This window comes from Nyctereutes procyonoides, unplaced genomic scaffold (assembly GCF_905146905.1).
Source record: "Nyctereutes procyonoides isolate TBG_1078 unplaced genomic scaffold, NYPRO_anot_genome, whole genome shotgun sequence".
In the NCBI taxonomy this organism is placed as follows: domain Eukaryota; kingdom Metazoa; phylum Chordata; class Mammalia; order Carnivora; family Canidae; genus Nyctereutes; species Nyctereutes procyonoides.
This window is the reverse complement of record NW_026575049.1, coordinates 27,951,520-28,069,554: the sequence shown is the minus strand read 5'-3', so window position 1 is coordinate 28,069,554 and position 118,035 is coordinate 27,951,520. Positions and strand designations below refer to the sequence as shown.

Genomic DNA, 118,035 nt, shown 5'->3' with positions numbered 1-118,035 from the left:
TGGGTGCACCTCCAGGCCACGGTGCTGGGCGTGGGGTCACTGGGCTGTATCTTCCCAAACTGCTTTGGAGGAAGGGCAGCAGGAGGGGAAGTGGCTGGGGCTGGGCTGTGGGCATGCAGGAGAGGAGGAGACACGGGGACACATGGAGCAGGAGCGAGCAAGGCCTGGGACCCACCTGTGAGAAGCCACGCGTGCCAGGTACCTTGCCTGAGCTGGCCGTGGGCTGGCTGAGACCAGTACTGTGTTCCGGAAGGGCTGAGAGAAGAGAAAATCATTCATTCATTCAACAAACATCCTCGAGCATCTGCCTACAGAGACAAGCAGACCCAGCCAACTTGTGTAGAGCCCCCACCCTCCTGAGCCCCTGCATCACCAAGTCTCCCCAAGTGAGGGCCCACTGAAGGTCTCCCCAAGACACCACCTCCCACACAATCATAGCCATCGTTCATGGAGGTTCACCACGTGCCGGCTGCCTACTAAGTACGTCACACGGATTAACACTCCCCACTTAGACAAGCCCCATTTTATAAGGTGAGAAGGTAACTGCAGCTCAGAGAGGCAGAGCAGCTTCCCAAGGTCATATAGCTGGAAGACGGAGAGCCTACACTGGTCACCCCCAAACTGCCTCTCTGAATGCGAGAGCCTTTTCTGAAGACACTGAAAGCAACACCAGCAAGGGGGCTGATGTCACACACTCCACAGAATCCAGAATTTTCCGAAGCCCCTCTTAGAGGGGAGGCCTCCACTGGGGGTATCTTCCCTCCCCTCCCCAAGGTGTCCTTCGGTCCTCCTTGCTTCTGCCCAGACTCACCAGCACCCACCCCTGCCCCGAGCCTTGGGCCCTGAGCAATCGCTCCTCCTTCTGTAAAGCAGTGACTGATACCCTCCACCCTCCGCAGTGGCCTCCACGGGGAGCGGGCTCTCCTGAGAGCGGGCAGGACTGCTGAGAGCAAACATTTCTCCCCTTTGTCACATAGAGTAATAGACTCTTGAAAAATCACATACTTGGAGGATCACAGCTGAATCTTATAATCTGAGACTCTCCATCAAAGAACCTCACAACCATGGACTAATAGAATCTCGGAGTCAGTGACTCGAGAATCCCAGGATGCTACAATCTCTCCATCACCGACCGGGTGGTGGCCGATGTCACAGAGCAGCCCTGTCTGGTGGGCTGCCTCGGGGCAGGCCCGGAGAGCGAGGGGGCTGGGGAGGCGAGGAAGTCTTGGGGTACAGAAGCAGGGGTAGGGGTGGAGGAGGGAGGCTCAGCCTGTTGTCATGCCAGAGGAAGCAGTTGGCGGGTGAGGCCTGGCTCTGTTACTGATGGTTTTTAATTATGTAAATCAGCCCAGGGCCTGCGCCTGGCAAAGGCTTGGCATCCATCCACTGGCAGCAAAATTAATCAATAAATAACCAGCTGGATGGGGCCTGGGCATAAGCACCCAGCCACACCTCCACCACCACCCAGAGGGGTCCTCCCCAGCTGGCAGGAGTAAAGGGATTATAGGCAGCTCAGGCCGTCAGTGCCGTTGCAAACACACACTCACACATGCCTGCACACACATGGGTGCATGCACACGCAGGCACCACGTGCATAGCTGTTGATTTGAATTCGTCATGTAGATGCACAGGTGGACAGCCCTGCTTGCAAGGACCCTGGGCTGCAGCCCCTGCGTGCCTGACACACACCTCCCCACGCAGAGCCCAGCACACGCCCGGGAACACAGCCGTAGGAGGCCAGTTCCTTGTTCCAACCCCACGCTTGTCTCAGGTAGGACAGAGCTTTGCAGAGCCCCCCTAGACCACTTCACCTCCACCACCACCCTGTGAGGCTGGCACAGCTGGGCTGAGACCCTCATTTTACCGACGAGGAAGCTGGGTCTCAGAGAATGGACTTGTCCAGAGATGTATCTGGGGGTCCTTCCTCCTGCCCCCAACCACCCTTGCCCCCACCCAAAGGTTCAAAGGGGCTCTAGACCCATGAAGGGGAAGAAAAGTGGGAGGGAATGCTAGGGCTCCCCAGCTACCCAGGAAATGCCACCCCCCTGCCCACCCCCCACTCCCCGTATCTCACCCCCCCCCCAGAGCAGGGGCCTCGCTGACCTGGCAGACAGCAGGGCAGGCCTGCATCCCAGTCCAGGCCAGGGCAGTGGGGGGCCTTTCCTCTCCCCTAGGGAGCAGTGATGGATTGCTCTCTCCCACCTGGCATGCTCACCCCGGCTCCCCAGCACTGCTGCCATAAATCAGCCTCCTCATCTGGGCCTTGGCTGTTCCTTGATCACTTTCCAGCATTGGGGTTGGTGTTTTCAACCGGCCCTAGTGCAGGAGGGGACTTGTAGGAAGAATGTAAAATTAACAGACAGGTTTCCTCTTCCTCTCTTCCCCTTCTCTCTGCCTCTGGCCTTCTCCTGGCCTCTACTTCTCTCTGGTTGGGATCACTAAACACTGAAGGTGGAAATGACCCAATACATGAATGAGTTTCACCAAGCGAGCGCACCATAGGTCTCTATCTCTGGGTCTGGCTGAGAAACGCATCCGCTTCTCTCAACCTCAGCCCAGGGGTTTCCCAACCACCTCCTCCCCAGGAAGCAGGAAGAGGAAGTGGGAAGGTGCCTTGCGTGGTCGAAATAGACTCATCAGACCCAGAGGGAGGCCAGGAAAGAAGCGTGAGAGCCAGGAGCGCCCAGGGCAGTCAGCCCTTTGGAGCCACCACTCCTCGGAGCAGCCAAGGAGGACTGTGGACTTCAATGAAGGTCCAGGGTGCACAGCCCTGGGAATTCAGCACATTCGAACAGGGGTTAGCAGCTCAGCGCCTGGAGCCAGTCTCCCCAAATCTAAATCCAGGCTGAGGGATCCCTGGGTGGCGCAGCGGTTTGGCGCCTGCCTTTGGCCCAGGGCGTGATCCTGGAGACCCGGGATCAAATCCCACGTCGGGCTCCCGGTGCATGGAGCCTGCTTCTCCCTCTGCCTGTGTCTCTGCCTCTCTCTCTCTCTCTCTCTCTCTCTCTCTCTCTCTCTCTCATAAATAAATAAAAATTAAAAATAAATAAAAAATAAATAAAAAATAAATCCAGGCTGAGCCACTTAGTAGCTATGTGACCCTGGGCAAGCTGCTTCACCTCTCTGTGTCTGGGTTTCTTTTTGGGCAAAGTGGAGTAATAGTACTTCCATCATTGGTGAGCAGGTACATACTCTGTAGAAGAGTCATTGATGAGCACAATCAAATGCTCTAAAAATTAGCAATTGTCACCATAATGAAAGATGCTGGTACACAGACCCTAGCGCATCAGAATGTCCTGGGGGGCTTTTAAAACCCAGATTGCTGCCCCTCCTCCCACTCCCCAGAATTTCTTCCTCGGTAGGTCTGGCAGGGGCCTGATGTTTGCATTTCTAGCACATCCCCAGCTGTTGCTGGGACTGCTGGCTTGGGGCTCACCCTCTGAGAACCCACTGAAGCCCATGCTGGTGCTCACTCTCCAGCTCAGCTCCCCCACCTGCTCTTCAACAGAGAACAGAGACCCAGAGAGCTAAGTGTGTGCCCCAAGGCCACACACGCTTAAGGTGACCCTGGCCAAGCCTCCCCAGAGGAGGAGGGAGGGGAAGGCCCTGGAGGCAGAGGTGGTTCCATCACTACCACTCACTCCACCTCCTCCCCGACCTTCCCTACTGACTCCAGGAGCAAAGGGACAGAGAATTTGCCTTCCCTGCCAGAGCTAATCTTTTAATCTCTTTGGTTTTAATCTTGCAGCGCAGCATAAACCCAAATCCGCACAGGGGAAGGAAGGGGGTGAGGGACACAAATCTCATGCCCTGCTGAGGTGAGTAATCCAGGCTTTTAACCCTGCATTTTATCCCAGATCTCTCATCCCATCTCTGCCTTCCTCACCCCCTGCTACTGAGAGGCGTGTCTAATAGGAGACTAGGAGGCAGAGAGAGCAAACAGATGGTGTGAGGCCAGGTGGAGTCATGTGTCAAAAAGACTCCACTTGGGGAGGCAAAGCTTTCTTAAACAGAACACAAAACAACATAACAGAAAAATGACACATTGTGCTTCATTACAATTAAGAGTTATATTCATCAAAAGACATGATTTAGAGAAAGAAAAACCAATTCACAGATGCAAAAAAGATATTTCAATACATACATGTGACAAAGAACTAGTATCCAACATATATAAAGAACCTCTGCACATTAATAAGAAAAAAAACACTTTTTAAAAAATAGGCAAAAGGTACAAACTGGAATTTCATGAAAGAAAATAGCAAAATAACCAATATGCACATGAAAAGACCCTCAATATTATCAATCATCAGAGATTTACAATTTAAAACCACATTAAGTTATCATTCACACCCACAGAAATGGCCACAATTAAGAAGACTGAAAAATATCAAATACAGGAAGGATACACAGCTTGTACACAGCTAGTGGAAGTGGCAGTGGTCCAACCCGCTTGACAGTTTACATATTATCTAACATATTATCTATTCTCTGGCCCAGTCATCCCACAACTAGGTATTTGTCCAAAAGAAGTGAAAGTATATGTCTACACAAAGATGGGAACATGAATGCTCACTGCAACTTTACTCACTACAGCTCCAAACAGGAAACAACCCAAAAGTCCACCAATGGGTAAATGAATAGACAAATGGTGGCATAGCCCACAGGGGAACAATAATTAGCAATAAAAAAGAATCAGCTATAGACACACATGCCACACCAAGGATGAGTCTCACAGGCATTACGCTAAGTCTGAGAAGCCAAAAGCAAAAGAACACACTGCATGACTGTTTATATGAAGCATAAGAACAGGCAAAACCAATCTCTAGTGACAGAGGTCAGGATCCTGGTTGCCCTTTGGGAGAGGACACGTTAGTGACTAGGAAGAGACATGAGGAGCCATCTGGGGCACTGGGAAGCTTTGACAAACAGGCAAAATTCACCAAACTGTACACTTAGGATCTACACACTTTCCTATATGTAAATTATACCTCAATTTTTTTTAAGTAAAAAAGAGAAATGAAAAGACACTACATTTGGAACATGTTCTCAGACCATCCCCTGCCTGCCCCTTTGGGACTCAAGGGACCCCTGGGGCCCAGCCCAGCTCCACCATGGTGTGACTTTGAGCACACCTTGTACCAACTCTCAGTCTTAGTTTTCCTCTCCGTAAAAAGGAAAGAATCAGGATCCCTGGGTAGCTCAGCGGTTTAGCGCCTGCCTTTGGCCCAGGGCGCGATCCTGGAGACCTGGGATTGAGTCCCATGTCAGGCTCCTGGCATGGAGCCTGCTTCTCCCTCCTCCTATGTCTCTGCCTCTCTCTCTCTCTCTCTCTCTCTCTAATCAATCAATCAATCAATCTTTAAAAAAAAAAAAAGGAAAGAATCTCTGCCAACCTCACCAGTCTATGCGGGCAGATCTGTGTGATATGGAGGTGAAGATGCCTTTGACAGTGAAATGTTCCCTCGGGTGGTCATAACCCTTGTGACGCCCTCTCAGGGCCCAGCAGAAGCAGGGGGATGTGCATGAACTTGGTCACTGGACCAGAGTCACCTGGGGCTGGACCTGCAGGAGTGTCAAGAGGTCTTCCCAGACCAGCTACCCTCTGCTGGCCACCTACATCCTCAAGACTCTGGGTTACCCGTATCCTGCCCTCCCAGGTGGACCACCCAGACCGCCAACCCAGTGCCAAGCTATACCATCACCACGGTCATCACGGTTCCTTCCAGAACATATCTGCAAGGCACAGAGCCCCCTCCTGGGCAGCCTTCCCTTCCTCTCCCCAGCCCTGCCATGGTTGTCCAGCAGAACCCCTTCCTCAAGGCTGGAACTACTATGGGACACTAAAGAGGAGATAAGACCCCAAGCTAGCAAGCCCCTGCAAGGCCTGGGTGCTGGCATTCCCTGCCAGGGCTCTTTCCCCTAACCCCCTCCAGCTGTTTGGTCTGAAATAGTCACTGCACCTGGAAAAAGCTTCACTTTGGGGTGCATAGGACGCTACTGTACTCTGTGGCAGAGACTGCAGAGTACCCTAATTGTGTCCTGTCTCCCATTTACTTTAGTAACAACCTCATGTGGCCATGTGCCCAGCCAAAATATTCCTTTTCCCAGCTTCCCTTGCAGCGAGGCGAGGCACATGAGAGCAAGCATAAATTGTTAGGTGGGACAGAGGGAAACCTTTAGCCAGTCGATACCCACCGCTCCAGAAAGCAGATGTGATAATGGAGATCCAGCAGCCACGTTGTAGCATGAGGTGCCTCTGAGGCTGGAAGCCATGTGCTGAAGTTGGTGGGACTAAGAAAAAGGAGGAGCCCGGGTCCCTGACGACACTGTTGAGGCTCCCACCAGCCCTGGACTCTCCTACTTCCCGACATCCTTTGTGTGGAAGAGAAATAAGCCTCAATCTGGTTCAAGCCTTCATTTCCTGTCTCTGTTATCTGCAATGGGAAACAATCCTGACCTGATCCACAAAAGCCCCGTGAGGTTGCAATTACTGGGCAACCCCCACCTCTGACACCCCCACGTTACAGATGCACCCCCCAGACAGCCATGACTCCCGAGAGAGAGACTAGTGTTCAAATCCCAGCTCCCAGACCCCTGCGGACCCCACAGCCCAGCGCCCGTGACGCTCCATGCACATCACCACAGTGACAGCTCTTCACACAAGGGCTGTTGAGGCTGCAAAGCGCTGGGCCCAGCAGCGTGCCTGTTGCAGAGATAACGGGCCAGAATATTTACAAATCACAAAGAGCAAACCAACCAACCATCCGGACACTAGCCAGGGTGGGGTGTAGAGCCCTCCTCTGTGCCTGCCCTCCTCCATCTCTGCCACGTGAAACTGGGTAGCTGGCAAGAATCAACCTGTGACACCATGGCTTGTGGTTCTCCTGCAAGAAGGGGTGCTGTTAAGCCACGCCGTGAGCACCCTACACGACTGTCCTGCAATGCATGGCACAGTGGCTGGGGACGCCCCACGGGCACCAGACAGCCAGAGTTCAGGGCCCTGCTCCACAGACAGTGGCCCTCCTCGTGCCTTAGTCTCTCCATCTGTAAAATGGGCACCACGGAGTAAGGATTACAGAGGCCGACCCGGGAAAAGCCTGCGGTGGTGGCTGCTACCCAGGAGGGGCTGTTTATCGTCGGCCACGGTCATCATGTTCATGCTGAGAACTTTCTTTCTTTATGGATGTGTGTGATAGGAACCTGAATTTACTCACTGATTTTGGAACATTTCATCCCGACTTCACACTAACTGATCTTATTAGATTTAACCCTACGAAGAGCCTCCCAGCACAGGAGGTGCAACCCAATGCTCTGCCTCCTGCTTCAGTTTATGCAGGTAAAAATAAGTGTGATTGCAGGTGATTCATTTGTCAAACACAAGGTCGGAAATCTCGATTTGTCCGTGTTGTGAAGGGGGCTCCAGGAAGCTCCCTCCATCCCGAGCTGTCTCCCCTCTGACACCGCTGAAATTCCACCATTAGAGCCACAGAACCCCTAGGAGGAGAAGCAATTTAGGAGAAACAGCATCTTGGAGTGAATGCACGGATCCAGGTCAGCAACGGGGAGTGAGTCTCAGCAAGGAAAGGGAGGAAGCACTACAGGCAAATTTTTGGATCTTCTCCGGGGCAGTTGAGAAACTTGCAGCAGTTAAGGGCTGTGAGCTCAGTCTCACCCGCCTACACACACGAGCATGCATGCACACACACACACACACACACACACACACAGCGGTAATCGCTTTACCCCAGCGGTGGGGGCTTAAGCAGCTCTGGAGCCCACCTCTCCAGCTGCACCGGCCGCCACTGTCCCAAGGCGGGTGTCCCAGAGCTTCAGCAAGGACTCTCTTTAGGGCTGGGAGCCAGCAGCTACTGGTGACACACAACCCCCCTCCCCACCTCTCCCTCCCTCTCTCTTTCTCTCTCTCACATACACACACTCATGCACAGACACACACAGCACTGAACACACACATAATAGACACAGACACACACCGAACTGTCCTCCCAAAGGTATGACACATCCAGAGAGGCCACACGGAATCGTCCTGCCCAGGAGAAAGCTATAGCCCTGCACTCGCAGAAACAAGGGAGCTGCATAGAGAGGCTCCTTCACGCCCAGATCTTTCCCCACCACTGCTGGGTCTCCCGCTGCCCCCCCAGTCCCCCATTCTTGCCCCTAGCCAGGCATTCTGCCCCCGCCCCCAGGCTCTTAGCTAACCTCCCACACAAGAGCCCCACATCTTCTCTCCAGGACCAAGCCCCATCGGGGTCCTTTGGGACCTCTGCCGCCCCCCACCCCCCAGGAAACTTCTCACCCTCCTGTGCTTCCCCCATCAATGCCCCCCCAGCCCCGGAACTGCAAGAACCCGGGAGCAAGGAGCGCGTCTGCCATGGACCCACTCGGAGGTGCAGGGCCGCAGCCTTCCCCTCCCCTTGCCAGGGGCTCACCCCTCATCTCCTCTCCTTGGGGAGCTGCTGGAGGCTCTTCTCATTTTCCAACGAGCGAGTGAAAACAGAGATTAGAGCAATTAGAGAAAAGTCATCAGAGGGCAAGGCAGGAGCCACCACCGCACCTAATTACCAGCTCCAGCAAGGCATGGTGAAGCACAGACTCACACAGATGACAAATTTGCACAAATTCCAAGGCAGGGAGGGGCAGGAAAGGGGAGCCAAGTTCCATTTTAGATTCTCTTGTTTTTGTTTCAACCTGCTCTCTGCTGTTTGCAGCAGCTTTCACATCAAATGCGCCCAAGAGAGGCAGACGGGTCGGAAATTATTTCAGTCTCATTCTGTAGAAGGGGGCTGGCGCAGGACAGTTTCAGAGGGTCATCCCACAGGTCCAGTCTCCCCGGTGGAAGGTGGGGGTCCAGGTGGCCTCCGCCCCCAGGAGAGGTCCCCTCGTTGCTTAGCCTTCCATCCTGTTTCCTGCTCTTCTCTCCCTGAAAATAATCAGCAAAGGGTTGAGGTACACAGACAGCAATCCTGTCTGGTGCTCATGGTGCAGTCGGATTTGCAGGCGGGGCAACCTTGCCCCTCACCAAATGGGTAGGATTATTTAACTGATGACTGCTGTTCCCAGCTAGTTGGGTTTTGCTGAGCCTGGGGGATGTGCTGGGCACTTTTCCTCCCTGGCAAGGAGGAGGGGAGGTTTTCTGGGAATCTGAGTGCAGGGGGTCCATTTTCATGTCCCCTCATCCGCTGAGGTTCTTCCTAAACCTGGCCAAGACCCGGAAGCCGCCCCCCAGGCCTCCTAACCTTCTTGCCTGGCCCACCTTGCCCTGAGCCTGGTGCCGGGCAAGAAGCCAGCGGCGATGCAGGAGTGTCCCCTGGTGGTGAGAGCCGGCACTCCTGCCGGAACTCCCACCTGGGATGTAGCTAGCCCCCACTCCACACACACACCACAGGACCGCCCGTCTAGGCCAAGGGAGGAGTGGGCGACCGTGCAAGAAGCACAAAGCCCTGAGGCCTGAAGAAGTTGAGAATGGCTCCATTCCTGTTCCAGAAGCAGGGAGCGTGGAGGCTCATGGGTGGCAGGTGAACACCAGGCATAGTCAAGCAACAGGGCAGGGAGGATGCTCAGTATCATGCAGGGCTCATGAGAGGGGCTTGGGAAATGTGAGATGGATGAATCAAAGAACAAGTGAATGAGTGAATAAATGAATTCATTATTTCCTAAAGGGTGGTGTGAATATCACTAGCCATACATTATAAGGTACTTTTTAGATAATATTGATTAACTTGTTTAAAAATGATATACTTATGTTTTTAACTTGTGTATTTATTTGAGAGATAAAGTATGAGTGGGAGGGACAGAGGGAGAGGGAAAGAGATTCTCAAGCAGACTCTGCTCTGAGTGCTGAGCCCAGTCCGGGGCCTGATCTCACCATTCTTGAGATCATGACCTGAGCCAAAAACCAAGAGTTAGATGCTTAACCCCCTGCGCCACCAAGGTGCCACTGATATACTTATTTTTATGTATGTTACTTAAAATATATCTGGCCTGCCCAATCATTTATACAAAATGTGTCTCTAAAATAAATGTCTTGGGGTGGTAGGTTCCAAACGTGGCTGTATGTTGGAATCACTTGGGGAGCTTTAAAAAATATCTCTGGGCAGGTATGCATCACTGGCCATCAGGTGGCTGAGGAGGAAGCCCCTGTGTCCTGGACGCTCAAGCTGGGCACCGAATAAGGAGCAGTCTGGCTTCACTGCCATTTGAGATCATGACACTGCCATCACTGGAGAAAGGAAGCCATGCTTGGTGCCCTGGGATCCCCATTCTGGGTGACTGACTGAACTGAATGAACTCGAAGATATCATTGCAAGGAAGGAAAAGTGAGCTCGTATTTATGTAAACTACTTCAAGGTAACACAAAGTATAAAGTTGATGTGCATTTACTATGATTTTAACATATTAGATAAACATTTCCCATTTATCCACCCTGGACATCATATTTTATTTACCGTATGTCTTTTTTTAAGATTATTTATTTATTCATGACAGACAGAGAGAGAGAGAGGCAGAGACACAGGCAGAGGAAGAAGCAGGCTCCCTGCAGGGAGTCGGATGTGGGACTCAATCCCGGACCCTAGGATCATGCCCTGAGCCAAAGGCAGACATTCAACTGCTGAGCCACCCAGGCGTCCCTTATGAACATGTATTAACATAAGATGGTTAATGTAGTTATAATCTCTCTGTTTAAATTGGATCCTAGTTTGCTTATCACGATTTTCAGTTACTTTCTTGAGTAGAAGTTGAAGGAGCGAGTGGTTTGGTGTGGGCTTTGTAAAGAGATGCTGTTTGCTTCTAAATCTACACATGTAGTCTAGAGAGTGCAGGTTGAATTAATACCTGATGTGAGTTGTAGTCGTGTTAGATACTATTAATAAGAGAAAAGAACTTCCAGTTGTGAATTTTCATGGCAATACCCCTGGGAAGGAATTGATAGGAATAAATTCTGTATTATTTGCAAAGATTGGCATACACATTGAAATTTGAGTCTGATTTTTTATAGCAGTTTAATGGTATTCAGATAGCGGCTTTTTTTTAGACTTTGAACAGATCCGTAAAACACAAAATGTGAATAGGTTTGTCACAGCGCAGAGTCAAAAATTAGTCCTGTTGATGGCAAGTTATTTGATATTAATTCCATTTCATGAACAAATGCAATTAAGTTGCAAATCCCTCAACAGAGTGCAGTGTTGGGCCAGTGTTTTAATCGGTATCAGGAAATGTCAGATTAGCATCCCCAAGGAAGAAGAAATCTTTGGCACAATGCCGAAAACATATGTGTTAGTTTTAAAGCTGTGCCTTCCTCTCTTACATGGCTACAGGGAATATAAATCAGTACATCCTCTCTCAAGGGCAATTGGAGAGTATCCACCCAAATGATAAATGCACCTTCTCTCTAATTCACCAGTCCTACTGCTAGGAAATTATCCTCCAAAATACTTAGCACGTGAGCCTAATAACATATGTACAAGAAAATTCATTGTAGCATTTTTTTTTTGAAGAGCATGTGACTGGAAACAGCCCGAATATCCATCAATAGAGGACCGGTTAATAAAAAACTGGATAGCTATTCTTTGAAACACCACATGGCTGTAAAAAAGAATGAGGACTCATCAACAACAGAAAATAACCTGATTAAAAATGGGGCAAAGAACTTGAGAAGACAGTTCTCCAAAGAGGATGCACAAATGGCCAATAAGCACACGAGAAGATGCTCAGCATCACTAACCATTAGGGAAATGTAGATCAAAACCGCAATGAGCTAGCACCTCACACCCATTTGGAGGACTATTATTTTTTTAAAGAAAGACAGAAAAATAACAAGTGGGGGGAGGGTGTGGAGAAAATGAAACACTTGTGAATTGCTAGTGGGAATGTAAAACGGTGCAGCTGCTGTGAAAACGGCCGTTCCTCCAAAAGATTAAACATAGAATTACCGAGTGATCCAGCAATTCCACCCTGAGTATATTCCCCAGAGAACTGAAAGCAGGGATGAAAACAGATATTTGTACACCTGCTATGTTCACAGCAGCATTATTCACAATATCCAAAGGATGGAAGTGACCCAAGTGCCCATGGGTGGATGAATGGACAAAATAACACACACAGATGATGGAATAGTCTGAAGCTGTGAAAAGGAAGGGAATCCTGATGCGTCCTGCAGCATGGAGGAACCTTGGGAGCATTGTACTTAAACACTATGAAAAAGTTTTGGTGGGGCGCCTGGGTGGCTCAGCAGGTTAAGCATCCAATTTCGCTTTCAGCTCAGGTCAAGACTTCATGGGTCCCTGGTGGAGCCCCCAATCGGGCTCTGCCCTCAGCAGGGAATCTGCTTGAGATTCTCTCCCTCTGCGCTTCCCCCCACACACTTGTGCTCTTTCCCTCCAGCCCAAAAAATAAATAAATCTTTCTTTTTTTAAAAGTTTGGTGGGTGCCTGGGTGGCTCAGTTGGCTAAGCATCTGCCTTCAGCTCAGGTCCTGATCCCAGAGTCCTGGGATGGAGCCTCACATTGGGCTCCTTTCTCAGCAAGGAATTTGCCTCTTCCTCTGCCCCTTCCCCATTTGTGGGTGCTCTCTCTCTCTCTCTCTGTCTCTCTCTCTCTCTCTCTCAAATAAATTAACAAAATATTTTGTAAATTTTTAAAAAAGTTTTGGTGATAGTTGCACAACACAAATATGATTAATGTCGCTAATTTATACCATTATATTTAAAATGGTTAATATGCCAAAATTTTTGTTATACACATTTTAACACAATTTTTTAAATTAATAATGTGATTTTTAAAGGAATGCAGGGAGTCTAAGCCCTCCTCTTTGATTAGGGGTCAGCCTTGGTGGCTGGCTTCTAATGAAGTGATGCTCATTCCCTCCTAGGCCAGGTCATAAGAGGCAATCCAGCTTCTACCTAGCTCCATTGGCTGGGAGCTCTGAGCCAACAGATAAGAAGTCCAGCTACCCAGAAAAGTCATGCTGACCTCATAGACTTCATAGAGATAGAGGACAATGCCAGCAACTTGAGTCTTCCTCATCCAGGTATCAGACACATGAGAGAGCCTTCAGATGAACCTAGCCCCAGCTCGGAGCTGCCCCAGTTGATACCAAATGGAGCAAAGACAAGCTGTCCCATGAATAGTGCCCAAACTGCAGATTCATGAGTAAAATAAGTCGTGTCTTTGTTTTAAGCTACTAACTTTGGGAGTAGTTTGTTATGCAGCAATGAGTAAACGGAACAGTAAACATATTACTTATGTATTAGAGTTTATTTTGATTTAATTTTAAAATAATCAGATACAAATAAAACAGATTTAGACTACATAAATCTCTTGCAAACCAACTGGTAAATTGGGTATTTTCTCTCTCATGGTCTGTATCCTGCCTCTATAAAGTCATTAAAGGTGCAAAGATACTGTCACCTGAATACTAAACAAAGCTGAGGAGGGGGAGGTCAGTGGGCTGGAGAGGTATAGCTGGCTGGGAACCCAGGCTAGGATCTTTACCCCAGAAGATGAGGAAATGGGTGGGAAAAACAAATTCACTGGAGGTGCATAGCATGAAGGGACAGTTTTCCAACCCAGCAGGGCCAATGAAAGACAAACCTGGCCAGCAGGTCCTTGAAATAAAATCCAGAAGGTGGGGGAGTTATATGAGTGATGTATATATCAAACAAGATGGGGTGTCAAGAAGCTTGAGATGGAAGTTATATGTTCAAAGCAAGAGACTTGCAGACCAGGACCACTGTGGGGCAAAAGATTTATTAGCTAAACTTAGAAGAAGTTAAAAACAAAGGGACAATGTGTTCTCCAAATATTCTCCACTGTTTCCTCCCTATGTATATCCCTCTTCATACCATCATATTCTCGAACTCTTGCTTGTTTATTTATTTGCTTGTTGTATCTCCTTGTATTAGTCAGGATCCAGTAAGCACTGTAACAAGCATCCCAAACCCAGGAGCTCAATTCAACACAAGTTTGTTTCGGGTTCTTCTGACAATTCAGTGCAGCCACTTGGTGGGCAGACTTCCTTGGGGAGATTCTGTGACCTGGGTTTCTCCCATCTCCATGCTCTGTCCGCCCCTAACCCCCAGTCCTTAACAGTCAGCCAGCGATGAGGACAGAGAGAGATCTTCTCGTGTAGGAGGGTTTTACAAATAGAGCACAGCCGTCAATCAGAATTCAATCGCATGGCTGCCCTCACTGCAAGGGGGGCTAAAAATGGAGTCCAGCTGGGGGCCAGGAAGAAGAGAGGAAGTTCCACCTCTGCCCTAAAACCCCAGTATAAGATCCTTGGGTGCCAGCTCTCATCCACCTAGTTCATGGTATCTGGCATCAGGTCTGGTATAAATTTGGAGTCTATGAGCAAATTAGTGGTGCTCGAGCTGTGCCTTGTGCCCAAATGCCCTGGAATGTGGGGGGGGGGTGCCATCACTACCATTTTTCAGATTAGGAAACTGAGGCTCTGGTAGCTATGTAGCATGCACAAGGCCATGCAGCTAGCCTGTGGCATGATCAGGTCTCAGAGCCAGGAAGCCTCTGCCACTAGTTGTCTGTTCTTTCCACTCTCCTGGCTGCCTCTCCAGTACACACATTCACTGATTGGTGTCTGGTTATCTTCAAGGCCGCTCGCCTTCGTAACAATCAATGAACCATGTTTGACAAGCTATGGGTTCCTCGGGGCGGCAGCTATATCTTGCTCATCCCTATGTGCCCCTTGGCTACCAGCACAGCCCTTGAACACAGTAGGTGCTCAAACCATGTTTGGGGGATTAATTTGTTCACATTGGCTCAGGCTCCATGTTTTGCTGCTTACACAGTATGGGAGTCGTTTACAACTTATAAAAGAAATGGAGGGGATATTTATTATACGGCCCCTCCCTGTGCAGTCAGAGCTGTCTCCCACAGCGGACCAGTGCCTGCCCTGAAACCCACTCCTGAAGCATAGATGAGGGCTGTGTGACTAGGGGGCCAAGGCCACGGGTGTCACCTCTTCCACCTCGGGGTTAGACCATGAGCCCCACCACATGCACACATGGAATGCCCTGCCCCAGCTAGTCCCCAGAAGGAGAGTAGATGGAGGCACAACACGGGTTCTGTCCGTGGTGCTGAACTCACCTCAACGCCCCACTTGGTTCTCTAACCTGGCGGCAATTCTCCTGGGGAACCAGGTGAACAGAGACTCCTTAGCTCGTTCTTTGTAGATTGGATTCTGAGGATCTAAGATGGGGCCCTGGAATCCCTTTGTTCCGAGCACCCGAGATTTTAATACAGCCATCCTGGTACTGGCCTAAAATTGGCTCATTCACCTAAATGGTCATTGGTCTTCATGAAGTGCCTGCTATGAGCCCAGCACTGTGCTTGATACTGTAAGGCCCAGAAGCACATCTAGCAGAGCCTCTGCTCTGAGAGAAGTTTACAAAGTCATTCAGGAGGAGATACCAGGAGGCAAGGAGGAAAAGTACTCCATCTGTAATATGAGTTAGGTACGTACTTCACCTTTATCCTGCAAGATGAGATAAGTAGGCGCCTGAAAACAGTAGTACCCATAACCATAGCCAGCACTTGTATCTTTCCTTAGGGTCTCCCTAGTCCTATCTGCAAGGCAGTGTGTGATACATTCCGCCCCTTCTGGTCTCCTCATGGCCCAAGACCCAGATTCATCACCTCACACATCAAGTCTTCCCAATCCCTGCTGTCCTGGAGGCTCCCCAGATTTTAGTCTTTCCTCCTTTTGCCCCATGGTCATGTTTCATCATCAGTACAAGATGTGGCATGTTCTCAATATGTCCAGATTGGGATTTGAGCTCCCTCTTGAGGCTAGGTTTTGCATCTGTGTAACATCTCACACAGGAATGCCTCCCCCCATCCACCCACCCACCCACCCACCCAGAGTAGATGAACAGTATATTCTTATTGGATGGACGACTAGGGGGAGTGGTAAGTGGGCAGAGGAATGTGTCCCATGACTGTGAACAGGGCGAGGGCCACTAGGTTACAAAGTGACTGATACAAGTGCTCAGAGCCAAAAGAATCAGGGTAGGCCTTGGGGAAACCAGGCAAGAGGCCAAATGTCATTCAGACAGGGCCAGCTTCCGGTCAAGGTCTGCCTCTCCTTTCTCTGGCCTTTCGGTGAGAACAGGAAGTGGAACCAGACTGCTGTGTCTAATGAGAACAGATGTTATCTGGGCCTGAATGTGGGGCATGGGGGAGGGGACAGGGGAGGGAGAAAGAAAAGGGGGAGGGCCAGAGCCAACAAATGGAATATTCACAGACCCTCTTTATTTAATTTTACTTTTTATTATAGAAATGTTCAAACATACCCCAAAGTAAAGAGAATGGCATAATGAACCCCCATGTGCCCTCCACCCAGCTTCCACAACCACCCCTATTTTGCTATTCTTATTTCATTCCTCCTCTCAAGCTCCTTTTAAAGAAAATTCCAGACATTATATCATTTTACCCATAAATATTTCAGAAGGTATCTCTTACATATTAGAACATTTTTTTTAAGAACGTTTCTTATTTAAACATTAAAAAAAAAAGAAGAAGAACCTGAGGGTCCCTGGCTGGCTCAGTCAGAAGAGCATGCAATTCTTGATCCCAGGGTCATGGTTTCAATCCCCACCTTAGGTGTAGGCACTACTTAAATGAATAAATAAACAACAACAACAAAAAAACACCTCGATATCATTATCACACCTAACAAAATTAACAGTTCCTTAATACCATCTAATACAAAGTCCATGTTCAAATTCCCTCACTCTTCTCAAAAATGTATTTCCTTGTTCATTGTTTGAACCAGAGTCTAAACAAGGTCCATGCATTGCATTTAGTTGCTATGCCTCTCAAATCTCTTATAATCTCTAACGGTCCTTCCTTCCTGCCTAGTGTTTGCCATCTTAGTTGTTAAAGAACCAAGTCCTTTGTCCTGTAGAATGATCCCCCTTTTAATGTGGGCCAACCCCTCACAGTGTCATTTAACATGTTCCACTGTCCTCCCCCATTTCCTGGAAACTGGTATTTAAATCCAGAAAGTTGGCCCATGTAGGGTCAATTATTTGGGCAAGCAGACTCTCTGGGGGGTGCTGTGTTCTTCCTATTATATTCCATCAGAAGCACTGGAGGTCAGATTTCTTCCTTCTGGGGTGATACTAAAAGTGATCAGTGTCACCAGGCTGATCAGCCATCTGGGTAAAGATACCTTGGCATCTACCAGGGGAAGTTTGGAAGCCAGTTACCCACCACCAGTGAGCGACGAGGCTTCTGTGGTAACACGGGTAGGAATGACATCAGCCCAGACCCAGATAGTAGGGTGGAAGTGATGGCCAGTCCAGCAGCCTGTCGCCCACTTTCACAGCCGAGAAAGGGCAGGGAGCTGTTGTTTATTGAACGGGTAGTTATCTGTACCAGGAGCTTTCTGTGTAGCATCTCAAACCCACACAGCCTGCAACATAGAAGTCATTGTGTCTATTTACTGGTGGGGCCAGTGAATGGTGAAGCAACCTGCCCAAGGGCATAGAGCCAGAGGTGAAAGGAAAGTAGAACTCTCCCAACCCTGCATTGTCATCCCGCACTGAGGTGACCGTTGCAGAGCTAGGTTGCCTCAAGCCTTGGTTCTGGCACCTCTAAGCCCTATGACCTGGACCAACGGCCTTCTCTCTCTCTGGGCCTCAATTTCCTAATCTATAAAATGGAAATAACACTTACTCGAGGGGCTTGACCCCAAGACCAATACAGGGTGGTCCAATTTTGTCCCTCTCCCCCACTGCCAGCCCTGCCTGTGGGGACCCATGTGGGTCACCTTTATCCAGAGTGCAGGCAGCTTCATACTCTCCCGTACAGACACACAATGGGTTAAATCCAGACACCCCCCTTCTTCCATCCCAATTCTGATCCTTGCTGACTCTGCTCCCCCTCCCTACCACAGCTATTCTGGGACAATGGAGGCAGCAGATGGCCCGAGTCCTGTTCCCTCCACCCGACCCCCAGGATCTGGGAACAACCCGCAAATCTGCTGCTGCTGCTTCTAAAAGCGGGCCGGCCGGCAGCCTTCCACATACAGGGTGGAGAGAACAACAGCTGTGGAGCACACCACTCCATCCCCCCTCCCAGGGCTGCAGGGCCAGGGCCACCCCTACTCAGTTCATGTCCCACAAACCCAGCAATGGCTTAGCCCTGAAAGAAAAGAGGCCTTGCAGGAGGCCAAGCAGCCCAACTCTGCACTTGACCTGCTGTGTGATCACAAGCACATGGCGGTCCCTCTCTGGGCCTCAAATTCCTCCTTGGGAAACCAGGGCTGAGGCTCTGGTGCTCTGTGGTTCCAGCTGTCCCAGACAGACTGCATTAGGGACAAGGTCCTCTAAGGCCTGGAGAGTATGTTCCAAAGAGCCCTCAGCCTTGGCTGCCTGGCTTAGGGCCCCTATATCCCTCAGGATCTCTCCTCTGTCCTCCTTCCTACCCCCAGCCCAGAGCCCCATGGTGGCCCCAAATTACCACATCACTGAGAATGACTCACGGGGAGAAAACGCCTCTCATCCCTAAGCCTCCCCAACCTATGCACCAGCATTCCTGAACTTCTACCATTGACCACTTTCATTCGTTCATGCTTGCAGGCTTCCATTGATTCACCTCCCACCATGACTGTCAAACTGCTCCTTTATCTGACACTAGAGGCTGACTCCCTCAGCTATGTCTCCACTCTGCCTCTCCCAATTCTCTGGTGACCCCCAACCCAGGTTTTGAGGGCAGAGTAAAGGAGAAGTAGCTCCTGGCATACCAGCACCTCATGCATGGGGTTGTGTGGTGTCCCCTTTCTACACAGGTCTGTGCCTAAGGACACGTGTGGTGCATGCCTGTTTATACGCATGTCACGCGTGTGTGTACACACACACACCCATGCATACCCTCACACACCCTGACTCACATACACACTAGTAACAGTCCCTGCTCACTGAACCCTTCCTTTTCTGTGCCAGAGTCTGTGCTGAGCCCTTTACCAACACTGTCATTTCACCCAGATATCAATCCAAGGAGAAGGTGTTCCTTCTCTCATCTATAAAATGGGCAAAATGGCCAGAGAGACCAAATGGATTCTTCAAGGTTATATCTACAGCAAGCAAAGGCAGAGGATGCAGGGACATCTAGCTCAGGATCCAAGTCAACACCACCATCACCACTGTGACAGGCAGACCTAAGAGCCTGCCCCAGTCAGGAACACACTGGCTGCCCATAACAGAAAACTGGACCAAGAGAGGTTTATACAAGTAAGGGTTTAATTTTCTTACAGAACCAGAGGCCAAAAGGGACAGGTGTACATGATTGTCATGGCCCTTCCTTCATGATAACAAGGTAACGGCCTCAGATCCAAACATCACACCCACGTTCACAGCATGAAGATGACCCCATCTTCCCCAGGAGCAAAATCTTCCCCCTGCAAAATCTTCCCCAGGAGCCTCTCTGTTGGCTTTGTTTAATTTGCACCAACAGACTGAGCAAGAGAAGCTGGGAAAGTGAGCAAAAGGATCGTCACAATTGGCCGGGATCCATCATGATCCATCATCGAGGTTTGGGCATGCCGATACTCCAAACAAAATGGGATCTGCTAGCAATGGGTTGGTACAAGGAGCTGGACACTGGTCAGCAATGACCATATCTTCCACAGACACTGGGTCTGCCATTAGTCCACCTGGGTCCCCTCAGTGCTTGGGGATCCAGGCAAGGGAGCCAGGAGTGGGTGGCCCAGTGCTTGACCCCAGGGGCATGACAGAGACCAGAGCTGGGGATGGAGGCCAGATCCCACCCAGGGGCCCATGTAATTTTCTGGAGGGTTAAGACCCCTTAGCCCCAGCCCAGCTCAAAGACACCCCCATACTTGTTCAATTCAGCCACCCAAGGCCCACAGAAGCCCAGTGCCGGGGGCCTCTCTGGCCCTCACCTGGTGCACGTGTTTTCTGGGCTGTCCAACCCATTTCCCAGGGGCCATGATGCTTTCACTGCCACCATCTGAGCCTAGGCTGGCCCACCAGTCAGAGGCCCTGTTGGGGCCTGCCCACCAAAGGGCACTTGCCGCAGATCCCCAGGGTTGCCTGGTGAGGCCGAGGACAACCAGAAGCCTCTTCCCAAACTTTGCCCAGTGGTTCAGGGTTCATCTGGCCATCAGCTTGGACACCAAGGAGTGTCTGGGTATAGGAGACAATGGAGGGAACGGAACCTGTAAAGAGATCAGAAATGGACAAGATGGTCACCCCAACTCCTACACTCACTCCATGGGCTCCTAGGGGAGTACATGCCACAGAGATGGTTTAGAGCAGGATTTCTCCACCCCAGCACTATTAAAATTTAGGGCCAGGTAATTCTTTGTTGTGGGGTAGCCTGTGCGTTGTAGGATGTTCAGCAGCACCCCCAGCCTCTACCCACTTGATGTCTGTAGAATCCCCTTGAGTCATCACAACCCAAAATGTCTCCAGATGTTGCCAAATGCCCCCCCCAGGGTGGATGGCCCCTCGTGAAAACCACTGGTTTAGAGAGACTTCAAAGGACAGAGATGCTATGAAGAGACCCCAGCTGAAGCCAGACTATCTGATCACATGTATCTGAGGGCCCAGTTGGCTCCAGCCCTATGAGGTGGGAACCTTTGGATTCAAGAATCTTCAGGCTTTGAGAGAATTTCACATCTGCTCATAACCCTCCTGGCAGTAGAGCCATAGCTTGTACATTTCCACAGATGAGGAGCTCACCCATTTGAAGGCAGTAGATGTCACCTCTGAAATTTGAATTTTTTTCCTATATTGAGCTAAACTCTGCCTCCTCGTAATGTCTAACTTGTCCAACGCAGCCCTGGCCCCAGGGCACCTCAAACAGTTGTGAGCCTCTGCCCCAGACAGACAGCTCTGCAGAACTTCAGAGCCAGGAGTCCTGGTTCCCCCAGGAGTTCCAGACGGAGCCTACAAGGCCCTGGGGAGGCCTCAGCCACCCCCTCCAACTACACTTGCCGCCGCTCTCTCTCTCCTGCATCTCAGCCACAGTGGCTTCTCCTACTTCCTCCAGCAGCCAGTCCTCCCACCGCAGCGTGTCGCAGGCTATGCTCCTAGATGCTCTACAGCAGCCGGGTCTGAGCCAAACGCCCTAACCTCCCTGTGGCCTTTTTGTGAGGCAGAACTGGAAGGTGCATGAGTGGCCCTTTAGCCCCCTTTCCAACCATCTACCTACTGAAAAGAACCATGGAAGAGTATCATCAAAGAAACAGAGAGCTGACAAAAGCTCAACTAAAAATTAATTTCCCATCAGGGCCTGCAGTTCTTCCAACAGAGGATCTCCTTTGCTCTGTGAAGACATTCTTCAGTGTTTCAGAGGGTCCTGAGGAATCCCTGAGGGTCAGGGCTGTGAGAGCCCTCAGATCCACAACACCCAGCCTCCTTGTGTTAGGCATGGGGAGACTGAGGGTCAGAGAAAGGATGGGATTCACCCAAGGTCACACAGCAATCCCAGGGCAAAACAGAGACTGAAATCCACTCCCTGCACCCCCAGCTCTGTGCCATCAGCAACCAAGGCCTTCCCTACTTCCAGGCTCCCTTCTCTCTAGATGCCTGGCCTCGGCCTCGACTCCTCCAACCCTACAGACTCACCTGGAAGGGTCCTCCTCAGGGGAGAAGGGGCCTTGTAGCTTAATGACATTGAGCTTGCCCTCAAAGACACCATAGCTGAGAGTGACCTAGGCAGAGAAAAAGGGAAGGTTGGTGGGATGTCTCACTGGGGACCCCAGAAGGGGGAGGTGTTTGGGCAGAAGCAGGGAAGGCACATAGGGCATTCTGAGATGGGGCACAGAGACCCTGCTTCTATCCCTGAAATTCCACCCTAGCCCTCTGGGCTCCACTGAAGAGCCCACCCCACTCCTCAAGGTACTTCGAGATTGTAGGGCACTGTCTGGCCCAGACCCTATTTACATTCCCCAGCAGTCTACCCTACCTGAGAAGCTGGAACGAGTCCCTTGCCTATAGACTAGGACACTGAGTCTCAAGAGGGGAAGGCTCACTTCCAGTAAATTCCATGCCTGGACAGAGGTTTCTGGAGACTCTATGTAGGGACTCTCTGTGGGGATGAAGCTCCTCTCCATCCAGAGCTTCAGGTACTCCACACACAATGAGAACTTGGGATAATGCCCCTTGTCGAGAGGCAGTTGACCAGAGCAGTTAAAGACTATGGGCTTAGGAGCCACCCAGGCAGGGTTCAAATCCCCCTCTGCCTTATGTTAGCTGTGCCATGGTTAGTTCAGCTCCCTGGGCCTCACTGTCCCTACCTACAGAATGGGAATGTTAGCGCTGACTTCTTGCAAAGGTTGTAAGGAACCAGAGAGTTAAAGCAGATAAGGCCACCAGCATGGTACTCTGAAAATCTCAGCCATTATGGTGCCTGGTTTTGGCTGCCCCAAATCTGCCCCCTGCCGTTTCCTGGCTTCAGGCCCTGAAGGTCTTATTGGGACCACACCCACACCCCAGTTCCAGAGCTTGGTGAACCAATACTAACTCTTGGCCCTGGTCGAGGACATAAGCAGGCCTTCCGACCAACAAGCACCAACAAGCACCAACAAGCACCAGCCCTGGACCGTGGCAGAGGGAGGAGCTCTCCTCCTGTGGGTGGGGCAGAATCCTGGAAATCTTGCCCACCTGAAGGGGGCAAGCCTGCCAGAGGGGGTGAGCCCAATGTCAGGGAACAGATGAAAGTGAGGACAGCCTGAGCACGCAGACTCAGCCAGAAGTAGCAAGCCAGCCTCTAGTCTCTCAGGTTCAAGAGCCCATACAATGTCCTTGTTTGTTGGACCAGACTGCATTGCATTTCTGTCCCTTGCTACCAAAGGCTCCTGACTTGCACCATTGGGTGGAGGACCCCAGAGGCCTTCCCAGCCAGGATCACCTCTGGGACAAGCCACCCATGAGTAGGAGGGCCACGTGTGCAAGGTAGAGCCAGCCGGGCCTCTGCGGAGTTGTGGCTTGCCAGGTGGTAAATGGGGTCCCCCTCCCCCAGCCAGACATTACACCTGAGCTTTCCCCCTAAACACCTGCTCTTTGCCAGCAACATCTGGGTTAGAAAGAAGGCAGCAGGCAGGTAAGCTTCGATGAAGGTGGGAAGCCAACAGACAGAGCTGAAAAGGGCAGGCCTGGCCCCTTTGGAGGAATGTGGGAAGCTGGAAGGTTGAAGAAGGAACAGACGGACCAGAGGGAGCAGGCAGGGAGCCGAGCGGTCTGAACCCAAAGGCAAGCTTCCTCTGATCCATGCAAGCCCCTCCAGCTGGCATTCATTCCGGGACCAGACCAAAGAATTTGAGCATCACAAATGCTAACCCTTGGCTGAGTCAGAGGGTGCTCTCCCACCTTGGGCCTTGGTGTCATCATCAGTAGGGGACAGTCCCCACAGGTACCCCTCTCCCATTGCTCTCAGGAAAGCTCACCTGCTCTGGGAGCTGAGCAGCCCCCAGCAGCTGCAAGGTCTCCAGGTGGGAGTGGAAGAGGGGGCTGGGCTGCAGGTGGCCCCGTAGCTTGCACTCCACGATGTAGCCCACAGTGCAGTCATCAGGCAACCGGATGAGGGCAGATGTTTCCACGAAGCGGGAGCCACTGAGACACAGAGCCATGCTGAGGCCACTGGCCCAGGCCCTCAGCACCCAGAGCTCCCCCTGCCTCCCCGAAGGCCCTCTGTCCACCGTGGCCACTGAGCAGAGCAGAGCTTCAACTCTAGCATCTGCCTCCTGTGTGCTGTGTGACTTTGGGCAAGCCACAAACCTGGGGAGCCTTGGCATCCTCTTCTATGAAATGGGCGTGATAACCCTCACTGGGCTATTGTGAAGATTAAGTGGAAGAATGGCAAGAAGAAGCCCTTTATAAATGTACCTTTTCCTTTCTGTACATTCATTCGCTCACTCATTCGTGGCTGGGCTTGAGGATCTACCTGGTGCCAGGTACCGTGCTAGGGTTGCAGATACAGAGATAAGAAAGAAAAGCTTCCTGCCCTCGATAGCAGCCCCCATTCTGAGTGGAGGCAGATGGACAAGTCACTTAGGAGCAGGACTGGCACTAAGTCAAAGGGAAGCATGAGGCCTGGGTGACACAGGACGGTAAGGTGGGCTTCCCAGAGGAGGTGGCAGTCTTTTGTTTTGCTTTTTATTTAACCATGACAATGGCAGGCTTTAAATGGAGTCTTACAAGACGCACTGGAATCAGCCAGATGTCGAGGAGGAAGGGGCAGTGTCCCAGGGAGGGACATCACCTGGCTGCATACCCCGTAGACATCCCTGAGGGCCAGGTCAGGCAGGCTGCCCCACTGCACAGAATGCCTGACCAAGGGGCCCAGCGGGTGCAGAAACCCAGCCTTCCTTTCCCATCCAGGCTGTGCCCAGAGGTTGCACCTGGCCAAAGGGGGTACCTTTACCAATTCACACAAATACACCATAAAGGTGGACAGAAGCCCAGATGGGGGCACCAGGTACAGGGAGTACCCCTGGTGTATGTGTATAGACCTGCTGTCGACAGGCCCTAAGACAGCATTACCCCTCCCAACCAGGGCCTGAGTCCCCCTGACCCCCCGCGATGACCATTCCCATCCAGGTCAGAGCAGGCTAGGGTGGTATAGTGGCAAAGCAGGCAGGTCTTGTGGCCAAACCCAGCTGCTGAGTGACCTTGGACCTGGGTGACCTTGGACCAGTCACTGGCTCAACCTCTCACACTTCCATCTCCTTAGAGGTGGAAACAAAGTGGACATGCCTTCCTCCCCAGTTCAGGATACTCTTGGTGAAGCTCAGGCCTGGCTCCAGTCAGCCCTCGATACAAGGTAGCGACACTGATGTTGCTGTTATAACAACATCCTACCCCAGCGGACCTGGAGAGGCCAAGCCTTTGCCACTTCCTCTCTAGAATACCAGTGCCCTTACCCCATACTGGGAGCTTCCACTTCCCACCTTCACATGAGTGGGGGGCCTCTAGGGCCATCCTAGTTCAAAGGCCACCTCTTCCAGGAAGCCTTCCTACTAGCAGAAGGCCCTACTCTTCCTTCCTCTGAATGCCTCTACACTTGGCCTTCACCTCCCCTGTGACATTGGGGACCAGGTGCCAGCATAAATATTGTCACATTCCACCCTTCACACCACCCATTAGCTATCATATAATCAGGTCCATCTTACAGATGGGGACACTGAGGCTCCCAGAGATTACACAACTTGCCTGTGTGTGGCAGAGTGCACAGGATGGCAGGTGGCTTTCTCACCACTGTGTAGCTCTGTGACACAGCATGAATGAGAGGCATTTTCTCCTCAGCTCACTCTCAAGCCCTCCCTGCTGCAACGGCACCCCCTACAGCAGGCTCCACTCTCCCCCACCCTCCTGTGCAGCTTTGCTTACCTGGCCCATGGGGCCATCTTCAATGCCAGTTTGCGGTTGATGCAGAAGCCAGCACCCCCAGTGGCAAACCAGAACTGTACCTGCCTCTGGGGGGAGAGGTGGGGAGGGCCAAGGTGCAAGGTGAGCCTGGGGATCGGGGCAACAGCTGGACCACCCCTCACCCCCAACCAGCACGGCTCAAAACCTTTTTATTTCATATTTCACTAAAGCCTTGCTACAGCCTGGCATTATTATGCACATTTTTTAAAAAAATTTTATTTACTTATTTATGAGAGAAACAGAGAGAGGCAGAGACAGGCAGAGGGAGAAGCAGGCTCCCTGCGGGGAGCCGGATGCGGGACTTGATCCCAGGACCCCGGGATCACACCCTGAGCCAAAGGTAGATGCTCAACCACTGAGCCACCCAGGTGCCCCATGCCCATTTTATAGACAAGAAAACCGAGGCCCAAAGTCACATGGCTAATTAAGAGTGATGGAGTTTCTAATTAGACCCCAGTCTGGCTGGATTTCACTTAAAGAGAATGTGTATCATATCTGTCCGCCCAGCACACCTCACCCCTTTCCCCAGAGAAGTCCCTCTACCCCTCCCCAGGTGGTTCAGGAGGGGCTGCCAAATAGCACCGCTCCCTGGGCAGGAGGTGGGCAGGCGCCCCAGAAATGGTGGATCACACGGCCACACTCAACCCAGCGATTGGCTCAGTGACAGGCACGTGACTTGGGCCAGCCAATCAGAGCTCTTCCCTGAGCTCCATATGCTAACTGGGAGGAAGAGACGCTTTCCACGGGGTCACCAGGCCTGGGAGCAGTAGTCGTGATGCCACCTATGCCACGCCACTTGCACCGGCCTCGCCACTCTTTGCTCCTGGCACTGAGAAAGCTTTTCTGCACAAGGAGGGAACGAGGCCTCTCACGGGGTAAAGAGAGAAAGACAGAGAGGCCTGTGAGCCCCCGAGGCCAGCAAACCCCTTGACTTCTCAGGCTCAGGAACCAAACACCTCCCTTGGGGTTTTGTTTTGTTTTTTAATTTATGATAGTCACACAGAGAGAAAGAGAGAGAGAGGCAGAGACACAGGCAGAGGGAGAAGCAGGCTCCATGCACCAGGAGCCTGACATGGGACTCGATCCCGGATCTCCAGGATTGCACCCTGGGCTGGGCCAAAGGCAGGCGCTAAACCGCTGCGCCAGCCAGGGTTCCCCTCCCTTGGGGTTTAAACCACTTTCTGCTCCCGCCTCCTCTGTGAGGACTCATGACGTCAGAACTCCTGACCTTCTTGAAGGCTTTTGGCAAACACTGCACCCTTCAGCTGTGCCATCTCTTAACCAACAAGTTCCCCACGGTTACCTTCGCCCAAGTACATGGTTGGTGCTTCACTCATGCATGTTGCATGGGGCTGGGTTATCCCATGACGCAGCAGTGAGAGCCCCGGGCAGGAGGTCAGGAAGCGTGACACTGGGGCCTCAGCCTCCAGCAACCTTGAGAAAGTCACTGCTCCTCTCTGAGCCTCAGACTTGTCACCTGTGAGCACATCTGCTCCAGTTCTGCCGGCCCTGTGTCCTCCTCCTGAAGACCCCTATGAGCTACTTCTGGAAATGCCGCCCTCTTAAATTAGAGGCCAGGTTTCAACAAAGCAGAATGAACCGAGGAGGTGCCAATCAAGGCTTGTTGAATGACTTATGGGTCCAGGGCTTCTGGTCCCAGATAATTAAAGTACCAACAGCAGTAACAGTAGAAGTGCCTAATGCTGAGCACAGATGTACAGTGTCCTGTGGCCACAGATGAGGTGACAAGGTGCAGAGAAAGGAGGTCCCAGAGTTGGGACTGCGCCTGTGCCAGAACTCTCACTCCCTTTTGCTGTCCCTGCCCCAACACACACAGCCCAGGGGGATCCCCAGAATCCAAGCAGCCTGGACACTTTGGGGCAGAGTCTAGGGATCCCACTGGTGGAGTGTGTGCAAGGAGGGAATTAGTGCACGATGTGGGGTTGGGGCCTGGGTGTGCCCAGCAGGTGCTGAACCCACACAGGAGGCAGGAGCCCCAAGAGGAAGGCTGAGCTGGGTTGGGTACTGACCACTGGACACTCACCAGTGTCATCCATGCCAGGTCCCATTCTAAGCACTTGGGTAGTGACCTCATTTGATTGTTCCTTTTTTTGCTCACAACCACCCTGTTAGATGGGGATGGTTATTATCCACTTTGCAGATGAGGAAACTGAGGCACAGAAAGGTGGGGTGACTTGAGCAAAGGTCATGAAGCCAGGAGGTAGCAGAGCTGGTGTGTGAAGCCACGGAGTCGGGCTCCAGAGCAACGTTCTCAACCCCTACGGCCAAGCATGTGGCGGTGCAGGAGCCTGGGGCACCCCACCCTCACCTGGAGTTGACTCACCTACACGCCCCCAGGGCCCAAGAGGATTTAATTAGGGCTCAGAGGCCATGTAGCTGCTGATAATTAAACTTTTGTGTTTCCTCCTCTAGTGAAGCAGATGGTGAGCCCGGGAGGCAGAGAGCCCTACTGAAGGCCCAGCTCCTGCTCCACATGCTGCCTCTAGGGAGGGGGACCCCCTGATTAGCCTTTTCCTTGGGGCCCTGGGGGCCTGGGCCACACCGACACCAGAAGCCTGGTGGGTCCTGGGGACCAGAAGAGAACGATGCTACATACTTATGCTAAAAAATTCTTCCCAGGCAGCCTGGGTGGCTCCACGGTTTAGCACCTGCCTTCGGCCCAGGGCATGATCCTAGGGTCCTGGGATCGAGTCCCACATCGGGCTCCCTGCCTAGAGCCTGCTTCTCCCTCTGCCTGTGTCTCTGCACCTCTCTCTCTGTCTCTCACGAATAAATAAATAAAATCTTTAAAAATAAAATAAAAAATTCTTCCCTGTTTATCTGTAAGTCCAATTTAACTATTACCCTGATTTTTTGGTGTATTTGTTTCCTAAATCTCACAGCCCTCATGAGCGTCCCTCTAGGTCTGGAGCTGAGGTCGGTGCTGGGGACCCCATTGTGCCAAGTGGCACCTCTTTAGTTGCCAGTCAGTGGAGTCTGGAGAGAGGAGGAGTGCCGAGGGGAGGGGAGTGCTCAGGGGTTGGGGGCAGCGCAGTTCACCACCCAGCCCAGCGGTATTCGGCATTTGAACATCCTGAACAACGACATGAAGATACCAGGGGCCAGGAGTCCAGCCATAGTCAGGAAGCCTCCGCTCATCCCCCCCATGCCCCACACCCCTTTCACTGTGTGACCAGAACGAGCCACCCCTCCTCAGTGGCTCAGGCCCTACTGTGTGCCGGGCTCTGCGCCTCACCGCCTCACCTGCATTAACTCAGCCTCCGGGTTTCACCGAGAAGACAGGATCGTGACTCCGCCCTGGTCCCGCCCCGCGCGGCCCCGCCCCGGCCTGGCCCCGCCCCCGCCGGGCCCCGGCGGACACCCGGGACCAAAGCAGAGGGAGGAAGGGAGGGACCCACCGTGCGGTTGTGCGGCCTGGGCTCCGAAGCACGGATAGGCCGGTTCAGGCTGGGCCGGCCCAGGTAGACGTCCCGAGTCTGGGGGAAGGTTTTTAGCAGCCTCAGCAGCGCCCTTGGGTTCACATAGTTGTCGTCATCCACGTGGCAGAACCACCTGTGGGGACGGAAGGGGAGCTTAGAGGAGGGTTCCCAAGGGGCCTCCCGCGCCCCCCCATAATCAGCAGACTTAGGCACTGAGGGTAGCAAACCTGAAGGCCCATGCTCTGAGCCACACAGCATCTGTGTGAGCTCCTGAGGAAAGTGTGCCCACTTCCCAGGCGGGGACCAAAGCTCAGAAAGGTTAAGGCACTTGCCCAAGGTCACACAGTCAGTGAAGGGCAAGACTTGAACCCAGACTGTCTGCCCAGAGACAGACCCCGGGAGGCCCTTACATGAGTAAATTCACCAGACCCAGCCAACTTCACTTTTTTGACACAACACCCTATTTGGGGAACTAGCCTGAGGCAAAGGTAGCACCTGCCCCCAGAGACCCAGATGTACTCACCGCAGCCCACTGGCCAAGAAGGTGTCAAACTCAGCAGCCATCTTGCAGGACAGCGCGGGGTGGCTGTGCTCAGCAGAGCAGTTGGTGACCATAAGGTGGGACCCTGGAGAAGTGGGGACAAGTCAGGGGACCTGTCCAGGTCCTTCCCACAGCCCTGCACACTGTGAGAATGTGGAGCGAGACCCCAGCCTGGAGCGGTCCATCACTCCCATTTTACACATGGGGAGACTGAGGCCAGGGAGGGCTGACCCTCCCAGGACCGCAGAGCTAATGAACGGGAGGCTGGGCTGGGACCGAGGAGGCCAGGGTACCGTCCAGGAGAGCCCCTCCTCACACCTACACCCGATTCCAGGGAAGAAGCCTGCTCCCCTCCCAGGCAAAGGGGATCCCTACATGCCAAGGGAGAGCAGCCCTGTTTCCTGGGGACCCCACGCCAGGGGACAGCCACCCTAGCTTTCCCTGGAAACAGCTGAAGGGCCCTCACCCCACCCAGAGTTACCCAGTCTCTCCTGGAGGCCTTCATCTGGGCTGTCGGTGAAGACGAATGTCTAAGAAGGAAAAAGAGGAGTCAGGACCAGAGTCGGCCAAGGGCAGCCCACAGCCAAGCCTCTGCCGAAGTACCTGTCCAGACCTCTGTCCTCCATCAGTGACAGACACACAGCCCTCCCAACATCATCACACACCCCTTGAAGACAACATGACTTTCTCAGCGACCCCGCCTTACAATACACACAGCACAGCTTCACAGCGTGCATCAGGCCACAGTGTCATTTGCACGAGCAGCCTTGCAGGCCAGCACCGTGGGGACCCTACCAGAGTCACACACCCTCTCAAATGTCATGCACAAACACACACTGAAGTCCCACACGGCCCCTCTGTCACCACACATACACAACCCTGGACACTTTGTCAGGACGGACTCTCTGTGGGAAGACCCGCACCCTGGGACACCACACGTACTTGGAGAGACAGTCATGGCTTTCACAGCCACGCAGACGCCGGGCGCAGGCGCAGGGCCCTTACACATTTCAGAAATTTTCCATCAGGATCCAATCCCACCCCTCCCAGATCGGAGAAGCACCCCACCAGCAGCTTGTACACCCCTGCTTCCTGCTGACCTCACTGAACCTCAAGACAGGTGTCGTGTTCGGTCCCCCTCACAGATGGCAAAGCGGAGGCTGAGTGACAGACCACGGTTGTACAGGTGACAACCGCTGAGCTGGGATTCGGACCCACAGGCCTCGGACCTCTCCTCACCGCCCCCTGGGCAAGTAGAGGCCATGCAAACAGAATCAGAGACAAACCCTCCACAGGCAGCTTGTGGCAAGACAGACCCACAGCCGGGACCCATCTAACCCCCATTCCACGCCCTGCCTGGCACACGCGCCTCTCCCCGCCCGAGCAGGTCCTCCCATCCGCCAAGCACAGCGAGGGTCTCCTCTGACCCTCCCTTAGGTGGCCCTGCCCAGGACCTGGACCATTTTGAACTCTTTCCAAGTGAGGAGCAAGGAGAAAGGATCGCACCTGTTTAAAGGCCCTGAACATCCCCATCCCTCACTCTGGCACCACTGGGGCCAGCCCTGTCCTGCCTCCAGCTGCAAGCTCTTCCCTGCTCAGTCACAAACTTCTCCCTGGTTTCCGGGAACCAGCCTTTCCGATCAGATCAGCCCCTGCTTTGAGACTCGGTTTCCCCAGATGGAAAATGAGGAACTATGACCGTAAAGGGAGATAATGTGAGAAAGAACAAGAAAGAGGATGCGGCAAAGCCAGGCTTAGCTTTTTATCTTGGGGGAAACTGAGGCACCAGAGGCCAGAAGCCACTGTTGGGCACAGGAAGGGGCAGGAGGAAATGAGTCCTGTCTCCTCTGGGCCCATAACCATGGGTGTTCTGAGCCAATTATCTTTCAGTGGAATAGTGCAAGACCTTCTGATCTCTTTTCCTGTCAGGACCAGAATCAGATCATACCCATGCCCACCACCCCACCTAGCACCTTCTGTGGCTCCCTACTGCCCTTGGGATAAAGGCCAGCCTCTTAAGTGTGGCCGTGAGGGGCCACCCAGCCCCTGGACCTGATGCAGCCTATCTCACCACTTCCTGCCCCACCCCTTCTCCAAACGTCTTTCAGTTCCCCAAATGTGCCACACACATGCACATCCCTCTGGGCCTTTGCACATGCTGTGCCCTTTTCTTGCTCCCTACCTCCTGGTTCAGTCATCACCTCCTCCAGGAAGCCTTCCCTGATACCCCTCCCATGTGCCCCTCAGCCACCTGTTGCTCCTGATGGTAAGTAACAGCAGCCCCTGGGTTATGGAAATCTATCCTTTGGTCCCTCCCACCAGACAGTGGCATCCTGAAGGGCACAGGTTTGATTTAGCCCCCTGTCCTGGCACCCAGCTCACCTCCAGGACACCTGCATCTGCCTTCTGAGCGCCTACCCTGGGGTGTGTCTCCACCTTCAGATCCAGCTAACACTCGAGGTCCCAGATATCCCTGCAGAAAGTGTAGGCGGCCCGACACTGGCCCTCTTCTATCCCGTCCACTGCCTCAGCAGTGCTATCCAGCCTCTCGGCTTTCAACACCAGCAAGAAGCCATCAAATCCCACAGCAGCCACAACTTCTCCCCAGGGGGCCTAGCAGGTGCCTCAGACTCAGTGTCCCAGCTCTGCCTCCCCACCAGACCTATGCTCCTCTGAGTGCTCCCCATCTTGCTGGGACCCAGCACGCCGGGGTCGCCTTGCCTCCTCTCTTCGTTTCACACCCCACATCCAATCTGCCAGCAAATTCTGCGCACCCGGATGGGGTGGCATCACATTACCCGGGATGCGCCCCGTCCTCACCAGCCTCCACGGCCTGCGGAGACCCAGCCCTCCCTGGTCATCTCCTGCCTATTTTGTTGCAGCGACCTTTGCCCTGGTCTCCCTGGCCTGTCCTGTCCCCACCCCAAGTCGTTTTCAACACAGCCCCCAGGGAGCCAGTAAAATAAATCAGGCCTTTCTTGCCCTGCTCCCTGGCAAACTTTTGCCACCAAACAGCCACCAGATAGTGGAACTCTCTTGAGTTTGGAGCACGAGCCAAATGGGCCAGGGTGTGTTTGTTGATGGATGAATACGCCTGAATCAGTGGAGGAAGGGGGGTCCTGCAGCAGATCTGGGGGCTGGGTCGGGCGCAGGAGGCTGGTGTTTCAGTCCCTGGGAACCCTGAGATTGGCACAGAGCAGTGGGCAGAGTTTCCTCTGAGCCAGGGGTTGCATTTAATTTGTCTAAGGAGAAAAAAAAAAATTTATCTAAGGAGGAGACTCTGACAATGGTTAAAACCTCACAGGAAAACAAAAGGACAGGCAGCCAGCTGGGGTCAGGGGAGGGGAGGGTGGGGGCCATCTGCTGCAGGGGAGGGGGATGTGGGGCTGGCACTGCTGCCTCCACCCCCTACCCACTGCCCTCAAGGGGACTGTGGGGAAGGGAAAGGCTCCCCATGGATCACAAAACGGGTCCTCCTCCGGGCCCGCCCCCTCTGCCTGGGACAAAGGCCGCAAGAGCCCCAGCCTGCCGCCACAAAGGCCCACCTGCCACCCGGCTGCCCTTAACCAGCTGGGGCGGGCACCCAGCCCTGGAGTTAACCAGCTCAGGCCTGCTCCTGATGGCAGAGCTGAGACAGGCTCCCAGACCCTCCTGTCCTGTGCAGATAGGGAAACTGAGGGCTGAAAGGGGGCAGGCCTTGGCCAAGGTAACAGAGAAAGATGAGCCAAAGGGTAGAGACAAAGGGACTGTAGACGCAGTGCGGTGAGAATGGGTCTCCCTGTCTTCCCTCCTCTTCCTCAATGTAAGCATCCTTCCTTTTTGCAGTTCTGCTTAAGGACAAGGTTTCTAGACTCTGTCCGGAGTGCTGGGGGCCGAGGGGTGCTGTGCAAATGAGTGACTTCATCTTCTATCTTGGCTTAAATGTGCTCGGTTTCCTGGCCTATAAAACAGGACTGTGGGGTGGGTGGCTCAGCAGTTGAGCGTCTGCCTTCAGCTCAGGTCATGAGCCCGGGGTCCTGGGATCAAGTCCCACATCGGGCTCCCCTCGAGGAGCCTGCTTCTCCCTCCACCTGTGTCTCTGCCTCTCTCTGTGTGTCTCTCATGAATGAATAGATAAAATTAAAAAACAAAAAACAGGGCTATGATACCTACGACCCAGGGCTGGCAAGTGGTTAAACAATGAGGCAACTGATGTGCAGCCCCTTGGGTGCTGAGCACATAGGGCTATTCCCTCTGACTGCCTGCCTAGCTGGCATGTGGGACTGAGCTCGAGGCACACAGGGGGTGACTGCTTCCTCTCCTTTGCTGATCTGGGCCCGCCAGGCCCAGCCACCCAGGTTGCAGGCCCAAGGACCCTCTCCTGCAGCACAGGGACCAGGTGGCTCTGGGATCCTGGGTCTCAGGAGAGAATGAAGGGCCCCGACCAGAGAGGCCTGGGTCCCACGGGGCTCTGAGCCCCCAGGCCTTCAGGGGGACTCTGACCTCAGTTTCCTCATCCGGGGCAAGGGCACCACCATGGTGATGAAGACAAGGCAGGAAGGGGCCTCAGACCACGTGAGGCCTGCTCCCGGGTACACAGACGCAGCGCCATAAACAGGAAGGTCTGCGGGGAGGGCCAGGCTCAGCGGCTTCCGCAGGAGGAACCAGCATCTCCCCAAGATGAGAAGCTGAGTGGTGCCCCAGGGAAGGACCTGGATTCTGGGGTCCCACTGGAGAAAAGGTTAAATAAGATGCTAGGACATCATGGCCAGGAAATCAGAGCAGTGCCCTCTCCCCAGAAAGCCCTGGGCTCCGCAGGCATCACCTCCCCTCCACCTACTCCTCAGCCTCCCAGGAGCCCCCACCCCCTCCAAAGGCTCCGTCACTTCCTCCCGCTGAGCCAGCCGCCACAGTAGGGACTGTGTGTGTGTGTGTGTGTGTGTGTGTGTGTGTGTGTGTGTGTGTAGAGCTGTCCCTCCACCTCCCCCAGAGACAGTTCCCAACATCCTCCCTAAATCATTGACTTTGCTTATGGAGGGCACTGGGTCTGGAGAGGGCGAGAGCTGGAGGGACTCAGTTTGTCCTCGGAAAGACAGAAGTCACACGCCCCCATCATCCACACACCTCTTGTCATAGCACATCTAACGCTGACCCTTTGGCTCCAAGCAGGTGCACGCTCGCGCGCGTGCACACAAACACACACACACACACACACACAATCCCACATGTTGGGCAGACCTCTACTCTCACCTCTCCCAGCCATCACCTAGGCCACCAACCTCGTAGCACACCTCTCTCCCTCCCTCCCTCCCTCCCAAATTGCCCCCGCCAAAAGGAGCACAGGAGATGAGGCCCTGAGGCCCCACTGCCCTGGGCACGCCCTGGGCACATCCTGGGCAGCAGAGGCACAGGGGCAGGAGCGGCCAGGAGTTCTGAAGGGATGCGAGCCACCCCTCCCTGAGAACAGGCCTGGACCTTCCTCTCCTCAGCGGCTCAGCTCCTCTTCTCCACCCTCGCAGCCAGGGCAGTAGGACAGCACCCAGGGCTCGGGCTGGGGGCAGCCTGGCAGGGCACATGTCAGAGCCAGGACCTCTCAGAGGCCTCTACCCCAGCTGCCCAGCACCCCCCACTGTCCCCATGGCCAGGCTGGGCCAACATGGGCAGGAGCAAAGCCTGTGCTAGCACAGCCAGGGAATAGAGGGGCCCCCAGGAGGGAATGAGGAGCTTAGGGCAGGGGCTCAGCCTGGCCCCTGAAAGACATGGAGTAGTGGGCCTGAGGAGCCCCTGGCTAGAGGGTCAGTGAGGGGCACAGGCAGGGCCACAGGAGCCCCTGGTCCTGGGAGGAAGGAGTGGGAAGACAAGCCCAGACTGGGCAAGTGGGCCAGCAGCTTCTCCCTGGAGGCCGCCAGGGACCCCAGCCCAATAGAAAGGTCTCTGTAAGTCCCTCAGGCCAGGGGCCACTCCTGGGGCCCACGGTCACCCACTTGTCACCTGTTCCCTGGTTCTGGAGACCCACGTGTCGAGCAGCAGCTCCAGGCGGGAGCGGTGGAAGGCTCGGGTCGTCTTGACCGCAATGAAGACATCGTGCAGCCGCAGCTCGGGGGACAGAGGGCTTGGTGGGCTCAGCCCGGGGGGCTCCTGCATGCCCTGTGGGGACAGGCTCGAGTGGTACCGTAGGGAGACGAGTCCCATGCACAGAAGGGTGAGGAGGGCCAGGCCGCGGAGGAGGCGGCACTGCATCGGCCCTGGGACCCCAGACAGCTCAGCTCCCGAATCCCAGCAGGACGGGGAGGCGAGGCTGGTTAGGTGGGGGCCCCCGGCCAAGGCGAAAGGCAGGAGGGGGGCATCAGGAGCAGCGAGGAGGGGAGACGTGGGAGCCGGTGCTCCGGGCAGGGAGGCAGAGCCTCGGCAGCCCCGCCGCTGCCACCGCCAGCCCTCCACCTGCTCCCGCCCGCTCCCCGCCTGCTCCCACCCCGACTCCGGGGCGCCTGGCCCCGCCCCGCTTCCAGCGCAGCCCGAGGGGCGGGCCGGCCCCGGGAGCCCCAGCGGTGGCTGCTGCGGGCTCGCAGAGGGGACAGCCCCGGCGGCGCCCGGCAGGCCAGCTGCTGCCGTGGGGGTGGGGACAACACAAAACCGCCCATACCCCATGGAAGGGAGGGGCCTTCCAGCCTCCGGGCTCCCCAGAGACCGTGGCTTAGCTCATTCAACACCCATTGTTTTACCGTGTCCTGCTATCCAGCCTCCCTCCTGCTCACACTATGCCCCCTCCTGGATGCTCCCCCCATCCTCCCTATGGTTGCCCCTTCCCTTTCACCAAGATTCATTTTTAATCTCCTCCTCCAGAAAGCCTTCCCTGATGCCCCCCTCTGCACACCCGCAGGGCGCCCAGAGTAGATTGCTCAGAGCCTTGGCTCTTTATAACAGCTCGAGGAAGATCGCTACTGCCGGTTGATAGCTGAGCACATAAGGCACAGAAGGATTGAAGATGACCCAGCAGCTCCGTCACAGAGCTGACCTGGAACCCAGGTCTCAGGGCCTCATCTGGCCCACAGGGGGCCCTGAAGGGTGCCTGCCCTGCTGTAGCCCATGGCACCCCATCTCACTCAGCAGTCTTTATTGCTGCCTCTCTCCCAGGCAGGCCGTGGACAGAGGGCATTCCCCAGCCACCATCTGGTTGGACACAAGGTCCATCTGGCTGGACACACATCTCATCCTTCCTCTGCTAGAATCCTGCTCTGTCCCCCATCTCCCTCAGAACAAAGCCCAAGATCATACAGCAGCCTACAGGAGGGCTCCCTGTTCCCTCCAGCCCCACCTCCTACTACTCTCCCCTTGCTCCCTCCGTTACAGACCCACTGGACTTCTGGCCAGCCCAGGCACACACTCACCTCAGGACCTTTGTACATGCTGTTCCTGCCTGGGCCTTTCCCTAGAGGTCTGCATATCTCACTCCCTCGCCTCCTTCGGGCCTACACAAACATCATGGTCTCCACAAGGACATCCCAGGCCACTTTTTAAAATGTGCAATATCTTCTCCCCTCTCCTTCCTAGTCCTCCAGGCCCATCCTTTCCAGGCCCCTTTCTCTGCTGTGTTCTCCCCAAAGAACTTCTCATCTTCTGACATCCTGTATATTTTACTTACCTATTCTCTATCTCATGAGTATATGAGGGCAGGGGATTCTTGTTTTAGTCCCCGAATCCCCACTGCCTAGAACAATGCCAGGCACATAGTAGGAGCTCAAGAAACATCCATTAAACACAAGAAAGCACCAGATGTCTGAATTGGACCGGGCCTGCTGTGGCCCACGCCTGCTAGGCCTGTGGAGGGAGAGGAATGGAGAATCAACCCTTTTGGATCACCCTCCTGTGGGCCAGCCCCGTGCCTAGCCCCTGCATGGCCCATCCTCTCAGAAAGGCATCCCTGAAGGATGATCCCAGGCGTCGTGCCACACAGACCAGGGTTCAAATCCTGACTGAGCTACTTACTAGCTGTGTGGCTCTGGGCAAGTTCCTTCACCTCTCTGAATTTTAATTTCCTCATTTGACAAATGGGGACAAAATTAAGACCTGATGAGGATTAAGGGGTTAGTGGGCTCCTCTACCCCAGTGAAAGGATACCTAAAATGGGACTAGACAAAGGCAGCTGCTTCAGTGAGATCCCGCAATGTCACCCAGACTCATATGTCCATACACCAAGCACTGGGCCAGGCACACGCAAGAAAGTGGGGAGGTTCGTTTACCCAAATGAGCATTAGCCAGTCTCCACACCCAGGGAGCCCACAGCCACCCTCAGAGACCCACCATCCTGCCTCAAGGCAACACATGACATGGCTGAGAAGTCCCAAGGCCCGGGTGAATCAAGCAGGCTTCCTGGAGATGGTGTCTGAGCCAGACCTCATAAGACACTAAGATTTAGGCACCCCCCAACCCTGAACTTGGACTCCCCAGTCTCATTTCCCACCACTCCCCAGGTGGCCAAACTCAACCCATTTTCTGCTTCTGAAACTTTGCTCTGGAGATTCCCTCTACCTAGTAACCCATCCCCCCCAAACCTCAAGGGGCTGACCCAAGTTCATCACTGTGACAGGACTGTCATAGGATGACCAAGGACAGCACTCAAGCACAAAGGTCCCATAAATACTTCTCCAAGGAATTCCAGACCCTAAGGTAAAGCAGCACCCCCTGTAGCCATCCTGCCTGGGCTGTCGTCTCTCCGGTGGACCTGTCTCAGGACCTGACTGAACACAGAGGGTCTGCTCTTGGTCTCCTGGACTCAGCAGCCGAGCCACTTAAGCCAAGACAGTACCTCGCTAACCTCAGTGTCTCCTCTGCAGGGGACCCTCCTTTGATGGTCAGACACAGGCAGGGCAGAGCATGGAGGTGGCCCATCTGTGGGGCCTTTCTTCGGTCATTCGGGGGCAGGTAAGGTGATGCCAGCACAGATGGCGGGCGGCTCTGGGATGAGTCAGGAAGGAAATCTGACCCTCCCCGTGGAGCAAGCGGGGCCTGAGAGGTAGTATCAGTCCATCTGGGGTGGGGACAAGTGAGGGGAGCGGGGAGGGGGCCCTGGGCCAGGGAAGGCAAGCAAGCAAAAGGCCACCCGCTTCTATGACAAAATGTTTAATGTTCCATAATGTGCAGATTCTGAGTGAAGAAGGCCCATTAAAAATCAACGAGCCGTACATTCTGGTGACAGAGCAGCCGGCCTTTCCCCCTCCAGTTCCGCTGAGAAGCAAGTCACTGCAGGGAGATGGCGCTGTGAGAACATCGTCCTCGGTGTGCTCCCCGGGAACACACAAGAGTGAATGCCCCGGTGTCATCCCGGGGCCGGGTAAGACAGCTACAGAGGAGAGAACCATAGACACACACATGACGAGAAGACATGAGGGCCACAGTGGGCCAGGGAAGCCACGGGGCACACGTGTGGAGGTATACACAAGAAACGTGAGTGGGCCGGGGGCGACGGGCTCGGGGTTCCTTGAACAGAAGGGCCTGAGAACCCAGGAGACCTCATGTGCCTGCCGTGAGAACCCAGGTGTGTAAACCTGTGCACAGGAGTGAGAGCTCAGATGCTCCCGGTGAGCAGTAAGGGCGAGGATGCAGACATGTGCATGGGGCCCGTGAGTAGAATCACGGAGACACAGGGACCCACAAAAGGCCCAGAGCAGCAAGTAGAGGGGTGGTGGGGACTCCACCCCAAGGGCTCCCAGAAATTCGCTCGGGTGGGGGCAGCCCAAAGCCATGGGAGTCCAAGGGTCTAGGAAGGCTCAGGACGGGATGGACCCAGCTCTGCTGCAGACACCAGGGTCCCCCCACTGCCGCCGATGGCTTCTGAGGTGCACAAAGTGGCCAAAGGCATCAGAAGGATCTCCTCAGGCCTCGCTGCTGCTGCCACCACCTCCGATGCAGCTGCCACGCTCCACCCACACGAGGCGGGCCTGCTCCTGCAAGATGCGGCCGCGCACCACCTTGGCCAGCTCCTCAGAGTGGCCCCACGCATGCGCTGGCACCTGCACCCAGGAGCAGGGCAGCCCCCAGAGCACCTGCTCCGAGCGGTGGCACTGCCGCAGCAGCTCTGAGTCCCGGCAGCCCGGCCGGCCCAGCAGACCCCTGCCGGAGAGAGCGGATGGGCAGTGGTCAGAGCATGGGGCAAGGACAGACAGGGACACAGAGACAGGCCAGGATCTGGAGAGCCAGAGAGAGAACGGGACAGAGGCAGAGAGACAAGAGGAGATGGCAGAGACAGAGACAGAGAGACAGAGATATCCAAAGAAGAGGAAAGGCTGGTCCCACCCCCCACCTCTTCCTTACCTGACTTCCCGGACATTCTTCTCTGTCACCTCCACATGGATGACAATGGGGTAGATCTCGTTCTGGACTAGCTCCCGCACACCCCGTGCGCCCAGCTCCAGCAGGCAATGCTTCTTCTCAGGAGATTGAGGCTATATTTTACTCAGGCCCAGAGACACGAACCTCCCTGCCCCCCAGGGCCCCAGGCACAGCCCCCTACGGGGCCTGTGTCCCCCTCCACAAGAGCCTTGGCAACAGGGAGGGGCAGGAGGCGTGGGGAAGTCAGTCACATCCCACTCTGAACCTCAGGCTTGCCATCAATAGGATGGAGCTAACCCCACCACCACCCCCATCTCTGGCAGCCCCTAGCCAGCCCCCAAAGTAACAGTGGATCTGAGATGGGATGGACCAAACAATCACCGCAAAGGTGACCCATGTATGACTGGCCCAGCCATTCACAGGTGAGGAAACAGGCCCACGGACATGCAGGGACTAGCCCAGCACCTCTGCAAGTGAGCAGCACAGGCCTGCACTCAGACTCTGGCTCTCGGCCCAGAGAGGCAGCCCCCCACCCCAGCACCTACCTTCCCAACAGACTCCTGGATGGCACGGAGCCTGCTGCCCAGCCCAGGGGTGGCAGGCTGGGCCTTGGGGGCTCCAGGTGCTGATGATGAGCACTGTTCCTCCCCAGAGAGGCTTTCTGCAGAGCAGTGAGAGGCAGGGAGGAAGAGCCAGTGGGCCTGGCTGTCCATGAGGTGCCACCCAGCCCTCCCCTCCATGGGCACAGACTCACCTGCTGGGCACACTTGGAAGTCCAGCCGGGAGTTGGGCAGGTCTAGCAGGTTGCGGATGAGCCGGGGCGCCAGGCACTCAGGCAAGAGCACCACAGGCCGCAGGGCGGACACCAGCAGTGGCCGCACCAGGCTATAGGGTTTGAGGCTCCGCTCTGGCTCTACAGCAGGGTGGGGTACAGAAGAGATGAGGGTGCAGACAGGGTCCCCAGCTCCTCTTCCATCTTCTCAGGCGCCCCATCTCTTCTCCCTTCCTAAGTCCTGCTGCTGCTGCTGCATGCACAGGTGCGCACGCACACACACGAGGCAGAGCTGCCCCCTCCTGGCTGGCACCGCTACAGAAGTCTCAGGCCCCATCCCCCACCTCGCCCTTGCCCACTCTAGACCATTCTCCTCTTAGCAGCCAGAGTCAGAACCTGTAACTCCTCTGCTTTCAATGTGCCAGTGACCTCCTGCGACCCTCAGGAAGCCCACACCCTCCACAATGGTGACCCAGCCCTGCCAGAGCCTAGAGATGCAGTGAGCCTCTGCCCCAACACTTGCCTCTAATCATAGGGCCTCAGCATGACCTGGGGAGGCCCAGCCCCACCCCAGCATCTCCTGGCCCAGATAACCCCAACTCTCCTTTCAGAGCCCAGGCTCTACCTTCCCCGGCCCCACACCGTGCATGTACCCCCAAAGCACCAGGTTCTCCTCCAGCACACAAGTCATACTTTGTATTTATGTTCACAGATAGGCTTATCTGACTGGCAGGCAGCAGCCCCACGAGGCAGTTTGCTCTGAGGGGAGGAACCACGGTGTCCCCTGGACCAAGCACAATTCATGACAGAGGTGGCGTGTGAAAGACACTTGCTGTCCTGGTGCCCTGCACACACATCACACGTGGCTGTACCTCTGTGCCTTTGCACAGCCGGGCCTTTGCCTAGAACCAACCTCTCTTCATCCCTGAAAACCCTACCTCTAACAATTTGCCTTTCAGGGAGTCTTCCCTAACTGCCATCTTCTTGCTTCTCAGAATCGCTGCTCCTTCACCTGGGCTCCCCCAGGTCCTCCTCCCTGATCTGACCCAAGGGCTCCCCCTGCTGCCTCCAGAGACCCACTCAGGGGTCTCCACGGCAGCCGCCAGCACACACGAGAGAAGCACAGCTACACCTACTCCTCCAGACAAGAACAGACCCATGCTCACTGCGCGCCCCAAAGTCATACAGACCCACAATCACACATGTGCACACATCTGCCTCCTCCATGTGGCTCCCTCAACCCCAGTGGCCCATCTCCCCCTAGGGGGAGCCTGTCTCTCAGGCCCCTAGATGCCCTGCTCCCCAGTGGAAGCCCCATAGCAGGCTCTTTCAGGCCAAAGGGACTACCACGGCCCAAAGACCCCCAACGTGCACACTCGTGGACACCATGACCAGCACAGGACGTGCCTCTGCACTGGTGCGCTCACCTGAGCAGGGCTCCAGCAGCAGCTGCTCTGGAGGATCCCCTGCAGAGCCTCCCACATGCTTGGGCTTCACCAGCCTGAGCTGGTCCAGGGCTCGCTTCTTCAGCTGGGAGGGGAAAAGAGGAGCACCTGAAGGAGGAGCACCTCAGGGAGGAGAGGATGAAGGAGACCCCCAGCAGAGGGGGCCCGGCTGCCCTTGCTGTCCAGGCTCCATGGAAAGGCCTGGGTCAGCAGGAGAGCCCCCTCCCTACATGGCCCAGTGCAGCTTCCCCATTCCACCCCACCCCCAGCAGGCAGGTGAGGGCAACCATCCCTATGGGCCCAGGGAACCAACCCTGTCAGAGCCAGTTAGAGCTAGAGGTGCCTGAGGTCTACCCCGCACTTTACAGGTGGGGAAACTGAGGCCCAGGAATCCAAGGAAGCTAATGTCACATAAGAGACAAGCTGTGGGACCTCTTCCAATGAATGAGCAACGTGACCTCATGTAAGCAGAACCCCAATGACACCCCTAATTACACCAACAGCCACCAGGTGTCAACTGGCCACAATGTGACAGGCACTAAGCCCCAGATGTCATGAAGTCACTGCAGCCCTCAAGGTAGGCCACATAACCTCCCCCCATTTTACAGAGGAGGAAACACAGCCGCAAGGGAGGGCCAGGTGCTGGTCCAAGGTTGCCCAGCTGGCATGTGGTGGAGCTGAGATTCAGGCCCAGGCAACCTGGCTCCAGAGCCCAAGTCCTCATCCCCTCTAGCACCATGGCTTCACTTTGCCCATGTGGACATGGGGAGGCTCACCCAGCCAGGCCCTTATCCAGGGGACTGGACAAAAGGGGTGTGATTGCCACTCTGTCAAGTGCTTATTATGGCCAGGCCTGCTCCTGCACATGGGGCCCCACTACCTCCTTCAGTCCTCTGAACTACCCTGGCTAGAGAGCCCGGCTACTGCTCTGTGTGCCAGGCGTGTGGAGGATGATCAACCATGTCCAGGGGAAGGAGCGAGGTGGGGGCCTCCCTCTTCTCCTCCCCCTGGGGCTGCCAGAGAATGGAACCTGACCTCTACCTTTGGGACCCCACTCCCAGCAGCCCCTTATCCCAAGCCGTTGCCAGCCCACCACTTACATTGCTTCGGGACCCTCGGTGGCGGCTGGAGGGTAGGCCTTTCTCCTGAACTTCTAGGAGCTGCTGAGCTCTGCAGGGTAGGGTAGGGGGTAGGGATCATATCACACATTTGTAGGGAGAAAGGGAGCCCTTACCCTCAGTCCCCTTATGCTTTAGCAGAGAATCGTGAGGGACCATGCAGGAAGAGAGGAAAAATCTCCCATCCTGGTCCTGGCTCCCTGTGTGACCTGTCCCCAGACTCCTGGTTCTGAATCACCTTTGATAATTGGGCACAGTGCCCCGGTCCAGGTCTCGCAGTGTGAGGGGGTCAACCCGCGTGCACAACCACTCCTGCCGCCGCTTGTATGCCGGGTCCATCAGACGCAGGATCTCTTGGGCTTTCACACACAGGGCATGAGGGTCTGCGTGCTCGGGCAGGGTGAGGTTGGCTCGAATATAGAAGGGCTCAGTGCTCAGCCCCTTTGTCCAGGCATCTAGGGCCTCATGGAAGGACTGACAGGCTGGACATGGGCAGGGCAGGGGCAGCAGGGAGGGCAAGAGGAGGACAGAGTCAGGGAACAGGCCCCTTTCAAGGCCTATGCTGCCAAAATGCTATGTTCCCCTTCTTAAAGCAAGAGTCTGAGGCCCGGAGAGGACAGGGACCTGCCCAAGGCCACCAAGCCTACCAGGAACAGAACCAGACCTTGAACCCAGGTCTCTGGACTCCTGTCTAGTGTTCCTTGTCTAGAAGACTGACAAGCAGCAAGGGGGCAGCAGTGCGGGAGGGCAGAGCACTGCTGAGAGTCAGGTAACTCTGTGTGTGTGTGTGTATGTGTGTGTGTGTGTGTGTCTGTCTGTCTGTCTTTCTCTCTCTCCTGCCTCGGCTGTCCCGCCTACACAATGGGCTGGTTGAGCTGTCTCTTGGGCTCTCAGCTCCACCCTTCTAGGACTGGGAGTCCCCAGTTCCTCCCTGCCCTGGGCCAGACTTACCCTTGAAGTCCATCAGGAAGGGGAGCGTGGACACCTGGCTCCAGGGCAAGGTTCTCTGCTGGACCTCACCTTCCAGGCCTGCCCCCTCCAGGCCAGCAGCCTCTGCCCTTGGCTGAGAGAAGACCCAGGTAGGCAGGGAAAGAAGTGAGCTTCCCAGGCAACACAGCCCTGGGGCTAGCAGAAAACTGGGTGGGGATGACCTGTCCCGTAATTCCGATGCCCCTGTCTCACAGGTCATCTATCCAATCAGACCCTTCTCCCATCAACAGGACTCCCGCCCCAGGGTGGCACACCTGGTCTTTGCCACGTGGGCTTGCCCCACCTCCCACCCCAGCCCAATCAGATCTAATGCCCTGCTGGTTGAGGTAGGGCGACCCACAGGTCATCTCGAGCCTGCCTCAGCGGCTTCGGTAGAAGCCTAGAAGCTCCGCCCAGTGACCTACACCCACCAATCAGAGGGCGTCCCGCCCCAGCCACTGCATGGCTCCACCCCCAACCCGAGGAGTGGGACCTCACCTCTCTCGGCTCCGCCCTGGCAGACCCCGGCCCAGAGAGCACCCTCCGCACCACGGCCCCAGACCAGCTGTCCCCAAGGAAGGACAGGCCATCTGGGCCCTTGTCATGGGGCTCAGGCCCCCCCGGCGGGCTCCGGCAAGACACTCGGATGGCCAGAGACCTGGGAAGGGAGAAGGGAGATGGGAATCAGAGTTCAATCAGGATTTGACTCAGTTCAACCTTCTTGGGAGAAGCAGCACAGCAAACCGCCCCTCCTCGAATGTGCCATGACTCCCACCCCAGGGGGGGGGGGCACCGCACCTGTGGTGCCACTGGAAATGCCCTTCCCCCTCATCTCTGCCTGGCAAATTCTGCTCATCCTTCAAAGCTCAGTTCCAAAGCCACCTCTCCCTCCCAGACCCCTGCAGGTGGTGGGGTCGGGCCTCCTGCGGGACCACACCATCTGCACCTCGCCGGGAGAAACCCCCTCAGAACCAGCGTGCTATTGTGGTCAGCTCCAGGATCCTAGCACCAAACACAGTGCGTGCATGGCACAGGGCAGCTGACTAATAAAAGCTCATTCTGCTCAAAGTTTAGGGAGGAAGGTCACCATTAGAACACAACACAGACCAGAGACGGTCACAGCGGGCCATGGGAGCACAGACGGGAGCAGCTTCCCAGAGGACGGGGCCGCAGGGCGACGCTGTGGTGGCAAACAGAGGCGCCTCAGGAATAGACAGAGAGGAGGTGGTGTTCCAGGCTGAAGGGCTGGCAGAGGCAGAGGTGTGGAGCGCAGAACACAGGATGTGTGGAAGGACTGAGTGACAACAGTAATAATAGCAGCAGCGGACACTTACTGAGTGCTCCCATGTGCCAGACGCCATGCTAAGCTCCTTGTCCTAATTAACTAATTTACCATCATGGGAAACAGCTCCCAGAAAAGGCTAGCTGGAGCCAGCCTGAGGAGGGCACAGAATGAAGGCGTCTGGCCTTCCTCTTGTGGGCAGAGGGAACAAAGTGGCACCCAGATCCCCATCATAGCAGGGCTCTTCCTGCCCCTGGACAGAACTGGTGAGTCCCTGTGGCCAGCTCAGAGACAACTGCCTGGAATTCCCTCCCGTGACCCCCCTGGCCAGAGCATCAGCGAAGAGGAGAGCCCGAGTGTCCTCTCGCCTCCCCACTCCCCCTGGCAACTGCAGCCCACACAGCCACACTGCCCCCTGCTGCCAGCACGGGGTGGGCAAGGATACAAGGGCTCTAACCCAATCAGCCCCCATGTGGGGTGGGGGGTAGGGGGGGTGGGGGGGTCTCTGACCCTCCTGGAGCCTTTCCAGGCTCCTACTCCCTCAGTCAAAACAGAGCCAAACCTGAAGGGCTGCGACTGGACATGGGTGCCAGAGGCATCCACACTGCCTTCATAGGCAACCTCAGCCCCACCCAGCCCCGGTGCATTGATGTGGCCCTGCCAGAGATGGGAGGGTGGAGGCTGGGCCTGGCTATGCTGCCCCAGGGCTGGAGAAACAGTCCCGCTGCACACCCCAGCATTAACTGGACAAGTGAGCTGACTGCTTGATTCTGTCCCCACATCCATAAAGCCAGGACAATGACGTCAGTCTCCCACTGTGGTGTGAGGGTCAGACAAATGTAAAGAGAATGCAGGAAGAGGTGGGAACCAGGGGGCTCCAGGGAACGTCCAACTGCAGGCCTGGGCCCTGGTTGTGAAATTCACAAGGTCACGGTCAGCGTGATTTCTGATTAAAATGGAATAAAAAAATGTAAGCCAGCCTGCCTTCAAGTAAATCCAGCTATTGTCTCATGATCCTTTTGCTTCGGGCATGTGCCCTGGGTGTCTGTCACAGTGGGGTGCAGTCAGGGGCGTCCGAACAAAGTGGGACCGGCCGGGACTCGGGGGCCAGATGGCCTGGTTGCTTAGCCTCTGCTCCTCGGCAGCCCCAGGGGCATCCACCCCCCGCATCGGAGGGCTGGGTGAATGACACGTGGAGCGCTCTTAGAACGTGGAGTAAGACTGAGGCCCAGTAAAACTCAGACTCTACTCTTAGCTAGTGTGATTCAGAACAAGTCACCTGTCTGTGGTTCACACTTTCCCCACCTGTTTCAAACCCACAGACAACCGCGCATCAGGGCCACCCCAGGTGAGAGCCCAGGCAGCAGCCTGCACTCAGCCCTTCGGGGTCCCACCTGCTTGTCCCTCACCCCTTGCCCCTGGCATACCATCCCCACCCCCAGCCTCTCAATCCCTGAACCCCAGGTTTTCCTGCTCTTCCCACCCATGCGACTCCGGTAGCACCTCCTTCAGGACATCCTGGCCCAACAACACCCTGAGGGACGGGGTGACTTCTCTGGGCCTCTACTGCCCCCCCGAGGGAGGGAGAAGAGTCCACCTGGGGGCTCCCTGGGGCCAGGTCCAATTGGGTCCCTCTCAGCTACAGGCTTCAGACAAGTGCACAGGGGTGGGGGAAAGAGGAACAGAGTGGGGGGCGGGGGCTACCTCCCCCAACCTCTGGACTCCTGGGTCTCTAGCAACACAACCTGACCCCAGCCCTGCCTGTGACCGGTAGGGGTACCCACCTACCAGCCCCTTCCCTCAGTGTCCAGTCAGGAGGCAGGTCACAGAGGGAGACAGGGCCAGTCCTTCATTCCACCCACTCTGAGCAGTGTGTGTAGCCTAAATGAGTTCTCCCCCGCCCCAGTGCACTGTGGGAAGACCTCCAGGCAGTGCACATGACTGCTCTGCTCCAGGCCAGGGACCCATGAAGCTCAGATTCAAGTCTGTCGCATAAATTATCTCATTTAATCCTCCCAACAGCCCCATGGGAACCATCTGTAAGCCTCCATGTTGGAGAAGAGGGAAACTGAGGCACAGCAAAGTTATTACTTGACGAGGATTGCCCAGCCAGTGGGTGGTGTAGAGCAATGACCTCTCCAGGCAAGGTGGTCAGTGCCAGAGATTCAGTGTCCATGTGACCTAACAGGGAGACCCACCCTGACACTCGCCCAGCAACCCTCTCCCAGTGCTCACCCTGCTCAGCGCCCCCATGCACACTCTCTGGCTCTTCCTCACTATCTCCCCACCTGCCCGGCTGTCTGTCCAGGCTCCAGCCTGCCCCAGCACACCCACTGTCCCGCATCCCCTGCCCTGCCCCAGGGCCTGAGGAGTCTGGAAGGGCAGAGGAGACTGGGAGGCTGCAAAGGCCCAGCACGCAGTGAACACGAACCACGAACATGAGTTGAAAGTAGCTCACGAGAAGGAAGGTACTTTGGAATCTCCGACTCCACCGAGCGGCCTTGGTGACAAATTCCTGACTGTCCTCAGGCCTCCTTCTCATCATCTGTATGAGGGGGCTAAAAACACCAGCCCTGGGAACTGAGCAGCAGCAGCAATCACAATACAAGGAGCTACCGTCACCACTCGCTCTGAGCCAGGCACTGTCCCAAGTGCTCCAATGGAGACACTGGAACCCATGACAACTCCATGTCACAGAGCGGGAGACTGAGGCCCTGGAAAATGTAGTGACTTGCCCGATATCTCCCTGTAGCAGGTGACAGAGCCCCAATATCTTTCTTCCCACTGTGCTCTGCGCAGGAACAGCGGCCTGGACGCACACAGGCTGCACCCCACCCGCCAGTCCAGGTCTCCCCACCTCCCCACCCATCTATCTGCATCTTTCCCTCTCAGTCCACCATCCCTGCCCCCGCCCCAATCTGCGTTCTACCCCGTGTCTCCCTCCTCCCCAGGAACTGCAGAGGTGGCTCTTGTGATCCCAGGCCCTCGACAGGGACTGGGCCAGAACCTCCAGCTCCGGTGCCCCCTGGACAGCCGCCAGGACCCCTGTGCTGGAGGAAGGGAGGCAGGCAGGAAGGGAGGCGCCTCCGCCCCTTCCCCCAGAAGCACGTCCTGCACTGGGAGAAACAATGTCCTACTGGGCCTGCTGCCGGAGGGCAGGGGTGGGGGCAGGGGCCTGGCCAGGCTGCTTCGGGCCCATCCTGCTCTGCCCCGATTTCTTGTGTGACCTGTCATCTGTATCCCACATCCCCACATTCCAGCTCTGACCTTCAGTGCTTCCTCTGCCCTTCCCAAAATCCCAATCTGATCGGGTCACCATGGACCTGGGCACCCTGGCACTTTCCAGCTGTGCCACCTCAGGCAAGTGGCTTAACCCCTCTGAGCCTCAATCTCCTCTATAAAACAGGAGTAATCATAACAACACCCACCTCCCCAAACAGGGAGAATGCTGTGAGGCAGCCAGCAGTCACAGCCAAACCTTGCCATGTTTCCCGGAGTGTACAAGCCAAAGTCCACACTTTCCCGCCTGACTCACAGCCAGCCTGACTCAGCGCCGCCCCGGCCCCGGCCCCTTCCCCCTCCTGGCACAGCCACCCTCCGGGCCCTCCCTGGACAGCCTCTGCCCTCTGCTCTTCCCCAGCTGCCCTCCCTCCCTGAGTCCGAAGGCCACGTTCTCAACACGGCCTCCTCCATTGCCCGCCCTCCCCAGACCCTCCAGTGACCAGGGAGGTCACTCATCAATCAACAATGACAGAGCGCTTCGCCTGCAGCGCGGCTGAGCTGATCTGTTTCATGACTCCTGTCACGGGCTTGTGGCCAGCACAGCTGCAGGGCTCCCACAGTGGCCCCACCCCACCCACAGCACAAAACTTTGCTGGGAGGCCCCGACCTGCTGGGAGCTCAGAGTCCGGGGAACAGCCAGCAGAGGATCGGTACGGGTAACGATGACCATTCAGGTACGGGTAACGATGACCATTCACTGAGCACCTACCGACACGTCTGGCAGAGCAGGGTGCTTTACTGACTCAAGTCCTAGATCCCCAAACACCCCCATGCAGAAGAGATCACGGGCCACCTTCAGCAGAGGAAACTGAGGCCCAGAGAGAGAAGTGACCAGCCCAGGGCACCAAGTAGATGAGAAACAGTGATGGGATTTGAATCCCAGGTGTCTGTCTGAAAACCTGAATATTTTACAGTTGCATGAGGCTTTGGCTTAGCCGCTGCTCCCCCCCCCCACTTGTCCCCCAAAGTCCCCCATCTGCCTCCCCCACCCCCACCCCCACCCCCCCAGGCAGCCACAGTACCTGTTGAGGAGATCCAGGCCACAGCCTCTGGCCAGGAGGCCATCAGGCTTCCCCAAAGGCCACACGCTATCAGAGGATGAGGATGAGGAGAGGCCAGGAGACCAGGGCTTAAGCGTCACACTCCCTGGGGGGGGGGGGGGCGGTGAGGGGGCACTGAGGCTCTGGGATGCCAGACCAAGAAATCGGGGCAAGCCAGGGCCCATGGGAAGGGGTGAGCCCCTCAAGCCCAGGGACTGCCCAGGACCTTGGCAGGTTTGAGGCCCCAAGCACACCAGACCCACTGGGCTCAGGGCTGGGCCAGGGCCAGCCCCAGAATGACCCTTCAGTTCCCCAGGAGAGGATGGAGGGCAGGCTGGGACCGGGGAGCCCATATGGCACAGCCAGGTGTGAGAACGAGGAGCAGGCCTGGGCTCAAGGTGAGCGGTGAGGCCCAACTCCCCAGGGTCCTCCCAAGCACAGCCACCCTGCCTGGCCCAGGGCACAGTGGGGCCTCAGGAAAGAGGGCAGAGATGGCCATGTAGGCCTCAGGTGGGCTGGAAAGCCATCCCCCCCACCCCCAGATAAGGCCCCCCCAAGGAGTCTCTGAGGGCCATTACCTGTGATGTCGGACATGCTGCTGAAGGACCTGAGGGGGCGGGGGAGACAGGAGCTGAGGCACAGAGCATGCTCTGCCCTCCCCTACCCGCTCCCCCTGCACCCTGGCCACCAAGAGGTCCTGCAGCCCCCAAGCCCATGTAGGGGGGCCCAATCCCAGGGCAGCTGTGCCAACCAGCTCCCCTAAACTCACAGGGTAAGAAGCTAACGTCCTTCCCCTAGGATGCCCCCTGGCCTGGCCTGGAATGCCACTGCCTCCTGGAGGCCTCCCCTGACCTCTCACCCCCTCACCTCACCCCTACTTTCTGCCTTTGTCATTCACCACTCCCATGTCTGCTCCCATGCTCATACACCCCAGTCCTGGTGGACTCTTTGGTCCAATCAATCACGCCCATGTTGATCACAGCCTCAGGATAGGCACCCATAAGGGAATACATTAAGGGCAACGTACTGGGCCACCACTGAGACGGGAACCATATGCCAGGAGGCAGGCCGTCCCCCTGCCCTTGGTCTTACCACCAGTAGACACAGCCTGGTGTTTCTGGACTGTATTTGCCGCTTGTAACTGAACACGGGGCCTGCTTTCTAGCCTGAGGTCCCGAACCCCTTGGAACATCCTCCACGTTCCCCAGTCCCAACACCTAGGCCCCCCCCCCAGGTTTAGGAAGGTTGAGGCTTGCCCCCCCAGTGGCTCTCTGGCTAGTGCTCAGCAGGGGCTCAGCCCACTCCGCCCATTGGCCTTGGCTTAGCCCCTGACCCAGGACACGATTATGAGAGCTCCAGCCATTTAAGGCAGTCAAAGGAGGCGCCAGCCTGGCCCTGACACTGGCACTGGGGATTCTGGGAGGTGGCCATTTCGAGGCATGGCAGCAGCATCTCCTCGAGCCTTGACTGTTCTCTCCCCACCCCGTTTACCTCTTAGGGGGTGCAGGGTCCTCCTCACGCTGCCGGCGGAGGATGGAGCCAGCGCTTGGGGGAAAGGGCAGGATGGAGAGCCGGTTGATCTCCTTCTCACTGTCTGTGGCCTCCTCCTGCCAATGGCCACAGTAGGGTCTGGGTCACCTCCACCATGACCCCTGTACCTTAACGTGCCTACTTTGTGCCCCTTCCATAGGTACCAATTAGGGCCCCGGGTGGAGGTGGAGGGCTCTGCGGGTGTGCAGTGGGGGTCCCAAGTCTCCTTGTACCCAGGCCCAGCACCGAGCTGGCTCTGGGCGAGCTTATATGAGGTGGTCAGCCTTCGGGCACCTCAGGTGCTCGCGTGTGAAACAGGACTGCGTGTTAGTGAGCACCAGCAGCATCCGCACCCTGAACCCGCCACATTCGGGGAGGGCAGGTATCTTACCGAGGTGTGGGGCTCAGATCCCCCCATGACAGCTGCCTCCCCAGCTGCTTCCGGGCCTCCCAGTGGCGGGGGGAACTCGCTGAGGCTCCAGGTGCTGCTGAGGTTGGAGCACAGGGAATGGGAGGAGGTACAAGCCTGCGACAGGAAGGAGGAGGGTGGAGGTGAGCAGGGCAGGACAAGCGCCAGCCACAGTCATTTACTGAATATCAGGAACAAGGACACAGCAGAGAACCAGACAGCTGGATCCCTGCCCTCATGGAGCTCACAGCCCAGAGGAGACAGACTGTAAACAAGCAGACAGATAAAGGAAACAACCCCGAACTACCAAGGGAGGAGGGAAGGAAGGTGTTCAGGGTGGGGAAGGCACTCAAACGGCCCACCCTACTGGGGGCAACACAGTGCTTTCCAGAGAAAGTGTGGTTTGGACAGAGGACATGAGGATAAGTAGGTGTTGAACAGATAAAAGTTAAGAAGGATGGTCTGGGCAGCTGGAATGGTATGCACAAAGGCCCTCAGGCAGGACTGAGACACAGTCCAGGAATTAAAAGATTGTGACCCAGAGAAAAAGGTTAGAGGGAGGAAGGGGCCCACTCTTCAGGCCTCGCAGGCAATAAGGGGCTTTGTCTTTACCTAAAAGCAGAAAAGCCACTGAGGATTTCAAGAAGTGAGAAGTGAAGGATGCACGCTTCCTTTGTTCTATTCCTCCAGGCTCCATGCACCAGACACGGGGCCAAGGGATCATCTTTAAGCAAACCCAAGATAGGAAAAGGCAGAGATCCTGACAGAGGTCCAAGGACTAGTATCTGGTTGAAAGGGGTGCCGGCTGGCTGTGTGACCTTGTGCCAGCCCCTGACCCTCTCTGGGCCCTATCATCATACAATGAGCAGTTTGAACTAGCTGGTCTCTGAGGGGCTTTCAGGCCCTTGTGCAGCTGGACGTCTCCAAGTGTCCACAAAAACCAAAATCAAAATCAAATTATTCCCCTAGTGCCCCAGGAGCAAACCCCAGACTCAGAAACCCATGCACCTCTTTCCTGCCTCCTGATACACCAAGCCCACCCCAACTGAGAGCTCCCCCAGACCAGCACATTCTTGACCCACGGTGAGGGTCCCATCAGAACCCCCAGATTTCCTCCCAGGACCAGTATCGTCCCATGCCCAGCTAAGGGTTCCCCATGGGGCCCGTGGAGCCCCACTGCCGGGCTGACGTCTCCCACCAGGTCCTGCACATTCCCAGCCTGGCCAGGAGCTCCCACCAGAAGCCCAACATTCCCACTGCCACCCTTGTTCCCCTAACCCTGCTCACCTTTAGGCAGGGCCCGCCCTGCACCCGTTGCAGCTGTGCCTCCAGCAGGGCCTTCGCACCCTCCAGGCTGGTGAGCATGGTCAGCAACTCGTCCCGCTCAGCCTCGAGGCCCCGCACCTGCTTGCGGTACTGGTCCTTCTCTATGAGGCTCTGGGAATACTGCAGCTGGATGCGGTCACGGCTCTGGATGGCCTGGGGAGAGCGGGCAGCGGGGTGAAGGGGCCACACTGGCCCAGTTCGTCCTGCCCTCTACCCTCTCGGACAGGGGCAGGCAACAAAACCATGGGCAAACGGGTACGAAGCACTTCCTGGGTGCCGGGCCGGGTGCTAAACATCAGCTCGTTTAATCTTCATGCGAACTCTCCAAGGTGGAACTTTCCAAGTTCTCTTTATTCTCATTTTACAGACAGCCTGGCCAGCAGGGACAGAGCTGGGATTCAAACCTGGGGCGGTGGAGGTGCACAGTCCAGGGTCATACTATTTCCCGAGAGCAACCCACCGTGTGCCCCGGCTTGACTCACAGCATCCCAGCTAGTGGAGGAGCTGAGATTCAAACCCAGCACATAGCACCCAAAGTGCTTGTCCCCACCATGAACACCAGAGTCCCTGGGAGCTGGACCATGGCCAGGACCTGTCACCCAATGCCGCAGTTAGAGTGTAGGGACAGAGACAGCACAGGTTCCTGGGCCCACCCGAGACCACCAGGTCACCTGCACTTTCCCCACACCCACCAGGGGCCCCTGAGGCTCATTCTAATGTGTAGACGTCAACTCCTCCAGTGGGATTCGAACTTGGTGCCAGGACAAAACCTCCTGCCCATCCCCCTGCGTGGAGAGCCCTCCACAAGGAAGGGGGGGACCTACAGGAGATGGCTTGCCCTGTGCCTCAGGAGATGAAGGCCATGGTACCCAGGGAGCCAGAACTCTGGCGAATTTCTTCACAGGCAAATATTTGCAAGCACCAACCTGTATCAGCCTTGTCCTTGATGTGGAGGGCACAGGGGATTCAGAAACGATAGGTGCCAGGACCAGCCTTCCTGAACGGGGGGGGCTCAAGTGAGGCAGGTGTGCTCAGGGGGGGTGAGGCTGATGGATCTTGAGTGCTCAAGGGCCCGAGTCTGTGCTTCTGCAGGCCTACTTGCCCCTCCCAAACCAGTCCTGCACCATGAAAGCCTCCAGCTACAATCCTAGTCCCGTCCACTTCTCCTCATATGAGAACCAGCATCCAGACTCACCTGATCCCGCTCCTTCTCGATCTCCTCCAGCTGGGCCAGGACCGTGGCCATGCGGTGCTTGTACAGGTCACAATCCTTCTGCAGTGTGCGATGTTTCAGCCGCAGGTCCTCCATCTCCTGCAAGTACTGCGGGCCGGGCGGGGTGGGGTGAAGCGGGGCGGGACGTGCCCAGGTCAGACCACAGGGCTGGGGACCCGGTCAGCTTAGCCTGAGCTTCAACCTCCCCAGCTGGGTAGCCTGGGCCACAGATTGACTTCACCTCCCTGGGTGCCTACCCTATAAAATGGGGATAACACTAATAACGACACCCTGCTGACCAACCTCGGCCTCCCTGACCATGCTGTTCCACTTCTGGCACAGTGCTGACCCTCTCCTCCGTCAAGTAACTGACTTAGGAAGATGTGCACAGAGTACTGTGGTCTCCCCTGCCAGAGTTTACCCTTCACAGGGGCAGAAAGCTCTGTTTTGTTTGCTGGTGTATCTCAGTTTTCGAGAACAAATGGATGCACATGTCTTAGCATGGTGCCTGGCACACAACAGATGCCCCGAGCAAGTGGGTTAAAGCACCATGGCGATGCCCAGCACCCTCCCCTCTCCAGGAGCCAGGCTGTTAGCCATGAGGAAGGTGAGGACAAAGCAGAGACAAGGCAGGGGGCAGGGTAGGGGGCAGGAGGGCTGCTACCTTGTCCCGCAGCTCCTCAGCCCACTGCAGCTCCCCCTGCACGGCATGCAGCTTCTGGCACAGCTCCTGCCTGCTGTCCTGGGCCTCCCGCCAGTCATGCTCCAAGATGTCCAGGAGGATGCGCTCTGAGCCTGGGGACCCCAGCCTGCTGGCTTCCTAAGGATCACAGTTCAGAGGCTGCCTCAGCCTCAGGCCCGGGGCCCACAGTGACTGTGGCAGGAGGGAGGGGGATTCACAGCCCTCAGCCCCTCCCCACTGGCTCTGCCACCTTGGCCAAGGGCCTTGACCTCTCTGGACCTCCGTTTCCCGATCTGTAGAGTGGGTGCGGCCCACAGCCCTGAGCACCCTCCAGGGAGCATCTGGGGGTGGAAATGAAGTAAGTGGATGAGGGCGTGCTTGTACAAGTTGGCCCAAATTTTATTCCTAAACAAAAACCAGGCCCGCTAGCTCTTGCTCTGGCTCCCACCCACCGCCCAGGGCAGCCAATGAGTGCTATTTCCAAAGCCTATCTCCCCTCAACCACATCAACAAGGGATCTTCACAGGGGCTGAGCCTGGCCCAAGTGGATAGACCACAGGCCCGAGATGCAGCCCAGAGACCCACACTCTAGTCAGGCACCCTAACCCTATGAAATACAGCAGAGTCCAGACTCCCATCCCCCACTCCCTGTGTAGAGCATCGGCCAGGCAGCAGGCCCACCCTGCCACTGACCCACCACTGACCTGCCACAGGACACCAGGCAAGCCTCAGGGCCACCCAGACTTCAGGGGTCTGAACCTTTCCAGGGTTGCAGACTCCCCTACAAATCTGAGGGAAGCAGCAGGCCTCTCCCCACAAAAAATGCTCACATGCAAAATCAGGTGCATAGTTTCAGGAAGTTCAGAGACTTCTTGGGGCCACCCACAGGCCCCAGACCAAACACCCAGGGAGAGCCCAGCACAAAGGACCCTCCACTCAGAGCTTAAGACAAGAGCCAGCCAGGATTCCGCCTCCAGCTCCAGAACCTCACTCTCCAGGCCTCAGGAGGATGAGCAAGCAGCAGGCTGTCTGACACCCCCCCACTGCACACACCCCCTCACGGCCCCGCGCACCTGCTGTAGGCCCTCCTGCAGCTCCTGCAGGGACGCAGTCAGCCGCTGGTTCTCGGCCCGAAGCTCGGACACTAGGTCCACGTTGTCTGGTTCCTTGTCTTTCTCCTTGTCCTCGGCCCCGGGGAGCGGGCCCCTGGCCCTCCGCAGCAGGCTGCACTCCTCCTCCAGCCGGCTCACCTTGAGCTTGAGCTGATCCACCTGGGGCCCAACACAGGGATCAGCCCCAGGAGGGATACAGTCCGGGGAGGGGCCACCAGCAAGGCCATGGCCGTCTCCCGTGGCCTCCAGGGTTCCCTGAGCAGGAGTCCTCCCCGGACTGGTCTATGAAGAAGGGACAGGCTGGGGAGTCCCCGGGGAATCTGCTTCAAGGACTTGTGGGCAGGGGTACTTCACCCCCACAGACTCATCTGTCCCATAGCTCCAACACTGAGCACAGGTGATGCAGCCCAGTGCCAAGAAGACACAGGAGGAGGACCGTACCAGCAACAGAGAGAGCCAGGGCCTGGGCCCAGCTCCGCCTCCAACTCAGTGTGACCATGGGTGAGTCCCGGCCCCTCTCTGTGCCTCGATCTCCTCACCAGTGAAATGGGCCCCCCTTTAAGACAACAGATGGGTAGAGGCCTTCAAATTCTCACAGGCTGGCTTTAGAACTGCCAGGGGGTGTGACGGTGGCTGTTTTCACAGCTTTCTTTTTCTTTTTTCTTTTTTTTTAATTTTTATTTATTTATGATAGTCACAGAGAGAGAAAGAGAGAGAGGCAGAGACATAGGCAGAGGGAGAAGCAGGCTCCATGCACGGGGAGCCCGATGTGGGATTCGATCCAGGGTCTCCAGGATCGCGCTCTGGGCCAAAGGCAGGCGCCAAACCGCTGCGCCACCCAGGGATCCCATCACAGCTTTCTATAAAATCCCTGAACTGGGATGCCTGGGTGGCTGGCTCAGCAGTTGAGCATCTGTCTTGGGCCCAGGGCATGATCCCAGGATCCCAGGATCGAGTCCCACATCGGGATCCCTGCATGGAGCCTGCATCTCCCTCTGGTTACATCTCTGCCTCTCTCTCTGTGTCTCTCATGAATAAATAAATAAAATCTTTAAAAAAAAATAATAAAACAAAAAAATAAAAATAAAATAAAATCCCAGAACCCCAACCTGTCACCGGTTTAGTGCATGCAGCCAGAAGCTGGCCCAGGGTGGTAGGTGGGCAGCTGCGTGACGGCCTGGCCCAGAGTGACATGCACACACAGTCTGCTGGATGATAAGCACACTCAGCCAGAGTTATTTTCCATGTGGGGTCCAAGGGCGCTGGGCAGTGACAAGAGCAGCTGCAGGTGGCAGGCCACAAAATGAAGTCACTGTTGGGATAAGGACACAATGACCTCTGGTGCTCTGCACAGGCGTGCCAACGTCTGGTGCCCTACGAGTGCCCTGGCCTCTCTTGGAAATGGCCTGTCGCCCCACACCCCTCAGTCAGGCAGGGCCACACACATACACACACATACACACAGACACACACACCACACACATACACACACCACACACATACACACACACCCGTGGGTCTGGATGCTGGGTCAGGCAGCTCCCCTCCTCCTCCACAAAGGGCTCAAAAAGAAATTCATGACTCTCACATTCCTTTCCCCTCACAAAACATGCTTTGTGAACCACCAGAGAAAGACAGCTAGTTACAAGGGCTGTAGTCACACCCTCTCCGGCGAACTGCAGCCACACACCACGGCCTCTGGCCTGACCTGCGGCCAGCAGGCGCCCCGATGAGCTCAGAGACAGGGCACTTGGGAATCTTCCCTGAACACCAGGAAACACGGATACATTTAATCCTGGTGTACAAACTCACTGAGCACAAAATTATAGCATTCGGTCCTTAAGTTTATGTTGCTCAGAAATAACAGCTCATTAAATTTGCACCTTATAAAACACAGTATTAAATCACAGCCACCACACACCTGCCCATGGAGGAGAGGGGACCCAAGCGGCCAAGACAGGAATCAGCAGCTGTTCTGTTCGTTTCCATCTGCGACACCTCTGTTACTTTTTTGGCAGAAAAGCTCCAAAAAAGTAAGGCAAGTTTCTGCTAACTATGTTTAAAGAAAATCTTATCTATTGGTTGAAGTTCATCCCTTACCTTGCGTTCCCTAAACCAGGGAAAAGCAGTTACTATCTGCCCAGGGGCAGGTGACCTCACCCGGGATGGTCATTAAGAACATGCACCTGCAGCTGACCTGCAGACACACAGAGGCACCTCCCCCTCCTGTTCTTCATGCCCCTACCACACGCAGGAAACCCCAGACAACTGTACACAAACACACACACACACACACACACACACACACACACACACGACACCACCACCACCACCACCACCCCCCCGCCCAGGCACATACACACTTCTGCCACTGCAGGGGACCCAACCCAAAGGTGAAACAAGCCATGCCCCTCCTGACTCCCCTGGGCTGGTGACCGTCCTACTATCCTGAGTAGCAGACCCTTTTCTTCCAGGAAAACCTCACAGCAAACCCCACATATGTTTCAGGAAAAGCAGATGTGGTGAAGAGTGGGGGGACCCTAGGCCACCCCCAGCAGTGCTGACAGCAGAGTCAGAAATCCTTCACTCTTGGGATACTGGGAGAATGCTCTAGCCAACCTCTCAGGGCCTGTTTCCTCATCCAGAAACGGGGCACTAACAGTGTGCCTCCCCCCGGCACCCGCCCCAAAGGAGCCGCTAAAGAAGTCAAGGAGCTGGTGCGGAGCAAGCACTGAGGACCGAGCCTGGACACCAGGTACCGTGGTTCCAGCAGCCGCAGCCGCCACCTCCCATGAGGACGACAAGGCAACAGAGGCACAGGGAGGAAGCCGTGCCAGTGCCACCCTCTGCTCAAGCTGCCGCCAGTCTGCAGGCCTCCGACAGCCCCATCTCACACCTAACACCAGGCCGATGCTCAGATGACAGCCTCACGGTCACCTCGCACCCTTGCATCGGCCACCTACACTCCCAAACAGGCCTGGTAGCCATTCAACTAGCGGCCTCAACGTCCCCGACCAGGACTCTCTTCCCCAAACACCCCAACACCGGTACCTATGGCCTCTCATGTGCCCCCCGTCGTCCACGAGTACCCAGCATACCTGCTGCACCACAGCGACAGGAGGCTCATGGGTGAGGGGGCTGCAAATCACAGCCAGAACCCCCCCCAGGGGGCCTCGCAAGGTATCGGTGGAGAGAGCGTCCTGTGTGCTGCTGGCACCGTTAAATCCTCGATAGGCACTGGCTCACTAAGCCCTCTGGACAACTCCCTGCAGCACCGAGACTCCAGCTCGGCCCCCACACTAGGTCCCAGCAAGGAGCCGAGAAGGCAAGTCTCGGTTTCTCGGCCTGTACATGGCGCAGCCACACGCGCCACCCAGAAGAGGTGAGATGGCACCTGGATGGGAGGAGGCAAAAGAGTGTCGTCATGGGGCAGGGGCCAGCGCCGGGGCTGGCCGATGTGGTGCGCAGCCAGGTTGGGCTGCTCCCTGGCTCAAGGGCTCTGTGACCTTGAGCGAGGGCCTCCGTGACGCAAGCCTCGGTGTCTATGCTTCAAAACAAAATCTGGTGCCTGGTGCCTCGGTGGGATAATCTGGGTGTCGCACGGTCACACTTAACGACAGCGGCTCACGACAATACAGGTCTGAGCCCAGCGGCGCAGGCCTCCATGCATCTCAAACTCTTGGTTTTAAACTCCTGGAATCCTCACTAACCAGGGCTGCTTCTTCACCTCAGCACTGGGCTACCTTAGGCTGGAAAACTCTTGGCTGAGGCGGCTGTCCTGCACACTGCGGGCTGCTGGGTACCAAGAGCACACTGCTCATTGTGACCACCAAACATGTTTCCAGACACAGCCAAGTGTTTCCGGCGGTGGGCCACGTCACCCCCAGTTGAGAACCACCATCATAACTCAATGAAGTCAATGCTACCAACATCCCCGTGTTACAGATGAGAAACTGAGGTACAGGCCTGAGAAGGGACTTGCCCCAGGGTACAGCGGCCAACTGATGGTGGCTCTGGGACACAGGCCAGCTACCACACAGCAGGCAGTTGTGGTAGAGGTTGCCCCTAGCCCGCATCCTCCCCCACCCGGCCCTCGACCCCCAGCACCTACCGCCAGCTGCAAGTCCCGGCTGCGCAGCACAGCCGAGTTCTTCTCCTCGCTGAGCTGTGCCAGGCGCATGGCGATCATGTAGTTTTCATCCTTGAGCCGCAGCAGCTCCAGGCTGCCTGCCTCCCAGTCCTCCCGCAGCCGCTGGCAGCGCTCCTGTGCCTGCTGCTGTTCCCGCAGCCGCTGCTCCAGGCCTGCCCGCTCCTCCTCTAGCACCCGACCCCGAGCCTGCAGCTGCTGCTCCCTCTGCAGCTGGCTCTTGCGAGCCTCCCGCAGCCGTCGCACCTCCGTCATCAGGAACTGGGTCAGGCCCTCCGGCCCCTCCTCATCTGCCAGGGACAGGGGAGAGAAGCGGTCAAGCCAAGCAGATAAAATCCTGGGGGAGAGCAGCCTGCACGGGAAAACCCAGACTTTAAACACACTACATGGCAATTCTGGAATGTAGTTTTCTAATTCCGGAGTAGAGAAACCTTCCTAATCAAGATACAAAATTTAGAACCTGTAAGAAGAAAGATGGACAAATCCATACAAAAGTTTTTTAACTTATGAACAACGTAGGGGAAAAAATGTAACAAAAAAAGTTAAAAGATAAACAGGAGGAAATATAACAAATATAACAGGACTCCGAGCCACAATATATAAAGAGTTCCCACAAGTCAATAAGAGCTATAAGAGAAAAAAATGGACAAATCCATATAAAAATGTTTAAGACTTCTAAACAATCAAAGCTATAACAAAAAAGTTAAAACGTAAGAAGCAGGGATGCCTGGGTGGCTCAGTGGTTGAACATCTGTCTTTGGCTCAGGGTGTGATTCCGGGGTCCGAGATTGAGTCCCACATCAAGTTCCTTATGGGGAGCCTGCTTCTCCCTCTTCCTGTGTCTGCCTCTCTCTGTGTGTCTCTCATGAATAAATAAATGAAATATTAAAAAAAAATTAAACGTAAGGAGCAGAGCAGAAGAAAATATAACAAATATTAACAAAGGATTCACAGCTCCAGTATACAAAGAGCTCCTATGAATCAATAAGAAAAAACAAACCAGGGATCCCTGGGTGGCGCAGCGGTTTGGCGCCTGTCTTTGGCCCGGGGCGCGATCCTGGAGACCCGGGATCAAATCCCACATCGGGCTCCCGGTGCATGGAGCCTGCTTCTCCCTCTGCCTGTGTCTCTGCCTCTCTGTGACTATCATAAGTAAATAAAAAAAAAAAATTAAAAAAAAAAGAAAAACCAAATAAATATGGGCAAAAACTACAAATAGGTAAGTTCCAAAACAAAATTGGTTAATAAACAAAGGAAAATATACCCCAACTCACCATCAATCACTGGTATAACCATAATGATAATAGTAGCCATGAACATTTGGTTTCATTCTTTTTGCCAAGTAAGTATAATAATTTATTTAATTTCATGACAACAGTATAAAGTAGGTATTATTACTACAACCACTTGAAAGACAAAAAAACCCTAAGGCACAGGAAGTCATTTGCCCAAGGTTTACTAACTAGTAAGCTGTGAACTACATCTCTCAATGAAGTACAGACTTAAAATACTATTTTTGATGTATCAGACTGGCAAAAATGTTTTTAAGTGATCCCCAGGATTCATGAGGGTACAGCAAAATGGGCCGTTATACACTGCTGGTGGGATAAGTATTCATTTAACACTTAAAATTTTACTTCCCAGATCAGCTCCTCCATTTGCACAAACATACACATACATACAAAGATGTTCCCAGCATCATCGGTAAATGTCACAAAACTAGAAACAACCAGGCTGTCCATGAACAGGGGATCTCTTAAATGACTTATGGCACAGCATCACTAATAAACATTTGCGGTCATTTCAAATAAGTGTACCAAATGTGCAAGAATCACTAAAATCAGTTCTCAGGGAAAGTGAAAACCGGAGCAACTCATGTAGGATGGCCCCATGCGTGTGTGAGTGTGCGTGTGTGTGCAAATGCAAAGAAAAAAGAGGACTCACCCGACTGTCACCAGCCAAACAGAGCTAAACGAAAAAGTAAAGATCTTTTCTTTTTATTCTAAAGTCGCCCAGAGTATCTGATTTACACAGGAAACTGCAAACCCTGTACGCCTGACACATACATGTCTGAAAATAATTTTAGGAGGAAAGAGCCATGATAAACGTGCAGGCTCTGAACTCAGACTAAATGGATCAGAATATCAACCTGGGCAAACAGCTTCAGGTCTCTCTGTGCCTCGGTTTCCCTATCTGTTCAACAGGGATAATGGAAGCGCCTTCCCGACAGTGATGAGGTAAGGAACCTCTGCACTGGCGTCCGAGGCGCCAGCAGCTACTGCGGACTCACTCACCAAGGATCATGGAGCAGCGCTGGGCAGGTTCCTGGCCTGTGAGCAGCGTGAAGTGCTCCGGGTAGTAGAACTCCAGGGCTTCCAGGAAGGCCTCGTATCCCCTCTTGCCACGGCAGCGCAAGATATCCATCAGGCGCCCTAGGAGTGGCAGGGGATGCCCCAGGGTCAAGGTCAGGGCTTCCCCCAGTGCCTAGCCACTTCCTCCCCCTTTCTCTCCCCGTGCTTCAGGGCCCACATTCCCCAGACTTTTTATTTCCCCAGATTTTTGAACCAGTGACACACACAGGGGCCTGTCTCAACACATCAGTGGGGAGAGCCTGTCTGCCACAGCCAGGAAGGCCAGGACCCTCCTGCCGTGGCACCTGTGCTTTGACCCATCCCCAACCCCCAGCCTGCCCCCTCCCCTCAACACACAGATACAGGGCCAGCAAATACTCCCTGCCTCTCCAGTGGCACACAGGAGCCCCCTCTACCCCAAAAGCAAACTACTCTTATTTCTCCAACGGGTCAATGCCTGAAATTCCACCATTAGAGCTTCATCCCTTTGCTAACTTTAGTTCAAAGACACACCCTGTGGGAGAGGGCACCCTCACAAAGTTGACGGATCTTGAGCCCTTAAGGAAAAACGGCTCTCCGAGGAATGTGTGGCGCACAGAGGGAGAGGGCAGAGAGAACCCAAGACATCAAAGGCACAGGAAAGGTGCCCGGAGGTCCCAGATTAGGCTGCACTGGCGACCACATCCAGCTCCCCACTCTCAAGCGGGCCCAGGAAGTGGGAGGAAGCTCCAAGCCCGATAAAGCCCAGATGCCCGACGGGGCACCGCGCGGCCGGCCGCTGGGTCGCGGCGGGGGTCCCGCAGGAGGCAGGGCGGTGGCGCCTGAACCCGGCCTCCGGCGCCAGGGCTGCGCGCGCCGGTCCCGGGGAGGGGGCGCTCAGCCCGGCCGGGGCCCGACCCCGCGCGCCCCCCGGGCTCACCGGTGCGGTTGACTCGGCACGGGAAGCGGTAGGTGCTCAGCACCTCCTCCTCGTCCTGCTCGTCGATGACCCGGCACTGGCGCAGATACGGCGTCAGCTTGGCCGGGTTGAGCGCGCGGGTCAGCCGGTGCCGGACGCCCTCGATCCGCTCCCACAGCGCGTCCTCCTCCGCCTCGGACCCCGAGCCCGCGCCGGCCTCCTCCTCCGCCTCTGCGGCCTCGGCCCCGCCCGGCATGGCCGCGTCCTCGGGGTCTGCGGGCCAGGGGCGCGCGGGGTCAGCCGGGGGCCCGGGCGGGGCGCGCCGCCGACCCCCCGGGGCGTCGCCGCGGGACCCGCCGCCCGTCGTGGCCGGAGCCCCCGCGCCCCGCGCCCCCGCGCCCCCGCCCCGGGACGCACCCCCGGCTCACCCGGCTCACCCGGGACTCACCCCGCACGCCGCAGCCGCCTCGGACTCCCGGGTCCGCGCTCGGGCGGCGGCTCCGCCGGCGCAGGGGGGCGGTGTCCGCGGCGCCCCGGGCTCCGCCCCCGTGCCCGCGGCCGCCCGGGCTGCCCGGGCCCCCCCACATCGCGCTGCCCGGGCCCAGCGTCCGGCCCCGCCAGCCGCCCGCACGTCCGCCCGCACGCCCTCCTCCCGGCCCTCCGGCCGCGCGCCTCCCCCCGCTTCCTGTTTCCCGCCGGCGCTCCCGGCCCCGGCCCCGCGGGGTCCCGGCGGCCCGCCCACACCTGCCCGGCCTCCGGGAGGGCGGGGCGGGGCGGGGGCGGGCCACGCACGCTGCCCCCGGCCGCGCCGCCGCGCACCTTCCCGCCCGCAGGCCGGCCGCGGGGCCGCGTCCCAACAGCACGCAGCGCGCACCGGCGCCTCGCGGAGCCCCCACGCGCGGGCGCCCCGCCACGCCCACCGCGCACCCGCTCGGCCCCGCGGGCCGCGGGAGCGTGAAGTGTGGGGCGAGGGCTCCCGCGCTTACAGACCCAGGGGCCCCCCAGAGGCTTCCCGGGTCTGAAGCACTTCCCGGGCCCCGCTGGGAGCAGCGCAGGGCACCCGCGGGAGCCCGGCCTGGGAGCACTCCGTCCTGAGCCCAGCCGGCCTCTACCTCCTGCTCTGGGCAGGTGAGCAGATGCTAGCCCTCTTGGGCCTCGGTGTCCCCAAATAGGCCGCCAGCTCTGGCACCTTCCCTCCAGCTTCAGGGCAGCCCCTGGGTGGGCAGCAAAGAACCGAGGTGTCGGGGCTACCTTCTCAGAGATGGGATCTGAACTGTAAGGGCACCACTGTTAACTCCCGTCCTGCACAAAGTCTCATTGAAGAACATGCGGGCCAGAGGCCCCGTACTTCCCGGAGGGCGTTCCTCCGGAGGAGAGGCTGAACCCAGAAATGGTTGGGAGTCGTTCTGTGGTCAAGGTCAAGTAAGATTGAGAAGAGCTGCGTCCATACTCCCCCTCCCCCCAGGGAAACTCATGGTCACTTACCATGATAAAGTCTATACCCCGTCTCTACTGGCACATGTGATACTATCTCTCTCTGCCCATTAGAAATTGCTGCTGGTGCCTGCTGGGAGGGAGGGTCAGGAGGGGCCAAATCCCAGCCCTGCCCCTTCAGTAGAGTCATCGTGCTGGGCGGGACAGGGAAGTGGAGACAATAAACGATTAAATAAGTGACTTTATGTAGTAAAGTGCTTGGCACAAAGTGGGCACTCCATGACAACAATAACAGTCTTGAGCGCTTATTATGTATGGAATGTTATTATATACAATCGTTTTCCAGAACATATAGCTCCTTAAATCAACAAACCCGTGAGGCAGCTTCTCCCGTTAACCCCATTTTGCAGATGAGGAAACAGCTAAAACACTTGGAGCTGCATGGGCGATATTGTGGGTGCTAAGCCTGGAGAGGTGGGGGTCCGCCCTGCCCTGTATGACAACACCTCCCACCACCACCACCACCTGCCACCACTTGTCTTCCCAGTCTCTTGGAGCATTGCTGTTTGGTGCCCTGGACTAACCACCCTGGAGTAAACTGCTCGCAGTGGTGAGAATACGGATTCCTCAACTCTGCCCAGGAGCATCAAAAGCTAAAACTCAGGAAGAGGCAAGACAGGGAAGGGCGGTCCAGCAGAAGGAACAGCCAGTGCAAAGGCCTGGAGGTAGGAAATCTCACTTTACGTTCCCAAGGGGCCCTTCATTCCTCTCTCCTGCTCAAACTTGCTCCAATTCCAAGCTATCAGTCCCGCTCACCAAAGTCCCCATGACTCAGAACCCCCAGGGGTAGGGATGAGGTGAGTGGGCGGTCCTGCCCAGAAGGCTGGTGAATAATCATCCCACTGGCTTTACAGAGAGAGTTCTGACCCTGTGCTAGATTGTGAACTCATTACATGTCACGCAAGCCCAGAGGGGAGGCCTGGCACTCTCCTAGGACAGGTGAGGAAGCCGAAGCTCAGGTAAGCCTAGGGGCAGACCTCCCAGTCCCAACCAGGAAACTGTTGACTTCAACACGCTCTTGGGAGAATGAGCAGCCTTGCTCGGTGTGGACAAGGAAACTAGGTTGAAATGGTTCTTCAACCAGTCTGCCTTTCATTTGTGATTGGACTTTGGGGAATGGGAATCTCCTTTCTTGACTTAATTTCCCCACCCATGGAGTGGGTTGGGACTGAACAAAATGAAACTGCAGTATGGCACAGGCTCTGGAACCAGACTGCCTGCATTCAGAACCCTTTCCTGGTGCCTCAGTCTCCTTATCTGTAAAATGGGGAGGACAATAATCGCTATGAGATAGGGCTATTCTGAGGATGAAATGAGTACACACACACAGCGCCCTGCACGTAACAGGTGTTCAGTAGAGTCCTGGCTGTTGCAAACCACAAGGGCTGTCTGCTGGGAGGGGCCACGACTAGCAGATTCTGCGCCCAACCCGGCCACCCCACCTCCATGCTTGTCCTGACTTCTGTGCCAGCACACTTGGACCCCGAAGAAACCTTTGCACACGTCTATCTGGAATGTTCCTCCTCTGTCTGGAATGTTCCTCCCTCCCTTTTTCTCGTAACTGGCTCCTCCATACCCTTCAATTCTCAGCTCACATGTTCCCTCCCCAGAGAGGTTTCCCTGTCTGCCCTGTGGAAAGGAGATCCTCCCATTATTTCTGTCTCCACCTCCTACTTTTGCCCTTTGGGGCTCCCATGGAAATCTGTCAATTCTTCAGTGTACCTGTCCACTTCCATCCCTAATAGAATATAACCCCCTAGGGACAAATGTGGCATCCACCTCCACTTCCCTGCATCCGTAGAGCCTAGCTCAGTGCCTGGCACACTGCTGGTACTGCAGCAATATGGGTAGAATAAATGAATGAGCCAATGAACATTAGGATCCAGTGTATCCCCCACACTGAGTAAGCTCCCAGAGCTCAGAAATGATAGCACCCAGGGCCTAGGGCAATAATAACACTCACCAGCATCGTGGAGTTCTTCTTGTATGCCGGGGACATTTGGAGGGCTTTCCATAGATTAATCCTCACAATGGACCTAGGAAGTAGCCACTATTACCACCCCGTGTTATGGATGAGGAAACTGAGGCGAGCTAAGTAACTTGCCCAAGGGCACGTGGCTGGGAAGTGGAAGATCTGGGAATTTAACATAGACACAGTCTACTTTTGGAGTCAACTTGCTTTTTTTTGTTGTTTAATAGACTTTTTTTTTAAAGATTTTATTTATTTAGGGGATCCCTGGGTGGCTCAGTGGTTTAGCGCCTGCCTTTGGCCCAGGGCACGATCCTGGAGTCCCGGGATCGAGTCCCACGTCGGGTTCCCAGCATGGAGCCTGCTTCTCCCTCCTCCTGTGTCTCTGCCTTTCTCTCTTTCTATCTCTCTCTCTCTCTCTATCATAAATAAATAAATAAATAAATAAATAAATAAATAAATAAATCTTTAAAAAAAGATTTTATTTATTTATTCATGAAAGACACACACAGAGAGAGAGAAGCAGAGACACAGGCAGAGGGAGAAGCAGGCTCCATGCAGGGAGCCTGACATGGGACTCGATCCCGGGTCCCCAGGATCAGGCTCTGGGCTGAAGGTGGCGCTAAACTTGTGAGCCACCAGGGCTGCCCATTAGACTTTATTTTTTATTTTTTTATTTTTTTATTTTTTTATTTATTTTATTTTATTTTAAGACTTTATTTTTTAGAGTTGTTTTAGGTTACAGTAAAACTGACGGGAAGGGGATCCCTGGGTGGCTCAGCGGTTTGGCACCTGCCTTCAGTCCAGGGTTGATCCTGGAGTCCCGGGATTGAGTCCCACGTCAGGCTGCCTGCATGGGGCCTGCTTCTCCCTCTGGCTGTGTCTCTGCCTCTCTCTCCCTTTGTATCTCTCATGAATAAATAAATAAAATCTTAAAAAAAAAAAAGCTGACGGGAAGATCCAGAGATTTCCCTTATATCCCCTGCCTCCCCGCTATTATCACCATCAGCTTGCTTAATCGACACTGCCCAACACTGCAAGCAGGAAGGCTTCCTTGAGGAGGCCAGGCAGAGGCTGAGCCTGGGAGAGTACTGCTGAGCCTGCAGTAGGGAACTGAGTGTACCTGGGTGCAGCTGGCATGAGTGGAACAGAGAGGGCCCGGAGGGAGCCCTGGGGAATAAAGTTACTATGTGTTCTGGTTGCCTGTTGGTGCCTATCAACCCACCCCAAATATAGTAGCAGGAAACAACCACAACCAGTTTATTTCACTTGGTGACTCTGCAGTGGGGTGGCTAGTCTCTGTTCACATGGCACCAGCCGGGACATGTGAGAGGGTGGTGCAGGCTGGACAGCCTGGGCCCCTCGGGCACCTCTATCTTTCTGTGGGCTCACTGTGTGGTCTGTCCCCAGAGCATGGTGGTATCGGGACGACCAGCCTCCTATGTGGCAGTTTCAAGGACACATGTCAAAGAGAGTGAGGAGAAGTCGTCCCACTTTATGATCTAGCCCTGGAAGTCAGCCAGTGTCACTTTTGTCACACTCCATTGGTCAAAGCAGTCATCAGATCGCCCAGGTTTGGGAGGGTAGGAGGTGTTCACAGGCCATAGACGGCCACTCTGGATGGATGGAGGAGTGGCAACGTTCAGCTGAACATTTTTGGAAAATGCATTTTGTCACAGCAGATGACTGGGGCCGGATCGAGGCGTCAGCCAGGGAGCCCGGGAACAACAGCTTCAGTCTCCAGGTCCTGGGTGGAGGGGACCTTATGCCCCAACCGTTATTTAAAGCTTTTCTTTTTTTCTTTTTTTAAGATTTTATTTATTCATGAGAGACACAGAGAGAGAGAGAGGCAGACACAGAAGCAGAGACAGAAGCAGGCTCCATGCAAGGAGCCCGACGTGGGACTCGATCCCCGGTCTCCAGGATCACGCCCTGGGCCAAAGGCAGGAGCTAAACCACTGAGCCACCCAGGGATCCCCCTATTTAAAGCTTTTCAAACACTTTTACTCAGGTATAAAACACAGTGTGGTGCACAGATCTTAAGCAAGAGTTCAGTCAATTTCTACTTATGTGCACCCCCGGGCAACCACCACCCCAACCAAGGTACTGAGTGCTCCCAGTGCCCAGTCAAGACCCCCCAGAGGCAAATACTCTTCTGTCCTCTATTCCCGGGGATTTAGTTTCACCAATTTGGTTCTTCACATGAATGGAGTCGCACAACGTGTGCTCTTTTGTCTCTGAGGTCTCTCCTTCACCATGTATTAGAATCTTCCACTAGGGCACGTTGGGTTGGTCAACTGTCCACTCTCATTCCTGAGTAGTGCTCTGTTATATGAATATGCTGTGGAGTGGGCATCTGTGTGGCTCCTGTTGGGAAGCTGTCACAACACCTGCTCTGAACATCCAGAGCCACTTCTAGAAGATCAGCGTATCCAGGCATTTCTGCTGGATTCATACTCAAGAACCGGGCTTGCTCTGTCACAGGATAAGGCTATGTTCGGCCTTGATGAGCCACCAAGTAGTCTTGCCCCACGCCAGCACCATTTTACACGCTCACCAGTGGTGTGTCAGTTCCACATCCTCACCCACACAGGCTGAGTTAAGTTTAATTTTAGCCAGCCTCTTGGAGGTGAAGTGGAAACCACTTTTCAAGTGAAGTCTCACTCCGAGCCACCGTTTCTAAGACAAGTGAAAGGAGACATGATGTGAAAGCGAACACTAGGGAACGTGGTATCGCTGCTTGACTTGGTTTTGCTCTGTGTTATGTGTTGATACCTTTATCAGGGTGGTTCCGTATGGTTAGATTAATAATAATAAGCATGAGGCATATCTGAGCCCTTCTTCAAAAACCTCTTGGTAATGACATGCAGCCACCTAAACAGTGATCTCAGAAATGAGGAAGCCGTGGGGACGGCAGCAAGCATGAAATCCACTTCACTCTAGAATTAAAACTAAACAAGGGAAGAAGTTAGGGTAGGGGAAAAAAAACTCAAGATGTAAATGTTATAAACTCCAACAAAGCAGAAACAATATAAGCAATAATAACAGAGAAGTGGGAAGGAGGGGAGATGGGAGAAAGCGGAGGAGCTAATCCATTTTCTACTTCAAAGAGTCCGTTCATCCTGATTCAATGGAAATATACAGGGTTTTTTTTTTTTTTTTGAAATTCCTCCAAATATTCCAAGTGAAAGATAAAATCGTGCAACTAGATACAAATGACCAACCCAACTAGGTGCTACTTACAAGAGACATGATTTAAATATATAAATACAGAAAGGCTGGGATGCCTGGGTGGCTCAGCAGTTGAGTGTCTGCCTTTGGCTCAGGGCATGATCCCAAGGTCATGGGATCGAGTCCCGCATTGGGCTCCCCATAGGGAGCCTGCTTCTCCCTCTGCCTGTGTCTCTGCTTCTCTCTGTGTGTCTCTCATGAATAAATAATAAAATATTTTTTAAAATACAGAAAGGTTGAAAACAAGAAGATAGAAAGACATCCCCCATGGGGCACCTGGGTGGCACAGTCAGGTGCACACCAGCCTGACTCTTCGTTTTGGCTCGGGTCATGATCTCAAATTTGCCAAATCGAGCCCCGCATCAGGCTTCACATTCAGCACAGAGTCTGCTTGAGTTTCTCTCTCTCCCGTCTCTCTCTCTCTCTCTCTCTCAAATAAATAAAGCCTTTTTAAAAAAGACATACCAGGCAGCCCGGACTGGTGGCTCAGTGGTTTAGCACCTGCCTTCAGCCCAGGGCCTGATCCTGGAGACCCAGGATCGAGTCCCACATTGGGCTCCCTGCATGGAGCCTGCTTCTCCCTCTGCCTGTGTCTCTGCCTCTCTCTCTCTCTCTATGTCTCTCATGAATAAATAAATAAAATCTTTAAAAAAAAAAAAGACATACCATACAAACGATAATCAACAAAGTCCACTACAGCTATCCTAGAGTAGACTTGAAGATAAGAAGCATTGCTAGAAACCAAAGGGGCATTTCAGTCAGGAAGATGTCAATCACCCCAAATTTGTATGCACCCAGTGGCAGAGCTTCAAAATACAAGCAAAACTTAATGGAACTGGGACTCCCAGCTGGCTCAGTTGGTAAAACATGCAACTCTTGATCTCGGGGTTGGGAGTTGCGAGCCCCACACTGGGTGTAGCAATTACTAAAAATAAATTTAAAAATTTAAGAAGTAAAATTATTTAAAAAAAAAAAGATGCTCATCATAGGTCACTAGGGAATTGCACATTAAAACAACCATGAGATTACACCCCTATCAGAATGGCCAAAATCCAAAACACTGACAACACCAAACGCTGATGAGGATGTGGAGCAACCTGAATGCTCGTTCGTGGCTGGTGGGGATGGAAGATAACACAGCCGACTTGGAAGACAGTTTGGCAGTTTCTAACAAAATCATACATACTTTTACCATACGATCCAGCAATCACACTCCTTAGTCTTTATCCAGAGGAGTCGAAAAACCGAAAGTCACATGAAAACCCTACACATGGATGTTTGTGACAGCTTTATTCACAATTGCCAAAACCTGGAAGCAACCAAAATGTCCTTCATCAGGTGAACAGATAAACTATGGCATATCTGGACAATGGAATATTATGCAGCACTGAAAGAAATGGGCTAGTAAGCCATGAAAAACATGGAAGAACCTCAAATGTGTATTAGTAAGTGAAAGAAGCCAAGGTGGAAAGACTACATATATTGTATGATTCTAACTCTGTGACATTCTGGAAAAAAGCAAAACTCTGGGGATGACAAGAAGATCAGTGGTTTCCAGAGGTTGGGCAGGCATTGGAGGGATGAACAGAGGGAGCAAACAGGATTTTTAGGATGGTGAGACTATTCTGTATGGTACTATAATGGTAAATACATGTCATTTCAAATTCATCCAAGTCTGTGAAACATACAACACCAAGAGTAAGCCCTAATGTAAACTATGGACTTTAGATAATAATGTGTCAATGTAGTTTTGTTGATTGATCAAACAGGCTGTTGATAGTGTGTGGGGGCAGGACCAGGTATTCAAGGGATATATGGAAACCCTCTGAACTTGCTACTGTTTTGTTGTGAAACTAAAACTGCTCTAAAAAAATAAAATCTATGCTCCACATATAGGACCATCAAAAACATCAACTTCCTAGGAATATAGGTTTCCCCCACTATGCAAAAGGGGAGTATTTCTATGAAAACTTTTGAGCTGAAATCCTGTAAAGTGAAGAACAATTACCATTCGTTTCTATGAAAACATTTTTTAGTGTCCCCAGACCCCAAAAAATAACCTCTCTTAGGCTTTTCTGATACCTGAGGACGCATCTTGCTAACAGATGCACAAAATAAATCTAGATGTACCAAGTTCAAAGCTCTGGCAGCTAGATGCCGAGGGTCATCCCAGGTATGAGCTTGGTAGGGCGACTCTCACCGCCCAGAGTGTGCACTGCTTCTAATGGCTCCTTGCAAAACCAATACTGAATGGTGTTTTTTGCTTGGCCTTTCTTTGTAAAACCAAAAATCTTCAGATTTCTTTGGGCTAGTGAAAACATGTACTAATGAAGGTCTTTTGTAAAAATGAAGGGGTGAAATACAAACTTTGGAAAATTGGGGGATACCCAAAAATCATAAAAAGGTGCACAAGACCCCTATACTGAAAATGCAAAATATGATTGGGCATCAGGGAAGTACAAATAGAAACCACAATAAGATTCCATATCACACCCACTGTGATAACTTGATCAAAATGACAAACGGTAACAAGTGTTGGCTAGGATGTGGAGAAATTAGAACTCTCTCATATTGCTGATAAGAATGCAAAAAAGGTACATCCACTTCAGAAAAGAGTTTAGCAAGTATTCAAAAAGTTAAATATGGAGTTCCCAGATGACCCAAAAATTTTCACTCCTAGGTACAAAGTACCCAAGAGAATTGAAAATATCTCCCCACACAAAGACCTATACATGGTGTTCATCGCAGCATTATTCATAATAGCCCAACATGGAAACAACCTAAATGTCAATCAAATGATGCATGAAGAACCAAAATGTGTGTCTCCCTGTGATTAAATATTAGCTATCCACAAAAAAGGAATGAAGTCCTGATGCCTGCTACACACAAATGAACCTTGGAGACATCATGTGCAGTGAAAGAAGCCAGACACAAAAAGAAGCCATACATTGTTTGGTTCCATTTATTTCTTTTAAGAGTTTATTTATTTATTTAGAGAGTTGGGGGGGGAGGAGTAGAAGGAGAGGGGGAAAAAAATCTCAAGCAGACTCCTCTCTCAGCACAGAGCCCAAAACAGGGCTCGATCTTATGACCCTGAGGTCACGACCTGAGCTGAAACCAAGAGATGGACACTTAACTGACTGTGCCACCCCAAGTACCCCTGTTCAATTCCATTGATATGAAATGTCCAGAAGAGGCAAATCCATAGAGAAAGACAGAAGGTAACTAGTGGTTTTCAAATGTTTAGGGTGGGGACAATAAGAAAAGACTACTACCGGGTATGGTGTTTCTTTGGAGTGATGGTAATAATCGGGAATTAGATAGTGGTAGTGATTTTACAACTCTATAAATATACTAAAAAGCCACTAAATAGGGATCCCTGGGTGGCGCAGCAGTTTAGCGCCTGCCTTTGGCCCAGGGCGCGATCCTGGAGACCCGGGATCGAATCCCACATCGGGCTCCCGGTGCGTGGAGCCTGCTTCTCCCTCTGCCTATGTCTCTGCCCCTCTCTCTCTCTCTGTGACTATCATAAATAAATCAAAAATTTAAAAAAAAAGCCACTAAATAGAACGCTTTAAACTGGCAAATTTTATGGAATGTGAATTATATCTCAACTTTTTAGATAACATTTTTGTGTCAAGATACAATAAGATCTAAACAATCTGAAACGAAATAAGACCTAAGTAAATCAAAGGACATATGTTTATGGACTAGAAGACTCACTGTAAAAACATCGATTCTTCTCCGATTACAGATTCAGTGGAATCCTAATCAAAATCCCAGAAGTTTTTTTCCCTGAAATTAACAAGCTGATTCCCAAACTTACATGGAGATGCAAAGGAAAAGCCATTTATATAAAATGCAAAAATAAGGAACAAAACTAGAGAACATAATGTACCAGATATCAAGAACTATTGTTAGTATTGAAATTTAGACAGTGTGGTGTTGATACAAGAACAGACAAACAGACTAATGGAACAGAATAGAGTCCAAAAACAACACACACCTGATCTATGACAATACAGTGCGGTGCAGAAGGATGATCCTTTCAGTAAATAGCGCTGGGTCCACTGTGCAGAATTGGGGAAGACATGTATGTATGTGTGTGTGTCTATGAAATCTTCCTCTGACCTCCTCTTATAAGGATATATGTGGTTGTATTTAGGACCCAAATAGATAATCCAGGATAATCTCCCTATCTCAAAATCCTTAACATAATCACATCTGCAAACGCACTGCAAAGGTTAGGATGAACCCATCTTTGGAAGCCCATTTTTCAGCCTACCACAACCCCTACCTCACACCATGAACAGAAATAAATTCCATACCTAGATGTGAAAGATTAAAACAATAAAGTCCTAGAAGAAAATACAGGAGAACATCTTCATGACCTTGGCACAGGCAAAGTTTTCTTAAACCAAAAATAAAAGCACTAACCATTAAAATATATATATATATATATATATATATATATATATATATATATGTAAATGGGTGATAATAAAATCAAGAAATATGTTCAATAGAGGTGCCTGGGTGGCTCAGTCAGTTAAGCATCTATCTTCAGCTCAAGTCATGATCCTGGGGTCCTGGCATCCAGCCCTACATTAGGCTCCATGCCCACCAGAGAGTCTGCTTCTCCCTCTCCTTCTGCCTCTCCCTGCCACTCATGTGCTCTCTCTCTCAAATAAATAAATAAATAAAAATACTTTTTAAAAAAAGAAATATGTTGACAGGACACCTGGGTGGCTCAGCAGTTGAGCATCTGCCTTCAGCTCAGGGCTTGATCCTGGTCCAGGGATCAAGTCCTACATTGGGCTTCCTGCAAGGAGCCTGCTTCTCCCTCTGCCTGTGTCTCTGCCTCTCTCTGTTTCTCTCATGAATAAATAGATAAAATCTTAAAAAAGGAAAGAAATATGTTCATCAAAAAGTATACTTTAGAAGAATTAAAAGACAACCCACAAAGTATAAAAGGATATTTAAAGTTTGTACTTTATATACATATATAAAGAGTGCCTACAAATCAATATGAAAAAGGCAGACACTCCAATAGAAATATGGGCAAAAGACTAAAACTGATAAAATAGAATACCTAGATGGCCAGTAAGCACATGAAAGGGGGTTCAACCTCATTAGTAATGAGGGAAATGCAAACTGAAACCACAATGCAATAGCACTCTTTATCTACCAGAATGGCCACAATTTTTCATTGAAAATGCAAGTCAGGGAGGATGTTGAGTAATCAGAACTGGTGGGAACGTAAATTACTACCATCACCTTCCAAATCCTTTGGGCAGCTTTTGCTAAAACAGAACATTGGCAGACCTTTGACCCAGCAAGTCTATCCCTAGGTGTACATCCAGCATGCTCACTGAAAGACACATACCACACTAGAATATTAAGAGCAACACTATTTGTAACAGGCAAAACCTATAAACTCTCCAAATTTCCATCAATAGTAGAACAGATAAAATAGAAGTGACTGGGTGGCTCAGTCAGTTAAATGCCCAACTCTTGATCCTCAGCTCAGGTCTTGATCTCAGGGTTGTGAGTTCAAGCCCCACGTTGGGCTCCATGCTGGTCATGGAGCCTACTTGGAGAGAGAGAAAGAGTGAGAGAGAGAGAGAGAAATATTAGAATAGATCATATAAAGTGTGGTATCTCCACACACTGGAGGACCACACAGCAATGTCAGCAAATGTACAATTATAGGCGACAATATGGAGGGGTCCCACAAACACGATATTGGGCAAGAGAAGCTGCAGACAAAAGAGGATATGATTCTATTTACACAGAGAACAGAAATAGGTCAAAATTTAAGAGGTCAGGACAGCGGTTCCCTTTGTTTCCCAGAGTCAGAAGGGAGCACAAAAAGGGTTCATGAAGGGCTGGTGGTGTTCAATATCTTTTTAAATTATTTTTTATTATTTTTTAAAGTTTTTTTTATTTTTTTTTAATTTTTATTATTATTTATTTATGATAGTCACACACACAGAGAGAGAGAGAGGCAGAGACACAGGCAGAGGGAGAAGCAGGCTCCATGCACCGGGAGCCTGACGTGGGATTCGATCCCCGGTCTCCGGGATCGCGCCCCGGGGCCAAAGGCAGGCGCCAAACCGCTGCGCCACCCAGGGATCCCCTATTTTTTAAAGTTTTATTAATTTATTTGAGAGAGAGGGAATCCCTGGGTGGCTCAGTGGTTTAGCGCCTCCCTTTGGCCCAGGGCATGATCCTGGAGCCCTGGGATCGAATCCCACATTGGGATCCCTGCGTGGAGCCTGCTTCTTCCTCTGCCTGTGCTCTGCCTCTCTCTCTCTCTCCTCTGTGTCTTTCTATTCATAATAAATAAAATATTTTAAAAAATTTATTTGAGAGAGAGAGCATGAGTGGGGGATGGGGGGATGGGGCAGAGGGAGAGGGAGAAGCAGGCTCCCCACTGATCAGGGAGCCCAACACAGGGCTCTATCCCAGGACCCTGGGATCATGACCTGAGTTGAAGGCAGATGCTTAACTGACTGAGCCACCCAGATGCCCTTATTATTTTTTATTTTTTTAAAGTAGGCTTCGGGGCACCTGAGTGGCTCAGTGGTTGGGTGTCTGCCTTCAGCTCAGGTCGTGATCCCAGGGTCCGGGGATCGAGTCCCGCATAGAGCTCCCTGCAGAGACCCTGCTTCTCCCTCTGCCTGTGTCTCTGCCTCTCTGTGTGTCTCTCATGAATAAATAAATAAAATCTTTAAAATAAAATAAAAATAAAAGTAGGCTCCATGCCCAACATGGGGTTTGAATTCAGAAGCTCAAGATCTCATGTTCTACTAACTGAGCCAGCCAGGTGCCCCTCCATGTCTTTTTCTGGGTGCTGGGTACATGTGGCAGACAGTATACAGTATACACTTAGGAATTTTACATATGTAGAGTTATATTTCAACAGAAAAATGTACTTACAAAAGCAAATTATACAAAAAATGTAATGAAGTGACAAAAGTAAATACAGAATGTATATTGCATGCCACCGTTTGCTTAAAAAAATGGGAGGGGTGAATATACATGCACAGGGTGTCTACGTGCATGTGCATATACTCACTCGGATGTATGCATACGTCTTCCTTGCAGAATATAGAAGCTGCCATCAGCTTACTGCCTTTCCGACGGGGGCCTGGAGGCCTGCATGAAGTTTTATCCAGTAAGTATATCTTCAAAACTACTAAATAGTTCACACATATGACAAGTGTTTGCAGAAAGACAACAAACAGCTAAAAAACATCTTTAAAAGATCAGTATTGGGCAGCCCCGGTGGCGCAGCGGTTTACCGCCGCCTGCAGCCCAGGGCGTGACCCTGGAGACTCTGGATCGAGTCCCATGTCGGGCTCCCTGCATGGAGCCTGTTTCTCGCTCTGCCTCTCTCTCTCTCTCTCTCTCTCTCTCTCTCTCTCTCTGCATCTCTATGAATAAATACATAAAATCTTGTTTAAAAATTAAAAAAAAAATAAAAGATCAGTATTTGGTAAGTACTGGGAAGCAGCAAGGTCCACAGGATACCGCGCTTGGGTTTCTGTCGGGATCAGAGAACTGCAGGGGGCCACAGGGTTGGGGGTGGGGGGTGGGGGGGTGAGGGGGCTCCCATGCACCCCGTCCCCTTTACGGACGAGGAAAGTAGATGGGAGATCCGTGCGGACAGCAGCCCGAGCCTGCGGCCTGCCCGCCCCGCCGCCGGGGACCGGACTGGGGCTTGGGCTGCGGATGGTGGGTGGGGCTTTGGAGAGGGCGGGGGTGGAAGGTTGTGCGACCGCCGAGCCGCGAGCTGCTACTCTGAAAAGTGGGGACAGTAACCAACCCCTTCTAACTGACGTTTGCAGAACCGATGTCGTGGCTGGTGGCTGTCCGGCGGGCAGCAGGGGCTCCGCGAGGGGCCACCACAGTCAGCTGGGAGGGGACCGGCGGGAGGCTCCGTGCGCGCTGCCCCAGAAGGGACACACGGTGGCGCCCTCCCCCCGCAGGTCCCGCCTGGTCCCAGCCTCGGAGGGCGGAGGGCGTCGGCTCCCGGAGGGAGGGAGAGGTGGGGGCAGCTGCCTGGGCACCCAGAACACACACTTCTGGGCCCTGGGGACGGGAGAGTGGAAGACGCAGGGCTGGGGGCGTCCCTGCCCAAGAAAGCAGGACTGGAGGGACTGGCAGCCCAGGAAGGAGGGAAATGGGGAAACAGGTTCCATCTGGATTTTGTTTAGGATCAGGTTGTGTGTTGAGTGGTGCCCCCCCCCCCCAAGACAGGTCCGCCTGGACCTGTGAATGGGACCTTATTTAGAAAAAGAGTCTTTGCGGATGTAATTAAGATACGGATCTAGAGACGATATCATCTTGGATGATCCAGAGGGGGCCGAAACCAATGACAGGTGTCCTTATGAGGGAAGACGCTGACCCGGAGAAGGTCACGGGGAAGCAGCAGAGGTTGAAGTGATGCAGCCGCAAGCCAAGGAAGCCACCAAGGAAGACAAAGTGGAAGAAGCAGGAACAGATTCTCCCCTAGAACCTTCTGAGGGAGCCCTGCCGGCCAGCACCTCGATTTTAGATTCCTGGCCTCCAGAACCATCAGAGAATAAATTTCTGTTCTAAACCACCTAGTTTGTGTTCATTCGTTATAACGGCCCCAGGAGACTCAGACAGGTGTTTAAATTCTCTTCCTGCCACTCAACCCGCTGACCCCTGCCCCCGAGCCTGTAGGATGGCACCTGAGACCCCCCAACTCCTGACCCCACTGTTTGCTCCCCAAATCCAAACTCCACCATACCCACTGCTTTCCAAACATGGGCTCTTTCACACCTCTACGCTTTTACTTTTGGTGGCCTGCCCCCACCATGAGTCCCCTTGTACAACTCCTGTACACCCTACAAAGCCCTCCCTAAATATCCTCTCATAAGTATATGCACATATTCTGGCTCCCAGCACAGCTGGACTCCTCCGTTCCCCTCACCCACTGTGTCTACTCACTCACGAATTATCACTGTCAGGTCAGCTGTGTGTCCCCTAACTAGTCTTCATCTCCTGGCCTCTCCAACTCCCTAGCCTGCACCCTCTGTCCTAGCTCAGGCCTCCCCATCTCTTCCCAGGACCCTTGTGCCACCTCCTCAGGTCCCCCTGCCCCAGGTGGGTCCTCCAGTTTATCAATACTCTTGGTGCTCAGATCTATCTTTTCACTCCTTGGCTCAAAGCCTTCCATAGCCCCTTTGGGGCTGCATGAGAAAAAAAAAAAAAAAAAGCCTTCCATAGCTCCCTGCTGCTCTAAGGATGATGTCCATAGGGAATGAAGTACCTCAAATGTGCCTCCCAACCTCTCACTGCACCCCAGTGATATCTAAGGTACCCATATGCTGCATGCCTCTGGGTCTTGGCATAGGCAGTGTCCTTCCCCTGGAGTGTCCCCTCCCCGTGTGCCAGGCACACTCTGACCCATGTCTCAGGAGCTGTCTCCCACAGGACCCACCCTTCTGCAGTGACACCAGCCATCTTTAGACACACAGGGTGCTGCTCTGAGTGCTTCACACGGGTTCACCCTGTGAGTCCTCATAACAACCCCAGGAGAGAGGCCCCGTTTCTGTGTCCAGGTCACAGGTGGGGAAACAGACCCAGATGAAAGAGGAACCCTTGAGAAGTGACAGAAGGATCTGAGCCCAGCCTGCACTGTCATTCCTCCTGTGGGAGCCTCAGAACTGTCGAACAAACCACTGAAGCCTCCCCTTATCCCTACTGCAGCCTCCAACCCCAAATTCATTGCTATCTCCTCTGTGGATTCGGCACTTTGTAAACACCCCCCTCCCTGCGCTGAGCGGGAGCAACCGGATTACACGGTGGTCTCCCCTCTGGGAAGCACCTGAAAATCTTCTCTTTACTTCCCTCTATCCATGGTAACTGGCACAGCGTAAGGGGCTCCGTAAACCAGAATGAATGAGTGAACCATTCTGAATGACCGAATGGTTTCCAGGGATGTCAGGTCCTGAGAATGTCTCACCCTCCTCAAAGACAAGAATAAATTATGCAAATCTCGGGAGCCAGACTTTTTGCCTTCTCTCTCCCACCCTCCCTCCTCTAATCCTCCCCACCACCCCCCCACACACACATACACCAGGTTTCTGGGAGGGCACTGGGCTCTCCAGAAAATGCCTCAGGCTCTCTAGTGGCCCGTTTCCTGATTACAGACGAAACTAGAGCTTAAAGCCGGGTGAATCACTAGCAGCCACCAGCCAGGGCCTGTTGAGGTGTCAGGCAGGAAGGGAGAAACCAGGCTCCCCCATCTGCCTCCCCGACCCCTGCCACCCCCAGCCCCACCATCACCATAGGACCTCCTGGGGACCTCCGTGGTCTTGGCTGCAGTAGGCGGAAAGGGCCTGGCCCTGGACGCAGGCAACTTTGAGCAGTTCCAGAACCATCCCTGCTCCCCACACCCCCCACCTGGCCACACCCAGGTCCCAAAGAATCCACAGCCTGAACAGTGTGCAAACCCTCTCCCATCCCTGGTCTGGCGACTCATTGATGACACCCAGGGAGGTGCAGCACCCCCATTTTAGAGGCAGGGAAGCCAGAACCTGGAGTTCTGACAACGGAGACCCCCCTGTTGGAAGTAAAGTAGCACACAGGAACCTGCATGCAGCTTTCTGCCTCCTAGAGGGTTTTTTTTTTTTTTTAATTTTTTGAAGCATACAGATTTTTTTCTTTTAAATATTTTATTTATTTATTCATGAGAGACACAGAGAGAGAGGCAGGCAAGACATAGGCAGAGGGAGAAGCAGGCTCCATGCAGGGAGCCTGATGTGGGACTCGACCCTGGGACGGTGGGCCTACGCCCTGAGCCGAAGGCAGATGCTCAACCACTGAGCCACCCAGGCGTCCCTAGAGGGGTTTACAAGCAAGATCAGCCATTTCTTAATTCGAAGGTCATAGTCTTAAAGGACAAAGGAGGGAAAAGTATGGATTCCCAGCTCCTACCCCAAGAGTCTAGAAGCATCTTACCAAGTGTTCCGGGGGCTCAAGGCAGAGATGAGGGAACCACAACCCAGTGGTTAAGAGCCCAAGTCCAGGCTCAAATTCTAAGTCGACTCTGGCAAGTCACGGGGTTCTTGCAACCTTGGGCAAGTTTCTTAGCTCCTCAGTTTCCCCATCAATAAGATGAGAGCAGCTCTAAGTACGTACACATCCCAGGATTGTTGTAAGGACCCTGAATTGACGTAGAAAGGGCTGAGAACAGACAGTGCATACTCTATACAGTGGCTGTTTTTTAAAGTGTATTTTAAAAGAAACTTTTCCCAAAGACAAAGCATTTGGAGTGAATCCTTGTCATCAGAGAGGAATGTTCCCCACACCTGTCTGGTAGAAGGCTCAGGCCTGGGGCCTCCTTATAAATCCGGAGACCTGTTCCACCCCAGACCTGCCAGGTCAGAGTCTGGGGGTGGGAAGCTAATGCTTTTCATAAGGGCCCCAGGTGTTCCTTGAATCAGGCAAGTTCGGGAATCCCAAAAGACTTGGGAATTCAAGTCTTCTTTTAAAGATTCTTCTGGTAACACACATTCCACCCACCTGTCAACAGGTCCTGGGGGAAAACCAACTTTCTCTTCTTCCCAATTAGTAACATTACTACTTGTAAACGGGGATAAGCCCTCACTAGTGCCAGGTGCTTTGCTAAATTAATTCCATCCATCAACAGCCCTCTGAGGCAGTTTCTGTCTTTAACCCCACTTTATAGAGGCAGAAACTGAGGCCAGGGAAGTTAGTAACTTGCTCATGGTCACACAGCTGGAACTTGGCAGAGCCAGGTTTCTATTTGCCACCCCACTATGGCCTGTGCCAGCAGCCCCAGCTCCTGCGGGACGTGCCTAGATGCTCCAGGGCAGGTCTCTCAGGAGCCCACAGTCTTCTCCAGGCAGCTTCACAGAGCTACAGGTCAAGGTCCTAGTCCCTGTCCTGAGGACCTTCCCTTCACCGTGGCCACCAAACCACACCAAATCCCGCTGGTTCCTTTACTGGACGCGACTCTGCCTCCTGGCCCAGGACAAAAGAGGATGCCCTAGAGCCAAGGCAAGCCCGGGCATCCCCCACACTATCCTCTCTCCCATCACTCCCTCACCTGCTCCTTTCTCCAGCCCCATCATGTCACTAGCACTTCTCTAGAAGTGCAGTGCCTTTGACCAGGCTGTTTTCCCGGGCCAGGCCCACCCTTTCCTGATTATAGGCTTCCATGTTGGGAGGGCAGCCTCCTCTGAGAAGCCCTTCCTGACTGCTGCTCTGGGTGAGCTGGCTCCACAGTGCCCCCACTACCCTCTAGGGGACGACTGCCTCAGGCATGGATGATGCTGCGACCTAAGGATCTATCTCCAGGCACTCTAAGCTGGGGTGGGGGGCGGGGGACAGAGACCCTGTCACTCATCTCCTCCTGGGCTAGGAAGAGGAAGAGGGACAGGGCCGGTCTCCCTGCCCTGCCTCTTCCACTGGCCGTGACCTCCTGGCCCTCGGTCAATACCTGTTGGGCAACCACAGGACAGATTGGCAGGGACAGGCTGGAGGGGGAGGAGGGCAGAACTGTTTGCTTCCTGAGGGGCGACTTTGGCCAGCCCACCCCGCCCCTCCGCCTGCACCGCCCCCCCCCCCACATGGGCTTGGGCCCACATGGAGGGACTGATTCCTCGAGGTGTGAAGTCTTGCTCCATGGTCTCTCCAGTGGTCCCAGGCCTGCAGGCAGCCTCTGAGCTGGGGCAGGAATGAGGCTGACATAGCTGCTGGCGCAGGGCCCTTGCCCACAGATGGGAGGCTGTGGCTGCCAGAGCCCGGCCAAGCAAGAGCTGAGTCTTGTGGCCCCAGCGGGGCAGCACAGGGTCCGGCCTCCTCCCTCCCGACTTGCACAGCTCTCCCCTATCCAAGCCGAGAGGGCCCTAGGGTGGGGGGTGGGGGGGGAGAGAATGGGGCGGGGCCCCCAAGCGGAGGAGTGGGGGCTGGGCCCTGGAGCCAGGGATGCTTCCTGCGGACATTCTGGACATTTGGACTCCCACATTCCTGGCCATTCCACAGACTCCTCGCTCCTCCTCCCCCAGTGTAGGGGGGGAGGGAGGCCTGGGGCAGAGCTCAGGGGAAGGACCCAGGTCTGGACTGGAGGGGCGGCCCCAGGCCTGTCCCAGGCACCGCCCCAGGGGTCCTTGTGATTCTCATAAACAGGAAGTCCCCCCCACCATGGCAGACGGGCCCCTGTGTGTGCAGACGCTGGACTCTGGAGGCCCAGCGGCCCTTGACCTCTCCGGCTGCTTCCTGTTAGCTGGGCCAGAGGAGAGAGGGAGACAGACATGGCCCGAGATGGGGAGAGGCCTACGGGAGTGTGAGAGCAGAAGAGAAAAGCACAGGAGGCTAGAGGGTTGGGAAGTGGGGCGGCCAGAGCAAGCCTGGCACATAGTAGGCACTGGAGAAATAACGTGGCCTGGCCTGCAATCGGGCAGGGGGGAGAGGGCCACCCTGGGGAGAGCAGGACAGTTAGAGGAGACAGAGGCTGGGCCTCCCCACCCTGTGCTCACTGAAGCCAAGCACATAGTAGGTGCTCAGCAAGTATGTGAGGTTCAGGATAGGTGAGGAGGGAGTGTTCCTGGGGGAGCAGCACTACTGGGGTGGGAGTAGGGAGGTGGGAGAAAGGGGCTCCTCCGGCCTGGCTGCTCCTCGCGGGTGGACAGCCCCCAAGACTCAGCATCCCATTGTCCCTGTCTGGCCCCCACCCCATCCCACGGCTGGCTGGGCCAGGCCACTGTCTCAAGGCCCTTTATTTTTAAGATCCCTGCGGTGTTCCCACCCCAAACCGAAGGAGCAGTGCCAGCCACAGATCTGCCTGTGGCTGGGCTCTGGGCCCAGAGGCACTGGGGGTGGGGCATCCGGCCACCCCGCAGCTGCCGAGACAATTCGGGGGGAGGACAGGGTGGCTAGGCCAGCCAGCCCGCTGGGCAGGGGAAGGAGGCCCCTGGGATGCCTTCACCCTAGGCCCAAGGTGTAAGCCCAGAGGCCCCTGGGGCAGCAACCAAACTGGCATGTTAAATCCAGTGGCACATTCTTCCCACAGCATATCTTTGTCTCCCCCACATTCCACCAAACATGAGCACAGCACCCACAGTGTGTAAAGAAGTAGGCACAGGGGATCCCTGGGTGGCGCAGCAGGTTGGCGCCTGCCTTTGGCCCAGGGCGCGATCCTGGAGACCCAGGATCGAATCCCACGTCGGGCTCCCGGTGCATGGAGCCTGCTTCTCCCTCTGCCTGTGTCTCTGCCTCTCTCTCTCTCTGTATGACTATCGTAAATAAATTTTTAAAAATTTAAAAAAAAAAAAAAGGAGGAGGCACAGGCTCGACCCTGCAGGGGTGACAGGTGGGGCCGGGCAAGGATGCAAGTGGTACAGTTGCAGAGCAGCTCTTCTCAGGCTGTGTGGCCTTGGGCAAGTCATCTGACCTCTTGGAGACTCAGGTTCCTCCAGTGAGATCGGACAAAGAGCTACTGCAGAAGGCTGTGGTCCATCTCCACACGCAGCGGTGCACAGGGCAGTCATGGCTCCTGCCCTCATGGAGCTTGATGTCCTAACGGGGGAGACGCCCCCCGTATGAGCCAGGTCATGACAGTCTCTTAAGACACAGAGCAGAGGGACGCCTGGGTGGCTCAGCGGTTGAGCATCTGCCTTTGGCTCAGGTCATGATCCTGGGGTCCTGGGATCAAGTCCTGCATCAGGCTCCCCGCAGGGAGCCTGCTTCTCCCTCTGCCTGTGTCTCTGCCTCTCTCTCTGTGTCTCTCATGAATAAATAAAATCTTAAAAAAAAAAAAAAAAGACATAGAGCAGAAGCAGGGAAGGGAAGGTACCAGAGAGACCAGGGGTGGAGCAGAAGTTAATTTAGATGGGTGGTCTAGCAGGCTTTGGGGGAGGTGAGTTTGGGCTGAGAAGAAGGCAAATTTTCACTCACCTTGGGGAAGAGTGTTCCAGGAAGGAGAAGTAGTGCAAAGGTCCTGAGGCAGCGGTAGAGGGGAGAGCCTCCCATAATGGGTAGGGAAGGACTTTGTGAACTCTCAGGGGGCTCTGTGCTTGGCCTTCCAAGCGGTATTGTTATTGTCATTATGTCAAGTCTAGGGAGGAGACAGGAATGTTGAGCAGACTCTGGCCATGACTGAGGGCTGTCCCTACACCCTTTCCCCTTCATTTACTCCACCTAGAGATGCCAGGCTGGCCCGCCAGCCGATGTGTGTGGGTCCTTGGACTACAAAGGGCATTCACTCTGGCCCAACTCGTTCTCTCCTTTGATCCTCCCAACTATGAGGTAGAGTGGGCGAGGCCTAGTATTACTGTGTCCATTTGATGGATAGGGAGACTGAGAGCTGGGATGGGCACACAATGGTGGTGGGGGCTCGCTGACATCACCCAGCTTGTGAACGGCAAACCTAAGCCATGTGCCCAAGTGCCCTGGTTCCCAGGCTCGTCCATTCACCCCTCAGTGGTCCCTTGGAACGCCCCCCTGGGCACCCTCCCCCCAACATCATTTCCCTATCTTCCCCAAGCATTTACTCTGGCACCCGCAAACCAGCACACAGACTCCACCAGGAGGTACCAGCCTCCCCCCAGGCTCTAGCCAGAGAAGAATGTGGCCTGACCCTCCCCGTGGGAGCTCTGGCCAGCAGGCCTTGGCAGAAGGGAGGCTGGCTGAGTCAACAAGAGGCTGGCAGAGGCTCAAGCTGCCCACCGGGGTGGAGTCAGAGACCTAGAGGGGGCTGCCCGTACCCCACCCCTCACTCTCTGAGCCACCTGGCCCCCTCCTGGTCTGGGCACCAGCCAGCCCAGCTCACCTCTGCAGGCCTGACTGGGGAGTGGCCTGGGTTGAATCAATGGGTCAATCACCCTGCAGACAGGTGCTGTGAGACTTCAGGCAGGTTGCTCCACCTTTCTGGGTCAGTTTTCTCACCTGTGAGATCCCTTGAGGACATTGTGGGCTCATTATAAATTGATAAAGGTTATTCTGCCCCTAAGATCGTTCAAGGCACTGTGTCTCTCCCCGCTGCAGGCTGGAGGGGGCGTTCCTAAGCCCAAGGCAAGAGCTGTGCCCTGTCACCAGTGTCAAGTAGGTGCTTCATGAGTGCTTGCTATAAGGTGACAACTGAGCTTGTGGAACGACCCAGAAAAGTATAAGAAGCCGAACACCTGCAATCATCATGACCCACGCCCCCAGCCTGTGCTTGCAAAGCCCCTTTTCCAGCCACCTTTTTTGATCACAGGCATTATTACTCCCATTCTACGGGTGAGAAAAAGGAGGTACCGGGAGACTAAGGAACTGGCGCAAGACCACACGGGGGACTAATGGAAGACAGGTCTTCTGACTCCTGAGCAGATATCTGGAGAGGGGGGACTCCTGGGGGCATCTGTGTGCAGCACCAGGACACAGAAGGAGGAACAGTGAGCAGGGGTTATAGGGAGTTGATTTCGGCTCCATTTCAGAGAGAAATCCTCGACTGGCAGAGCCTGTCCTCTTGGGGGTGAGCTCCCTGTCACCAAAAAAGTAGAGGCAACCCCCAGCAGTGAGGCATGCTCCTGAGCGAGTCCGGCCCCAGGGGGATGCGTGCATGGCAAGTGAGACTGACGGACCGGGATCCCCTGGTGGCCTCGGAGCCTTTGCCCTCAAGGCAGCAGGGCACTGGGGACACCACAGGCACGGGTTTGAATCTTGAATCCCATGGGACCACTTTCGAGCTGTGAGAGGTTGAAGAAGTAACGTTACCTCCTTGGTCTCAGTTTCCCATCTATATAATGGTGTTGTGAGGATTAGAGCAAACCCGAGTAGAGCACCAAGCCCAGAGCTCATGCTCAAGTCTGACACTTAGAAGGTGCTTAATTAATGCTCCCCTGGCTGCTGATAATCTTCCTCTTGACATAGTCCAGAGAGGGAGGAAGAAACCAGGGGCTAAGAAGCAATGGCGGGAGGAGGATCATTGGGTAAACCCAAGGCTTGGAGCCAGGGCGCTGGGTGCAACCCTCAGCTCCCCCAGGAGTGGGTAGGTGCCATGGGTACGTGCCTTTCCCTTCTCTGTAAGAGACCATGTACGTGAAAGCCCTTGGACAACCCAAGCTTTGGTTGGATGAAAACAGATGGACCCACGTGTCTAGGAATGAGCCTGTAGGGTGAGAAAGGAACCCCCAACCCCATCTAGATGGGGGCACGTGAAGCCCCAAGGGCTGGGCGAGGTGGGGGGAGGTGGAGATGGTCAGGCCACTGCAGCTCTGGCCTCCGGCCTATGGGCCTATCTCTCAGGCCAGGCTGGACGGCAGAGAATGGGCCATTGTTTCTGCTCCTCAAATACTTTTCCTGTCCCCCTCGCCCCTCCTCTCTTCACCGCCCCCCCCACGTTGAGAACAAAGATCTCCTGGAGGACCCCTCCTCACTGCCCTTCCATCCAGGCTCCTGGACGCCTGGCCTAGCTCTGGAGAACCCAGCTCCATCACCCCTGGGACGACAGGGTCACCTGGCCCTGACCTTTCTGCTGCACCTCCCCACCTCCTGCAGCTCCAGGCGCCTCAGACTCCCTCTCCCGCCTCCCTCCATCCATCTGACTGTCCTCGTCAGGGGTGGGGCTGGAGGAACTGACCCTACATCCTTCCTAGCCCCCGTCCAACTTCTTGTCCTGTTCTCCAAGAGAAAGGGAGCCGGGTGGGGTGGGGGATGGGGGGGCCGTTCCCCGCCCCCATTTCCCTGCTGAGCAGCGAACAAGGAATCAGAGCTGAGCTGGCCTGGAAGGGTCCAGCTGAGAAAACTCTTCCACATGGCCAGCACTTTTCCCAGAGCCTAGAATTCCAGAGGCGTTTCCGGCCCTGACAGCTGCCTGCCTTGGGGAGCCAGGCTCTCCCTCCAGGCCTCGTGGCCACGCCTTCCAAAATACCCTTGGGATTAACTCCCATCCTGACCCTGCTGCTCCAAAAAACCCACTCACACCTAGGCATCACCTCCAGAAACAGCTGGACAGGACAGCCAGGGACTAATCTGCCATCACCTGGGCCTTGGGCCACCCACCAGCCCCCGGCAGGGCCCTGATGTTCCTCAGCACTCAATCATCACCCCAGCCGACTCCCCATGGGGCACACACTCGTGCCAGACACACACACTTAGTGTACTCAGCCTGGCTAGCACGCCTTCTGGTTTGTACAGCTTCACACGTCTGTATAGAGCCCCATCCCACCTCCTCCAGGGAGCCTTCCTGGGAGCCCTGCCAAGTCTGTGCTCTGTCAGCTTTAACTGTCTGTGAGCCTGTCTGTTTCACCATATTGAGCTGGGAGCTGGCACACAGTAGGCACTCAACAGATGCTCACCCACACCGAAGGCAGCCGTGGGAAGTGTGGCTGCTGGGGACACCCAGCTCTGCTGCGGACCAGCGGTCCTACCCTCTCTGGGCCCAGTGTCTCCACAGCCCTCTGAGGCCCTGCCCCTCCACCACCAGTGTCCACCCTTGGGGCTCTGCTGTAAAGAGGAAGGAATGAGAGGGCCAAAGTCTCCTTCCAGAAAGGTCTCTATCCTCTGGCTCCCTCAGAGCACATTCCTGTCCTCAAGATCAGCCAGGGGAGAAAAATTTAGGGCTAGGCTGCTGTCTTCTGGTCTGTTAACAAGGAAACCCCAACCAGGATCCCAAGGCATCCCACTCCCAAGGGCAGCCGTCACTGGGGGCAGAGCAGTGGGCCAGGCTAGCCCAGGCCACAGAGGGCCCGGCATTCAAGGCCTCACTCCCATCCTCCATCGTAGACCCTTCCCAGCTAATCCTCTACCCTCCTGAGCCCTATTCTCTCCCCGGTTCACCTGTGGGCACTCTTTCCCCAAGATACAAGGCCCAGCTCAAATACCACCTCCTCCAGGAAGCCTCCTGGACCTCCTCAGTCAGTCCTCTGGCTCCTTGGACCCTTCTACCACTGTTTTAGCCTTTCATCCCCATCAATATCCTGGCCTGTGTCTTCCCTACCAGCAGAGAAGTCTCTGTAGAGTAGGAACTACACTCCTTACTCACTGCTGCTCCCTCACAAGGTACCCCAGCCTGGGCCCTGACCCACAGCAGGAGCTTACTTAAAATGTATTAAATGAAATCATCTCCAGGGGGGAAAGGAAAATGATAACAATAGGAATAATAGTAGCTATCCTTCCTCGACCAGTAACTACAGGTCAGTCAGTGAACGTTTTGATTCATCGCAGACAAACCAAATTTGTTTGGCAAGGCCCAGGCAAGGAAGTGGCTTGTCCAGGGTCACTCTGCTAGTGAGAGGCAAAGCCGAGATTTGGACTTGGGTTTGTCTAACTTGCAAACACACGCTGGGTTGTACGGATGAGAGCATGGGGGTGGCCCCCTGGGCCCCATTGCCAGTGTCCCCTAGTTGACAATGTAATCTGCCTCACGAACTTCCCCAGGGACCCAATGTTGTCCCCTTCCCCTGCAATGCGTTTGTATGTCTGAGCCCCTGCCAGGAGTCTGGCCCATAGAGACTCTCCCCAGAGTGGTCCAGGAGGAGGGTAGCTGCCCCTTATGGTGGTGGCTGTCCAGCTTGGGAGGCAAGGACCCCCTGCTTACGCTGGCTGTGACCACGCATCCCCCAAATGTGCCAGAAGTACAGACATCACCATCTCATGGGAGACCTCACAGGCAACAGACACCAATATGGAAGATAGACAGGGTGCAAGGGAGAGGCTGGCCCCGAAGGGGGACTTCCAGGAGGAGGTGACATTTCAAGGCAGCCTTCAAGGATGCTTTGCCTAGCCCCGTGTCAGGCTCCCTGCTCAGTGCAGAGTCTGCTTCTCCCTCTCCTTCTGACCCTCCTCCCTGCTTGTGCTCTGTGTGTCTCAAATAAATAAATAAAATCTAAAAAATAAAAATAAAATCTTTCCAAAAAGGGGGGGATGTTTTGCCCAAGGGTGACCCATGATGAAGGTGAGCAAGGTCTATTAATGTGAGAAAAATGAAGACACGCTCAGAGCCCCACGTGGGTCAGCAGAAGCCAGGTGTGAGTCGACGCAAGCGCTTCACAGGATGGACAGGGAAAAGAATGAGTGAATGCACGGATGGACAGGTGTGTGGGTAGACAGGTGTGGGTGTGGATGTGGGCAGTAGATCCAGGGATGCTGGATGGATAGAATGGGTGGCTGGACATATAGGTGTATAAATGGATGGGGATGGAAGGATGTATGGGTGAGTAGGTGGGCAGATGGGCAGAGGGGCAGATGAATGAATGGCCAGGGGTGTAGGCAGTGGGTCAACTGAGGAGTGGGTAAGCAGTTAGCTGATTGAATGGGTGTGGGTAGTAGGTCAAAGGATGGGGAAGTAGGTGGGCAAATGGGTGGGTGCAAGAGGAGTAGATGGATAGAAAGGAGTGTGGGTTGTGGGTAGAAGGATGGAATGGTAATCGTATCCATAGGATGGACCACTGGCCACTCAGGAGAGAGAGTACTGGGAAGCCCAATCAACGGACGAAAAGCCCAGCCAGACTTTGGGATGGAAAGGGTCCATGCTATGCTCCCCAAGGAGAGGCTGGGATGAGGGCTGATAGATGTGGCCAAGCCAACTCACTCAGCTCAAGGATCCCACTCCAAACCTCACTGGAGCCGGGTGGGCAGCCACTGGCATTCTTGAGTTCCCAAGGGGGAGTGCCCCTCTCAAGCTGTGCCTTGCTTCAGCTCCATAGAGGACTCCCTGCCCAGAAACCACCTCCTTCCCATAAGCCCTAAGCCTCAGCCCACCCAGTCTGCTGGGGTGAGTTGAGGGGGCAGCCCAGCTCTGTGATTAGGCCCAAGCCCCCCCTCCCCCCACCCCCATTCCTCCAGGACAGAGGAGGAGCTGGGGGCTCCTGAATGCTATAGGCAGCCAGTGCCCCCCCCTAGCAGCTCCCAGTCCCTAGCTGGGAGGCATTTGTTCTGCATTCTACACGGTGATTACAGCTACCCAGGGTTAACCCCTGTGCTCCTGGACATGGACAGCCCCTTCACCAGGAAAGGAAAGGGACCACGAGAAATTAGTGGAGGAAAAAAAGCACAGGAAATGGAGACTGCCCATTCCTGCGTCCTTCACGAGGGTGCCAAGGCCCCTCTGTCCTCCCATTTTCCAGAGGGGAAAACCTGAGTTTGACACTTAAATCAGAAGTGAAGCAAGGAACAGGAACTCAGCCTGCATGGAGAGGTATTTCTATCTGGAGAGAGGCTCTGAATGAAGGGAGAGAGCCGCCCTCAGGCTCAGTGTACCTATCTGTAAAATGGGGCAAAGAATTTCTGACTCGAACACTGCCTCGCCATGAGCTAGTGGAGACAAAGTGCCTGGCACATAAGGAGAAGATTCTCAGCCACTGGATCCCTGCCCCCAGCCTGGAGCTGGAGAGGATGGAGGCAGTTATATGGCAGGCTGTAACCCTTCCTACTAAGACTGCTTTCTCAGCCATCTCTGAGGCTGGCAACAAGTAGCAAATCTCCGCACCGGTATTATACCCATTTCATAGACAGGAAACTTGAGGATCAGAGAGGCCAAGTGCCTTGCCCCCAGTCACACAATGCCTGGAAAGCCAATGGGTCAAGATTTGGGTTCAGGGCCTTTTGAAAGGGCACTAAATTGCTTCCTTTGCCAGCTGTTCTGAGGATCCTCTGGCTAAAGTGACAAGTAATTTATTGTCGAACCAGGTCATCTTTGAGAGTGAAAGGAAGTGCTATTAATAATTATGCTGGGGGCGCCTGGCTGGCTCAGTTGGTAGAGCACTCAACTCTTGATCTCAGGATTATATGTTTAAGCCTAACAATGGGTATAGAGATTATATAAAAATAAAATCTTAGAGGTACTTGGGTGGCTCAGTCAGTTAAATGTCCAACTCTTGATTTAGGCTCAGGTCATGGGATCGGACCCTGTGTCAGGCTCCATGCTCAGTGTGGAATCTGCTTGAGATTCTTTCTCTCCCTTTGCCTCCCTCCCCGCCCCCCCTCTCAAATAAATCTTTTTTTTTTTTTTTTTTTTTTTTTCTATTCATGAGAGACACAGAGAGAGGCAGAGGGAGAAGCAGGCTCCAAGCAGGGAGCCTGATGCAGGAGTTGATCCCCGGACTCTAGGATCAAGCCCTTGGCCGAAGGCAGATGCTCAACTGCTGAGTCACCTAGGCATCCCCTTTCCTCAGATTTTATTAAAAAAAAATTTTTTTTTAAAGATTTATTTGAGGGATGCCTGGGTGACTCAGTGATTGAGCGTCTGCCTTTGGCTCAGGTTGTGATCCCGGGGTGCCGGGATCAAGTCCTGCATCGAGCTCCCTGCATGGAGCCTGCTTCTCTCTCTGCCTGTGCCTCTGCCTCTCTGTGTCTCTCCTGAATTAATAAAATCTTTAAAATAATAATAAAATTGGGGCACCTGGGTGGTTCAGTTGGGTAAGTGTCTGCCTTCAGCTCAGGTCATCATCCCAGGATACTAGGATTGAGCCCATGTCAGGCTCCCTGCTCAGTGGGGAGTCTGCTTCTCCTTCTGCTGGCTCGTTCTCTAGCTCTCAAATAAATTATAAAATCTTTTATTAATAAATAAATATGTATTTTTTAATTAAAATAATTATGCTGGGACCATCCTGGGCAGAGAGGGATATGGCCCTCCTGCCAGAGCAGGAGACTTTGGGCAAGTCACTGCACTTCTCTGCAAAATGGACATGATGGCAGGATTGTCCCTTTGGGGCTTTCAGGAGAATTAAATGTGACAGTGCCTATAAGAGGCGGTAGGGCCTGATAAGCATTCGATGCTCAATAAATACTGGTTATTACTACTGCTATTAATGATAATAGCCACTAGTCCCTGCTTCTGTCACTGTGTTTCCAGTCCATTCTTGGCTCAGAGTAAGAACTTACAAATACAATCTGACTCACGCTGCCTGCTGGCTCCCCATCCCTGCCTGGGAAAGGCTAGACGCCTGGCCCAAGGTTAGGCCCCTAAGACCTGGCCCAGTTCTCTCTCAGCCCTTGACTGTGCCCCTGCCCCATCCCTGCCTCTCAGGGGCAGTCTCCCTTCTTCCTCACCTGTGCTCTTCAGCACCCCTGAGACTGTCCCCAGTTCTCCCCAGGACAAAGCACCTCCACACCTGACCTCAAAGGAAGGGCTCTATCCAATGGGAGTCTCAGTCCTACTGCTGCCCATTAGAGGAAGTGCCAGACTTTGCTGTGCCTCAGTTTCCCCATCTTTCCATCTGTCCAGCTGGGGAAATAACACCCCTCCTTTGGTGGCCAGCATGAGGACTCAGGGAGTCAGCACAAGAGGCCCAGCACTCTGTAAACACCAAAACTTTGTCTCCTCCACCTGTGTGTAAATATAGCCCCTCATCCCCAGCCAGAACACCACTCAGGTGACTTCCTCCAGCCACACCTTCGTCTTCCTTGTAGCTCCTTCGCTCCAAATCTTGGCCTGTGCTGTGTCCCACCAGGTGTGTGTGTGCACTTGCACTGCACCCCCTCTGCCTATGTGTCCTGTACAACTTATGTCAGGTATCACCTTCTAGGAAAACTTGCTCCCCCCCACACACACACACACTCCCCTGGAGGTTGTTAGGGGTCTCTCTGTGCCAGGACAGCCCTCAGGACTTTCTGCCCATCCCCAGGGAGCTCACAGTCCCAGGAGAGAATCAGAGGAGGACAAGAAAAACATGTGGCAGGGATCAGAGGTCAATCTCCCTTCCTTGAGGATGACACAGGGTCCTGTGCAGGGCTATTCCCTGACCCTCCTGGGTGGGGTTGGGGGGTGCTCAATAAAGCTTTCTGAATCCATGCAGCTGAGGTGTGGTCTCATGGACCTGTTCAGCAGGCCTCCTAGGTGCTGACAGAGCAGAGAACACTTAATAACATAACATCCGATGCCTACTGTTATTATCCCATTTTACAGATGGGAAACCGAGGCCCAGAAAGGCTATGCAGTGGCTAAGGCAGGAGAGGAAACTGGGCCCCTGGGTCCTAGGGCCACCATCCTTGACCACCACACCACACACCACCCTATGAGTCGCCTGCTGTGGTCTGAGCCCCAGTCTGGCTCACGTCTGGGTCCCAGCACCCCTGTGGCCTGCGTTGGCTTGAAGGGATTGAGGGATCGGGACAAAGGCAGTGGGCATCCCACTCGTAGATCTCGGGGTCTATGGGGGTCTTCTCGGCATTCAAGGCCCCCGCAGACCCGAAGGGAGCGGCTGGAGAGCCCGGGAGCGAGAGAGTTCTCAGGTCTGGGCGCCCCAAGGCCCCGCGGGGGGCCGGTGGGGGAGGGAGGGGTCCCCGCGCAGCCCCGTCCGGACCCCGCACGCTTCCCACCACCCCCGCCCCGTGCCCTCAGGCCCCGGCCCCGCGCCCCCGCCGCCACTCGCGGCGGCCCGACCGGTGCCCCGGAGGGGGGCCCGGCCCCGCCCGCGGGCGGGAGGAGCGAGGCGCGGGGAGGGAGCGCGCCCACACCCCGCCCCCGCCCCCGGAGCCAGCCCGCGGAGCCCGCGGCCAGGGCGGCGCAGACCGGCCCAGCCACTCGCCCCGGCTGCGCGCCGGGACGCGCCCGCCACCGCCCCTGCCGCGGCGTCCGCCCCCCGGCCCCGGCCCCGGCCCCGGCCCCCGGGCTCGCCGAGAGAAGGTAACCGCGCCACCGGGGGGGCGTGGACGCCGGCGGGGGGCTGCACCCTCCTAGGCGCCCGGGGGCCGGGCCGGGGGGCGGGGGCGGCCAGCCTGCGACGGCCCCGGGTGCCCGCGCGGAGGACCCGCGCCCCGGCCGCGGGAGCGCCGCGGGGTCCCTCCAAGGTTGGGGACGGGGCTTCGCGCGGCCCCCGGCGGGCGCAGAGCTGCGGCGGCGAGCGGGAGCGCGGACGGCGGGAGGAGGGGGCGAGCGGGGGCCGTCTACGCGCCTTCCTGCCCCCCAGAGGAAGGGACGGCCGGGGAGGGGGCGACGGGCCGGAATGTCGGGCCCCTCGGCGAGGCCGGCGCGGAGAGCGGGAAGTGGGGGGCGGGAGGGCCCGCTGGGGAGATGGACCAGGCACCCTGCCCCCTCCCCACCCGCCGCATTCCTGGCCGAGCGGCGGATGAGGTCATCCCGTCCGGTTCCCCTCGGGCCACGGCAGCCGGCTGTCCCCTGCCCCCGCCGATCGACCCTCCCCAGGCTAACCCCCTGCCTCCCGGAGGGAATGTTTTATGGCCAGAGGCTTTCCGGGACTTCCAGTCCGAACGGGCCTCGGGATTGTCCAGTCCTTGCCTCAACCATGCTGGACCCGCCAAGCCCGAAGCCCATTTTCTAGACGGGAAAACTGAGGCCTAGAGGAACGCCCCCCCTCGTCCCCCCCGCCGGAGGCCGCGCCAAACGCGTTTCGGGGACTGGAACCCAGGAACCGGGGGACACTTGGTCCGTGGCCACCTCCTCCCGGATTGGGGGGCTTCGGCCCTACCTTGGAGTGGTGGACCAAGAGGCGCCTCTCCCGCTCTTTCCTCTTACTCCCCCAGGACCCCCGGCTCTCCCTCTCCCAAACCCTTCAGAGCCGGGCAACAGGGCCCCCCCTGCGACGGCAGACGGCTTGCTGCCCCTCTCTGGCCTCAGTGTGCGCAGTCTCTCCACCTGGGGGTGGGGGTGGGGGCTCCCGGGGATGCGAGAGGCCCCGGGCAGTTAACCTTTTATTCCAGGGCCAGAGCAGCCCTGAGCCAGGCAGGGCCCCGCTGTCCAGCGGTACCGGTGGTGTTACCCAGCTGGACACACCAGTGGGGAGGGGGCTGGGCGCGTGTGCGTGGCCTCCCGATGGCAGGTGGTGCGCGCGTCGGCAGGCAGGCCCGCGGGTGAACCCCAGGTGAGCGCCAGGGTGCCCCAGCCCAGCCTCTCCCAACCCTGGGGTCGTGGGCGGACAGGCTCCTGCCTCCACCTCCCCACACGCGCCTCCACAGCGGCCCCTGTCGGCCTCTCCTAAAGCAGGGTCCCTGCGTGAGGCCTCAAACTTTGTCCGTGAGGTCATTGCCACCATTGAGTAACCCCCTGGGAGGGCCGCAGCCTGACTGTCCTCTGTAGGCTCACTACCAGGACCCCTCGGACCCCGAGGCTGCCCAGTGACCACTCTTGCCCAGGTCTCTGAATCCACACAGCTGAGTCTCCTGCCTCCCAGGCCTGCCCTTTTCTGGAGCTCAGCCCCTGGGCATTGCCTCCTCTAACAAATCTCTCGCGGGCCCCTGTGGTCCTACCCCTCCTCTGGCATTTACTAGTGATGGTCACAGAAGCCCGGTGGGGTTCCCAGCCACACCACTTTTTAGCTCTGTGACTTGGGGCAAGTCAGTCCCCTTTCCATGCCTTACTTTTTTCACCTGTAAAATGGGTGTGAGCATAACAGGTAGTAATCCTGGGCTGGTGAGGGGAGGTAGGCCTTGCACCAGGATGCCTGGAACCCTTCTTCCCCTGGGGCACCGCTGATCACCAGCAATAATACCCTGCAGTCAGCAGCAGGTGCCACAGAGCTGCACCCAAGGGTGCGCCGAATGAGATGTTAGTACTGGGGTGTTGGATTTGAACTGGGGCTGCCCTGTTCCGGGACCTGGGGCTTTGGGTACAGCACCTTCCACTCTTACAGCAACTCCGGGAAAGGACCAGCTTTCCATGTTCTTATTTTCCACGTGGGAAAATAGGTCCCCGGTAGCAATGCTCTGCCTGCCCTTGGTCCCACAACCTCTCCATTGGCAGGGTCTCTCTATTGCAGTGGGCAAGGTGGAGGGATAGGGAGAGACTTTTTAGAGGTACCCAGAGGCATTTGGGAGGTGGGAGCATCACAGGATTGGGGCAGAAGCTGGTCTCGCAAGTCAAAGTGGCCATGGGGGTTCTGGGGGGGCCAGAGTCCCTTGTGCAGAGTAAAGAGTGGCTACTTCGAGGTGGGGGCTGGGAGAGAGGTGGGTGTAGCAACAAGGCAGACACAGTGACCCCTCGCATGATATTTCAGGGTAACCCCCCCAATTTCTCCCCCTCCCCCTCCTGCTCAGAAATTCCTCCCTAATCTCTGCTGAGCAAGGAAACCTGGCCCAAGCCATGCACCTGCCAGGTAACCTTGGCCAAGTCCCTTCCCTCTGAACCTTGGCTCTCGGTATAAAAATGGGCTAACCCCTCTTCTTTGCGGGGCTGCTGGAGTCAAATGACATCATGTAATGGTTGGCGGAGCGCTTCGTGACTTCAGCAAACATTCCACGAGGACTTCTTGTTGTGGGGGTGCCAAGGAAAGGGATGATTCAGACACCACCCCCCAGAGGGGGAGGAGTTAGGGTTGGGGGAGGATCAGATGGTGGGAAGGGAAGAGAATGTCATCAGAGAACAAAGCAAGCTTTGTTTTATTGCTTTCTTTGTTTTTATCTTGTTATTTAACCTATTTTGAATTTCAAATAACATTCAAAGGGCAGTACTGAGATTTTTATGCTTGGAGGTGGCAGCGAAATTTTATTTATTTTTTATTTTTTTATTTTTTTTTGGCAGCGAAATTAAAAAAAAAAAAGAGTTGAGGCACAGATCTAGGTGTTCTTGTTAGGGATTATTATCAACTTTTATCAGCTGAGGTCCCAGGCCAGTGCAGGTACTTGACTTGCTCAAGGTCACATGGTGAAGCTTTTTAATCCCCCACCCCCACCCCCACCTACCTGCCCTCACTTGAAAGCTAGCAAGGGGTGATCCTGTTGCAGGACGGTCATCACAAAGATGTCCTGCGATTGAACCCCTGTTGATTTGGCACTTGCCACGCACGTGGGGAGTCCAAGCTGGGTGCCAGGAGCAGGGGAAGACGGGACCATTCAGACGGCTGCCCCACCTTCACGGTGTGTGGCCAATCTGGGGAAACAAGACTGGACTCCAGGAGCCAGTTGAAGGCCACGTGAGTCAGAGGCTCTGAGTTCAAGTCTCGACTAGCTCTCCTGAGGTGACCTTGAGCAAACTTGGGCCCTCTCTGGGCCACAGGAGAACCGGAGGTCAGACCACAGAGTCACAAGTGTCGTCCAGACTGCGCTTTCTATGATACTAGAAGGGATGGGTCAGACAGAGAGAAGCTTAGAGGAGGTGGGGGCTGGGGAGGAGGCCGGCAGATCGGGAGGGGGGAGGGAGTGGGCGAGGAATAGCTTTTGGCACCAACTGAGCTTTTTCCGAAACCTCTTCCCTGACAACAAGGCTCCTCCATCAATTTGAAAAACTATAGTAAAGATCTCTCCCGCCGGCCTTCTCAGAGCCTTGAATATGCTCAGGCATGCAGTAGGCAGCTGGGAAAAGCCACTTCTGACCACAGGATCCTTTTTCCAGGAAACACCTTAAAGGCAGAGGGTTCTGAGGAACCTCTGTGCAGGCTGTTTACACAGCAGCTCACAAAGCCTGTGGCAGGGCGCCTCCTCCCTCCTGGCCTCTCTGAGTGGAGGACAATTTAACCCACAGAGAAGGGAGGCCATTTGCTCAACCTGGCAGCAGAAGAGACTGTAGCTTGGGGCTCTGGGTTTGGGGATCGGGGGTTTCTGCTTAGCCATTTTGACCGTGTAGCCGCAAACGAGTCACCTCAGGCCTCAGTTTCTCTAAAATAGTGTCTCTCCGTCAGGGCTGTCGCGTGGGTTACGTGAATGACAGAGGTAACTTAATCGGCACTTAGTAGGTGCTTCACGGACAGTCTCAGTATGAAGACCATAAAGCATGCTGCTTACTGATACACACCTCGAGTGTCCAGCTCGGTGGGTTATTCTGTGCCCACACCCAGCAGTCCCTGCTCCCGGGCAGCCACGATTCCGACTTTATCAGTGTTGTTTCCTTTGCCTGCTGCTAAACATCCGGTGCCCAGGATTATACAGCCTGTCCTCCTGTGCACCCGCTCAGCATCTTGGTGGTGGTCCCCACCTCTGTCTGGGGGTGGAATCACCTGTTCTCTTGAGCTGTGATTTGGATCCAGGATCCCCCGGGCCCACCATCATTTTCTTCCTTTCTTTCAGGTCCCTACCCCCGGGGCTGTCCACACTCAAGGCACATCTCCTACCCTCTCTGTTCTTGGACAGATCACCTACAGCGGCTGCCACAGGGAGCCAGGCCCCAGGGAGAGACCAGCCATGGGCCTTCCACAGCCTCAGCGTCTGGGGGTGACACCTTAGGAGCACCAAGGGGCAGCCCCTGCCCACTGCCCCTCCGTGGGGAAAGCCCCCGGGGACGCATGGACCAGCAGCCGTGAAGAGCCAGAGCCAATGCCAGGCCCCCAGGGGGCCGGAGGAGCCCCTGCCATGAGCCTGGGCAAGCTCTCGCCCGTGGGCTGGGTGTCCAGCTCGCACGGGAAGAGGCGGCTGACGGCAGATATGATCAGCCCCCCGCTCGGGGACTTCCGCCACACCATGCACGTGGGCCGTGGCGGGGATGTCTTCGGTGACACCTCCTTTCTCAGCAACCACGGTGGCAGCTCGGGGGGCACTCATCGCTCACCCCGCAGCTTCCTGGCCAAGAAGCTACAGCAGGTGCGGAGGGTAGGGGCGCCGCCCCGGCGGATGGCCTCCCCGCCGGCGCCCTCACCTGCTCCACCGGCCATCTCCCCGATCATCAAGAACGCCATCTCCCTGCCCCAGCTCAACCAGGCCGCCTACGACAGCCTCTTGGTGAGCAAGTTCACCTTTGACCGCAGCCCTGCCACTTCCACGGACGGCCGCTCCAATTACGGTGAGGGTCTGGGCCAGCTGCTCATTTTGTAGGGGCTGGGGTCCAGAGGGTTCAATCGTCAGCCTCGCTTCCAAGTGAGCTCTCTTCCCCACATTACTCTGGTCTTACCATGTAGGTCAGGCCCAAGCCCCAAACCGTGGATGGGGTGGGGGTCAAGGGGTACAAACCAGGTCACCCCAAAGCATGCTAAGGTTGAGAGGTGAGGAGACGGGTTTTGAGCTCTACCTGCCTCTAACTTGCCTCCCTGTGTCCGGGTCCCCTGGCTGAGCCGGCTCTTCCTCTCCCGTCCCCTTCAACGGAAGCAGCCCCCTAAGGTCAGAATGACAGGGTGGAGACGCTGGGAGTCTGGGCTCTGGATGAAAATCCTGATTCTTCCTGATTTCTAACAAGCCGACTGACCTCCTGAAGATCAAACGCTGGCCTGTACAATGGGTCCGTTAGGGTCATTGCTAAGACTCAGGGTTGTGATATGCATATGAGGTGTGGCCCAGAGTCGCACAGAGTAGGTGCTCAGGACAGAGGAGCTAGCTGTTGCTGCGTTATTATTTGAACAGAAGTTCCCGTGACCTGACAAATTCGGAAAAACCACTCACGTGGACAGAATCCAGAGGCCGTTCCTGCTGTGGTGGGAGTGACAGGTGCCACCTTGGCGCTGCTGGACAGCTCACCTGGGCACGGGGGCCCTGCTGCCACCTGGTGGCCATTCCCGCCCGTGGCTTTGCCCCACTGCCCCCGGCTTCCTCCGGAGCTCCGCCTCCCACCCTGCCGCTCAGATAGATCCCCCCCTGGGCTGCTCCACAGTAACCACTCGGGGCCTTGGCCATGGTTGTCCTGGAGCAGAGGGCGACCAGACATCCTTTGCGGGGCATCTGCCTGTCCTTTGTGATCTCTGTGCAGTCAGACCCTGGACCCTCCCCGCGCCCCCAAACCAGCCCACACACTGTGGGTTCATCTGCAACCCCCGGCCACTGTCATGGAAGGGGACCAGGGACCATGACCATCAGTTGGGACGGAGAGTCAGAAGGCTTGAGCTCCAGGCTTGGCTCCACCCCCTTCAGACTCTCTGACCCCGGGCCAGCCTTTCCCCTGAGTCACTTTCTTCATCTGCAAAATGGGAATGAGGACCATGTCCCACTTTCCACTTCTAGACTTGATAGGAAGATCCCATGAGAGACTCCAGGGTTTGCTATATTGGAAAGATGGGACAAACTGAAGGCCGATGTGCTAGAGGCCATATAACAAGCTAGGGTTGGTCCTGGCTCTCCCCTTCCCAATTCCTGGTCAGGGACCCCAGCTATGACCCTGTTCCCCATTTCTCTTCTAGGCCTGGACTCTGGGTTCTGCACTATCTCCCGCGTGCCTCGCCAGGAAAAGCCTCATGACCGAGACCATGATAGTACCTTCCCCTCTGAGCCCGAGCTTCGCCGCTCTGACTCCCTCCTGTCCTTCCGCCTGGACCTCGACCTTGGGCCATCTCTGCTCAGTGAGCTGCTGGGGGTCATGAGCCTTTCAGAAGCCTCTGCAGCTGACACCCCAGCCCCTGCCACAAGCCCCCCAGCCCATGCCCCGAGCTCCCCAGCTCCTGCCACAAGCCCCCCAGTCCCTGCTGCAAGAACCCCAGCGCTTACCTCAAGACCCCCAGCCCCTGCCTCAAGTCCCCAACCCCGTGGACACTGCCCCAATGGGGTAACTGCTGGGCTGTTGGCTGAGGTGAGGGCCAGCCCAGTGGAAGATTATCCCCGTGCACCTGCTGACGTGGCCCCTGGCAGGCACTGGGGAGCAGGCTGGGGGGACAGCCAGGGCAGCTCCTGGCGGGAGCTGCAGGGGGTGCTGCCCCAGGCTCGGGCTTCTTGGGACAGCCTGGATGAAGAGTGGGGGCAGGCAGGCAGCAGGGCCCCTGTGCCCAGCACAGTGCAAGCAAACACCTTTGAGTTTGCTGATGCTGAGGAGGATGATGAAGTCAAGGTGTGAGTGGCTGGCCAGGGGCTCAGGACCCTGCTGAGCTCAGGGCACCACCTAGGAACAGCCCAGGTGCAGAGTCAGCACCTGATATGTAGGTCCTACCCATAATAGATGGGAGAACCCAGTTGCCCCCCAAGCCCCTCCATGCCTCTGCAGGACAGATGGGAAGGAGGCCAGAGGAGAGACCAGACCTGTTCTGGGACCTGGGTGTTCCCATGGGCCCTGCTGGATTGTCTTGCCTAGCCCCCTACTCGCCCCCCCCATACCCCACCACTCTGGACCCAGGACCATTCTTTAAGCCCCCTCCCAACCCTGTGCCACTGCCACTGGTTAGAGGGCCCAGCCTTACAGTACAGCCTTTGTGCCGGAAAAAAACTGTCCTGGGGAGGGGGGTGCATACCACACAGGGCCTTTGTCTCCTCTCCTGAAGGGACCGCCTGCCCCAGCTCATCCTAGAGCTGCCCCCAGGAAGGTCCCTGCTACATCCCCAAGAGCCCTAGTCCCTGCCAAGGCTGCTTCCCCGATATTTCAACCCTGAGCCCTGACTTATCCCAGAAGTCTCAGAGAAAAGTCAGGTTTGACCTCACAAGGGGAGGAGTCTCACCATCCTGTGCTCCCCAGACCTGCTTCTGGGTCCCAATTAAAAAAAGCTTTTTGATAAAAGGTGTCCTGCAAGATGCTTGGTGACCTGGGAGATCACGGTTAGCTCCACCTGCTTCAACAGCCTCACACGCATGGGAAAAACCAAAGAATCACACCATGCCCCCAACCTGTGCCCCTCTCCCCACTGAGGGGAGAGGCCCAGGCAGGGGGTAATGAATAACCAGGCTGGAATGAATGTTCCAGCGATAAGAGGCCCAGGTGGGAGCCTTATCTCCAGTTCCTGGAACAGCCCCTGGCCCAGGTGCCTGGAAGTAGTGCCTGCCCCGTAATCCCATAGGGCAGTTTGGCGCTTGCCGTGGTGATAATCGGGGACAATGAGGCAGCAACGGTGCTTAGAGGTGTCGGGGAGCATGTCCAAACTGCCACCTCGCAGTCCTATGACCTTGTGCCTCAGTTTCCTTCTCTGTGCCATGAGGATGCTGGGAGTGTTACAATGTGTGGAAAACAGACTGAAAAAAAAAAAAGAAAGAAAACAGAAAGACTGGCCAAAGGCGGGTTCTTTTGTTTATTCTTAGTCTTAGGGGAGGAGAGTAGGGTTCCAGGGGCAGGGCTGCTGGTAGGGAAACAGAAGCCAGTGGCTGCTCATCCTGTGTGACGGGGTAAAAGCTCAGGACAGGGAATCTGCACCAGGGAGGGGGTCTTTCACCCCCCCTGAGCTGCTACCTGCTTATTCTATCTTGAAGGAGGAGACCTTCAGCCCGCCCTGCACTCCCAGGTAGCTCAGGTGGCTGTGGCCCAGCCTGTTGGGAAAGGTCAACTGGTGCCCATCTGGCAGCTTCACCTTGAATCCGTCATTCTCAAAGGTCACGGTGAACTGTGGTAGGAGGGAGGGCGACAGGGAGGCAGGAGGCCCCAGACATGAGCCCAGGCAGCTCCCGGGGTCTCCATCAGGGCCAGTGCACATCAAGGCCAGGGTGCCCTACCAACTGGGCTCTCTCCCTTTTGACATCCTCCTCAGGCACCTTTCCCCTTTGACCTCACCTTGACCTCTGACCCTGGGCTGAAGCACATGTGCTTATCCCGTTGCTCCTGCCCCCAGTTGCCATCCCGTGAGTTGCAGACGATGACGGATTCGTGGAAGCGTGGATTGAAATGCAGGTTCACTTTATCTGACCCCTGGCCCAGATTAATCACAAACCTGCAGGGCAAAGGGGTAACGAGTAAGGAGTGGGGGCCGTTGCTGGGTAGAACTGCTTGGGTGGCAGGGTCTTGGTTGACCACAAGCTGAAAGAATCACAAAAGAAAGGTGTTAACTGAGGCCTGTGCCTGAAAAGGGAGGTGACAGCCTGGTCAGGCTTTGCAGGGGAGTACCACATTCTATTTGTCACCTGGCCTAAAGCTCTCAACAGGAGGGTAACTGATAGGGACAATCTCAGGGATCAGGGGTACCTATCCTGGGGGAGAGAACTGCTGTCCTTAGGTATCTACTGAGTTGGGTCATATTAGGTGGTGAGCTCCCTGTCACTACAGGTATTCAATCAGGGGTTGTGTGACTTCTTGACAGGATGAGTACAGCCTGAGACCGTGAAGGTCCCTGAGAGTAGGACATTCTGAGTCATGAATGGGGCGCCTTCCGTGGGAGGGCTCAGACCAGCAGTGTCATAAATGTCCTTAAACTTGAGGAACCCAAGTAGGAGAAAGGGGTGGGTGGCTTTGTTCTTGGCTCCTACCCCCTCCCTACATCAGTCTGCCCCTCCTCAACCCAAAGTTAATGGATATCAGTCCCCAAAAATTCTACAACAGCTGAGCACACAGGGGAGGCTGGTGCTGGGCTGTGTGTAACACGGAGGGTGAGCAGAGGGTGAGCCCTGTCCCTTCTAGCAGAGGGGATCTGAATGAGGCCACTTGGCGCCCCTTGGTGGCTGTCTCTGGTGTAATGTGTGTGAAAGGCTGGCCTCACCCCAGTCAGCTGGGTAATGGTGGGGGGGGGGGGCTTTCAGTAGAGACGCCTGACCCACAGAGAGCTGGGCCAAGTTCCAGGGGCTTCCCCAACTGCCCCTTCAGTGTCTTTGGGGGCCACAGAGTTGAGCATATAGCATGAGCTGGGAAATTTTGAGGGTCCCCAAACAGCTTCAGACAAGAAGGCAGGCCCCTAGCAGGAGGAGAGCCAGTGGGGGCGTGGGTGAGTGTGAGACACAGCAAAGATATAAAAAAAGGCCCCTTTGGCCTGAGGTCGCTCTCCTCTGTGACCATCTCACAGGGCAGCCCTGCCTGCCCCCACCTTCCGAGCCTGTTCCAGGCCTGTGGACGGCTTCCCTCTCCCATCTCCCCTTGCTCACCCATCAGCATCACCAGCAATCTTGCCCTTAATCTTCAGGGTTGCCCCCAACTTCATGTCCATGTTCGTAACCTCAAATTTCCCCTGTGCCAACAGAGAAACATTCCATGAGACGTTCATCGCACCCATGCCCAGAGCCCTTCTGCCGGTGGCACCCGTTCACAAGCACCATCTCCCAGGGCTGCAGGTCACACTCACCCTCTGCACACTCGAGGGCACTGAGCTGGGAGGAGATCCCCCATCATTAATATAAGAGATTTGGACGGGGTGGTCAATGGAGAAGGGGAAAGTGGGTCGGGAAAGTCTCTGGGTTGCAGAGCTCCCCCTGAGAGGCAGAGGGTGGCGACAGCATCGTCCCTGCCACAGGTGACCCTGCCAGGGGCACTCCCATCCTGCGTATTGTCTGTACCAGCTTGAATGGTGTCTCCCAAAAAGTCACATCCACCCAACACCTGTGGACGTGCCCTATCTGGAGATAGGGTCTTTGCAAATGTAATCAAGTTAAGATTTGTTTAGGGCGGGCCCTAAATCCAATATGACTGGCGTCCTTATAAGAAAAGGGAAAAGTGGACCCAGAAACACAGATACACAGAGGAGAAGGCGCCTGTGAGGACAGAGGCAGAGAGGAGAGCTGGGCAGCTATAGCCAAGCACTGCCACAGACTGCCCACGACCACCAGAAGCTGGAAGAGCCAACAAAGGATCCGCCACTGGAACCTTCTAAGGAAGCATGGCCTACTGACGCTCATGTTCAGACCTCTAGCCTCCTAAACTGTGAGAGAATGAGTGTGTTACAGCAGCCACGGGAAACTAAGACACCTTAATCCTCAGATGCCATCTGTGATCCAGTTCCACAAAATGCAGGAGACTGAGGCCCAGAGACGGGGAGTGACTTGTCGGAAGCCACACAGCCAGTCATGAGAGAGCCAGGTTTTAAGTCAGAGAATCAGGGATCACAAAGAGGATCCACTCAAACTCCTGCAGTTTACAGATTGTGACCTTGGGCAACTTCCTCCCCCAGCCTCAGTGTCTTCATCTTTATGAAGCTCAGGAGAGGGGCACCTGGGTGGCTCAGTTGGTTAAGTGTCTGCCTTTGGCTTCGGCCATGATCCCAGGGTCCTGGGATGAAGCCCCATCAGGCTCCCTACTCAGTGGGGAATCTGCTTCTCCCTCTGTCTCTCCTGCTTGTGCACACACATGCACTCGCTCACTCAAATAAATAAAATCTGTAAAAAAAAAAAAAAAAAAAAAAAGCTCACTAGGTGTTGACGATTATTATTACTCCTATTATTACTATTACAAACAAGGAACTGAGTCCAGAGAGGGGAAGCGATAGGTTCGGGCCCCCGCAGCAGGGTGGTGGGAGAGAGAGAGAGAGGGAGAAGAGAACATCTATGCCAGATGGAGGGGGAGGCGGTCTGTCCAACTTGGTCGCTATATATATAGGGAAACTGAGGCCCAGAGAAGAGCGGTGACACTTTTCTCCAGCGCCTCCCCCCACCCCTGCCAAGCCACCTACTCAGGCAAAGATGTGGGGAATGGGGAGGTGGCCAGTAGGGAGGCCAGCGTCCTCACCGACATGGTGGCAGCTCCTAACCACAGCTCTCCGAGGCTCCTGGAGGTCTGGGCTCAGGATCGCAGGTCACAGCCCAGTTTATCTTCTAGAATATTACACATTAACTCCTCCAGGCCATAAATGGGGACTTTGGTCCCTTCTGCCAGGATGTCTCTCCACTGGCATCTCCCAGGACCCAGAATGAACAGATAGGAGGCTCCACACTAGGGGCGCACCCAGCCCCACCCAGAGCATCCTCCCGACTTCCCTGTACCCAGCCTCCTGCTTCTAGCTCCCCTGCACCCCACCCCCTGCCCAGCCCAGTCTGGCCGGGGATGAGGCCAGATGGGTGTCAGCACGAACACCCTGTGAGCTTGGCAAGCCGCCCTGGTCCTGAGCCCCGCTTCCTCATCTGCAAACAGAGAGACTTGCCCTGTAAAAAAAAAAAAAAAAAAAACCTTGAAGCTTCTCATTTTCTGTGATGTCAAGATTCATTCTGAGAGCCCTTTTGTCTTGCTTTTCCCCTCGTGCCATGACTTTTCTGATCCTACGGGTAAGTTTAAAAGCAATATGTGGTGGATTCAGGGAAAACATCTAGAAGAATCTATAACAAACTGTTAAAATCACGGAAGGAAGTAGTAGGATTGAGGTGAAGGCAGACTGGGGATTGATTGATTGATTGATTTTTAATTTTTTTTCCAGACTGGGGATTTAAATGCTTCGCTCCTCTTTCGTAACTGACAGGCTCACGCAGGCAGTTCGAAATCCTCAGTAAGAAAAAAGTAAGAAAAGGGGGCACCTGGGTGGCTCAGTGGTAGAGCAGCTGCCTTTGGCTCAGGGCATGATCCTGGAGTCCTGGGATCGAGTTCCTCATCGGGCTCCTCACAGGGAGCCTGCTTCTCCCTCTGTCCGTGTCTCTGCCTCTCTCTGTGTGTCTCTCATCAATAAATAAATAATTTTTTTTGAAAAAATATAAAAATAAAATAAATAAAAATTTTTGAATAGGGCATCGCTGTGCTGGGTGGCTCAGTGGTTTGGCGCCTGCCTTTGGCCCAGGGCACGATCCTGGAGACCCGGGATCAAATCCCACATCAGGCTCCTGGTGCATGGAGCCTGCTTCTCCCTCTGCCTATGTCTCTGCCTCTCTCTCTGTCTCTGTGACTATCATAAATAAATAAAAAAATTTTTAAAAATTAAAAATTTTTGAATAGGAAAAAAGTGCGGCAGTCCAGGTGGCTCAGCCATTTAACGCCGCCTTCAGCCCAGGGCCCAATCCTAGAGACGTGGGATCAAGTCCCACATCGGGCTCCCTGCATGGAGCCTGCTTCTCCCTCTGCTTGTGTCTCTGCCTCTCTCTCTCTCTCTCTCTCTCTCTCCTCTCTCTTCTCTCTCTTTCTCTGTGTGTGTCTCTCATGAATAAATAAATAAAATCTTTGGGGAAAAAAAAAGGAAAAAAAAGTAAGAAACGAAGCAAGAGCTCTTAACCCTACCACCAGAAGGGAACATGCTTACTCTCCTGGCCCGTTTCTCTCCTCAGGGTTTTCTGTGGATTTGTATCATAGACAGCCCTCTGTCTATGCAGGTGTCTGTCCTGCTTCATTCAGTAACCATCAAAGCCCACAAATCTATATTTCACAGCTATATTTTAACGGCAGTGAAATATTCCCCCTTTCAATGACTAAATTTATTTGACCAATTTCCTTCTCCTGAAGACTTACATTAATTCTAAATGTTTGCTATTAAAAGCGCTGTGGCATTAAATCTCTTTGTATATAAAGCTTGACCACATCCTGACAACTTACTGAGGGTGGATTCCCAGAAGGGGGATTGTTCTGCAGCCCTGGTTTGGTGAGCCAGAGTGATTTCCATCAGAGCTGGCAGTGGCCGGTCTGGAAGGGGTGCCAGGAGGCTGGCCCTGCGAGAACCCTTCGGGGCCAGGAGCTGACAGGTGGCTTGCTGCCCAGTGCTTACAGAGGACACCACCTCCCGTCCCCTGCCCGCCCCGAGACGAGAGTGATTTCCTCATTTTAAGCCACAAGGAAATCCGTCCCTTCTCGGCCTTTCTCCCACGGCACTGGTAAAGCCCAAGCAAGATAAGGAGTTTTCGAGTGCTTTATAAACAGAAACCCCCTAATCAACAGAAACTACACCTTGTAAAGGTGGCATTTTTCTGATTATAGCAGTAATTCTAGCTCACTGTAGAAGGTTTCGGAAAGTGCACCAAGTCGAAAGAACTTACAAGTTCACTTGTTTCTGAAAAATGTTTCAAGCTGGGAGCCCAAGACCACATTCTGAACTGGACAGTCTTCCGTGTGTATGTATTACATCAATGAGAGATTTTTTAAAAGAAAAAAAGAAGGGAAGGAAGGGGGAAAGGAAAGGAGGAAGGGAGGAAAGAAAAAAAATAAAATCACCAACACTTGCATCGCCAGCCCTGTTCTCTTAATATGCCTGCCTCCTGGGGCACCTGGGTGGCTCAGTGGTGGAGCAGCTGCCTTTGGCTCAGGTCATGATTCCGGGGTCCTGGGATAGAGCCTCGTCTCGTGCTCTCTGCTCAGCAGGAGTCTGTTCCTCCTTCTCTCTCTATGCTCTCACTCTCACTCTTTCTCAAGTTAATTGATTAATTGATGAAAGCCTGCCTTCTGAAGGGTACTTTACACTTTACAAAGCACTTTATCCAGCCCTCATCACAATAAACTCAACAAATTTTCGAGCTGATCTTTATTATGATCCCATTTTTCAGATGGAGAAGGAAGAGTCCCATATAACAAGTAAGTAGCAGGGCTTGCCTTGTCTACCAACCCATCGCTTGCTGCCCTCACTAGCGAAGGGAATAATAGTTGCCCTCCAGAAGGATGTCCTTTGTGTGACACAGAGCCTCAGTCACGATGCCCACTGATCCCTACCTCTTGGTGTTCACATCCTTGTATATTAATTCCCCTTAAGTGTGGCGTCCCCAGAGACTCAAGCCTGACCAATAGAATACTGGAATAGGGCAAAAGTGATGGAGGGTCATTTCCAAAATTAGGTTATGAGAAGACTGGTTACAAAAAGAAACACTAAATGGGGCACCTGGGTGACTCAGCATCAGGGCGTCTGCCTTTGGCTCTGGGTGTGATCCTGGGGTCCAGGATCAAGTCCCACATTGGGCTCCCCTCCCCATAGGGAGCCTGCTTCTCCTCCCTCTGCCTATGTCTCTGCCTCTCTGTGTGTCTCAAATAAATAAATAAATAAATAAATAAATAAATAAATAAATATTTTTAAAAGAAACATTTAAAAAGACAATCCCCTCACCTTCTCCCTCTCCTTCACTCTCTTTCTCTCTCTCTCTCTGTGCCCTAGCTCTGGGGGAAGCAAACAAGCCATGTTGTGAACAGCCTTCCAGACAAGGCCCGTGTACCAAAGAAACGATGTCTCCAGCCAACTGCCAGTGGAGACCTGAAGCTTGCCAACAGACTGATGAGTGAGCCTGGCAGTGGCTCTCCCCCAAATTAAGGATGGCTGAGGTCGCCAACATCTTGACCACAGCCTTGATAGAGACCCAGCAAAGTCCTATCTGGATTCCTGACCACAGAAGCTGTGAGAAACCTCTTTCTGGTTTATGATGTCTCTATGCTGAGGTGAATTTGTTACACAGCAAGGAATGACTAGTACACTTGGCCAAGCGATTACTACCAAAAGCTTAGTGGGAGATATAATATCTCTGAAGGCCTCCAAACAAAAGAATCTGCAGTCTGGGCATGTCCCTAGCCATTCCATCATACTGGTCTTTTTAAAGACCCAGCTCTTGGTTTTGTGTCCTTATTTCCTTCCTTTATGCCCAATTAGCTCTTTTCTTGGTGTTTCTTTTCTTTTCTGGCTCTTTTTCTAGCTTCTCAAGTTGAATGTTTAGTTCATTCATCGTTCATCTCGTCTTTTTACTAATAAATGCATTCAAGGCTATAAATTTTCCTCAATTCCCTCTTCGGTGACATCTCATAGACGTGCTCCTTTTCCAAATGTTACCTTGAACTGAAGCCAGATGATCAGAAAGTTGTCCTCAGCACTCAGGACACACTTAATAACTACTTGGGAAATAATCTACTATAGAGTAAAATCACCATCATTACTGGGGATAGGGCAGAAAGTAAATTATCACTAATACAGAGTTGGCTACATTCATGAGGCTACACAAATAGAAATGAACTATGATAAAGCCATGAAAGGTCACATCGGGGCAGGGGGCACCCTCTGTGCCCTTGGTACCTTGCTCATGGCACAGCGTTAAGTTCCCAGGGCTCTGTGATCAGCCTTACAGAGCTGCTTTCACTGAATTGTACATAAGGCCACCAGGTTGTACTAAGAGGCAACAGCAAGGAACAGTCACAACAAAGCTGCTAGTGTATACCTCTGGGGTGCCAAGAAGGACATGGCCGAGCTGGCCACACAGGGTCTCTGTATTGTAAGATGGGGGATTGAGGGTCTCCATAGAAGAAAAGAATAAAATACAGCCAGACCTTCAAGAGACCAAGCTTAAGTAGGGATATAAGCTTGAACACTGGAAATAACCAAAAAACGATTAATTACTATCACCACCATCCCCAGGGGAAGGTTCCAGAAAGTTCCAGATTCCCGGAACTTCTACAGGGTAGAAGGGGTCCTCAGATGTCCTTTGGAGGGCAATATGGAACGGGAAGCTTGGTTCTACCACTTGCCAGCTATGTGACCTTCGGGCCAGTTACTTAACCTTTCAATCGATCTCTTCCTCTGTAAAATGAGAACATAAGTGTCCTAAGGATTAAGGGAGATAAGACCTAGCCACTTTGTTAATAGTTAACAGATACTATTTGTTATTATGAGCAAAAGCCCAGTGGCCCACCTGTGTTGGCTGTAAAGAAGGTAACTACCCCCCTCCTGGCAGCTGCTGTATGAACCCTCAGGCCTCTAGGAATGTTCTTCTGGCAACTTCCCAGAGCCCCGTTATGACTCTCGTGAGTCCAAGGTACATCAGCCTTCTTGGGCCACTTCCTACATTAACTACAACATGCACACACACATATTTTCATATACACATACATAACACACACATATATCACTATATTTTACTACTGCCCTGAATAAATATATTAATATTGTATATTGATACACCTGAAACTACTATAACTCTAAATGTTAACTGTACTGATTTTTTTTAATGTTATATATTAAGGGTCCCTGGGTGGGTTGAGCATCTGACTCTTGATTTCAGCTCAGGTCATGATCTCAGGTTCATGAGATCGAGCCCCATGTTGGGCTCTACACTGAGCGGGGAGTCGGCGGCAGATTCTCTTTCCCTCACCCTCTGCCTCTCCCCCCTGCTTATGCACACTCTCTCTCTCAAAAAATATATATATATTTATATATTAAACATAAAATATATTAAACATATATATTTATATATTAAACATTTTCTCAGGGATGGGCAAAATGGATGAAGGGGTCAAAAGGTATAAACGTTCAGTTATAAAGTAAGTCATTCGAAGTACAGCATAGTGACTATACTTAATTATACTCTTGCATACTTGAAAGTTGCTAGCAGAATAAATCTTAAGGGACACCTGGGTGGCTCAGCAGTTGAGCATCTGCCTTCAGCTCAGGTCATGATCCCAGGGTCCTGGGATCGAGTTCTGCATCGGGCTACCGCAGGGAGCCTGCTTCTCCTTCTACCTTCTACCTATGTCTCTGCCTCTCTCTGTATATCTCTCATGAATAAGTAAATACAATCTTTAAAAAAAATCTTAAAAGTCCTCATAACAAGAAAAAGCAAGAAAAAAATTGTGCAACTCCACACGGTGCTGGCAGCTAGGCTTAGTGTGGCGGTCATTTCTCAACATACACAAATACCAGACCCTTATATTATATACCTGAAACTGATGTAATGTGATATATCAACTATACCTCAATAAAAAGCAAACCCCTAAATACCCACACTTCTTTCTACCTGAAAGTTCATTTTCTTCTGATTTTATAAAAAACTAAAATCTAAAAAAAAAAAAAAAAAAAAAACCACTAAAATCTTTCAGGGAGCCTCTGTGCTGGGCCCAAGGCTCTGTGCCTGCTATGCCTACTGGAGGAGTCAGCCCACAGCTCCTGGTGACTATGGCCCACTGGACTTCTGCTGTTGGGGGACTTTGGTCCTAAGGTCTGGGAGGTTCCTGCCTATCTCCTTTCCTGTTCTGCTCCTCCCAAAGAGCAAACACCCCAACACATCAGTGATATTCCTCCTGAACCCCTCCTTGCTCACGCTCTCCCCAACATCCTACTTCGGATGGCAGAAGGAATGTGGAGGGCGGGGGGAGGTGCACAGAAGCACTGAGTTTTGGTATCAAATGAAAACTATCAAGTCCTGGTTCTGTCGCCTACAAACTGTGGAGGCATGGCAAGTTACCTTTTTTTTTTTTTTTAAGATTTTATTTATTTATTCATGAGAGACACAGCAGAGAATCAGAGACACAGGCAGAGGGAGAAGCAATCTCCCTACACGGACCTCAATGCAGAACTTGATCCCAGGACCCCAGGATCGTGACCTGAGCAGAAGGCAGACACTCAACCACTGAGCCACCCAGGTGTCCCATGGCAAGTCAGTTTAAGCCTCAGTTTCGTCATCTGTGAAAGGGAGCTAATAACGCTTTCTTTACAGGATGATTGTGAGAAATTTTTTTATTTGATTTAAAAACTTATGTAGCATGTGGGGAGCATAATAGATGCTAAAAAGATAAATGAACAGATACCTTCCTTTCTTTGGGAGAATTCCTAAATGAGTAACAGTTCCACCTGTGCTGATGACCCCAGAGTCCAGGACAATGGACAGAGCCGAAGCTTTGCAGTGAGCAGCATCCCACAGAACGGACTGCGGCTTCTTCCCCTGCCCCCCTGGAGAACAGCTGTCCTTGGGAAGCCAGTGTCCATTCTCCCAGAGCCCAGGGAACCTGGGCAGGAGCCTGGCACATGAGAAGAAAGATGCTGGTGACAGCCAGATGTACCATCTCAAGGCAGCCAGATGCTCAAGGCAGCCAGATGCTCCCACCAGTCGGTTAGGGGTCCCATCACCCAGACAGAGCTAGGGCTCACGGTCTATGCTTTCTGATCTTCAGTCTCTCAGATCAAAACCCTCCTGGCCTTAGTCTTTCTTCAGGTTTGTTGGCCTCAGGCACCGGGAGGCTTTTTTTAATGATTTTATTTATTTATTCATGAGAGACACAGAGACAGAGAGAGAGAGAGAGAGAGAGACAGGCAGAGACACAGGTAGAGAGAGAAGCAGGCTCCATGCAGGGAGCCCGACGTGGGACTCGATCCCGGGTCTCCAGGATCACGCCCTGGGCTGAAGGCGGCGCTAAACTGCTGAGCCACCGGGACTGCCCCAGGGAGGCTTTTCTATAGCTGTGTGATCTTGGGCATGTCATGCAACCTCTCTGGGCTTCAGTTTGTCCATCTGTAAAATGGGAAGTGTCGGGGATCCCTGGGTGGCGCAGCGGTTTAGCGCCTGCCTTTGGCCCAGGGCGCGATCCTGGAGACCCGGGATCGAATCCCACATCAGGCTCCCGGTGCATGGAGCCTGCTTCTCCCTCTGCCTGTGTCTCTGCCTCTCTCTCTGTCTCTCTGACTATCATAAATAAATAATAATAATAAAAAAAAATGGGAAGTGTCATACATCATGGGTCACACCTCGCAGGGCAGATATGAACCTTACAGGAGAATGTACACGAAGTGCTAAACACTGAAGTGCTGAGCCATGTCCAGTGTTGAATAAGCTTTTGCTGTTATTAAATATTATCCATTAGGCATCCTTGGATGTTAAGGCTGCCGGAGTAGATGTCCAGCCCTGCCTCTCCAGTTCCAACCAGCTGACTGTCTGTCCTTCAAGAGATTTCCACAGAGCTCTTGCCTCCTCCAGCCCAGGGATCTTTCTGATTTAACCTGATGGCCTGTTTCTGCGGCTCCACTCTGAGTGCCAGCTACTGGCTGTACCTTGCCGTGTGCCTGGCTGACGTCCCTCCAGCACCGCCTAGGTCCACTGGAGCTCTTGGGTCATCCTCATCTCACCCGGAGTGGCTTGGAAGAAGGAAGGATTTTGGAGAAGTGGGAGGAGGGAATGGGTCAGTCACTTAGCCTCCTCCACCCTCCCTCCTCTCCTGCCCCACAACCTTTGCCCACCCCCGGGGATCTTCATAAATCTAAGTGACAACAGTCCAGTCTCCTGCTCTAAATCCTCCAGTGGCTTCTGGCATTTATTTATTCATGAGAGACACAGAGAGAGAGGCAGAGACAGAGGCAGAGACAGAGGCAGAGGGAGAAGCCGGCTCCATGTAGGACTCCATGCAGGACTCCATCCCCCGACACGGGACTCGATCCCAGGACCCCAGGATCACTCCCTGAGCGGAAGGAAGATGCTCCACCACTGGGCCACTCAGGCACCCCTCTTCTGGCATTTAGAACCAAATCCTAACTCCCCCTTGGCTGACAAGGCCTACCTAATCTGGTCTTGTCCACCTTGCAGCCTCATGTCACCCCTCATGTCCCTGGCCAGGCTGACCCTTGAATTCACCAAGTTCATTCCAGCCTCGAGCCGTTCACTGTTCCTCCACCTAGAACTCTTCCCCAGCTCTTGGATGGACCTTATCAGGTCCATGTCAGCTCAAAGGTGGGTGGCAGGATGGTGGATGGGTGGCTGGATGGTGGATGGCAGCAGAAACGCTCATCAGAGAGGCAGAAGTGTGGGTATTTGCAGGGGCTCTGATCTAGGGATGCATAGCCCATTACTTCTCTCCCTGCCCCCAGCATGTTACCCAGGCCCTTTGGACCAGGGAGGCTCCTTCTCAGGGTCACAGCTCCCTGAGGTACACACATGGTGCTGGGAAGATTTACGGAAGAGGCCACAATGTTCTGTGCTCTGTTTCATATAAGCAGCAAGAGGGACATTTCCATACAGAACATCTCTCTAGAAATTAGACAAGTAAATCAAACTGCTCCTTGGATGGACCCGAAGTGCTCTTCCTGGAGGAGGAGAGACCCCAGCCCCAAGCCCCATTCCTCCTCCTGGGCCACTCAATCTTCCCGTGGACAGTGGTACAGTTTGATGTCCTGGTCACAGCTGGTGGAGCAGATCCATGGCAGACAGAAACAGCATCTGGATTATAACCCCCAACCTGGCATTCCCACCCTGCTTCCCTGCCCCCTCCCCCAGGCTCCCGGCAAACTCAAGGGCAGGACTATATCTGCCTCAGTGCAGATAGGCAGTCTTTGTGTCTGTAAGGGAAGGGTGTTAATCTGCCCTGATGTGGTAAAGAGCAGAGGAAGTCCCCTCACCCTCCGCCCCCTGTCAAGGGAAGCTCACCCCTTCTCAAGGCCTCCAGTCTACCCTAAGCTCATGAAGCACTAGAAAGACCTTCCTCAAAAAAAAAAAAAAAAAAAAGAAAGACCTTCCTCTTACTGAGTCAACATCTGTCACTCTTGCATCCCAGGGTGGGAGCAGATGCTGCGGGATTCCAGGGGCCCGTGAAGTCATTGGGGGAAATATCCATTTCAGAGGCTGGTGCTCCCTTTTTAGAGTGGGGATGGAACCCCAGGGCCCCATAGTACTTCTATGGATCAACTTCACAATTCAGGGAGCCACTGCCCAGAGCTGTAATGGGCCCCTGCCCAACTCCCAGAGGCCCCTCAGGAGACCACCAGCTGCAGGCACAGTGCTCGAGGACACCGGTGAGGATGGAGACCCCAAGTCCACACAGCTACCTGCGCTGGGACTTCAGCAAAATGACATCATCCTCAAGTCCTGGATCTGACACTTATTGTGTGACCTTGGGTAGGTCTGGTGGCCTCGTCTTCCTTGCCTGAAAAGTCATTTTATTATTTTTTAAAAGTTTATTTATTTATTTATTTATTTATTTATTTAAGAGAGAGAGAGCAAGGGGAGGGGCAGAGGGAGAGGGAAAGAGAATCCCAAGCAGACTCCACACCAAACATGGAGCAGGACACAGGGCTCCATCCCACAACCCTGAAATCATGACCTGAACCAAAACCAAGAGCCAGACTGACACTTATCTGACTACTATACCACTCAGGCATTCCTGGAAAGTCATTTTAAAGATTTCTACTTCCCAGTATTTCCATGGGGCTAATGGAGAGAACGTATGTGATGGGTTTCACATACGGAATCTGGCACATAGTAGGAGCTCCACAATTACTATTCTGTAATTCATAGCTAATGGCTAGCATTTACTGAGTGGTTCCCATGCTCTGGGCCATGGTGAGGCCCCTCACCTCCATCATTAGATTTGCTGTGAGGTGCTTCACGGAGCTAGCACTCACTAGGCCATCATTCTCTTGTCTGAACACAAGAGGGGTTGAGAGCAATGACCCTCTAGCTCAATGTCCCAGAGGGGATCACTCCCCCTCTGCCACTCCATCCTGCCCTGGCCACCCACATCTCAGCTGTAGTTTCAGGGGCCTGCTTGCAGACTCATGTGCCCTTCTCCCCTACAGAATTCTAGAAGCCCCCAGCCCCTCCCTCCCTGTCTTCCTGCCCTAAGTCATCCTCAGGTCCCCTCCTTCCCCCCAGGAGTTGATTTGCCAATAGGGTAAGGGATCTTACCAGAGTCTGTCCATTTCCTGGCAAGCAGCAGACAACTAGTCAGTTTTTAAAAATCAAGGTCTAGGGACCCTCAGTTGGTTAAGTATCTGACTCTTGATCTTAGCTCAGGTCTGGATATCAGGGTCGTGTTCAAGCCTTGCATGGGGCTCCAAGCTGGAACCTACCTAAACAAAAAATAACAACAACAACAACAACAAAAAAAAACTGAGGTTTCAACCCTCATACATTGCAGGTAGGAATGTAAAAGGGTGTAGCCATCATGGAAACCCGTTTGACAGTTTCTCAAAAAGCTAAAAGTAGGATTACCACATGACCCAACAGTCTCACCCCTAGGTAGGGTCAAAAGGGATTAACAACAGGGATTTGAACAGAGAGGTGTACACTGATGTTTTTAGCAACATCACTGATGACAGAGAAGATGGAAACAGCCCGGTGTCCATCAACAGGTGAATGCACAAACAAAATATGGTGTGCACACACAATGGAATGTTATTCAGCCTTAAAAAAGAATGAAGAGCCGATCCGTGCTGCCACGTGGATGAACCTTGAAAACTGTATGCTCAGTGAAGGCAGGAAGACACAAAAAGCCACATGTTGCATGATTTCACTTTGATGAAATCTTTACAATAGATAAAGCCATAGAGACAAAAATAAATTAGAGGATGCCTGAGTGGCTCTGTCGGTTAGTGTCTGCCTTTGGCTCAGATCATGATCCCAGGATCCTGGGATGGAGCCCCGCATTGGGCTCCTTGCTCAGGGGGAATCTGCCTCCCCCTCTGTCCTTTTCCTCTGCTTGTGATCTCTCTCTCTCTCTCTCTCAAATAAACAGATAAAATCTTCAAACATATATATATATATACATATATATATGTTAAAATCTTAAAACACACACACACACACACATATATATATATTTTTTTCTGAAAAAAAAAAAGAAGTTAATTAGAGGTTACCAGGGGCTGGGGCTGGAGAGTTATTGTCTAATGAATACAGAGTTTCTATTTGGGGTGATAAAAAAGTTTTGGAAATAGATGGTGATGATGTACAACCCTGTGAATGCAATTATTGCCACTGAATTATGCACTTAAAATAGTTAAAATGGAAATTTTTAATGTAATATATATTTTTTGCTACAATTTTTTTTTGAGAGTGTCCACATGCATAGGCTGGTGGGGGAGGGCAAAGGAAGAGAGAAATCCTAATTAGGCTCCACGCCCAGCACAAAGCCCACAGGTTCAACCTCACAACCCCGAGATCATGACCTGAGCTGAAATCAAGAGTCAGACACTTGGGACACCTGGGTGGCTCAGCAGTTGAGCATCTGCCTT

The 118,035-nt window shown here is 54.1% G+C and overlaps 4 protein-coding genes and 2 long non-coding RNA genes across 7 annotated transcripts; 2 read left to right on the top strand and 4 right to left on the bottom strand.

The window, feature by feature from the left end:
* Window positions 1–19,260: 19,260 nt before the first annotated feature.
* Window positions 19,261–35,837, bottom strand: MFNG (MFNG O-fucosylpeptide 3-beta-N-acetylglucosaminyltransferase). The gene is made up of 8 exons (XM_055329287.1): window positions 35,384–35,837; window positions 29,895–29,943; window positions 29,396–29,498; window positions 28,852–29,005; window positions 25,394–25,479; window positions 23,452–23,617; window positions 21,632–21,717; window positions 19,261–20,217 (listed from the first exon to the last, which is right to left on the bottom strand). The coding sequence occupies exons 1-8, from the start codon at window positions 35,630–35,632 to the stop codon at window positions 20,163–20,165; spliced, it is 948 nt and encodes a 315-aa protein (XP_055185262.1). The 5' UTR covers window positions 35,633–35,837; the 3' UTR covers window positions 19,261–20,162.
* A 2,659-nt stretch (window positions 35,838–38,496) lies between these two features.
* CARD10 (caspase recruitment domain family member 10) lies at window positions 38,497–66,798 on the bottom strand. 2 transcript variants are annotated; one of them, XM_055328889.1, is made up of 21 exons: window positions 66,755–66,798; window positions 63,319–63,570; window positions 62,343–62,480; window positions 60,013–60,338; window positions 55,863–56,060; window positions 54,772–54,927; window positions 54,090–54,215; window positions 52,856–53,047; window positions 51,551–51,685; window positions 51,121–51,236; window positions 50,208–50,236; window positions 49,612–49,735; window positions 44,524–44,683; window positions 44,008–44,119; window positions 43,295–43,538; window positions 43,039–43,108; window positions 41,921–42,023; window positions 40,476–40,634; window positions 40,267–40,382; window positions 39,704–39,819; window positions 38,497–39,502 (listed from the first exon to the last, which is right to left on the bottom strand). In XM_055328889.1, the coding sequence occupies exons 2-21, from the start codon at window positions 63,551–63,553 to the stop codon at window positions 39,265–39,267; spliced, it is 3,093 nt and encodes a 1,030-aa protein (XP_055184864.1). In that variant the 5' UTR covers window positions 63,554–63,570; window positions 66,755–66,798; the 3' UTR covers window positions 38,497–39,264. The 2 variants fall into 2 exon arrangements, with proteins under 2 accessions (XP_055184864.1, XP_055184863.1); XM_055328888.1 differs by lacking the exon at window positions 66,755–66,798 and adding an exon at window positions 63,746–63,827 and having other exon boundaries at window positions 39,704–39,816.
* LOC129511808 (uncharacterized) lies at window positions 64,230–78,529 on the top strand. Its single transcript, XR_008664907.1, has 4 exons — window positions 64,230–64,425; window positions 65,142–65,456; window positions 77,102–77,171; window positions 78,357–78,529. It is a non-coding gene; the product is annotated as an uncharacterized LOC129511808 (long non-coding RNA).
* On the bottom strand, window positions 68,703–85,207 carry LOC129511809 (uncharacterized). The gene is made up of 3 exons (XR_008664908.1): window positions 84,950–85,207; window positions 77,073–77,152; window positions 68,703–69,711 (listed from the first exon to the last, which is right to left on the bottom strand). It is a non-coding gene; the product is annotated as an uncharacterized LOC129511809 (long non-coding RNA).
* A 9,285-nt stretch (window positions 85,208–94,492) lies between these two features.
* CDC42EP1 (CDC42 effector protein 1) lies at window positions 94,493–102,266 on the top strand. The gene is made up of 3 exons (XM_055329204.1): window positions 94,493–94,601; window positions 98,933–99,641; window positions 100,966–102,266. The coding sequence occupies exons 2-3, from the start codon at window positions 99,179–99,181 to the stop codon at window positions 101,610–101,612; spliced, it is 1,110 nt and encodes a 369-aa protein (XP_055185179.1). The 5' UTR covers window positions 94,493–94,601; window positions 98,933–99,178; the 3' UTR covers window positions 101,613–102,266.
* A 491-nt stretch (window positions 102,267–102,757) lies between these two features.
* Window positions 102,758–106,189, bottom strand: LGALS2 (galectin 2). Its single transcript, XM_055329205.1, has 4 exons — window positions 106,119–106,189; window positions 104,546–104,628; window positions 103,248–103,404; window positions 102,758–103,080 (listed from the first exon to the last, which is right to left on the bottom strand). The coding sequence occupies exons 1-4, from the start codon at window positions 106,122–106,124 to the stop codon at window positions 102,934–102,936; spliced, it is 393 nt and encodes a 130-aa protein (XP_055185180.1). The 5' UTR covers window positions 106,125–106,189; the 3' UTR covers window positions 102,758–102,933.
* Window positions 106,190–118,035: the final 11,846 nt, after the last annotated feature.

Bases quoted from the DNA above. Each gene is read 5' to 3' on its own strand.
- MFNG (XM_055329287.1), bottom strand. From the start codon at position 35,632: ATGCAGTGCCGCCTCCTCCGCGGCCTGGCCCTCCTCACCCTTCTGTGC. The intron at 25,480-28,851 runs GTGGGTCCCTCC...CTCTCCCCCCAG, and splicing joins CCAGGCCGCACAACCGCACG to AGGCAGGTACAGTTCTGGTT. The intron at 20,218-21,631 runs GTGAGTCTGTAG...ATCTCTTTACAG, and splicing joins CCTGAGGAGGACCCTTCCAG to GTTCCGTTCCCTCCATTGTC.
- CARD10 (XM_055328889.1), bottom strand. From the start codon at position 63,553: ATGCCGGGCGGGGCCGAGGCCGCAGAGGCGGAGGAGGAGGCCGGCGCG. The intron at 44,120-44,523 runs GTGAGGTCCCAC...GTCTTCTCTCAG, and splicing joins CCAGGGCGGAGCCGAGAGAG to CCAAGGGCAGAGGCTGCTGG. The intron at 40,383-40,475 runs GTGAGTCTGTGC...ACTGCTCTGCAG, and splicing joins CTTCCAAGTGTGCCCAGCAG to AAAGCCTCTCTGGGGAGGAA.
- CDC42EP1 (XM_055329204.1), top strand. From the start codon at position 99,179: ATGCCAGGCCCCCAGGGGGCCGGAGGAGCCCCTGCCATGAGCCTGGGC. The intron at 99,642-100,965 runs GTGAGGGTCTGG...TTTCTCTTCTAG, and splicing joins GGACGGCCGCTCCAATTACG to GCCTGGACTCTGGGTTCTGC.
- LGALS2 (XM_055329205.1), bottom strand. The intron at 103,405-104,545 runs GTGAGCAAGGGG...TTTGCCCTGCAG, and splicing joins ATTGCTGGTGATGCTGATGG to GTTTGTGATTAATCTGGGCC. The intron at 103,081-103,247 runs GTGAGGTCAAAG...CTCCTACCACAG, and splicing joins GCCCAGGGTCAGAGGTCAAG to TTCACCGTGACCTTTGAGAA.